The sequence below is a fragment of the Caenorhabditis remanei genome, chromosome X, assembly GCF_010183535.1.
Source record: "Caenorhabditis remanei strain PX506 chromosome X, whole genome shotgun sequence".
NCBI lineage: Eukaryota > Metazoa > Nematoda > Chromadorea > Rhabditida > Rhabditidae > Caenorhabditis > Caenorhabditis remanei.
The window spans coordinates 15,011,167-15,137,181 of NC_071333.1; the positions used below are offsets into that span (position 1 = coordinate 15,011,167).

At 37.9% G+C, this 126,015-nt stretch overlaps 16 protein-coding genes across 16 annotated transcripts; 6 read left to right on the forward strand and 10 right to left on the reverse strand.

Annotated features, from left to right (window-relative positions):
• Positions 1–21,527: 21,527 nt before the first annotated feature.
• On the forward strand, positions 21,528–24,641 carry GCK72_024976 (uncharacterized protein; the record flags this gene model as incomplete). Its single annotated transcript, XM_003101112.2, has 9 exons — positions 21,528–21,599; positions 21,680–21,777; positions 21,826–21,979; positions 22,028–22,147; positions 22,196–22,554; positions 22,603–22,720; positions 22,769–22,942; positions 24,273–24,373; positions 24,428–24,641. The coding sequence occupies 9 exons, from the start codon at positions 21,528–21,530 to the stop codon at positions 24,639–24,641; spliced, it is 1,410 nt and encodes a 469-aa protein (XP_003101160.1).
• Positions 24,642–32,501: 7,860 nt separating this feature from the next.
• GCK72_024977 (uncharacterized protein) lies at positions 32,502–34,408 on the forward strand (the record flags this gene model as incomplete). The annotated part of the gene is made up of 3 exons (XM_003101108.2): positions 32,502–32,548; positions 32,879–33,291; positions 34,389–34,408. 3 exons carry the CDS (start codon positions 32,502–32,504, stop codon positions 34,406–34,408), a joined length of 480 nt encoding a protein of 159 aa, XP_003101156.2.
• Positions 34,409–57,487: 23,079 nt separating this feature from the next.
• GCK72_024978 (uncharacterized protein) lies at positions 57,488–60,372 on the reverse strand (the record flags this gene model as incomplete). The annotated part of the gene is made up of 7 exons (XM_003101121.2): positions 57,488–57,601; positions 57,654–57,730; positions 57,940–58,099; positions 58,254–58,391; positions 58,441–58,761; positions 59,545–59,635; positions 60,272–60,372. The coding sequence occupies 7 exons, from the start codon at positions 60,370–60,372 to the stop codon at positions 57,488–57,490; spliced, it is 1,002 nt and encodes a 333-aa protein (XP_003101169.2).
• A 2,510-nt stretch (positions 60,373–62,882) lies between these two features.
• On the reverse strand, positions 62,883–68,286 carry GCK72_024979 (uncharacterized protein; the record flags this gene model as incomplete). The annotated part of the gene is made up of 10 exons (XM_003101143.2): positions 62,883–63,050; positions 63,905–64,001; positions 64,049–64,146; positions 64,480–64,571; positions 65,023–65,086; positions 65,297–65,458; positions 65,873–65,944; positions 66,253–66,346; positions 66,392–66,528; positions 67,999–68,286. The coding sequence occupies 10 exons, from the start codon at positions 68,284–68,286 to the stop codon at positions 62,883–62,885; spliced, it is 1,272 nt and encodes a 423-aa protein (XP_003101191.2).
• An 805-nt stretch (positions 68,287–69,091) lies between these two features.
• On the reverse strand, positions 69,092–72,172 carry GCK72_024980 (uncharacterized protein; the record flags this gene model as incomplete). Its single annotated transcript, XM_003101140.2, has 10 exons — positions 69,092–69,178; positions 69,997–70,213; positions 70,303–70,533; positions 70,586–70,668; positions 70,715–70,954; positions 71,003–71,179; positions 71,231–71,416; positions 71,476–71,787; positions 71,836–72,027; positions 72,080–72,172. 10 exons carry the CDS (start codon positions 72,170–72,172, stop codon positions 69,092–69,094), a joined length of 1,818 nt encoding a protein of 605 aa, XP_003101188.2.
• A 239-nt stretch (positions 72,173–72,411) lies between these two features.
• Positions 72,412–77,742, forward strand: GCK72_024981 (uncharacterized protein; the record flags this gene model as incomplete). The annotated part of the gene is made up of 4 exons (XM_053736145.1): positions 72,412–72,653; positions 74,885–74,975; positions 75,022–75,078; positions 77,452–77,742. The coding sequence occupies 4 exons, from the start codon at positions 72,412–72,414 to the stop codon at positions 77,740–77,742; spliced, it is 681 nt and encodes a 226-aa protein (XP_053579711.1).
• On the reverse strand, positions 75,579–76,134 carry GCK72_024982 (uncharacterized protein; the record flags this gene model as incomplete). The annotated part of the gene is made up of 4 exons (XM_053736146.1): positions 75,579–75,642; positions 75,687–75,768; positions 75,819–75,903; positions 75,946–76,134. 4 exons carry the CDS (start codon positions 76,132–76,134, stop codon positions 75,579–75,581), a joined length of 420 nt encoding a protein of 139 aa, XP_053579712.1.
• Positions 76,740–83,581, reverse strand: GCK72_024983 (uncharacterized protein; the record flags this gene model as incomplete). The annotated part of the gene is made up of 12 exons (XM_053736147.1): positions 76,740–76,880; positions 76,930–77,211; positions 77,434–77,724; positions 77,771–77,921; positions 77,964–80,500; positions 80,550–81,841; positions 82,111–82,270; positions 82,321–82,502; positions 82,553–83,024; positions 83,075–83,215; positions 83,270–83,398; positions 83,519–83,581. 12 exons carry the CDS (start codon positions 83,579–83,581, stop codon positions 76,740–76,742), a joined length of 5,841 nt encoding a protein of 1,946 aa, XP_053579713.1.
• A 1,287-nt stretch (positions 83,582–84,868) lies between these two features.
• Positions 84,869–86,521, forward strand: GCK72_024984 (uncharacterized protein; the record flags this gene model as incomplete). Its single annotated transcript, XM_003101080.2, has 8 exons — positions 84,869–84,903; positions 85,014–85,129; positions 85,274–85,483; positions 85,533–85,686; positions 85,741–85,927; positions 86,038–86,143; positions 86,188–86,294; positions 86,348–86,521. 8 exons carry the CDS (start codon positions 84,869–84,871, stop codon positions 86,519–86,521), a joined length of 1,089 nt encoding a protein of 362 aa, XP_003101128.1.
• A 90-nt stretch (positions 86,522–86,611) lies between these two features.
• GCK72_024985 (uncharacterized protein) lies at positions 86,612–86,879 on the reverse strand (the record flags this gene model as incomplete). Its single annotated transcript, XM_003101084.2, has 2 exons — positions 86,612–86,803; positions 86,853–86,879. 2 exons carry the CDS (start codon positions 86,877–86,879, stop codon positions 86,612–86,614), a joined length of 219 nt encoding a protein of 72 aa, XP_003101132.2.
• Positions 86,880–89,159: 2,280 nt separating this feature from the next.
• GCK72_024986 (uncharacterized protein) lies at positions 89,160–93,035 on the forward strand (the record flags this gene model as incomplete). The annotated part of the gene is made up of 8 exons (XM_053736148.1): positions 89,160–89,520; positions 89,569–90,031; positions 90,076–90,172; positions 90,221–90,390; positions 90,436–90,578; positions 91,597–91,701; positions 91,978–92,210; positions 92,739–93,035. 8 exons carry the CDS (start codon positions 89,160–89,162, stop codon positions 93,033–93,035), a joined length of 1,869 nt encoding a protein of 622 aa, XP_053579714.1.
• Positions 91,364–93,990, reverse strand: GCK72_024987 (uncharacterized protein; the record flags this gene model as incomplete). The annotated part of the gene is made up of 6 exons (XM_003101117.1): positions 91,364–92,258; positions 92,311–92,471; positions 92,531–92,630; positions 92,677–92,981; positions 93,482–93,747; positions 93,801–93,990. 6 exons carry the CDS (start codon positions 93,988–93,990, stop codon positions 91,364–91,366), a joined length of 1,917 nt encoding a protein of 638 aa, XP_003101165.1.
• A 4,891-nt stretch (positions 93,991–98,881) lies between these two features.
• Positions 98,882–99,859, reverse strand: GCK72_024988 (uncharacterized protein; the record flags this gene model as incomplete). The annotated part of the gene is made up of 3 exons (XM_003101091.1): positions 98,882–98,952; positions 99,002–99,065; positions 99,113–99,859. The coding sequence occupies 3 exons, from the start codon at positions 99,857–99,859 to the stop codon at positions 98,882–98,884; spliced, it is 882 nt and encodes a 293-aa protein (XP_003101139.1).
• A 4,719-nt stretch (positions 99,860–104,578) lies between these two features.
• GCK72_024989 (uncharacterized protein) lies at positions 104,579–109,039 on the reverse strand (the record flags this gene model as incomplete). Its single annotated transcript, XM_003101124.2, has 5 exons — positions 104,579–104,674; positions 104,723–104,956; positions 105,970–106,078; positions 108,378–108,543; positions 108,880–109,039. The coding sequence occupies 5 exons, from the start codon at positions 109,037–109,039 to the stop codon at positions 104,579–104,581; spliced, it is 765 nt and encodes a 254-aa protein (XP_003101172.2).
• An 8,292-nt stretch (positions 109,040–117,331) lies between these two features.
• On the forward strand, positions 117,332–117,831 carry GCK72_024990 (uncharacterized protein; the record flags this gene model as incomplete). The annotated part of the gene is made up of 2 exons (XM_003101107.1): positions 117,332–117,716; positions 117,770–117,831. 2 exons carry the CDS (start codon positions 117,332–117,334, stop codon positions 117,829–117,831), a joined length of 447 nt encoding a protein of 148 aa, XP_003101155.1.
• A 640-nt stretch (positions 117,832–118,471) lies between these two features.
• Positions 118,472–118,920, reverse strand: GCK72_024991 (uncharacterized protein; the record flags this gene model as incomplete). The annotated part of the gene is made up of 2 exons (XM_003101142.1): positions 118,472–118,651; positions 118,888–118,920. 2 exons carry the CDS (start codon positions 118,918–118,920, stop codon positions 118,472–118,474), a joined length of 213 nt encoding a protein of 70 aa, XP_003101190.1.
• Positions 118,921–126,015: the final 7,095 nt, after the last annotated feature.

The window sequence follows — 126,015 nt, forward strand, 5'->3', positions numbered from 1 at the left end:
AATCCAAAAAATCCTGGTTTTATATATTTTTTCAGGTCGAAATGGCAATTTTTCATTTTGATTTCAGAAAAATCTACGGGATTTGTTCAGTTCTCAACATTATCCAACGAATGATAGCTCAAAACGTGCTCCGGAGATTGTTACACATTTCTGTAGGACGGTTTTTCAATTTGCTCATTAGTTTTCGAGAAAATAACAAAAAATTGAAAAAAATTCGGAATTTGATCGATTTCTCAAAAACTAATGAGCAAATTGAAAAACCGTCCTACAGAAATGTGTAACAATCTCCGGAGCACGTTTTGAGCTATCATTCGTTGGATAATGTTGAGAACTGAACAAATCCCGTAGATTTTTCTGAAATCAAAATGAAAAATTGCCATTTCGACCTGAAAAAATATATAAAACCAGGATTTTTTGGATTGAATGGGTTGATAATGCTTTCTGAATAATTCTAAAACTTGAATTTTATCATTCCTGGCTTGGAGCTTTACTCTAAAAATTAAAAAATAAATTTGTAGACCTGCTAATTTCTTAAAATTTTCGTTTCATGAGGGTAGATCAAATATTTCCTTGCAGTTCGTTTTCGGAGGCTGGGAGACTGTGGACTTGTCAAGAATCGGGGCTGGCTAAAGTTTATCTCGGTCAGAATTCAAAAATGGGTTATTGTTGTTTAAAGTTATTCGAATTTTTTTAATTTGCTTTTTTCAAAACAAAGTCGAAAAACTAAACAGTTCGTTCAAAACAGGCGGGTCGAAAATAATTATGATTTTGGCACGGCTGGAGCCGGAGATTTAGAATTTTGAACTTGGAAATAAAAATAACATCAGTGCCAAAAATTTATTCCCCATTTGGTTTCAAAGTTGTCACCACCGTACTTCCTCACTTCACTTTTAAAAATTCCAACTTCCACCCTCAGAACCTTTTGTAAAGATGTTATGTTGTGTCTCCATTACCAATTCCCTTTCACAACCTGAAAAACCAACAAATTCTGTGCGGTTCGCAAAGAAAGAAAAAAAAAAGAATACATCGTCACATCATAATTTATTCTTCCTCCCCCGGTTTCCTTGTCCATTCAAATGTCAGAATAGGTTATCGATGATATGTTTGATGTTCGCAGTGTTCCTTTTTAAAATTACTCAAAAATTCACATTTTTCATCATTCTAGCTGATATATATTCTTTCCAGAACGTAACTTGTCAATTAAAAAAAAACAAAAATGATTTGCCCCCACGCAGGATTGAACTACGGACCTCTGGTTTACAAGACCAGCGCTCTGCCACTGAGCTATAAGGGCGCATGTGAGGGTAGGGTATGGCGGCGGTGAAATAGTGGGAGGAACGCCGGTGGAGAGGAGAGAGAGAGAGAGGAAGAGACACCGAAAACGTCGCTCGCTAACCAGATTGAGAGAAGAAGACGCGGGAGTGGTAATTGTGAAATAGGGAAAAGAAATAGAAATAGAAATAGTGGACATGTCATTTATTAGGCAATCAAGAGAAAATAAGGGAAATTGAGAGAGAATTTATGGAGATATGTCGTTTTTCTGTTGGCAAATAAAAAAAAGGAATAAACTGAAAATTGACTTGCACTACGTTTTGATTCATGCCTCTAGAGCAGCTCAACAATGCATTCCTGGAAAACGTGGCTGCGTAATTTCGTTAATAACACCAAGAAAACTTTTGTCCTGTGAAATCATGTCTGGTAATTTTGTGGGTGTGTTTTTTTGTTGTGAAGGCTTCTTCCAACACAATCGATTTTGAATTTCAAGATTCTGGTAGAGTTTGGTTCTTTATTTAACTAAATTCTGTGTTTTACAATTTAGCTAAATTTTTATTATACTCTGCAGATCATAAAACTGATTTATATTTAAACAAAATGCCAAGTATTCATGTGTTAGTTGATTTCTTATTCAGTTTTCTTAAAAACCGTAGTTTTTTAGCTAGATGACTTCCGGATAACCATATAGGCACCAAGAATTCGAATCTTCCATATTCCGTATTCACAAAAGTGACGTGTAACCCTGACCAGTCAATAATCCTCGGCTTCAACAAAAAAACGCGGGAACAAGTTCATTTTCCTCCCTGTCCTTCGTCCGCATTTTTCTAACAAATCAGAAGAAAGGCAGGAGGGGGAGGAGGAGGTGTTGCTCTCCTCCTACGAATCCTTTTTTCCCCACTCTTCTTCTTTTTTTTTTTTGAAAGAGAAGGCAAGAGTTTCATGTTTTATTCACTCGTTGTCCGAGATTCTTACCCTTTTTCTCGTGCAAAGTGAAAAGGAAAGGTTCAACTGTTTCGTGGTGGTTCTCATGATCCTTCATTCTTACCAGACACTCTTTGTTTGTTGTTTAGGTATTGGATTTCCAGGTTTTGCACTTTATCCACTGGTTTTTCGAGTGTTTTTCGGTATTCATTGCAAGACAAACTATTTGATATCATTTTTTGTAGAGCTAAAACCACTGAAACAAAATAAGATAAATGAATAGATAGCCTAGAGAAGTTACGTGCCAAACGCAATTGATCGTATTTCAAATTTGGTTTATTGCTTCCTCGTTCCCTAACTGGCCGATATTATTTATTTCATACTTTTGTCTAGACTTTCCACTCTCATCCATAGAAACAAAAAGTCTTCAACCCCCTAACTCAATTAAAACCTACTTACCTATGAACCAATGTCACGCAATATACTCGCCCCCCTCGGAAGTAAAAGTTATTCATGAATAAGTCGTTGACATTTTCAAATATCTAGGGCAAAAACTAATTTCCCCGTTTTCTCTCGTCATTTCTCTTTTTGACCTCCACGTAGTTGATTTATTTCCAATTACAACAATCGGAAGGCACTAGTTAATCCGTAACACTGACGTTCGTAGGAGACAACTCTAATTGATTTCATTTCCTGATAGAGGGCCAAATTTTTTTGAGGACATTTTATTCGGTGGAGATTTTTGTGGCGGTGGATAAAGGTTATATAATATAGACTCCATGTTTTATTTTCAGTGATCACTGTGCTGTTTCAATTCATTCAATTCATTTTCCACCTGCTGATTGGAAACAGATTTGACAAGGTCTCAGATTTGAAACATTGCTTTCTAAAGTAGTTTTATTTCAGCTATACTTGTTAGTAATAGTGCTGGTTTTTTTGCATACTTTGAGATAATTAGAAAAAAAAACATGAAAACAGCTGACCGAAATCATCGTACTGTATTTTATGACTTTCTTATAAAGAGAATCTGTTGTTTATGAATATTTTAAGAACTTATATACCAACCTAATTTGTAATCTTTAAAAGACTTTTCTGTTAAAAGAAATATTATTCTTCCTTCAACTTATTCCTCTACCTCACACATTTTGCTTCTCATTTACATGCTAGTTTTCATTTCCATCCACTTTTCACTTCAAAACAATGATATTTCCTTTTAGCATGATTCTGGAACCTTTTTTCTTCTACTTGTTTTCTTCTACTTGCATTTCTTTTTTCTTAGCAAAGACAATTTACATATTTGGCCGGAAATCTTTAGGTATCGGAGACATCATTCATATCCTAGTCATCATCTTTACTTGTAGTAGATTCAAACTACTCTAAAGAAAAACGACTTGGATGTTCCGTGTCTAGGAAATATTCTAGTTTTCCGACTTTTCCGCATGATTTCATTTGTTTTCACTCTGAATGGCTCATCGTTTGTTTTCGAAAGTTGTGAATACGGAAATATTGATGGGAATCATACATTTTTTACAGGAACGCACTAGAATTGGTGTTCCTGACAGGAAGTATTGCGATCTTAATTGAAATATTCTAAGAATTAAAAAACGCACTTTTTATGAGTAACATAGGACGTCCTATAGAATATTCGATTGTTGACTGACAGTCTTTAGAAATCTTCAAAAATCCAAATAGCCCTTTTTACATGATTCTATATTTTTCTTTCTCGAATACTCCTCAAAGTCTCCACCTACTAACAAAGTGTTGTCTGTTTCCGGTGTTTCAAATAAAAAAGTACGAAACAAGGCAAAAAACTAGCGGGATGATCACCGGGAATTGAGAATTGAGCTAACCTAGTTATCCAGTCACCAGTCAATCAGAATCTCTCTTCGCCTTCTCTCTTCCCTTTTCCATTTTTCTCCCCCTTCTGTTTCTTTAGAAATCATCTTACTCCTCCTTCTTCTATTTCAGTCTGATCTTGTTAAGTTGGCATCTGCCTTCTCCGTTTTTTCTTTCTGTTTGCCACTGATAATTCTATTATCCACGGCAATACACCAAAACAGTGATGTCTGAGAAGGGATGTGAGAAGAAGAAACCGAATTTGAGCGAAGAGTAGAAATCGAAATTCTTTTCTTTTTTTGCCAGAGGCGTTTTTTTGAAAGGTTCTCGTACCATTCACCGTCATCTACACCGCAATGAGAAGGGATATTCAAATAAGTTCTTCGGATTCCTAGAAATTTATATCTCTCTTTTATTTTTCTATTTGTAGTTCTAACCTGAATCTACAAATAGTTTAAGTATTGCTACTAATGTCTGGTCTTTACAAATTGAGTGTGCCAGATTGTTTTAAAACCCCTATGTGTTACTCAAACAGAAGATGACCTACTTGATAACAAATGTATGATGTCAATTATATTCTGTAAGTGTCAGAAACATAAATATGGATATGACCTATGGGAACTTGCAAAGTTTCAAAACATTCTTTGCAAGGCGTTCTTTAAACTCTTTCCATGAACTTTTTTCCAAGTTTTATGAAAATAAGAAAAGTTCTTCGTTCAGAAAACCAGTGAAGTTTTTTTTCAATTGTAAGTGTATGTATTATTCAATAATTTGATTAGAATACCTCCTCAACTCATTTTTTGTCCGAAAAATAACTTTTCTCAGATTCCTAGTCTAATTATTGTAATTTCTATATACATACAGCCCCCTACTTTCAATGTCATGTTCTTTCGGATCGGTTGTTTGAATGTATGGAAACTTCAACGTCATTTTTCCATTTTTCTTCTCCGAAATTTTGAATTGACCCATTGCAAAAACTTTATGAGCCGTGCCTTACTGGAGAAAACGTCGTCTTTCAGTAGAATCCCGGAACAAGTTTTGCCATGCCTTTTCTTTGCCTTGTTGTTGCATCTTTTCTCTCCGCTATCCTAAAAACTTCAAAGTTTGCTCAAAGTGCGATTGATTTGTTGTTTAGAAGATTTCCTGAAATAACATGACGTCAAAAATTAAAACAAATAAAATAAACATTCAAAAAATGAGTCCAAAACTAAATGAGTAGGTGCAGGATAGGGAAAAACAAAATATTAGACATTTTGACTTCCTTGTTCTCCTGGTTCTCCCTTTTAATCCGTGTAATTACATTTTTTCTTCCGGAGTTTTGGGTGCAGTTCACATCTTTGTTGTTGATAATTTGTCTAACCTGCAAAAAGGGAAAACGGGGCAAGGATGTTCGTTCTTCTATTTTTTTTGTTGCTCTATTTCCTTTTTTCTCTTTTTTTTTGAAGCGATAATTACAAATGTCAAAAAAATATATTGTTTTTCGTTGGTGAGCCCATCTCTGGATCCTAGGGGCCCAGTTTAAATTCAAAAAGGTCCCTGTTTTTCTTTATGTCATATACATATATCCATTTATAAACAGAGAGTACAGTATGTGTCCGTCAAGACTTTATATCCAGGGGCGGCAAAAAAAAACAAAAGAAAGCATGTAATGAATTTGATTTTTGGTTTTCATCTGTTGATTGATTGTGATGAACGTTGACGTCTCTAACTTTGGCTCTTCGGATGACCATGGTGGGGTGATTAAGCTAAATTTATTGGGTAGAAAAGCCACGAGTAAATCGCCTGCACCCTAATGAAGTAGTTCAAGTAAAAAGGGATAGCAAGTTTTTTTTCATTCTACAGTATCTTGTCACATTCTGGTGATTTCACTTTTTAAAACCTCTCAAAAACTTTTTCTTTTCTGTTTTGATTCCTATCTATAGTCTACCGGAAACAAGTCGGAAAAAAGATGATATCAGTGAAAATCACAAAATCACGTTCCTTCCATTTTCAAACCGATAATATCTGGTTATATCAAAAAATTGGAAAAATTGAAGTGCATTAGAGTCTGCCGGATGTGGGTGGGTGGGGTTTCAGGCATTCATTTTGCAGAAAAATCTGAACAGAATTGAAACAATCTAACCTTTGATCATCTATCTTCAATTTTCTTTTCAAATCAAACAGAAAAGAACTTACGGCAAAACATGGAAAACTGATGAAATTCACACGGCACCTACCCTCCCAAAATAATGTTTTGTTGTTGACCACTACCACCACCCTCTTCTTACTTCTGAAGAACCCACCCAGAACAGAACCCATAGTTGATCCGGAAATGCAACTTCTGGATGAAAGGATGTTTTTGATGCTTCTCAGTTATCTTCATCCTATTTTCTTCTTTGTTTGTTCTTTCCTATCCATCCCTCCCTCCCCCTACTCTGTCTATTTCATTCTTCTTCATCTCCATTCATTGTTTTGCTTTTTTGTTGAATCGCGTGAAATGTGAAATTCTAGCTGTTTTCCCTTTCCAGAGCATTTTCCTAGCTTCTAGACTCCCAAAAAGTCTCTTGGAACAGTTTTTGTGTGTTTTGTTCTGCTCATGATTACTTTTTAGGATTACTACTTTTTTATTCAGAGCCATTTTCACTTTTTGGGGCTTGCCACGAAGTTTCCAGTTTCAATTTCTGCTCTTCAACACGTTGTCTGTCAATCATGGCTGCCGGGCTAGAGCTAAGTATGACAGGCACTTGTTTCAATGTTTTTGGATTCTTGGTACTACTCGAATTTGTCATTTTTGGTTACTAGAGGAGTAGGTGACCTCAAAAACCTGTAACCATCTTGAAATTCCTAACTACTTGAGCAATATCCTAATGTAGTCTCGCATTGTCTTTTTTTCTAACTTTTCATATAACATTATTACTTCCGATTCCTACTGTCTCGTCTGAAAATTGCAATTCATGTTGTGACTCATATGAGTCCTGCAAGCAAAACGAGAAGGCAAGTCTCAGAAAGTGAGATGAGCCAGAAATTGAATTTAGCATTTTTGGAACCACATCACACCAAACGAAATGGGTGGGGAAAAAGAGCAACGTGGTAGAAAAAATGGGAGTTACCCAGTGATTTTATTTTCATATTCTGGGAAGTCTGGACCAGTTTGGTCTTTCATCGAGACCAGATATTGGTATCCTCAAACATTCCAAAGGACGCCACGATTTCTAATTAACAGCTTCTAAACCAATGTGCATACGTCAAAACCCCCCGAATAGCCATTTCTGAGGTCCACGACTTGTTTTGGGTGGGTGTGGTACGTTGTATTTGTCAAGCGCTAAGTGTTTTTTTTTTGGAAAATTAGACGATGTTCGGATGAGTCAATGCTTTTTTGGTGGTTTCCTTATAGTAATCGGAAACGAGCTCTGACTTTCAGAGGGTGGATCTTCCAAAAAAATTTTTGAACAGCTTTTTTTGAAAATTTTCATAGTTTGTAGATCGGGTCGCCTAGTTGATTGTTTCTTTCCGGAAAAGATTTTTGATAATTTCCGGTAGTTGTGGAAAAACTATGATGATTGTGAATAGTTTGCACATTTTGCACGCAAAAACTGATATGAGATTGCTCCTGATTTAATTTTTGAAAGTGTAGTTGCCTAATTATTAAGTTCCAGTCACTAAATTGTAGTTCCAGTACTTCAGACTGTTTTTGACTCACAGTTCAGTCTGCCCACTTACCTGTCATCCACTGTTTTCGTTCCAGACACTTCAATTGAATCCCATGATACATTCTGCATGATATCTCTAACAAAACAAATATTACCAACAAATTGTCGCCTCTATCAGAGTTCACTCTTTATCATGAAGTGTTTTGTTTACCAAGTACTTCCTCGATACTTTTTGACGCCCCATGGATCTGAATATAATTGTTTTTGATATCCCGTTTATTTGTCTATTGAAGTGAATGACGATTCGTTACCCGAGGTCCCAAAAAATCTCAGATTTAGAACGTTCCATTTCCTTTCTTATAGAAAAGCCATTTTTCGTTTTCTCTCCTAATATTCCTCCGACTAGTCCATATTTCATGTGGCCTTTCATCTTCTGTGCTTTTCTCAATTTCCTCTGCTCAATAGCAATGACTGATTTAACTAATAAACCTCTCCTAAGATCTATTTTCTTTTCTTGTGTCTCCGACATAGCAAAAAACACCGGACAACCTCCTGCCCAAGTTAATGTGCATAAAATTATTTTTCATAGCTTCGTCTCTCTATTTCTTCATCGCTTTTATCGTATTATGGGACCACTAAAACTTGGCTCATTTTGTGTTTTTATGGTTTTCTTTTAGCTAAGAGCTAGTTCAGATCCATTTTATTACCATTTCTCCTCCAACTCTCAGAATATCAGATTTACGACTGCTTAAGTTTCTTGAGACGACGTCATTCTATTCTGTCATCCACTTGAGAGCTAAATGTACCGTAGTAGTACTTTATCGCCTTTTCTTTGATTCCTCAGTCTACCGTAGTTCTACTTGATCATTTTGAAAGCCAGTCACCGCGAGAATTTTGAAAGTGCAATTACTCGTTTCTGTTCGGAAGCCTTAATTTCACTACATGGAAATTGTAGCTTATCGAACGAATTCTGAAAAAGAAAGTTAGAATTCGGCATTTCAAGTTTCCAACATGTAATTGCTGGAAATCATTCCTCGAAATCAAATTCTGAGCTTTTTAGTTTCTGTAAGTAGGCGTTCGGACATATAATAAAAAAAGAGTGTACAAAAGCGCTGAGAATTTTTCAAAAATTGAATTTCACCGTATATGAAAGTTTTATCAATCCCCACTATTCCTGGCTTTAAGAATTGTTACTGTGTCAAAGATCTGCGACTTGCACCTATTTCCATCATAACTAAAACCACTTCATTAACATTTTTCTTACACATGAATCTGGTCTCCGAACCTTCAACTCTTATTTTACCTGGATTATGATTTTACGTTAGAATGACGACACAACTCTCTAGACAAGAATAATCAAGACTCAATTTGCACATCCTTAGAGGTCATCACCACATGACTCCTCGTCGTTTTTTTTTCTGAACCTTTTTCCTCCAATCCACTTGGTCAATCCCTCCTACCCCTCCATTCTTCTTTTTTCTTGGCTTCAGTCTTATTCTACCAAATGGACCCTCTAAGACAATTGAGAAACGTTTCGGAGAGGAAGACAAGCCAATTCTGCTGTCCATTTTTCATCCTTTCTTTTATTGTGCACCTCATTTTTTTCTCAGTTTAATTGCTAACTATTTGTAGACGACAAAGAACAACAGTTGAATTTTGACTTTTCAATAGTTAAAAATCAAAGTTCAGTTTTCTTTTTTGTTTTAAAAACTGTTGCCTTTCTGTTCTTGTTTTATAAAACATTTAGCTTTCATCAGTTTATTGAATTAGCAAGGCAAAATGTTTTCAAATCCAGATGTCACGGATAATCTGCGATTTTCTGAATTCTTCTCATTCTCTTCTTCTTTTTTCAACAAATTCATTCTAATTCAATTGTTTCAGTCCGGCTTCTTGAAGACACAAACAGCTTGGCACCAAACCCCACTTACTAATCACGGTAAGAAGATGAAGGGTACTGTAATCCAATATATTTCTTGTTTTGTTTTAGATATCAAATCAACCATTCGGAAAAAGACAACTTTAGTTGTTACTGTTAGGTGAAGAAAACCACTAAATCACAATGTTGGATGTCGGAACAATAATCATCGGCAACCTCACCCGGGCGAGGAAATTCGGAGAAAAGTGAGTTGCCATAACAGGTTCACACATTATGAATGAGTTTCTAGAAGTTTACCGATTAAAACTCAAACTTGAAGTTCTTAGTCTAAACACTTGTGAATTTTGAATTATTGACTAGCAAGCGAGAAAACTAATTTTGGAGAAAACACCAAAAATGTATTGCACTTGTCACACCGATCACTCATTTCGTTTCGGGGGTTTTCAAAACCAAGACACAACTTTTTTGTAAATACGAACGTCAACTTACTGAAGACCGCCCGATTTTTACTTTTTTTTTCAAAATCTGTGTTTCTTTTAAATTGAAATCTCATCTCGACACCCCCTTTCCTTTTTGCACAAAATTCAATTTGTTGGGAGGTCCATCCCCATCGGGAATAATGATGACGTCGTCAAAAAAATCAGTGCACGTGAGAAAAAACATATCGTTCTTATATGGTTTGAAATATTCAAAATGTGGCAGTCATTTGTTTACAGTATCCAATTTTCTTTCGACATTCTGAAAGATTCTTGATCAATGAGTCAGTGTATTTTTTTCTTCTTTTTTTTCCGCGCCAATCAAGTATATGCCAACCATCAAAGAAATTGCGGCCAATCATAAACAAGAAACAAATTATAGACAAATTGTAAAATTGCACCCACACACAAAAACATGAAAACCGAAGGCTCCGTTTCAATTTCATGTTTTAAATAACTTCTGACACTCCCATAGTTTCATTATTTTGAGAACTTATATTCCTAACCATTAAAATCGGAACTGAACCAAAAAGTTCAAAGTAAGTTGTTGCATTTTTTCAACTATTAAGTTCCTTCTATTGTTTTAGAAAAAACAATAGAACTTTTCTTTAATATTTTTTCACGTCTAACTTTGAATCCCTCACGTCGATATCCTTCAAAGAACCATTATTTGTTTCTCATTCTGCAACATTCCGTGTTTTCCTTGACGGAAGAAACCTAACCCAATTTTCGTAAAAGGAACCAAATCCAAAAACTCCCCCAAACTTCTTTAGGTTGTTTCTTGGTTCTCGAAGCCACCCGTGCAACTTTTTCATTTTGTTTTTTCTTATTTGTTGATCAGATGAGGCTCTGTTCTGGAAGTGCTCCAAACTGAATATTTCATGATTGAGGAGAAATCTCCGTTTCAGTCATAGAATGGAGCTGCAAGGTTAATTTCATCCATCATTAAAGTGCCTGCATGTTTTTGTAGAAAATTCTGGTTTTTGATATCTTAGGTTGGCACATCGAGAGGATTGGTATAGAAGGGTATTACTTTAATGTACAATTTGAGAATAACAAATTGATGGGAATCTGCAAGAAAAATTTCAATAATATATTGGTTTAAAAATTATAGTGTTGATTGAACCTGGTTTTCTTTTCAGAAGACTATAAATACTCCCTCATTTTATTTCAAGGTATTACAAACCGTCTTTTTCCAGACACCTAGACATCCGTATGTCCTTCTCGATTCCCACTAATCCTAGTAATTTGATGAAAATAAAAAATTAATTCGTTCCTCGTTGTTATTGAGATTTTTCGGAACTCAGCAAATAAGACGCCTCGTACTAATCACGTGGTTCCACCTAGCTGGTCCATTCAATTTATAAAAACATCAGTAACCAACCTAGAAGTACACCTTTTATGTGAATAGGTCCAATGTTGAAAACAATGAGTAAAACGATGTCTAAGGAAGTTGTGTTGTTTGACGTAGATTCACTCCTAGTCAAAACTTCCTTTTATTCTTTGTATAGTTCGAAAAGAAGTCATTTGTTGAATATATTGAATTAAAATAAGCAATAGCCGGGTAGGGGTATCTAAATGAAACCTAGTGGGGGGATGGAGAAAGAAGAGTGAAAATTCGTTTACTTTATTTTATTCTCTGCTCAAAGAAGATATTTATCGGTGAGACATCTCTTCGAGTTTAAATTTGTTGAATTTAAATTCGAGCATGGCACATTCAAATTTTAATTTTCGATTTGTTTAAGTTCGCTAATAAAACAAATACATTTTTCTTTGTACTCTCTGATATATTATTATTCACATTCAGTTTCATGATTTGCATAGTTTTTGTTCGACCGCATCGATTGCGTCACAAATGGCATTTCCCGTCCAATTGAGCCTATTTTAGTGTTACTTTCGTTTTCTAAAAAGTTTTTCTAAAAAAGGTTGGCTGAGTAAGATTTGAAGATTAGCTTCGTTTTTTTACCCGGAAAAAACTTTAAAGAAATTCCTTATATTATTTTTTTACTTCACTAAAAGTAAGCTAGCTGTATCTAACACTATAAAATATTTCTGACATTTAAAAAATGACATTTATTTTCCAGAATCACAGGTAAGAACATTTTTATATTTTTAATTTGTGATTGTTCTGGATGTTCCCCTAGTGACGTTGCTCATCACGTTCACGTTGTTTCCATCCCGAACTTAAAAGCTCTCTAGAGTTCTGAAATTGAGCAAAAAAACATTTTGCCAATTCTCTCGCTTCTCACAATACTTGTATCAATTATGAATGACGGTCTAATTCGAGTATTCACGCGGGAAAAACGTGAATCATGTTTTTCAATTCCTCACGTATTACCCCCCACACGCAGTGGTAAAGAAAGATAGAAATGAGAGCGGATCTGAAATATATTCAACCCTCCGGAAACATATCCTCTTTTCTCATGATGATGATGAGCTCATGGCAGTTTTTTTTTGCTCATCACGATGGATAGGGAGAAGAGGCAAGAAAAACAAGAAATTATTTTGTCTGATTTTGTTTTTAGTCTCAAGCGACAAGATGGTGGTGGGAGCGGTCTTAGGAGGATATAAATTGGTTGAAATTCAAAGATTCATCATCAAATGAAAAAAAAGAAGAAAGAAGAGAAAGTGGCATATGAACAGTGTGTCTGGAAAAAATGCTGCTCGGGAAAAAGTGAAAATGTTTATTTCTAATAGAGATGAAGCATTCTAGAAAAAAAAGTCAGACTGAAATCATAATTAAGAGACAATGTCTCGCTCAAGCCACCAGGCCATTTTACACATAAACCAAAGCGATCCGTTTTGGCTGATTTTTTGATATGTTACTACCCCAGGAATTCTAAGAATTTTATACTATACCAGATTAGACTCCGCCCCCTCTGACCTACCGAAACGATCGATTGAAGTTGAAAAATGAAAATTTTTCTTTCGAAAGATAGTATCAAAATCTCTTCAGAAATGAGTTGCCAGCCTTATTTTGTGCATTTTACAAGATAACATCTTTTTTCTAACTCTCCTGCATCATATAGAAAAAATCACTTTTTTGAAAAAATTGTCAATTTTTTCATGTTTTTTGGATTTTTCGGGGTGACGAAGTACTGCGGTCCGAAGTAAATTTATAATGGTAAGATACATATTTGTGTTGGCTATTTGAAAGTACAAAGATTTTCCCCAGATTCCACTGTCTAGGTGAGTTATGATCAAAAAAGTGACGAAATTTGATGCATTTTAACGTACCCCCCTCCATGGTAAAAAACGGCCGGGTGACGAAAATCAAAAATATTTTTGATTTTAGTTATTTGAAGCTAAAATAGTATTCACACAAATTTTCAGACAATTTTAGCCATGTTTCAGTAAGTTTCAGACACCTCCTCCATTTTTTCGACTCAAAAAGTTTGAGCTCTCGTAACTTTCCAGATTATGACTCAAAGTTTATGAAACTTTGGGGAAGAAGTGAAATATACTTTAAAAACACGAGAGAATAGGTAAAGGTAATTATAAAAAAGAATGCTGGCGTTTTATGCGTCAGAATATCTTCCTATCGTAGACCCATGAAGCTATCAGATAAAAAAAGAAACGAAAGTTGAACAAAATGACAAAACTTGACATTTATTGAAATGTTTGTGTTTTTAAAGTATATTTCACTTCTTTCCCAAAGTTTCATAAACTTTGAGTCATAATCTGGAAAGTTACGAGAGCTCAAACTTTTTGAGTCGAAAAATGGAGGAGGTGTCTGAAACTTACTGAAACATGGCTAAAATTGTCTGAAAATTTGTGTGAATACTATTTTAGCTTCAAATAACTCAAATCAAAAATATTTTTGATTTTCGTCACCCGGCCGTTTTTTAACATGGAGGGGGGTACGTTAAAATGCATCAAATTTCGTCACTTTTTTGATCATAACTCACCTAGACAGTGGAATCTGGGGAAAATCTTTGTACTTTCAAATAGCCAACACAAATATGTATCTTACCATTATAAATTTACTTCGGACCGCAGTACTTCGTCACCCCGAAAAATCCAAAAAACATGAAAAAATTGACAATTTTTTCAAAAAAGTGATTTTTTCTATATGATGCAGGAGAGTTAGAAAAAAGATGTTATCTTGTAAAATGCACAAAATAAGGCTGGCAACTCATTTCTGAAGAGATTTTGATACTATCTTTCGAAAGAAAAATTTTCATTTTTCAACTTCAATCGATCGTTTCGGTAGGCCAAAGGGGGCGGAGCCTAATCTGGTATGGTATAAAAATCTTAGAATTCTTAGGGTAGTAACATATCAAAAAATCAGCTGAAACGGATCACTTTGGTTTTTGTGTAACATGGCCTGTAGGCCTATGCTCGAGGCAGTCAGAGATTGTCTCTTAAATTTTTTGCCTGATGGATGAAGTGTATAAAGTTACAGTAGTCCATTCTTTATTTATTTTTCTAAATTTTTTATTTTGGATTCCATGGCCTCACAGTAAGCAACTAGTTTTTTAAGGCACAAAAGTTGTTCTTTGATGCTTTTAAAAAAAAGTTAATTTTATTTAGTTCCTTCCTTCCTTCTAACCTAAAAATTTGTCGTTTTCCCAAAACACTAAGAAAACACTCAAACCACCACAATTAGATGATGTGAGGGATTTAACATATGAGTGGGTATATCAAAAACAATGCTTATATGATTAGTCCTTTTTTTAGTGTTATGCTAATATTCAAGATCTCTGAATAACCTGACTCAGAAAATACATCGAACACCAAATATGGATTTTTATTTAAACTTCTTTTAAAATTGCGTCATTTTTAAACGTTTTCTAACAAATGTTGTTTTTCTCATTCATTCCTCCCTGTGCTTTGCTTTAAAACTGCTGGCTGCCTGATTCTGAAACCTGCAATCTATTTTTCTCGCCAAACCGAAGCCAGTGAGGCAGACGCAGAAATAGAAAGGTCCCCTCCGCACACCGGTTGTAGAACTATAAATAGAAATGAAATCCTTGTTTTTTAAGGCAGCAAATTGGCGCGGGGGAGATAATCCAGTTGTAAATCTACTCCAAGGAGTTCAATATTTTTCTTCCTCCTACAAATAGTAACTAATCTTTTTGTTGTGTCCGCTTATCCTGTTTGAAAAGGGCATAGTGAATGAGTCAATCCACTGTCAATTAGTTATATCCATCAAAAAAGTTTAAGCATTCAAAAAATATTTATATATTCATCTTTCTTTCCTTTTTCGCTCGATTTTTAGACTAGAGGTCATATTAATGCATTCCAGACTGTCAACAAAAAGGATATACACAAAAATTTCAGAACATTCCAAAAGAATGAGCTATTTTTATTTTTGAAAATTATTTTGTAAGAAGAAACGTTTTTCTAACGGTTTCACCCATGACGCATGGTTAAATTTTGACCTCAAAATTTTGAAAGTCTTCAATATGTATGACATACTCGATTCTATCACTAGACGAATAATAAGAGACCTTAGGGTTCCTCAGAATAGTGAAAACAGAAAATAGAAAAAAAATGACTCTGCATTTCACGTGCTCAAGTTCATTTTTTGATACTTCTCCATCTTTTTTCTCGAATGTCTAGTTTTTTTTCAGGATGTCCCTATTTCTTCCTCTTTGCATCTTTTGATCGAATTGACCTTATCTTCCAATCAGCCTCTCTTATCTAAAATTCATATTTCTTAGAATCCGTTCTGATTTATAGGCACTTCCCATCATCTCGGCACGTCTTCCTTTTTCGTATGTTGATTTCATCTCACTAATTTGCCTTCATTCAAATTTCCTGAACCCCGTTTCCTTTCAACCAATTCGAATAGATGGAATGGTGTAGCCCACTCAACTTTTAGTCGCACAGAACACACATTTTCAGAGATATAACGGATCATTTAGACATTACGAGATTAAACTAATTAGTGGTGTATATCCATGAGTTTTTGAAACATGGAAGAGCATCAAACACCAAAACACCAAACTTTTCCCCAAAATTTTGCAACTCATTTTTCTCAACCTTCCCCGAAACTTGCAAAACATAAACAACCTTTTTACTATGGTCTCCTAAATGATGTTACTTGGTATACTGGTACTTCAGTCTCACATATTTATGTGACTACATGGATACAGATGTTTCTCAAACCCCCTTTCTTAGGTCAAGTGAAGTGCCCTATAAATTTCGATGATGAATGAGGAGAATGGGTATAAAATGTACCAGTAAACGAGGGAAAAGTGTTTTCTGGTCACACCACGTTCTTACTCAATGTGTCTTCCATTTTGTAGAAAAAAGGATGAGTTTTCCAGAATAGTTAATCCAGCTGTTTGCGCTCTTGCAGCACCTAATGAGTGAACCTATTGAAAATAGAATGTGATAGTGAAGTGGTGGAATTGCTTTTAATATATTTCTGTTGAAAACAATAACTTATTTTTGATTTCTCAAGCTATTTTAGAAAAATTTTCAGAAAAAAGAAAACAGCTCTAATAACATGGATTTTTCTCTTTTTCCCTCGCGCCAGGCTATCTTTAAAAGGCAGAATTGAAATTGAAGGCCGTGAGACCCCCGCACTGACTTGCAACATCTTAATCCCCCACAACACGTCATTACACATCTTTCCATGCCGTTTACACCTTTTTACTCAGTTATACCAGCATATTCTTTCCTTTACAACGCTAATCCAATCCGAAAATCGTCATAATTCATTTTATGACTCTGTAATCTCCCCCTCCTTCATATTTTTCTCGGCCACGCCTCTTCCTCCTTCAAAAAATGATTTCAACACATCGTCTGCTTATTTCTTGACTAGCCAATTGATGTTGTTCATTTTCACAGAAAACCAAACCTATCCTATGATTCCGTTCGTATGCAATCGAGCGGAACAAATTCCAGTCCGTCCACATCTTTGACAAAATATCCTGAAGGACTCGAATTCTGCCCTGACTCGTGCCTTTCTTCTTCCTTCGAATAGCTATTTTTTGCCTTCTCTTTTTTCTTCGGGTCCATCTAGAAATCGGACACCAAAAGAGCGTCTTTCAAAAATTCTCCCAAACTTGAACCCCATTTTTTTGTGTGTGTGCGTGTTTGTTCTCCTGTTCTTATTTCAATTGGTCTTTGTTCACTTACAGTTTTCCATAAATTATACAAAGTTCGAAACTTCAAAAAAGAGGGTCAACAAGATTTCGAATTGAATTTTCAATTGCATTCTGTCTAAACCTCTTACCGTATACTGTTTTGGTTTTGACTGGTACAATTTTGGTATCTTTTCTTCTTTTCTTAGATTAATCATATGTTATCTTACTAAATTCTAGCAGGAAATGAAAAAAAATTGTATCTGATTGAGATCAAGTAATGTATTCTGAGGTAATAGACATACTCAGACTTAGGAAATGAATGAGTGGGCATTGAAAACAGGTGCTTCTGCCAACTATAAACGAAAGAACAAACTAACTAGGGAAGATCATGAACCTGGTCTGGAGATATGGGTCGTGACCTATACCGTTGGAAAGCTGAGAAAAAGCTGATTCCAAAGATATATTCAGGTTTTGCCCTCGAGGTTTGGTATTCGAGAAGAACAAGGTCAACGTTAGAAAAATGACAAAACACAACCTTCTCCTTCTCAAATACCAGGCCTCGAGGGCAAAAACTGAATATATATTTGGAATCAGCTTTTTCTCAGCTGTCCAGTGGTATAGGTCACGAACTATATCTCCAGACCGAGTACATGACCTTCCCTAGAAAGCAATTCTGATTTTTATCAACACAGTCTTTCATTTCAACTTTTTGTAAACTCGCTGGTTTTACGATTTTCCCAAAAATTTGCATAAATTTCGGCAGTGACCCCAACCACAACCCCCGCACCAGTCTTCTCCCCAAATACTGACCGTAAACACCAGGGATTCCCAAATCAAACGTCATTCATCGTAGCGCCCTCGCGATTTTGATCCGTCTTAATGTATGTAATAATGAAACCATAGTATTCGCCTGTTTAGTTTCTTTGCTCAGCTTGATTCCATATTAAGATCTGATGTAAGCTCACATCAGGTTCTTTTTTGTTTTCGGTTTCTTTCTGTCGCTTCCCGTTTCTTTTTTTCAAGCAAATATTGGTATTATTGCTCATCCCTTCATAGATTTCTTTCATTTGCTCCTAAATTCTAGTCTTTGGTTTAAAGAAATTGTTGATGCCAATGTATCTTCTTGATCTTCATTTTTATGCTGAAAACTAGCTCAGAACACATAAAAATAACAAAACAAGTAGCAAGAATAAAAGAGGAAAATAAAATGGTCGAAAGAAGAAATTGAAGAAGGGGACTCACTAGGTTAAATTATTTCTGTGCCTCGTTTCACGGCGTGGAACGCAAACGCAGCAAGCAATCCCTGTCGTTTCCAACTAATTCTCATGAGAATTTGAGAAATTCAGAAGACACGGGACATCAAGTGAAGTAGGTACGAAGTAAGACCTTCAAATTGTTTCTTACTACTCCTCTTGATTACTCCTTCCTGTTTCTTTTCGGTCCATTGTGTTTAGTTTTCCCACACGCGGAGGAGAATAAAAAACATTGTCATAGTTGAAAGTGAGCTCAATGTTAGCCCAGACACTACGATGGGGATACTTGTGAGATATCACGTCGCACTTTTCAATTAATCTCCGAAAGAAATTTGACTCATTCCATATTTTTGTTCAAATTTCAAATTCCCTCGAGACAATGCTTAGTCTCCAACTTGCTTCTAGACTAGTGATCACTTATGTGATTTCTGATACACCTTTCTATCATTTGACAAAATTGTATTTACTTAGTTATTTTTCATCTTCCGATCATTCCTTCTGATTTTACCCTAAATTAGATTTTGTTCCTTTGAGACAATTTGTTGGCTCTGACATTTGCACGTATGACAGCCCACTCGTTTTAAGTATTTCCATGAAGTCCGTGAATAATTTATAATGTTCACCTCATTCCGACCAAAAGTTTTCAAACTAATTAAAAAATTAGAAAAGTTTCTCTCGTTTTTCCTCATTTTCCAGCATGAGCTATTTTAGAACAGAACGAAAGTTTGATGTGAGGTATCAGGTGATATTAAAAACTTGAAATTTCATTTCTCTTCTGTACGTCAGTCGGTAATAATGCTTAAAACGACCCGACAGCTATTTTTGCAGTCCAGGTGATACTGATCCTACCAAAAAAACGAAAACTTTTACACGTATCATTTATATTCCACGAATAGGGCTTGGTCTGTTGAATTCCTGAACTTTCAGACCCACGAGTGAAAAGAAAAGAATTAAAAATACTACAATTGGTGTATAATCTTTATCTCCACCCTCACTCCGGTTCTTTTCTTGTTGAATTATCTAAATCCGTCAAGTGTTTTCTGTTTGGCATGGCATAATCTGATGGTTTAGGATCTTCTCACTAACTCCATTTCATCCCTTTCCAACCTTCGCGCTAAGTGATCTGTTTTTCGTTATCTTGTTGTTCTTTTCACGAAAATCAAAGGGTTACTTTTATTTCTGGGTAACCTATTATCTATCAGCTTTCACAAATAACTCTAATTGTTGAAAAAAAAAATCACTTCCGTTTTTTATTATGCTCAAGGTTATTTTCACGGAATGAGAGATTTGACCTGAAAACAGGAGATAATAAATTCAGTCGTTTTTTTTACTTCCATTTCCTTCATTTGTTTTTCAAAAAAACAAACTTCCAAGTAATTGATTACTAGAACTGTGAATAATTTATTATAATTCGCGTAGGAATATTTTGAAACCTAATTTCCTAGATTTATATATAAAAATATATTGTTTTCGAACAACCGTGGGAAAACTGAATGTGAATTTATTTTTATTTTTTATTGAATTCATTCCATAGCGATCGAATATCGGTTCAATCATAGTTGTCAGTACCAACGACGTCATTTGCTATTTCAAATGTCTCAATCAGATTTTTCAAACAAAATAGTGATCAAAATATTTGTTTCCAGTTTTTGACGTGTGATTCACACTGTTTTGGATACTCCACTCCAAATCGAACATTAGCAGTTACATTCACCTGTAGCGTCTTATTTGGGTGTTTTCTGTTTTGTGTAGATTATATTCCATGACTCAAGTGTACAAAAAGACGTTAAGACCAAAAAATTAAAGCACAATCACTCGTCTGAAATATTGCATGGGTTGTGACAATTGTCATTTTTATGAGTAATTAGGCAAAAACACGGTTCGGAAATTGAAAATTGCTGAAAAATGGGGAAAATAAGCAAGAAAAAAGGCTAGAAACCGAAAAACAAGAGGAAGCAAACGAACCATTTTGTGAATTTTAGATGCTTTTCTGTCTATGGCGTCACGTTCATCAATTCATCCTCCTATTCTGATCCGATCTTCATAAAAAGTTGGATGCTTGCATCCAGTGTAATCTAATTGAGTCAGCATCCAACAATTAGGTACCACTTCCGAGCCTGACACCGCCGAAGAAAATGAAGAAAAAGAAGAAAGAATTTCTGAAAAGGGTTAGGGATCAAACCTCCTTTTATTTTTATTTTCATTCTCTTTTCGAAAAGACATGTGGTCGGAAATCGTGCTCCTACGATTTTCAAAACACAAGATTCAGATGTCTGGGGCTGAAACTGCACTTTGGAATTGAATTTGCAGAAATACTTTTCTCAGAATCATGTCAGCTACAGTAGGCGTATTTAATATAGATAATCTTGTTTTCACACCACTGCTTTCTCCGGAACAGAGTGTAACGTAAACACATTGAATTCAATTTTACACCAGTTTCTCAGATTTTCAGATTTTCATGAAAGTCAGGTTTTCCGCCCGTTGAACTTAGTATGACAAGTTTCAATGTTCGATTCTCTCGGATATTCCAGTCTTACATATTATATCTGTCAGATCTCCAGATAATGAAAAGTCTAGACTTATTTTAATCATCATCTCAGTTCAACATCGAATTATCACTTCCATTTTTAGTTTCTGACCGCTGCAAAGTTCACAAAAATCTGACTATATAAGTAAGTGATGGTTGGAGTTAGGAACTTCAGACAGAATAGAAATGATTTCACTTTTTCCGTTGTAAAGTCTTCTAGTAAATTCTTTTTCTAAACCCATTTATTTGGCTCTCACAAGAATAATGAGAAAAACTGTCAGCATACGTTTTCTTCATTTCAAATCCGAGAAGTCCTTTAATAGCTTTCACTTTGAATCTCAATTCTAGCTCGAAAAGCTCATTTCTGAGCTCATAAAAACCAGAAAGGTCATTACATGGACTACGGTACCATAAAAGTTCTCGCTGCTGTAATTTCCTTTTTTATCGTGTGTTGATGTGTTTTGCACTTTTTCAAAGAGAACTCCATTCTTTGTTCTTTTCAACTCCATTCAGAATCTTCTCAGTAAATGAGTTACCTCCATTGCAAAACTCTTTCCTAGTTTCTTTGTTCTTCTTGAAAGCTAAAACTAGTAGGCGGATTTTTTGTATTAGCACTTCCGGCAAAACTTACAACTTTAAAAGAAAGATTTTTCTTCATTAGTGACATCATTTTAAAACTTTCAATTATTCCAGAATGCAAAATAGTACGGATTGCCTGAATCTCAACTCGGAGTTATGGTTGTATCGAGAAGACTTGTCAACAAGGGTAAGAACACATTCGAATCATTTTTCAACTCGATTTGAAAAGTGATATGATAATTATTCTCAGAATTGAGTTGTTTTCAGTGGTATATAATGTTGATATTCGCCTTTCTCTACCTTATCATTATTGCTGCTGGGATAATTGGTAACACCTGTGTGATTCTGGCAATCACTAGAAACAAGTGAGTGAATCTTATAGTTGATCTGTGTTGTCAACTCAAAACGTTAAGGTCTCTCCAAACGGTTCCGAATCTTTTCATTCTTTCCTTATCGTGCTCTGATATTGTTGTGTGTTGTACGTCAGCCACAATCACTCCAATAACTGCGTTCAAAAAAGAATGGATCTTCGGAGAGGCACTCTGTCGTATTGCTCCTTTCATTGCGGTATACCCTTAACCCAGCTAAATTATTTCTTATGTTTTGTTTATTCAGGGAATCAGTCTTTGTTACTCAACATTCACATTGACGGCTATTTCTATTGATAGATATATCCTAATTCGATTTCCAATGAGAAAACCAATCACTCATTATCAGGCGGTGGGAGTCATTGCTGTAAGATACATGAAATGTGACTAGTTTTGCATATTATTTCCTTTTTAGCTAATTTGCGGTTTCGCTGCAACTATCACATCACCGATTATGTTCAAACAGAGACTCGGAGAGTTTGAGAACTTTTGCGGTCTTTATTGCACGGAGAACTGGGGAGCCAATGAGAGTCAGCGAAAAATCTATGGAGCTGCTTTGATGTTTCTTCAACTTGTCATTCCACTCACAATCATCATCATCTCCTACACAGCAATTTCTCTGAAAATCGGACAAAGCATGATTCTGAAAGGAGCGAAGAAGCAGAAAACCGACAATTGGGAAATGGAATTAAGCGATCAACAAAGGATCGCGGTGAAAAGAAGACAAAGAACCAATCGCATGCTTATTGGTATGGTTGTCGCATTTGCGTGCAGGTAATAGAAGAACAAAAAGTCAGACAAGACAGAATAATGAGATTTCAGTTGGATTTGGTCGGTGACGTTCAATATCCTTAGAGACTATGAGTACTTGCCAGAACTTATTAAGACTCAAGAGTACATTTTTGGTATCGCCACTCATTGCATCGCAATGACATCAACGGTAAAAAGATATCAACAAGGAGTCGGACATTTAATATAACATTTCCAGGTCTGGAACCCGCTTCTCTATGCTGTCCTTAACCTTCAACTCCGTGCTGCATTCATCGACTTGATGCCCCACTGGCTCCGTCGTCGTCTCAATCTTGAAGGGGACAATAGCTCGCCATTGCTTACTCATCCAACGATGACGATTACTAATAAGTACGGATCTACGGCAACACAGGTAAACGCCCGTTCGACAACACTATGCACGTGATCACGCCATGAGATCTTTTTCTCTTCACCACTGAAATATCTACGGCTATTCATTCCTTTTAGATAAGAGACTATGGAGTATTTGCACTTGTGGTGATTTTTCGACCTCTTTCTCTTTATCTATCTCCTACACACTTTCTGTATTTCAAAATTTCAATTTCTAGAAACTTGACTTTCTAAATTGAAACACACACACAGTGACAATTTTCGCATGATTCATACTCTGAAAACGAATTGGAAAGAATTTGTGTAGTAGAGCACAGATTGAAAGTATTTCTGTGAGCTCGTTGTATTTAAAAAAGCTTCGAGTTGAGTTTAGAAGCTTCTAGGCGTGTTACTTTCAATTTATTGAACAGAATTGTCGACACTCTGATTGGCTGAAGTTGGATGAACACGCATGTGGAAGATTTCACACAAATGGAAATTGATGATGGGTGTGCATGATGTTTGTTGATCGGGTTTTTACCTGAAAAATATTCAAATTTATTCGATAGTTGATTGTGGTAGTAGTTGTTCATTAGAAAACGTGGTTTGCACTCGTTTTTTGAAAGCTTCTTAGCGCTTTTTAAAGATTTTTTTTCATATGAAATCGTTCATGAACTGAAAATGTTTTGCATTAAAATTTGGAGAAACAGTCTTGTGAGAAGTCTGTAAATTATAGAAGCTTTTCGAACAACTTGTGTAAATCATATTTCTATGAACCCCTATTTCATATTTGAACCTGAAGATTTTGATTCCCGATTGAATATCCCTTTAATGCGTAATTGTAGCACGGAAATGAAAATTGTATTCTTCTCTCATTCCATTTTAGATGGTATCTATCTCTTCCCTAAACTACCGCCTAGTTGTTTAAATGTTAGTTGATTTTACGTGTATTCGATTTGAAAACGTGGATTCTTGAAAGGAATGATTTTTGAAATTGTATCCGTAAACTGAAATCAAATTATTGAGGTGGAATCCACAAGTTTATTGGGATAGTGAAGCGCAGCTACAAAAGGTGAATTATCTGGAATTAAAATTTTCTATGGTATTACTGTAGGTATAAAAATTGAAGAAAAGGGTAAGAATATTGTACTGGAATGGAAGAGTATTGAAATTGAATCACTTGTTTTTTATTGTTATCAAAAAAGTTTCAACTTCTCAATTTGTGAATTTATTGTGACTTCTATCTTCTCTTTTTCACACACATTTGTTTCACTTTTCTACACACCCACACACATTTCTCTACTCTTTCTTTCAGTTTCAGTGTTCTTCTACCCTTTATTCTAGAAGACGTGGAGTTCATACCAATTTTTCAGGCAATCAAAGCAACATACATTAATACCGCAAACGGACAACCATACGTGTCAACAAGTTTAGTAGTGGGTAAAGTTCAACAAGAACCTTCAAGTTTTAAATTGTAAGTTTACAAAATACAAAATAATTAGTTTACGTTAATATAATCCGATTTCAGTAACGGATCGGGTCGCAAAAAGTCAATGATGCGAATTCTAGTGCAAAAAAGAAACAAGGAAGAGGAAGAACAACTAATCACAAAAGAATCACCATCGCCGCCAGAAATCCAGATGGATACACTTTGTGCGGCACCCATAATCCCTCGACGAAAAAGTGCTCAGCCAAGGTCCACAAATGAAAAAGTTGTGCTGCCGAGGAAGGCTTCTTTTTAAATACCCTCTTCCCACTTCTCTCCTTTTTTTCTGTTCTTCTAGTTTTGTTAATTTTATCACTCTATGAGAGTTCAGGAATGTTTTTTGGAACAAAAAATAAATAAAACTAGCAATTTTTCGGAAACCGTCTATACCAACATAACATTTCTGAATATTCTATTTCAAGCATATCAACTCAAGTCCCCTATTTCTTATCAGTAGAAATGTTCCTAGTGATTGTATACATCATCATTCAGTCATCGGCTGGTAGACAAAAGGTAATACAAAGTAATTGTATACACCTTGAAAACAGTTCTCCCCCTTTCTCAAATCTAAACGACTTTTATTTATTTCTTCTCTCTTTTTTCATGTGTTTTCATGATTTCTCCTCTTTTTCTCTGATTTTCGACTCATTTTCTCTTTTTTCCTAACAGATGTTAACATCTCAACTGGTTTTATGTATTTATTATCGATGACCGCTTAAAAATTCCACTTTTCTCTTTTCTCTTGACCTTTCACATCTTCCAATGGGAACGTTTGTCGTTTCAGGCAATTGCTTTTTCGTGTTCCAATATTTGTCTGCTAATGTATTTACAAATAAAGTGTGTACTTTTAAAATCGATGAAATAGTTATGGAAAACCCTTCCAGAAAACTTTTCAAGTGGAGAGATTTTCGAAAAAAAAACAAACTCAACTTCTGAGTTTTTAAGCAACTTTTGGAATTATTGAGTAGCCATCATGAGACTGTTGCTTTTTGGTTGAGATCTGATGTTTACTCAGAAATAATATTATTTTGATCACAATGAATCTTGCACGTTGGTTTATCTTGAAATCAAGTAACGGTATTCAGAATTTAATTGTATTATGCCTGTACATTTGCATCCTATTGAAATATCCAAAAACTTTTCTTTCCTAGATAAGTCAAACCACCCTTCTTGAGTTTGTCCCATTATTTCACATCTAGTAAATCCCTAAAATAGAAACATTCACCTTGACAAACTGAATAATCGTACATCTCACTCACTTTAATGTGATGTACTACGTTTTTAAAGGTTTTTTTTCTAAATTTTCCTAGCGATCCTGTCCGATAAAATTCTCATCACATCACGTCACTACTACACTATGCATATCTGAAAGCACGAAATCGAATTTGAAATTTTATACGAATTCAATTTTTACCACATTTCAATTCGGGTTCGACAAAAAAGGAATTCAGTTCTTTCTCCGAAATTACAATTTTAATTAACTTTTGGGGTGGTAACACGCAATTCTCCAATTTCGTGTACGTCGTTTGAACGCTCATTTTTGACCTCATTCCTTATTCATATTTCGTGTTAAGAACGTGCATTTGGGTCTTTTTCCGTATTCTACATACAAATTGCAGTCTATGTTTTGGTGAAACAGAGTATGTGAGTTCTACGTTTTATCGCTCCTCAAATGTTTATAAAGATTTTTGTAATTTCATATTTTTTATTTTTCTCTGTACAGTTCTTCAAATGTATATTTTATTAATCTGGATAGTTCTTTATAATATCTCCAAACTTTCACTTATGCAGTGTAAAATCTGTTTTAAATCTCATTCTCTCCAAAATCATAACAGTCAAATGAAAATAATTTTAGGAATCTGATTAAACAATATGAGGGATTCATATTAATCGAAACTGACAAACTGTACCAAATCATGTCATTATTTTGCTTTGCATGATTTAACTAAGTAATTTGTTATTTTCCTAGTTCAGGCTTTTATTGGTTGTGCATTCAACTGGTTTTAACTCTGTCATGATGAACATGATTTGGAATCAGGATGATTTGGCAGTTAACTAGTATGATAGCTTTGGAACAAGGGCTTATTGTAATTCGGACAACGCTCGTGTAGATCCTGCACAATAATCAAGGTGATATGTTACAATCGGTTTCAGACGAGCACCGGTCAAAAATTTCTTGAGTAAGGTTATGCTATTTCTTTCATATAGCTAATAGTTTTGTCCAAAAAAGATTTAAAATTGATTCCATTTTTTGAGGGGAAACCATTACAGATTATCACACTGTATTTTAATGTGATTACTGTACTGACTGTACACTGCAACCGTAGAACACTGTAAAACTTCACAGTGGCCTGGAAATATAATTAATAATATAGGGGGTAGTATTTTTTATAATTCCTTGTGATTCAATATTCAAAATCTTGTGAAAACAGTTCCCCTTGTTCTCTTCTTCTCCAGTTATTGCGAACTTCCCCGAAAACACCAAACCACTAAACACAAACAAGAATAGCTTCCGTAGACAAAAACAATTTGCAAAACTGAATTTTAAATGAAAATTTACTAAGGAACTGATGTTTTAGAAAAAGTTCATAAATATGAAATGGGGGCGGGTGACCGGGTCCCCATATGTTTTTAGTGACGTAGCAACCCACCGCACTTCCCCTTTGAGAGCCTTTTTCAAGCTCGACCGAATCTCGGGACCAACGCGACAACAAAAAGTGTGTACTAGTCTAGTAAGGGGTTTGTTACCGTAGGAAACCTTCGAAAGTCCCGTCAATTGAAAAATCCGGACCCTCACTTGCCTTTTTTGCGTGTTTCGTTGAAGCGGAAAATTGAATATGAGAATGGAAAAAAAAGTTTTGGATATGATCTGTGATTTCTGAATCCCCCACATTCCACATTGTATTGTATTTCATTCATACTCTATTCAACATACCATCCAGCTTTTTCCCAATGAATGCTCATTTTTACATTTATATTTTTGATTGGAAATTGTGAATAGAGTGGGCGGTGGTGATCAGAGAAAATGAATAATATTGAAAAGTATTGAAAAGTTGGCAACACAAAAATTCAATCACTTCTATTCTCGCCTATTATTCGTATTCCCTCCACTTTTTCTCTCTTTTTCACCTTACAAATTGACTTTTGTATTTTTTTGGTTGGAATGGTTTGGTTGGTTAAAGCATATTCTGTAATAAGAATGAATCATCATTTACAGAAAGAGATAGAAAAAAGAGGGAACAAAAAGTCAGTCGGGATGAACATTTCCTTTTCACTCCTTTCGTTTCCGTTTTCCTTCAAAGTTGACATTGACGACTTCTCAGGAGAGAGAAAAGTGTCAACAAAATTGGAGAGCCGTATTTTGATCCCTCGTCAAGTGCATGTAAAGGAGAGAAGAAAAGGACCAGCCGTTGCGAGTTTTTTTTGAGTTTACGTACGCAAGACAACGGCTCCCGCTGCAGAAGAAGATGCTGTTTTACTTCACAATTTTTGAAGAGCACCACAGGAAAAGAGAAAACTTGTTTAAATAAGCAGTTGAAGCTTTTCTAAGTAAAGAACAGGTTGAATTTCGTCAGGTTCCTATTTTTCAGTCTACCCGGATAGTTCTCGACACATGACGTTTTGAGTTTTTGTTACTCATTCTCTATGTGGCCTTTTTGTTTACAATATGACAATTTATAAACAAAAATTGGAATGGATTGATATCAAGTTTCATTTAGTTCCAAAAGTTCCAAAAGTTCCAAACAATTGGAAAAAAAGTTCGCCTGATAATATTTTTTCAAACTTTAAAATTTTCAAACTATACCAAAAGTTAAATAAATCTTTTAAAAGTTATCTGGACTCTATCTTGAACGGAACTGCAAAATATCTATCTTCTGACATACCCATAGTTGAAATGTAGTGAATTTTGTATAGTAGGTAAAATACGTAGATATATATCTATTTTTTGTAGTGTGCTACCACAAATTTTGTACAGTACTACGGTATCACTTTTTTTCAAAGCTTGAAAAAAACTCCCCCTCCCACTTAAAAAGAGCCACGTTGTCGGTGACCATCTCCTTTTTCTCCAATAGAATATTCATCATAAGTCGGACCAGTTTGCATGAAAAAAAAAAGTAACCGAGCAAAAATTCTGAAGCTGCTCATTTCTTCCCTCGAGCTCGTTGCTTATGTGTACCTATGGCCATTCATGATTTATTAAGCAAGTCTTCTTTTCTATTATTTATTAGCCACATCAGCATTTATTTATCCGACAAAACATAAGACGCAAATAGTAGGAGGGAGTCTCATGTTTATTTCATTTTCAACTTCCTTCCCGTCCTCCCTCCTTCAATGATCTCTTCTTTCCTATTGAGCACCACCTTCTCTCAGAGATTCTCAAAATGGAGCCATCCGATTTGAGCCGGAATCTCATCATTCGTAATTATGGTCTGATGTGGTGCATTTGATTCTAATGTTTCCGGATTTCAAAAAGACATGTAGATATTGCATCCGATTCGAATATCCGGCCTTGTTAGTTTCTGATCTTGTAACCTTCCGCTCCCACTCATTCACAACTGCGGACCCCCAGCTGTGTCCAATTTTTTTTTGAAATTTTTTTTTGTTGTTTTATTTATTATGCAGAAAAAAATTGAAGGTTTGAAAACAAATTACAGTAGCTCTTCTGGCCTTCGAATGTGATGCCAGAAAAATTCCTCCGTCACATCTGATGAGCTCAAGCGCTCAGCTCCTACTTATGCTTGATTTATCGAAGGATGAGAAAACTGAAAGCCTATTTTCCCTCATTTTGGAAACCACCCATTGGCTTATGTAGAATCCTACCGTATAATCCTAAAAGCTTACATTTCTAGAATATATAATCAGTTTTTTAGTTAGGTGATATTTGGAATGAGTCGATCTTCAAATTAAAACTTTGAAAATCTTTCTCTATTTTCAATTTTATTTTTGACTTTTATTTTTTCATGATGATGTCCTTCTTTTTTGTCTTTTTTTTACTACAAATCCAGCAAATGTTTATAAACAAATAAGATTTTCCGTGTTCTTACTATGATCATTGGTTGCTCTGCCATAAATTGTTTATGAGTGCAAAAGTTGGAAGTAATGGTCCCACTCCAAAAACATAAAAATTATTTTTTCAACTAACTTTATTTGTAATAGAAATTATGTTTTTATAATGCTAACTTAGATTTATTGCTCATAAAATAAAATCAATTTTTCGATAAAGGATACTGTAGTGTTTAATGGCGTGTAAGCCACTATCTATGCTTCCAATCTTCCATTTTGCTCATTTTTCAATTTACAAAGCTTCAAGCTCTTTTTTCGAGAGAATGAATAATGTCTTCTGTTTAGGATTCGTGGAATACCCACCCCCAAACAATTATTCAAACTCTTCACTCCGTTTGCCCATTTTTTTCACCATGCTCATTTCTCAAATTTAGAAGAGAAGAGAAAGAAAAATTACCATTTTCTCCTAATACTGAATTCAAAACGTCAGTTCTAAGTTGACAGGATACACTTTTACTTTATTTTTTGAAAAAGTGATATTCAGCAAAAAAGGTACTGTAGAAGCATCAGAATTGAATATTTTGTCATTTTTCTGTTGTGTTCTTTCAAAATCACATTTTTTTATTCGAACCATTATTCCCTCTCCCTTTTGCAAGCAAAAACTTTACGGGATCGTAAAAATAAAAAATGGGTGTGTTTTTGTGATTCTCTGCTCCCGTCATCTAATCTGTCCATTTTTTCTGCCTGTTCTTGGCCACCGGTGTAGTTGTTGGTCCTGTTGGGCATTCTCTGAATAGACTTCTAATTATGAAGACGGAATGTTCCCTTGAGATGACGGGGGAAAATAGTCGTGTTCATGATGGCTGCGCAGGTATACAAGTATCTGCGTTTCTAATGATGAGATGAGCTTTTCAATAGTGTCTGTTCAGTTTTGAGAGGAGGTGAGCATTACCAGACGACGTATAATATTTACGGTTCGTTAGGAGATATGAAGTCATGCGTTTGGAAGAAATTGTAATCTGAAGTAGAATGACCATTCATGACGATAACTCAAGAGTCATTCAAGCTCAGAAATTAAAAATGAAGTGAATGATATGCTCCCCGATCTTTAGAAATAATTTGAGCTCATAAGATTAGAACTCTCACCGTTTTTATTTTTTTCCCGGATTCCATATATAAAAAAAAAGTAAATAAGCTAAACAGATTAGGCCCCTCTTCAAAGAAGTTTGGTGACCTATCAAGTGAGATCCCACGACTAACTTTAGAATTCTGAATAATTCAAATAATCACGTATGCATAACTTCCATCGGACCTTTACAATTTCTTTTCAATTCAATTCAAAAATATCTATTCATATAGCTATGTTTCACACCCGCTGACTCATTGTCCATCAATTGTTATTGAATTGATTCAAATGATTCTATTGAACAATTGAAAACTCAAACCCCCTTTAAAAATAGAAATGAGGCAATTCAAACTTGTTTCAAAAAAGAAGAAAGTAAAGTACAGAGTAGCGAGCACATTCTGCTCAGTGGGGTCCGTTGTGCTCCATGCATTTAATGAGCTCGAAAACGTTTCAAAAGAGACGTTCTTGAAACGGCATTTTGCCCCATTAAGCCGCTCTTCGTTTTTTTTTTGGTCACCTCTCTTCTAATTGGTCTATCGCGTGTTTCGTTACTATTATAATAGACTTGGCTCTACCCTTGCGAGACCATTATCTTTTTCGCCAAACCCCTTATTTGACGTGCTTATTCTCAAACGACTCCACGTACTCAGAGAATGCTATCGTTTTTTATCCACTATCTTTTTTCAATCCTCTTAGCCCCGCCGACTTATCTAAGACGTAGTGCATAACGTAATGTCTCATTAATTGCTCGCCAATTAGTACGATATGCTTGACCAGCTGCATGCAGAGACATCTTTTTCCTAGTAACTTTGCTCACAACAAGATATTTTGTTTTCCGCTGTCTGAATAAATTTCACAACTTCGTACAGTTCAATTAGCGGAACGGGAACACGCAATGTGCCCCAAAAATAAAAATGATTTCTGAGATGTCTACAAATACTGTCGGCCGGTCAGTCTGAGAAAACAACCCGTGTTCTTACTATGAGATTTGCGTACCATTATGTTATTTTCTATTCCCAGAGAATCATCTCAGGGGATACGATATAACTAGTCAGTCTAGAAAAAATTTCTCTGAATGTGATTACGTGACACTTGTAAGTTCGATAATACCTAATATAGCTAAGATACTTTAAAAAATAGTGAATGGCTCATAATCTTCACCAAACCGAATGGCCTCATAAAATTGTCTGGGATATAAATTAAAAAACACTTTTCGTACTTTGCATTCCAATGGTCACCCAACTTTTCTGAGAACAAAGTTTGGAATTTTATATCCGTCGAACTTTTGGCCTCCTCTCTTTTTCTTGGAGCCTTCTACCGAGATGGCAGGTGCCATGATTAATCGCCCAGCTAAGACTGAATCCATTCTCTTGATTGCCATTCCATTTCATCCGCCACTGACGGGTCGAGTTTTTGACCTCAGGATTTCTTTTCCCCGCCGCCTGACTTCTTTTTGCTCTTTTCTCTTTTTTTATTTTTTTATCCCACTTTTCTTGCAGCACCGGAAAAAAATAGAAAGGAGCGGAAGGAAGGAAGGAAAAGGAATATTGCGCGCGCTGAATCTTTTTTTATTGTTTCCTCCCCCCTACTTACCACTGGTTACTACCGATTTATGGCATGGTCATACATCAATATAACCTTTCTATGCTCACACTTAGAAAAAATAAAAAAATAAAAAAGTCCCTCACAGAAATGAAAACTTTTTGCATTTTTATGTTCGCAACAAACAGTTTATGGATGCGCCTCTCCGATCTATAAAATGTTTTGTTCTATTTTTCCAAAAAGTAAAAAAATCGTTCCCTTCACATATAAAGATCATACATTCAACTGTTTCCCTTCATTTCCTTCCCCGGTTTTTCTCGGCTCCCAGCGGTTTTCTTTTTGCCTTTTTCATTCTCCCATGCTCTTTTCGTTTGAGGCGGTTCGGTAGAAGCGCGTTCACAATCGGAACCCTCAGTTTTGTTTTTCCCTTCTTCTCACCTGAGGATGTGTTGTGGACCCTCCATCGCTCCTTGTCAGGCTTCTTCTCCAAGGTAACAATGTGTTCCTGGCGGTCCTCTTGCGAGATCAGCACCAAACGACGCCTTCAAAGTGACTGACTCGGGAAGGGAAAGATGTTCTTCCAATTCTCACAAATCAATCCTCCTTTGTTCTGTTTTGACACTAATGCATACATTTCGTATATGTAGACGTGTTGTTTTTTTATACTCCTCTATGGTAACGATCTGTCTAGGAGGGATCTACGTAATAAGAAACACATCTTCGTTAATTGTTATTTGTATAACTTTTATTCCATGACTCTCGCATTTCCGTCTTAATCTCTACGTCTTAAGGTGTTTCACCCCACAATTTATTTATTCCAGAAGCAGCAGTGAAGAGATCTCTACTCTTCTTTCATCTATAATCCTGAAATCTGTGATACTCCATCCATCCACAATTCAGGCCAGGGGGAAAGGAATGTGGTTCAACGGAGGACCACCCGGACCGCCACATCATGGTCCGCCACCGCCAGGACACCCCTTACATGGTCTCCCTCACCCAGCCTATCCACCCGGTCATCCTTTACATCTACCGCCTGGAGTTCAAATGATGCCGATGGGAGGACCACATACAGTAATGCCAGGGATGCCAATGGGAGCAATGCCACCACTACCACCAATGACACCAATGGGACAAATGCAGCAGAATGGAGGGCCGTCTGGATCACATCAGATGATGGGGCCGTCAACTAGTGGGCCACCGCCTTCGCAGCCACGTGGAAGACCCGCACACCGAGGTAAATTGCACTTTTGGCACAGAGATGAATTTTGTGAATTTCGTGGTACGATGAATCTGGCAAGTTGCTACTATGTAATGTTTTCTGCTTGATCTCAAATGTACCTGTTGTCTAGTCTCTACTCATTAGTCTAGCTGCCTCTGATTTTTGAAACTTTGAAACTTTCTGATTAGCGATGATGCGAAAAATCGAATTTTTGAATATGATGTGCTTGGGATAAAAGTGAAACAAAGTAACATCTATGAGAAAAAAAAAAGCAAAAAAGGGATTGAAATATGTGGATCATTATGTTGCATCAAGTTTTTGAGTAAACAAAATCCTTAGTTCTTAACAATTTCTACTAAACCAAAAACTAAAAAGTCACTTGCCAAAATAATAAAGGAAATTAAGTAAATCTGGGAAATACCCAGAACCGGGCCTCCCTGAAATTAGCTTTATTGTCTTGAAAAGCGCCGCTTGACGGAAAAGACGTAAACAAATTTCCCATAACTAAATTTCCGCCGTATTTCTTCTTAATTTTGCACTTCGCCGTTCCACCTGCCTACCAGATGCAAAATTGCTTCTTCCGGTTTCCCCCTATACTAGAGACCCACTCATATGCTCCGAGCTGTAAAGCTCCCATATTTTCTTCAACCGCTCGTTTCTTATTCCTCCGTCATATTCGTCGGACGATGTGCGTGGGAAACCTGCAATTTTGTTTGGCACGTTCGTGCGCTCCAATCAACCTATAATTTTGTTGGTTTTCTAAAATTGTGCGTGTCTAATCATAGCCTTCCAACAGATGTGTTGTTAATCCCCGAGGATTATCCTTATGGGATTTATGCCGGAGGTTTCTAAGCTGTGTTTTCTAAAAAAAATTCAAGCCAAAACGGATTTAGTGGGATCCAATGTTTCGACGTAGAAAATTAGAATAATCCTGATTTGTTGACATGTACATATGTATAAAAAATTCTACGTAAGAAAAAAATCCAGGCCTCTGGATTTTCAGCATAAAGATGGGGATAAGTGCAAAATTTGAGTTCTTGATACTTTCATTGCTACAGACAAATTGTATAGCTGTCCACTTATGAATTTTTGATGCATCAAAAAATTTGCAGACAACGAGATATTTGTCTAGAGAAAAAGTATCATTTTTCCTTTTGTTTGCCAATTTTTACACATTTTCACCCCACGCAAAAATTCGCAATATCCGTCGCCCGTTCTGTGATCACACTCGCACTGAACGGAATTTCAATGACTACACAAAACGTGCTTGACACTCGTCTTCCTTGCTGTGATATCTTATCATCCAATTTTTCTCATCTTTTCTACTCAATTTTTATCTCAACATGATCGATCACCAAACAGTTGCCACAAGCCAAAGTCCAGTTGGTACTTTGAACGTAGCAGCTTCTAATTGATTCCTTCTATGTTTTCTATGATTCCAATGACTGTGTCCGCCTGTCACTATCAAAGATAACGAATCAGCACTCGACCTTGATCACAGTCACAGGATGGGAGACACATTGAAAATATAAAATGAAATAAAATACGCCCGACCATCTGATGACACTGGAAAGAATTGGGTGGGAGGTTGAAGGATGAAGGACGCCATGTGATTGATTCGAACTTTGTAGTCTTACACACATTCGCATCGTTTTTTTACCATTGAAAAATAGGAAGGGAAATGAGAGAATACAGAAAAGATCGGAAAATGTGGGAGGGCGAATGTGTCTTCTGTTATTCTATTTCTAGTTTTGTTATTCTCCATGTCTTATTTTAAGTTCATTTTTCTGGATTCTCTTTACACAGTCTTTCTGAGTGTTTTACTGATCAAGTGATTGCTTTCACCGCAAAGATCAGGCACACAACATCGTTTGCTCCGTTTTCCGTCTATCGCATTTATTTGTTCTTTTTTAACCAGTCGGTTCACGTCGCCTAACGGCGACTAAACCTCCTTTTCTACGCCACATTTCCGGTTGTTACAGCGCCTGCGGCGCTTTCCAAAGGGTTTAGACTATAGAGGTTTCAGAATTCTTCTCTACTTCTGGATCGTATAACTTATTCACTTGTTGGTAGTTTTTGTTAGCTAAGCAGCCCGTTCCGGTAGAGAACAATTAAAAAATCTGTTTTCCTGATAATATTTGGACAAATTTTCTCAATGACAGTTTTCCAGTGGAAAATGAAATACAGTATGAGCGGTTTCTTCACTTCTAGAATTTGTTTCTTTTTTGAAGGTAACCGAGCTACGACAAAGTTCCTTATTCACAAATCACCATCACTTCTTGACCATTTTGCTTGAATTTGTTCTACTATTTTTTTTTCTCTGTTTGAACATATTTTTCTGAAGCTTAGGAATGTGGAGACTTTCCTATTCATATATTCAAAAAATGCGCTTAAAATATCTTTTTGAGTTTTTGACTGATCGGCGGCGATATCGCCTCCCTCCCCACAACTTTTCAAGATGTTTTCCATATACACGGAAATCTTCTTCATAATCTGGTTTGATCCAAAATGTTCTGATTTCTGAATTTTAACTATTCGGCGGCGATGCCGCCTCTCTTCTCTGGAATACTTCAAAACTATTTTGCATACTTCTACATAAGTTAAAAAGTTGAAGTACCCTTTTATTCAGTCTATTTTGATTCCAACCCTCATTTATACCTGAAAGTGCACCACAAAAGTTGGCAAAATTCTTAAAGATCTTCAATGAAATGCACTTTATGTACAGGGTGTGGTATAAATAGTGATATACGCAAAAAACGTTACAACTTTTTTCAAAAACTTCAAAACATATTTTCCTTTTGACAAAAAATGTAATCTTTTTGAGTTTTTGACTGATCGGCGGCGATGCCGCCTCCCTTCCCCAAGAAGATGCCGACGGAAGTATTATGGATAAGTCAGTTTCTGACTCGGCGTTTGCAGGATCGTAATTTTTGAACACTTTGAAAGTTGGAACTCAATCACTCATTATGTCAGAATTGTAGCGGTGTCAACAGTGGAAAAAAACTGGTGCAGATACCCACGCAACCCTTTTTATCTATGAAATCTCGACTGTAACGACGTTATTTACAACTTTCATATACTGGATGTCTATGTTCCTATCAAAACAAAAAACCAAAAACATTTCCGACCTAGCGGGAACGAACTCACCACCCCGTGCGTAAGAGTCATCTGCGTAGACCGCTACACCAAATACGCGCGGCCGGGGCGCCATCGAGAATGCAGTCAAGAAATATCGAGTCAGTAGTGTGATTGATATTTTGAGCTTTCTACCACCCTGTCGGGACACACCTTTTCTCAACGCTTTTTACCGTTGAAATCGTCATCGTCTCCAGAAGACGTCAAAACAGACATTTTTGAAAAAAGAAAAGTTCGGGCATCAACTAAGACACATTTCCAATACATCTATCCAGGTTTCATAAAAATCGGCCCACTACGAAGGGAGTTATGGCTGGCGACAAACAAATACACAAACGGATCTGTTGAATATTATTAGTAAAGATGATCGAGAACGTTGCAAAAACAAAAAAAACATTATTTTCGGGAAACAAAGAGAGGTGAACCTATAACCTGCCCGCTTGGTCTTATGATTTCTAGAAACAGTTCGTAGAAATGTTTTGGGTGTATAGTGGAAAAAGCTTCATGACTACAAAGTACGGGTTGGAAGTCGATGACCAGAAAGATGATGTCTGGGTAGGTTTAAAATCAGGGAAAACGGGTTTTACTAGAATTTTTAGCTCTTAGCCCAGATTGTTTTATCGGAGTAAGGTATAAGAGCAATAACAAGATACAGTACTAGTTTTTGTAAATCTAAAACTTTAACCGAAATTTTGAATCTTTTTTCGGAAGTGTCGAATTTTTTACTGTACTTCAAAATTCAATTATAAGCGAGCATCAAGAAATTGGATTTTTTAAATCTAAATTTCAAAAAAGAAATTATTTTGTGGAAAAATAGGTACCTTTTCTCGAAGCCGAGTCGTGTCGAAATTTGACAAGTTTGATTTTCTGAACAATTCTAGTTTTTTTTTGAGCGTCAGGGCTAAAAATCATTTTCCTGGTGCTCCAAGGAACTAATTCTGAAAAATTAAAACCTCTGACACTTCAATTTTTCCTTTTGGACTTGTTCTCCAAATTTCCCACGCAAAAGTTTTTCAATTCTGTAATATCCATATTGTTTGTTTGAAAAAATGAATATTGTTGGTTTTCCCACATTAGGTATGCAGTTCTTTGAAAATCACTGTTCATGACCTGATTTTTCAATCAGAATATTTTATTTCCTTCTGTTACCCTACTGTTTCAATAGACCCCTAAAGTCTTCTTACCCGTGGCTACATTATACGTACTGCCACTACCTGTATGATGATGTTTAGAAGGCAAAGTGGTCTTTCTCTCTCTCTCTCTCATCCAACTTTCGAGACTCTGTATATTTGATCAGCCCAAACATTGCACTGCACCTACCTTCCTCTCTAGGTTTTTCTCTCACTTTCTGCTACTTTATTTTTGCATACACTCTCGGTTACCAAACCGTACTCATAAACTACTCAACTTGACGATCAAAGAACTTTTCGCGGATCTCTACATTTTCTTTCCTAGGAAATGAAGAGCTCGACAGTGTCAGAGCTCGGGCCAACGATCGAAAAGTCTAGGAGTCAGATTCTCTCGACTGAGATGAAATGCAAACCAAATATTGACACTCAAAAGCTCTTATTATTTTTCGAAGACGCCTCTCCTTAACTCAATATGTCGGTGTGATCAGCACCCCTCTCTACTCTCTTTTCTATCGCAGCAGCCCACAGTCTAGTCAATATGTGTTGCGAAAATGGAAGAGTACGATGGAAAAAGAGAATGATAAGGATGCGATACCAAATTGACATTCTGGAGACGACCACCGGCGTCATCTCTTGTTTCCACCATCTCGTATACCACTAGTTTCTTTCTCTCTCACGCATCAATGTCCTAAACAGATTTATATTGATAAATAAGTGGATTTTGCAAAGAGAACCATCCGATCAAACTAGAAAGATATTCTAGATTAGTGACAGAACCGGTGGCTATTCGAATGATGAGATGAAATCATTAGACTCTTGATCCATGAAACCAGATTTCGATTTTAGACTTTAGAAATATCAGATAAATAAGAGAACGAATTCTGAGAAATCTGAAACATATTTACATTCCAAGAATAATCGGTGTATGAAGTTAAGTCTAACAGGATTAGTCTTTCTCAACGGATAAATAGTTTTGACGATTCTTGGTCAGATGCAAAGTTTTTAGTTTGACTGGGTATTGTATCAGAAGATTAACAAATTTTCGAACATATATCCCCTGTATAGTTGAATTTTATTTTTGAACAGAATTTTAATGAACCCTTTAGATTTAGGTATTACACCGGGTAATCGCTTAATCTTTCCCAATAGTCATTATTTGAGTGTAGAGTTTGCTTTGCAGAATTATAACCCTGTAAACCCCTTATACGTAAAACTGTGGTGCTCTTTGTCACTTGAAACACATTTCTGCTACATTTATGAAGTGTAGCTTGAAGCTATGTCTTATCACTTAGGACTTTTAACACTGGTCTCTTCCGGATCAATCGACCGATTATAATATCATTTCTACACGTTGTCACTTCAATTTCACGATAAGCATTTTGAAGTAAATGTTGCCAATTCTCTAATCAATCAATGGTGTAGTCTTGTGAAAAATGCAATAAGTTTTTCTATTTCCTTGTATCCAATTCCGATCTTTGAATTTAATATCAACCAGTCGCCTCATCGTCGGTCATAATGTTTTTGTACACCTACCCTATCTTTCTATTTTTCTGACGTTAGTTTACGTTTAATTGTCTGACAGGAATGTGATTATTGGTTGGACGATCACACTAGCATTGTTATTAAAGTCTGTCTTCTAGAAAACACAAATCACAGAAAACTGTATTTTTCTATCTCTTCAATATCTCCCTCTCCTTTTTTCATTTTTTCACATTACATCAGTTTTAAATTGGTTTCTAGCCAGACTTCATTCCATGTTATATTGATAAATCAACTCTTCCTCCATTTCTTTTTTCATTTCTTTCCTGTCAACTCAAGAAAGTCGCAATGCACAAATATTGACATAGTCCAGCCAAAAATCATAAAGAAGTCATAAGAAAAAAATTTTGCCTCCGTACACCGGAACAGTCCAACATAACCAAACTACAAAGAAACAATTGAGTAGAGGGGGGACAGAACAATTTTCGGACCGGAAACCGAGAATTCCATGCGATGTAAAGGTTTTGCATCGTGTGTTCTCTAATAGCCATTTATAGTATGTCTCATTGACCTCTAGAAAATCGGGAAAGTGTCTCCTTGAATGTGACCGTTGAATCTCATCACAAATCATACTTTTTGATTTAGTTGCAGTCTATTTTGGCCAGACATTGGACAAACCCTGAAGTATAGGAATTAGATTAAAAACAGGTGGTGTGGGAGTGCAGGCTAATATTAGGCTGAATATCTATAATTTTTGAGAACTGTTATTTATTGGAATTTAAGATTTATTTTTGGTAAACAAGAGTGGAGCTTAAGTGAATCGTTAAAAATTTCCAGCCTGTGGAGAAAATTTTTTTTCGAAACATTTTTTGTACTTGACCCTTGCTCCAGCCAGTTCATTGATGTCAAAGATCTCTCATGCTCTTAACGCTTGCAGCTGAAAAAATATATATTGAAAACAAGATGAAGAGAGACTTGAATATTGAATCTATGTAGGACCAAACATCTTTTCTTTCAGAAAAACTTTTGACACAAAACTTAATATACACATATTTCATAAGATATATGTTTTTTTCTATATTTAGATTGCTCCGCTTGACGTGAAATGCGTTTGAAACATTGACTAGTTAATTAGGTGGCATTGACTAGTTGAGAGCAATATAAAAGAGAGTGTAGCCAACGGACCGATTGATCAAAAGAACAAAAGTATGGCCTTCAGTGACCCCTCGGCGAATAGGCCGTTGATCGGCCATAAGACCGCCAGGGTTAGTTGTGATGAGTGTTCTCTGGTTTTGCAGAGAACATAGTTTTTTTCTTGCTACGTGTTTTTTCCAGTGTTGGGTCTTCTTGGGACAGAGAACAGTTGGGGAAAAATAACAGGAGGAGGGGGAAAACATGAGGAAGAAAGCGACTAACTTCTTTGTATTTTCTATTTTTTTTTCATCTCTCACGCATACATCCTGGAATTCGTTACAGCTTCTCTCTTAATCAGATATAATGAAAAAAGGGGATTCCAGTGTCTGGAAAATATTTTTGGTGTGGTGAACAGCTTTCATCTAACAATTGTAAAATTTTTCCGTTTTTGTAAGTATGCACGTTTTATCAGGTACATTGCTATTCTAGACGTGTGTGCTGAAACTGTGAAGTTTCGTGACACCACATGTTTGACAGAACACGTTTTTCCATACTACACATAAATCATCGATGCGTGTCATTTTATTCATAGAACCATTTTTCACATGAATTGATCGAGTCAGAATATGTTCAGCCAACAAGAAAATTGAACTTTTGACATGATCAGCTTTACCAAGAAGAAAAGAACCCTAAATTTGTTTTGTTGGCTCTCCCAGCTTCTGTCTGGTCGGCTCTTTGCTAGGAATGTCAATTTCAGAAAAAAGAGAACGCTAGTTGTCTCAGTCTCGTTTTTTTTCTAATCTATGTTTTTGTGGGAACGCCTCACCAGAAGCTCATCGATTCTCTTATTTTCCATGAGATCCGTTCGCATTTCTATTTTTGTTCTTTTTTCAATCTTCCAACGACATCTGACCTTGTTCGTAACCTCCCACGTCATTTTATTTTTGGTTCTGTTCTTTCTACGACCCCCCACGATTTGTTTCGTATTCAGTAGTAGCGTCAGGTTGGAATGTGAAGTTCAACACTACAAATTCATTGTGTTTTCATCTTGTTACGTTTTGAACTTTTGTGTACTGTCTCAAGTTTTACTTTTATTGAGTTTCTTTGATGTTTTATAATTTTCTTAGGTGTAGACATAAATATTTGAAGAATTGATTAAGAATAATCACCTATGTCGAAAATATCAGAGACAAAAGGCCGAGAAGATTATAAATCTTTGCCCCGATTATCAAGAACCGTTATCTCAATTTTCGGATCTTCTGTTGAGGATGTACGATGAAGGATATGGTATCTCAAATCCTGAATCTTAAATCTGAAATGTAAAATCTAGAATCGCGGATGAGATTGTTCTTGATCAGATACTCTGTTTTTCTTTTTTCCTCACCATTCTGCTACCATTAGCGGCGCTGCCTTTCATTCATTGCCCAAAAATCCGAAACCCACCAAACAATACACAAAATGTTCAAACAAGCTGTGCACACAGGGCTGGGTCAACAATCGAGAAGAAATGGGTGGTGGTATAGAGGAAGAGAGAAAAGAATACCAATGAGTCACACGATTGGATCATCAATCTGTGCAAACGCTCGGAGGTTTTTGTCTGACGTCGCTTTTTTTCTAGTAAATTTTATTATATTGATTGGAATTTTGGTCTAGCTTGAATCATTTGAAATTGAGTTTGTTTTCGATTTTGTTTTTAGAGCAAGTCTTGTGATACTGTCTGAAGTGCATGGACAGAGAATATGTTTGGGTGACTAACCAATGTTTTCGAAATGAAAGAAATACATTTGCTCTGTGTCTGCTAGTTTGTTTTTATTGCCAAAATTTGTTTGGTATAAAAGTTTCCCTCTCTGGAAAAAAATAGGAAGTCAAGATTTTTTTGGATTTTCCGACCTTTTCCAGAACAATATGTTTTTCAAGCATCCTTCATAGTGTTTTGTAATTCATCTTTCATGAAACGTTCATAGAAACAAAACAGTCACGCTCTGAGAGAAATATGAAAATAGTGAATTGAGTGATCAGCAACATGTTGTAGATGATCAAGCCCGAAAACCCGCGAAAAACAAAATCAACATGAAATATTATTGCATGCTTCTGTATTTTGTATTTTGTATACTGCATGGTGGCTGGATTCCATTTTTTCTCCAATAATTAATGAAAAGATTCTCAAGGTTGGATACAAACGTAGGAAGTTCAATAAGATATTCAATTAGGTTATCTTTCAACGCATTCCAGTTTCTCCGAACATTGAACACTTGATCTATCAATTCTCCCTTTCTTTGTTGCTGTTTATCTGTTAATAAATTGACTTCAGTGTGGCCCGGGCGTCCAGAAAATCTCTCCTTCTTTAGCAAATTAAAGATCGTTCGCAGCCTAGGGCCGAATCGAAACCGGATAAAAGCAGTGCAGCGCCAACATACACTTGTTTCGATAGTTGTCTAGTCTCCCGTCGTTTTGTGATGATCTTTCCTTCTCTTCTGTCCGAATGCCTCCATCAATATTCTATACAATCACAGTTCAGTAGCAATTTAAACCAAACCATATGACAAAGTATACAGAAAATGTTCATATGCGTTATTCTCGCTGTTTCAAAAATTATACAATCCAGTTTCAGTCACAGACCATTTTCGAATTCACAAGTTGTAGTCTCGCTAGTCACTGAACATTAAATCGTGTTTTCTGATTTCTGCTACTAGAATTAATCCTATGAAATTTTATTGGTAGGCTGTTTACCCAGCTTTAGTTATTATAGAAATACTTTGAAAAAGCTGCGACCGACTCATGACACAGCTGTCGCAATTTATACAGGTGTGAATTTTTGACTTTCATCTCAAAATAAGTTGGCGGTTGCAGATTTCATATTTTTAAGTGCAAACCAGAGACCAACTATATTCAGTACTAACTTTATTCACCTGCTCTTCTTTTTTTCACCTGTTTCACCCAATTCCTAACTCCACTCACATTCTCAGTATTGTCAGCTTTGTACCCCAGACCTTTCTATAGCACACCTCTCCCATTCTTATCTATTTTCAGCTGAAGCCTCGACCTCTTCCTCAGTAGACGATAAAGCGAAAAGACAAAGAAAATCATCGAAAGTATCAACAGCACCGCTTAAGCGGATAGAAGGTTTGTTCAGTACATGTTCATTTTTCTCTGAATATCTCTATTTTTGAAAAAAGTTTTTTCCCATCCTGTCTCTTTACGACCATAAACTAAAATAGTCCTTCCTAGAATATTCTATAATTTTTTTTTCTATCATCTTCCTTTCCCTCTATACACATGTTGGTCTCAAAGACTCGTGTCCACGTAATATTTTTCTTATTCTAATTCCACGAATCCGCTTCAGTCTCTTTCTCTAGTATTTTCTAGTCCTACCCCCACAACACATCTCTCAAAATAATAAGAAGAGAGGTCCCGAATCCAGTCGTTGATCTTTTGATTCTCTAACGGAAACTGAGCAGTGTGCATCTTTCTATAGTTTTGACCTTTTTTGTGCATCGTCTTTCATGCCTTATCGAATATTGGTCAAAGATTCACAAGCCTATGAAAAAAAACTCGGAAATGGTTTTTTATTGTATTTTGAGGAAAGAAAAGAAATACGATATGTGTTATTTGTTGTATCCTTATACATCAACATACAAAAGATGATGATGTGTCGTGATGTTTCGACCCACGCAACAAAAAACCTTTTCTATTTTAAGTTTTCTTTACGATAAACTGTAAAAAACGTGTCAACTTTTTTGCAAAGAATCCGAAAAAAAAAACATTTTCAAGTTCTCGCTCAAGCTAAAAAATGTGAGAATTTTTCTCTAGCGTACTCTTGAAATTTTTTCTCGTCCGACAACGAATCCATTAGGGTCCCTTCAGTCCAAACCTTCTTCTCTCGTTTTTCACTCAGCTCTATCTTTTCTTTCTTTTCATTCTGTGCCCTAGACTTGAGTTTCAAAAAACTGAGGTTCCAAGATCACTCGATTTTTAAGAAATGTTCTAATCTGGTCGATTTCAATTTTGAAACTTTGTGTAAGAAGACACAAAGTACGGATTTAAAAAATATCTTCTTGAAATTTTTTCCAATAATATAAATGTTTTACAACAAACTCAGCATGATCCATTCCAATCCTATCCGTACTTTTTCAAAAAATTTCAAATTCTGTGGCCCTCACATATCTTTTTGTTTATCCCTCTCTTTTTTCTTCCTTGTTGTCTATATTGCTTCCTTGTTCGGTGTCTGGTTCCAAGAATTTCGGTCCCTCCCCCTCTTGTACTTTTCAATAGTTCTTATTGTCCAAGATGCTTTAGTCTATTTCAGTTACCAAGCATTGAACCGATCCTTTGGTTATTGCACTTTCGATAATTGTTGGGTGGGGAATCAATCAACAAAATTGCACCTTTCTTAGTTTATACTATCATCTTTTTTAATTTGAAATGTCACTGGAATTTTATTTAAGTAAAAAGGTCGAACTTCTAATGAGAACAACATGTATTATCTAGATCTTTGCATGAAATTTTTTCTTACTGTAAGAAATCGCCGCTACTTAGATTGACACGCTCTGCCTTGTCCTTTCTCAGATAATTATTTCCATTTTCGGAATTAAAACATAAAGTACATATTCTGAATCTACTGATGGTCCCGGTGGTAAGAGTACACCATTAGTCTCTGGTTTAGGCTCACATCTGGAATCCGATTATCTTGAGGGAATCGCTGGTTTTTAGACTCAGCATAATTCCAAGAAGGCTTTTGGGAAAATGGAATCGAAAATTAGCCAGCAAATTCGGTATTTTAAGTGACATTCTTGCAACACTTAAGTGTGTATCCATCTCCACATTTCTCTGCTTCTCTTTCCAACTCCCACGTCACTGACCCTTCCTCGTAACCCTTCCCATACGAAACCTTTTTACATTCACGTAGGTTTTCCTTTCTTTTGCACGTATTTTCTCTTAAACACGGGTTTTTTTTCAAAACTTTAAATAGTAACGATATTTTCATATTCCTCAATGACCCCACACATTTCTCCGATCTATATCTTTTCTTTTATCCTATATACCTTGCCAATTTCCTCTCGTCGCTTTTTGCCGACCTTGAATGATTCGATGAGTGGAGAAGATTTGAGGGGGACCTCCATTGCGATTACCTTCTAAGATAAACCCTTCGAGTACTTTCATGTTCGGGACGCGAAAGATGCCACGGACAGATTAGATCGCCGCTAGGGTCTTGGAAAATTGTTCATAGTTCACTATCAATTTTTTCAAATTTCATTGTTGTAAGACAATCCTATAACTTTTGTAGCTTTTGGTAAGTTTTTATAAGAACAATACAATTTTTTGTCTATAATACGAAAAAAATGAAGTTTAGACAAAATAGGAATTAATAATTTTCATTCTCTAACTGCCTAGTATTTTTTCATTGCAATTTTTCTTGTCCACTTAATTGCCTCAACTTTCCATTTTGAGTGCTAGAAAAACTCAAAAGGGCATTTCTCTTTACATTTATAGATCGCCGTTTATGGATGTCTCAAATTTCCAGACCAATACACACAACATTTCCATTTTTCATGCATCCTCTTTTTGTCCCACTATTCTTTATTCTGAAAGCTCCCACGCGCGAGAATGCTCTTTCAAAACTCAGTTCATCATTTGATGTATGGAAAAACTCCATTTTTTAATCTTCATTTTTTCTTCGGTCTACCCGGTCTGAAAATAACAGAACGGAAAAAAACTGATCTTTGAAACGGGAATGTTCTTGTTTTTTGGTGTGAATTATTTTGGTCTTTGGTCATAATCTCCTTTTTTTGTAATACCAATAATCTACCTAGACACTGAAATCTGAAATCTTCTGAGATCAAAAGTGGGTGCTACTTTTTGCTCGAGCAAATATAATGTGGTCGGATACAAATCGCAGTTTGTATTGTATCTAATCTTCAGCAACATTTTTTGTCTGTGGTGCATTTTGTGGTTTCGTGCATAAAAAAAGAAACATCGAAACAAAATCCCGCGAAGCACGCGAGCAGAAAACAGAAAAAGACTGAACAAGTTGTGATTTCTGAATTCACTAGTTTCTTTGTTGCATTTCTCTCCGCTATCATACTCTAGATAAGCAAAATGCTAGTTTCACTCTATGGTCTTTGTTGTAAAGGTAGAATTATGTAGTAATGACAGTCTGCAAACTCCACACTCAATAATTCTGAAACATAGTGTATGGTGGTATAAAATAAATGGAAATCTCTATAAAAATATGAAAAAGTGAGAAACAGAATAGGATAAGACCAACCACAGACATAATTGAATTCCTATTTTCTATTCAACAATTCTCAAGAAGTGCCCCAGAATCTCAACAACGTCATTGAGAAAAAAGGAATAATTAATTAAATTCCGAAGAGTGCACACGCCTATATAAATTCTCCGCATATCCATTTATCCGCCATCCGGAGAAAAGAGAAAACCTTCAGGACCCTAGATTCTAGCTTGTGCTTCTTCTCGAAGCAACTCAATGAGCAACCAAACTAAAACGTCTTGTGCTTCGTCACCCTTCTTCTTATTTTTCTTCATCTTTTTCTTTTTCTCCGTCTCATCCTTTTCTTTTTTTTTCCATACTACATTCCGTTGCTTCCACCGCACCAACGATCATTCCTGCAGTTTGTGTGGCCCCTTCGTCTATTCCATAGTCTTTTCACAATGAAACATTCATCTTCACCAGGGTTAGCGGGCTCCTATCTCTTTCCGCCAGCCGTGTCTTACGGACATCCTTTTCTCGGCGGACGGGAGAAGGTCAAAGTGTGTGTAGTTTAATGGTAACGAAAAGACCGCGAAAAACGGGACTAGACGGACAAGAATGGAGAATAGGTCAAACATATATACACAATATCAGGCGGTAGGAAAAGGCGGGAGGGGGAACCGAACGGCGGAATGAAGATGGACAGGTTCAGATGACTACTATAACAATACCTTATTTGCAACGACCTCCCTTTGCGTTCTCTAATTCTCCTAGTCACCACTTTTTGATTCGAATGGTCTAGCGGATACTTGAAAATGTTTGAAATTGTATTTTTTAGTCGTCTACTTTGAAAAGTGCATATTCAATCATTTTGATACTTTCAGTTTTTTGATACCTGTCAAATCTAATCTCCTAATTTTAGAATTTGCAGTTACTGTCTTCTACCGTTTTTCGATTTTTTTCTACAACTTTTCCCCGTCCTGGTAGTTTCTTAGTTTCTATCTGTTAGTCATGACTTCCTTGCAATTCTCACGTGTCGTTCCAACAGACATGTACAAGTTTGGGCGATCAAAAACAAACAGTGCAACATGAAATTTTGTTATCACCAACTTATATTCTTCTCTCAATCGTCTTTCAATATGATCTTATCAACTCGCCTATTCACACCAGCGACATCATGACTATCAAATTGCATCAAGTGTTTCGATTTTACCAACTGTCTCCTATCATCATCCTCTTTTCTGTTACACTTTGTACACTAGCACTTCTTCTTCGCCTCCAACTCTCTTTCTCTTTTTGTCCCCAAGATCACAATCACCTGTTCTATGGTGTTTCTCTTAATCGTAGTTTTTTTCCTACCTGCAACTCTTATCAAAACAGCTGTTTTTTTAATCAAGAACCGCAACTGAATTCGTCGAACGTTGACAATAACCATCAATATTTTCAGAAATGAACGTGGGGAATGGAATCGCTCCCGTCAATCAGTCAATATCACAAGCCCAGTTACAACAGGTACGTACCATTAAACCAACACCGTTTTCTTAGTATGGACTGAGTGTGCTCTGCCCCCTTACCGCTCATTATTGTGTCTAGAAAATCATATTTACATTACTACTTGAGTATCTTTTGTATGTATGACTGTGTGTTTTAGTTGGTAAGGTTTAGAAGAGATCGTCCCGATGAGTCCGTCCCAATGACAAATTTGTTTGATTTATTTACAAAACCGGAGGCACATAATGAGTCATTTTTTCTTTTTCCGTTCTCTTGTTCCTTTATGTTTCATCATATTCAACTCTCCCGGTAGCCACAAAAAACTGTTTTTGAAAAAGAACATTCCTTGCCACTCACTTTTCCATCCATGTATATATTTTAGTTGCAGACGTTACATGGCATGGGCCTAAATCCAGCACAATTGGCGATGATTGGGATATCGTTGCAGTCCAATGGGATACAAGTACAGGCACAACCGACTACGGCAAATCAAGTAGTGGTTTCATCAGCACAACAGGCGGTAAATGCGCAAGCAATGAACCACCCACCAGTGCCGCAGCCTCAGCAACATCATCTAACGCAGGCACAGGCTCAGGCCCATGCACAGGCTCAGGCACAAGCAGTTCAGGCTCAGGCTCAAGCAGCGGCTCAGGCTCAGGCTCAGGCTCAAGCACAGGCTGCTCAGGCTCAAGCTCAGGCTCAGGCTCAAGCTCAGGCTCAGGCTCAAGCTCAGCAACTTCATGTACAACAGCAACAACAACAGCAAGTCCAGCAACAACTGCAAGCAGCGCAACAACAGGCTCAACAACAACTTCAAGCTGCAGCAGCTCAGCAACAAGCTCAACATCAAGCCCAGCAACAGGCTCATCAACAGGCTCAGCAACAAGCCCAACAGCAAGCCCAACAACAAGCCCACCAACAGGCCCAACAAGGACAAGTTGTAGTATCATCGGCCCAACAAGTTGCCGGACAGCAGCCAACCGGTCAAAACGCCAACCAATTACTGCAGCAGTTCCAAGCGTTGCAAGCTGCTCAAGCGGCACAACAAGCTGCTCAACAACACATCCAGCTTAGTCAACAGATACAGCAACGACAACTTGTGGATGCTATGGCAAATCCGCCCTGTCCGCCACCGCCACCTGGAATTCCATCAATGCCATGGCCTATCACACAGCCAGTCTGTCATGTACCATATTTTGACATGAATTTATATCGAAGCGTAAACATCGAGGTAACGCCAAGCCACGATGCTTCTGGAATGGATTTACCGCTTGTTGATATTACTACATTAAGGTGAGCTGAAACATTTTATGAATTCTCAATTTTTCAAATTTAAATTTCAGGTTTTTCTTCAATCTTGGAGTGCAACAATCTCGAAACCTGATAGCAGCCAGACAACATCTGAATCTACAACCTGGTCATCAAGCTCAACAACAGCAACAATCGAGTACGAGTATACAACCAGATAATCAAGGACAGAACGCCAATATTCTTGCATTAGTGAATCAGGCAAACGGGGGACAAGTTCCTAATCAGAATACTATTGAACAACTGAATCAACTTCTTGGACAACACAACATTTTACGACAAGCCCAACAACTTCAAGGACCTCAAGGACAACAAGCTCAGATCCAACAACAGATTCTACAACAACAGGTCAATCAGATCTTTGCCGCTCAAAGAAATCAACAACAACAGCAACAAATGCAGCAACAGATGCAACAACAAGCGAGCCAAAATGCACTTCAACAACAACTCAATGCACTTGCCGAGCAACAACGTCAACAACAACAACAACAGCAACAGCAACAACAACAACAACATCAACAACAACAACAAGGTGTACAGAGTGCCCAAATTGCAGCCAACACCACTGCATCAGCCGGTACGCCTAATTTGGAGCGCAAGATTCCAAATACAGAATTAGTGACTACTATTTCTTCCCAACCAATTGTGGGACTTGCCGTTACTCCAGGATTTCAAGTTTCAGCGCAAGGCATGCCGCAATCAGCCACAACACCGGTCCCACCAGCAGTAACACCAAACGCTCAGCAACAACAATTCCAGAAACACATCGACGGACAAACTCTACTGCTCCAACAGGCTCTTCTTAACGCTAATAACTGTAAGAATTGAAACTGTCGTGTTGTTTTGTGTAGTGAACTTCTCTCCTCTCTTTCAGCTAGTCATAATGGAAATAAAGCCACTCTTCATGACATTCGTTTTCAAGCTATGGCCCACCAACAACAAGTTGCAGCATCTGGAGTCGGACAAGGACCATCAAGCCTGCATCCGTTCATTCGGCCAACCGAGGTATGTATTTTTTGACACATTTGGTTTTGCGCATGTTGATTTTCTCAACTTGAGCTTGTTGTTTTCCACTTCTACTCTGGCTGCCTCTGAATGTTTCCCTTTTTACAGAAGATACCATTTTTCCAGGCGGTGAGACAGGCAAATGTCGTGAATGGTGGAAGTGATTCGAATGTCTCACCACGACCGATTCCATTGGATCCATCTCCACCGCGTGTCACCAGTGGAGGCGCACCGACGTCATTGTCCGAACCTCCAAAGGTATCGACCTATCGACTACCACTCATCGAACTTCGCCTCTATTAGATTTCAAATCTTTTTTCTTCCTCTTTGCCTTCCTCCCCAATATTTCTGATCGTATCTGATCGAGATTTCTATCAGCTTTTCTGAAGGACATCGTAATGACTGACTAGAATGTAGTGGTTGTCTAATTCGAGTGGAAAACTTTAACTTAACTTCATAATTTCTTCTTCAACATATATTTCAGGAGCCACATATCAACATCGAGGACGATAAGCCAACAACAAGTGCTACCACCACTGCTACACACCCATTGAATCCTATCGGAATTGCCAACCCACTGTCTGCTGCATCGGCGGCGGGGTTTCACAACTCAAAACCCAGCACAGCCGTGTCGGGAAACGGAAATCCGGGGTCGAATGTTGCGACCCCTGTTCTTTCAATAATCCAAATGTCGGAAGATCACTTCAATGATACCTTTCGCAAGTCCGAACAAAAGTGAGTTTGAATTCCAATGGAGAATTCTTGAAATGAAATAACAATAATGTTTTGTTATTTCATTTCCAATAAAATACCGTTAAGTAGTTTTATTTTTTTAGAGTGACCCTCGGACCGCATTTACTGTAAGTAGCATGAAGAGTATCGTACAATGGTCCCCAGTGTCTTCTATTCTTTCCTATTCTCTCTTTTTCACTTTGTTTCTGTTTTCAGAAGACAACAAGGACAACTCGTAACTGCTAATGGACAGGCTGGTACATCTCCAAGGATAGAAGGAGCAACAGATCCTGCTGCTCCCGATGACAAACCACCAGCGGTAAGTTCGACGACTAAACATTGTCCTTCCTGAGTTCAAATTGCCAATATTCCGTCCCTCGCCCCAATGTCGCCTTTGAAGAATTGACCAACAATTTTTCTATTTCAGTTGGCACCAATTTTGATGATGTCGTATTTGAACAATTGCATGAGCCACGCAAAAACTCAATTGACAGCGAATGGAGTTCAAGTTGGCATCGATGACAATGGCCAAGTTGTACGTTTTGTGGTGATTCCTATTTTTCTCTCATCCCATTCCCCTTCCCGGCCCTTATCCCTGCGTGTGTGTTATTATGTCAGTCAATTATGTTGCTACATACTACCATCGGCATTATATCTCATTCCATGACGGCTTAAACGGAATATTTGGACTCTATTTGTTCCCTTATTTTCCCTTACTATTATTTTTTCTTTCTCTCTATTCCTTCCTCTCAAAAATCTTGAAGTAGAGAACTGTGAAAAAAAGTTCAGCAAAAATTTGTTCAGCAAAATCAGCCCGCGAAAAAACGTTTTGAAATTTTTGCTGAACTTTTATTTCTTCACAGTAGATTTTTGTGAAGGTGATTTCTGTCTGGAATGATTGCTAGCAGTAACAATGTTGTCACTTTATGCAAGCACACACGGCACCAATCGCTTTCATAAAAATTGCTCTCTTCAGGTTGACTTTGCCGCGCGCCCAATTGATCCCATTTTCAAGGATGCCCGTGAGGACATAAAATCAAAGGACGTCCGGACAATGGAGCACACCGTCAAACGACCGTACTCTGCGACGTCTTCTCAATCAAAGGGAATTCTTATCAAAAAGAGTCCATCGCCACCAGGAACGAGGCAGCGTAAGATTAAAATGAAATTTATTGAGTCATATATTCAAATTTTATATTTCAGCAGGACAATCTTCACAGACACCATCCCCAATGCGACATACACCGAATCACATTGGAATCGGGCGAACGGTAGGTGTAGTTCTCAAAAATCCCTCGAACACTTTTAAATATTGTGCTGTGACTTTGTAGTCGCTCTTCTCTGTTAAGTGTATTGGTCCCCCATTTGTTGTCAAAATTGCTTGTTTAAACGTTTTAACGATTTCTGGCCAACACGAACAAAAGAAACAAGAGAAGCTAATGAAAATTTTAAATTCGTCATTTTTTGTTCCCCGTTTGACTTCCATGAATTCTAAACAAGCAAACACAAAACAACTACTCTAAAGGAGGTGTGCTACTAAACTTTTGTTTCTTCACCTCCCGTTTGTCACCCTCAAATTTATCAATTATTCAAGACCTTGCTCTTTTTCAGATTGCTGAATCGGCGCCACCAAAGATTGAATTGGAAAATGATCGATCACCGAGTGAAGATTTAGAAGATGACGGTGCAAAACGGTTACGGATAGCAACTGATGAAGAATAGAAAATTTATTAGATTTTTTGAATAGTGCCAAATACCTCCAAATACGGGCTTTAACTAATTTATTTCTTGTTCAAAATTGCATTTTCCTTACGATTTCAAACCGTGTATTGTTGTTGTGTCCTCGTTCATCTCCCGACCTCAGGGCTGCCAAATCTTGTTGCTCTCAAAGAATTGTCTCTCATTTCTCATCATCTCCCGATTGAATTTCTCAAGTTGTGATCCACTACCTGTCATTTTAATAACCAGTTATTGTTTTTGTTTGTGTTGTTGCTTCTCATATTCTGATCTGAACTCCAAAGTTCTCCTTCCACCATCCACCAATGGGCCGAAAATTTAAGATCGTTCATGTTGCTTTAATTTAATAATATTAACAGTTTTTAATTGTGTTCCATTCCTAAATTTTAATATCATATTCTCCTGTTTTAAGTTTCAAACTAAGATTTTCTGCTTGACTTCCTCGGCGACATTTCACTTTCCTCACTTGCTGCTTTCTTGATGTATTTCGCAAAAACGCGCCTTGCCATCTCTTGAATTACACATATCGTTTCCTGACCCGAATTTTGGCGGATTCTTGTCTACGAAATTTTTGTGTATTTCCCACTCCATAACAAAATTTGCAACACCTTTCACACATGCTCCATCTCACTGCTGCTTTCCATCTTTATACTCGTTTTATTGTATCGGACACATAGAAATTTATTCGATTTTTGAAAATTAACTGTAAATAATGAATGATTTCAAACTTAAACGTTTACAACTACAAAAAATGGAAATAGGGGAGAAGCAAATAAGAATCCGATGAAAAACACTTGACAGGCTACATGGTCAAACGGAAATTACTTATTATTATTTCTATCACTCATTTTTATAAAATAGGTTTTTTCAAAGATTTTTAGGTGCCAGACATTGGATAAATTAGGTGCCATACAGTGTATAAAATTCACATAACTCAAAATTCTATTGATTATGGTGAATTTTTTTAAAGAGTGATACTATATCAAGGTTTTGATGGAAAATTGATGTTTGTTGTAAAATCTCTAATAAAAGTGTTAATAGCCAGTAGCAGCCCAGTAGCAAAAGTTTAAAACACAATAATTCAACAGCCTTGAGAGCTATCAAGCTTTTCCCACTTGCAGAATTGTTTTATAAATCTTCTGTTGGCAATTTAAAGAAAAAGATATACCGTGTTAAATAGACTTTGCTTGGGGGCACCTCTTTTAAAGATTTTACTGTAAGCATTTACCCGTCAAGCCATAACATTCAAAATTATATTGAGACCAGCAAGTCTGACATGAGATATATTAAAATGCGTTTTGGAATAACGGAACGGCTGACTAATTTGGCTCCAATTATTGAAATTTCAAAATCCCAAAATCTAGTTGGAACGTTGAAGGCTGTCATCATGTAAAAGTTATTATTTTCTTGTCTATTGCTCCAGTTTTTGTTTTTTCATAGTTTGAACACCGATTCCACTTTTTTCGTTATTCTGTTTGAAAGAGATCAAGCGTTTTTTAAATGTTTATGATATCATACATCCAAAATTGACGCCAAAAGAAAAATGTTTTCAGAATAAACTTTGCAATCCGCTAAGTGCTGGATAGTTTTGGCTTTTCAAACCCACGCAAGTTTTGCTGACTACTTATCTGTCAATTAGACTGATCAAACCGCATCAAAGAAGTCCCAACGACGATACATCAAAAGGAGTGATCTCGAATTAGATCATTACGTCACAGTATTGTTTGCAACTACAACGTGGTTTTGGAGAATACTAGTCGTCGGCGTTATCAGTATATATCAGTTGAACCTTTGTTGTCTTCATTATCAATTGCAGTGAACATCAGTGCCATGTTCTTTGCTGTCCAGATCTTTGTCCAGACTACTAATGACCTTCACGCACCCTCTGCATTCATCAACCACTCCTTCCTTTTCATTCATCTTCCGAATCGTAGCCTTCTGATTTCTACATCAAGATTTTTGAAAGTGACTAAGAAAGATAGAAGATAGAAATATTATCCCCAATGAAGAGGGATTTTTATATGAATGAGAGGAACATTCTGAAATATTTTTTGGGCGCAGACATCATCCAGCTCAATGAAAAATCTTACCATAATCCGCATAGTTTGGTGCGGTGGCGATCTGTGTGGTTTAGTCGTCTTGATCCTTCATGGTATTTTATTAATCGAAGAAAATAGTTCAACTTCGAGTGAATCGAACGGAATGACATGGATTTATCAATCAAAACACAATCTTTTGGAGTGTGTTTTACTGAGCGTTCCAGACAGAATATATTCTGTTCAAAAAGTGATCAGAAAATTTAGTCAGAATCGAATTAAGCTGAGTGGACAGAAAATATGAAATCATGATTATTAGAAGATATACAATGATTACGAATTGCAGGTTACACAAAAAATTCAGACAGTGTCAGTAATCCGATACAGTAATTTTTGAAATTGTAATCACACCATTTTTTTTCTTTTTCTATGAAAATTATGTACCATACATAAACAGGACCCAAAATAAAATTTTCTAACATCATTTCTAAAATTTGTGGAAAACATATTACAAATTCTTATAACTCCCACATAGATCTAAACCAGTATCTGCTTGAATAAAACTTGACTCATTCTTAGATCATATTGAACTGGAATAATGTTTTTTTTTGTTTTTCAGATTATTCGATCTTTCAGATATAGACCATTTTCTTTAAAATCAAAGCTTTTATTTTCGTCATATCTCCATTACAATTTTCTGTGTGTATGACTCGAAAAACATGCTCAATTTCATCACAAACAATGTGATCTATCAAAACTTGAACATCTACAGTATACCCAACACTTCCAAGATTTGAAGTTCCCGAATAGTTCATCTTTGAACGTTTGAACCAGGAAATTGCTTGAGAACTGATCAAAGAACCGAAATGGTTCTCGGAAAATGTTCGGGAAGAAATGAATTCACATCCTGCACTGTTGATCATTGTCAAATTGACATCATAAATAAGGTTATTCGATAGACTTCATTCAATATACACATGAATATGTAGTTTAATGAGTGAGAAATGGAATGTCAACATCATTTCCTTTTTTGGGAGGAAACGGTCTGAAAATGCAATATCCGATCTCTCAGATAAAGGTTTTATGAGAAAAAGAGCTAATCAGAAAAATCTACCCATATGGATAATTGTCCAAAACACATATTTCAGGATGTGGGTCGCTTGGAATGTCAAAAAATCATCATATCAACTATGTCCGGAGAACGGAACTCCTAATATATAAAATGGAGAACGCAGGGTTACTGTAGAAAAAAAAACAACAACTTTTTATGTTTTCAAACGTTTGTTGTTATACCTTGTTCCTGTGTTTGTGCTTAAAATACATCTAGTCAGTCTTCCCAAAACCATAGTCTAGTACTTGTGCACGTCAACTTAAAAAGTGTCGAACATCCCCCTCTTTTTTGTCTTCTTTTTTTATTTTTCTGCCGTTTGCAAGCTCTTTTCGAATTTTCAATTTCCGAATTGACGTCAACTTTATCCCCCACTCTTTTTCTTCCCCACGTGTATATTCAACAAAGCAAAATTATTATTATCCACAATGATTACATCCTTCGACTCGGTTTTGTCTCGTATCTCGTCATAAAACCCAGAAAGGCTTAAAAAATTATTCGATGATTCGGAGGCGAACATCACACACGGATGAGCTGATCAAAATAGAGGAATTCGGAGTGAAAGATCAGGTTTTAGAATCGGAACGCCTGTCACCTAAACCATATTAAATTTGTAATAATCATGATTATCATGATAGTGCCAGACACAGCGACCGATACATATTCACTGCCAGACACGTCTGTCTTCTCTGAAACAACACTGACTGGACTGACGCAGATAACAAAATCATGGTTTAATTACTTTTGGAAACACCGAACAAAAAACAAGCATGACCGAATCAAACCAATACACAATTTTCTGATAAAGCAGAAAGTGTTCGAATTGTGTTATTCATCTGATATGGAAGAACTGCATATCTAGTAGTAGACATGGAATTATTTCATGTGTCATTGGAAATATCCTACTGTATAGATCCTTGACAAAACAGCTGGTTGCATGATAATCCATTTCAAAATAGTCGTTGCACTAGTCGAACCATATATCTGCTAAATGGATTATTCAATTCTGCCATTTGTCTGATCGGGCCCAAAAACTACTCAACCACAAGTCGTTTCAGTTATTTTTATACATGTATACTTGTTGTGCTTACATTTTTTGGTGAGAAAAACTGCGGCGAAAATCATGTTGTTTCACCATAAATCACGGAGTCCAATAAGTGTAACCCACGAAAACTTTGATCGGAGCAATGAACAAGTCGCTATGTTTTGTTGATATTGATATTTGAGTTTTAGTTTCAAACAGAAAATCTAATTTCTAAATCTTCATCTGAATAATAATAATAACTTCACCAAATAAGAAATTAAAATCATAATAAACTGTCCCAAATAAAGAGAATAATAATGGAAAAGCGCTACAACAATGACAAATCTAGCAAAACGTACAAACGAGGGTGGGTGATGAGTGGCGGGGAGTGGAATTAATTAAAATATATTAAAGAAATCAAAATATTAAAAAGAAATTTAAGAAAAAAGACCCGTAAAGGGCTTCAATGGAGATACAACCGGAAGATACAGTTTGAGTATCACATAAAAGAGTAGGTAGGTAGTCTAGTTGGAAGTTTTAGGTTAAAGTAGTAGTAGGGGGGTTTGAGATTCAATAGGAGGTGAATTTGGGAGTTGAGGAAGTGGGGGGAGTGAATGACAACTGGTTAAATAATTAATTTTCGATAAAAATAGAGTATCGGTTTAACAAATTGAACGTATGTAATTAGTATTCGGTGGTCTCGGTGGCGCTGAATTTTTGGTCATTCATACGGATGATGTTGTATTGGTCGGCGGCGGTGAGAGTCTTGACTTCGTTGTGGCTCAATTCATTGTAGACCTGGAAATAGAATGGTAAGACTTTGTTAAGAACGCCGATGTGGATGACTCACCTTGCGCATATCGGAGTGTGGGACAACGGAAGTCTTACGGCCCCAAACCATGTTTCCTTTTCCGAGAATCTCATCGTCTGAAATAAGAAAATTAAATCAATGTTTCACGATATCCGATTATCTTGTATGTTCTATTTATGGGTGTGGGTGTTAATGTAGTTTTATAGTTATAAGAGTTTTTTTAGTTTCAGTTCCGATGTGAAGTTCAGCTAGAAAACTAATCCGATAATCCAATAAAGTGATTTCCAGTCGTTTATTTTTGGTTTACTTCGTTGTTATTACTCACCATCGCTCCACAAGCTGGCAACAAAAGTGGCGTCTTTCTTTCCGTTCTTGTTCAAGTTCATCAAATAGCTGGAGTACGAAATCTCTCCACAAGTTCCAGAAACATTTGGGTCCTCAGAGGAGCAGGCGGTGTCTGAGCATGATCCGGGGTAGAATCCAGTCTGAAATGATTGATGTTCTTAGATGCATTTATAAGTTCTTTATTTTTAGAGCTCATCAAACTGCTCTTGCTACACTACTCCCCAGCATCAATAATTCATGATGATAGTACCATCACAAACACAATGACGCAAATACACGATAGTGTATACTTACCTCGACTCCACAGGCTGGAAAGGCAAAGGCGTGCTGGCATGGGCACATTCCGTAGTTGGCAGAAGCGATGGAGATGAAAGTTCCAATACGATGAGAGAGATCATGTCCGAGATCACACTTCTCAGTTTTGGAGATAAACTGAAAATACTTATTGTCATAATGTTCAGATGCCATTGTTCTACAGTACCTCTCCTCCTTGAATAACCTTGCGAGCAATGCTCACACCCATTGAGTGCGCGATTATGTTGACTTGAGCCGCCTTGGTATAGTGGAGAACAAACTCAATGAAGCGGCGATGAAGGTGCAAAGTCTCGCAATTGAAGTGTCGGGTGTAGGAGTTCGAAATGTTACGGTCTCCATAGGTGATACCGTAGAGCTCAGCCAAGGTGTAATCCTTGGAGAGGAAGTACTTGAGCACCTCATCCCATCCGGATTGGAACGATGCATCACCGAATTTGAGGGCCGAGTCCGAGTTTCCGTGAATGAAGACGATTGGGGTGTTTGTGAGCTGAAAATCCCTTTTTTTAGTCATGTAGTTCTTTTGATTATTATACTTATTATCCCCGAGGATTGTGTTTCAAAACGTCATGCTTTTCTTTAAGTCTTCTTTTTTCTGTTTCGCTGTTATATTTAGATTCTAAGCTGGGCGATTTGTCTGAACTCCCACCTAGCGATGTATGTTGTTGATTACGCCTAATGATTGGCAGCAGTCGATCAAGAAAAGGTTGCTATACGCATTCTATTTCTATTCTTGGATACTCTTGGACCTTTTGAGGAAATGCGTAAAAGGAAAAGGAAACATGCATCTTTTTTTTGATGTGACCTTATAATGTTACTACAATAAAAACACAATATAGAAAGGTCCGCGTTATGTTGCCAATCTCCTGTGAGCCGGAAAGGAAATGCGTGGGGACCCACCAGTAGTTTTCGTCATACTTGTTGTATGTGTTTTTTTTGTATGTTATGTGTTTCTTTCTGGAAGCATTCGAGTACGCTTGGGAGAATGTTCCCACGCATTAGAAGCATTAGCAAGGACTCTACCACTTTTGTCAAGTTGTGACCTCCATACCACCCACATCAGCACTTAAGAATTGCTAAAAAAGCTGTCTCAGACGTCAGAATGGGCATTCAACCTAACGAGAACATCCCGGTTGAAAAAGTAAACGGGACGAAACCGTAATCCTGTTCACTGTTCAGACCACCACGGTCTTGACCAAAACACAGACCCTTGTTTCACTTAAGACAAGGCCGTTATGTGCTTAAGATGATAATTAGCCCTTGTTACCCGTACCTTCTCCTCTGAGAAGACCTTTCCGCCGAACGATCCAGTGTCTCCGAATTCGCTGATTTTACGGAGCAATGCGTCGTTTCTCTTTGGACGTCTGAAAGTGGAAAAGAATAGATCAGTGATATCTCTGAAATGTGTGTTCTGGTCAGTGAGCCATCATATCTTCCTTCCGTATTTATGGAATGTCAAGAAGCAAACATCTAAGGGAGTTTGTCGTCAAAAAACTATGAAACAGTAAGAGTGCCTATCAGAATACGAGAGTTCACTAGGAGTCAATGTTCAGATGCTTTCCAGCTCTTTCTCAGATTCTAACACATCATATCCTTTAGGAAAATTCTGTTTTTCTTTCATTTGATCTGTAAGCGAATAGGAAGTGAGGGAGGATTGTAGATACTTAGAATTTGCCGAATGTTAATGTGAATGAGTCGTAGATCAGGAAGACAGAAGCTCAGATCTTGATGAAAACATGTTAAAGGTTCTGGATCATACAAATTGGTGAATTAGAAGGATGAAAAGTGTCTAGACCCTCCAACTCTTCCTTGAGGCGATAAGAAACATTGGATGAAATCAAAACACAGAGAACTCAGAGATAAGATCAAATAGTATAATGACTGTTGTCAATGAATAGATGATAATGGTTCAAAACACAAGGAAGGGAGAAGAAGATAAGATAAGATGAGATGTATGATGACAATGAGCAGGTGTTCTGGATAGAGATTGTTTGACTTACTTGTTGAGATGATGAACGAAGTGATCCGAGAGTGGTCCGAAGATGTCACCCATGACTCCAACACAAGCAATGATTGAGAGAATAAGAACGTGGTTCAGCATCTTTTCAGCGAAATAAAATACGAGGTGATTCTGCGCCCGGCGACCGCAAAGTGAAAGATTGGAAGATGAAGCTCGGTGGGAGGAGTTGGGCCGGAGAGCGTCGAGCAAACTAGAAGACGTGAAGAAAAGGGGCTGGGCCAGGCGGCGGTCAGTGGAAACCAAAACTTTGGGCGCTGCTGCAGAGAGGAGGCGGGGGCAAGACTTTGGCGTTGATGCTCTCTGTTCTTACACAGAGCTAAAACACAGATGGACAGACTGAGAAGAAGAAGAAAGAATAAGACGAATAAGAAGACCGCAACCATAAACGACGACATCGCGAACGCCCCGCCCGCTCGGAGGAAAGTAGCCGGAGCCTTCTCTCGTGGAGACAGAGACTGTAGAATTTCAATTGGGAGAAAACGTCAACGATGACGACACTTTCCGCGTGTAGCCTGATATAAAGAATGGACAAGTGGTTCCGACGCAGTGTTTAGTGTCCGAAACGGGCAAAGATTGTTAAATCACTGTTTTTGGAGTTTCGGAGGGAAGAATCAAAGGTCCGATTAGTTCAATTATCAATCATCCCACCTGCAAAATGTTTGTGATCATCGACGTCTAAACACACACATGAAGCGGAAATCTTGATCGCTGGTTTACTGTATCCCATTGTATTCAATTTGTATTCAATTTTTCATATTTGCAAAATTCGACTATTTGTTTGTTGACAGAACAAGTGTCATGTTATAAGTGTTGCAACGAAAAATCAAGTAGATGTCCAAGTGGTTCAAGTAGATGCCACTCGATACCATCTTTTTTTGAATAGAATTCAACCTTGAAACGTTCCGAATCTTCGAAATATGCATATAAAGATGTTCGCGGTTGGCAGAAATTCTCGAACCGATTTTAATCTGATGCAGTAATTACAACATACCGTTTGTCAAGAGGGGGTCTTGCATAGAGAATGTTCCTTCAGAAAATAAATTGACGTCGTCTTTCAATCTGAATTTAGTTTGAAGCGTACTCGAATAATGACAGATAACAATATCTATTATGAGAAATGGGCACTCGTCATCATTGGGATTTTTATGAAAAAGTCGTTTTCGCGATCTTTTGGAAAAAATCTCGCGTGACGATTTTCCAAAGAAGCATCTCCGATCGAAATCTAATTAGACTTGCGAAGAAAATCTGATATGCCTGCAATAAGAAGTTTCAATACCACCACCCGGAACTAATTGATTTTTGACTTCCTTATGTTTCTTCCAGAACTTTCGGATAGACATTCCGTTATGTTTTAGCAACAAGTAACTTTGTCATCTCTTTCTTTCGCTTCTAGTTTGGTTTACCTACACGGGCAATTCAGATGACGTTGCTCGTCAGGTAGTCACTTCCTTCTCCTTCCGAGGGGTCCATTTACGTAGCGATTTCCTGTTGTGCTTCTGATCCGTGCACAATTTACTTTTGTAGTTCAATGCACAAACCTCTCAGGTTGTCTTAAAAAACTAGAGTATACATTTTGATTGGAATGTTTCTTGATTAACACAAGGCGGGAAACAAATTCTAATCAAAACCGTGGATCGAAAATCATGAAGAATAAGGGAGGTCGACCTGAAATATGCTCTGAAAAATGCTCTGAAAATAGATGTTTTTATTTATTTTTATTTCCATATCCAAACAGTTATCATGGCCACCCTGACCTTCAAAAAGGCTTGCAGAAGGGTCTCCAGAAGGGGCCCCTATTAATTGCTGACATCAGATTCAACGTCATTCTACTCAAAAACGCCGCGGGTCCTTCATACATTTATGATGGGGGACGCTGACGCCGTTTCTTGTTCAAAATGGCCTTTTTTTCCTGCGCCGGAGTACTCTCATTAGTTGCATTCATCAAAAAAGGCCAAAAACGGACCCGTGGTTCAAAACACACAACCTTTCTGTGACTTATGTTGCTTTTCCTGTTGATGTTGCTCTTCTGTGCCCAGCGAGCCTTGATCGAATCAAGATTGCTCTTCTGGTGCAAAACGGGCAAAGGTGGGATAAAAGGTGAATCATAGAGCTTTATGCAAAATAGAGTGTTTGAACTTGAGATATTACGATAACAAATTACTGGAAGCGGTGGATGACAATGGGGGAGCATGGGAGCAACTGAATGAATAACATCTTGGCAACGGATTGAACTGTTAAGGCACAAAGTGTTCGGGACAACGTTATGGGTGGGGAAGTAGTGAAGTGGAGCAGTAATGAGTAAGAAAATAGAAATTTAAGAGAAATTTGGGAACCCTATTTGTTATATGTTATAATACAGAAAACATGAGTAATGGAAAATGGATTTTGTCGCTTGACTTATTTTTAGTAACAAACTACTGTTTCCGATCTTAAGGTCATTTCCTATTCAGATTACGACACGACACATTTAGAGAGTAAAGATAGAATTTGTTGGTCGTGAAGAAGTGGGATATTAGGATTGGCGTAGATCATGAAAGATGAGAGGAAAGGGAATTGACTGGGGGAAATGCGATGGATACTGTAGGTCTTTTCTACTTTTTGATGATCGACAGGTTACGAAGAGTGTCGGAGAGTTGGCGAGCATGTCTAGCTATCTTGCTTCCTTTGGAGACCTCCTTAACGGTTGGTTTTGGTGCTTTACCATCCCGAATTTCTTGAGCGAAGGCGACGATTCTGGCGACGTCCGAGTCCGGGTAGTTCTGAAGTAAGAGAACATAGTTTGTGCCATCTGTCAAACTTTTGTGGTTTCTAGACTTTTCTTTTCCTTTTTACACACCTGTTTATCTACATATTCTTGATTTTTGAGTAGCATACTAGACACTTCAAATTAAAGGGGGATTGAATAAGCCAAAGAGTAGAGTAGAGATTTGACTAAAAAGGGCAAGAGGTAAAAGATTTTCATCTTGTTAGGTTGATTCTTCACCGCTCAAAATATATGACCTTCACTCTTGCTGTTTGAGCCTTTGGATATTGGTAATCAGTATTAGAGATGTATCTCATGATTAACAGGGATTCCCATTATCAGGGTATAATGGTATTAAAGAACCAAGGACTAGGTGTTAGTGTTCTGTTGGATGTACACCCGGGAAGGACTACGGTAGGTTCTCATTTGGGAAGTGATCATTCAAAAACTTTGATCTTTTTGCTCAATACACCAAAACATATTCCCACATAAATTCCTAGCTTATTTCTAATGTATGTTTGTGCGCTTGATGATTTTTTTTGCCTTGAACTCTGTGTGAGAGTGGTCGCCGCCAAGATTGGTGTTGCAAAGATCGCACGTTTTTCATGCCAACATTTTCTCAGGGACATACATTGTTTTTGTTTCTAAGCTGTATGTATGATCACAAAAAAAGAACACAAAGAGTGGGTGACAAAAGAAGGCTTATAAGATGAGTGCACAGAAGATCTCAGCAAACAGAAAACATTTTCAAAATCGCTTTGAGAATCACCTTGAGAATTTCAAAAAATTTGTTCAGATTAGTTTTTGCAATGGATCTTGTAATGAGGCGGGGGAGGGGGAGACATTGTGTCTTATTGTATCGTTTGTTACCTGAAGAAGCCGGACACAGAATGGGAAATCTCCTTTGAGTAGGGGTTCTCTCTGCAGCTCCATCATCGCTAGGCACACGTATGGAAGAAGAGCAAATCTGGAACTGATAATGGCTACAGAACGGTTTTTAAGTTGTCTGGGTACCTTTGGGGATCCGAGAACAATGCATCCCACAGTGTGATGACGTCGGGTAGAGGGAACTCCTGACTCAGCAATAATGAGAGCCAACGGAAGGCGTAGAACTGGAAGGGAAATTCGATGTTTTTGTATTCCATAATTAGCTGTTTTTGTTTTGTGATATCACCATTTCAACAGATCACTATACAAAACCGACACATCAATTTGCACTAAAAAGAAGTGACGGCATTGTCTATATGGATTATCTGGTCATAACACGTGGTACATTCGCTTTTCCCATTTTAAAACCCAGCAGTTGCAGTCAAAACACAGGATCTGTTTTGTTGTGGCACCAGGGATTTCTCAACATAGACTTCTACTGAACTTTTTGTGCAACCACACCAACCATAATGAGTTCGGTTCTAGAAAATCTGTTGTTGTTGATGCGAACAACCTACCTGTGGTTTGATCTCCAGTGTTAAGGTGAGATGCTTGTGAAGCTCAGGGTCAAACGTGGAAATCATGTTGTGGAACGCTGACATCGAGGATTCTGAAAACAGATAACTACAGTAGGTTAATCTTTTTTTTTCTTCTGTACTGTGCTGAAATTCTGAAATTCTGAAATTTAGTCTCATCTCAAAACGTCATTCTATTATTCTTGTTGTAAAGGATCAATCTATTCCGGGTGTCTGTGTTTTGGTTCTCTCATGAAAGTGTTTGTTCCGGGTCAGCTTATCCAATGAGTCATTTAGTGTTTCAGAATGTTTGTTTCGTAAATGTGAATGTTGTTGTTCTTGTTACAACCAAAGCACAACGACATTTAGATTATTGAAAAGGCAATACACCCTCGCAATTTCTCTCATTGAATGTTTTAGACAGCTTTTGTTTCGAATGTTCTCGATTAGTTCCGAAGTTCTCACAAAAGTCGTTTCGATAATATGTCGGGGAAGTAGATATTCCATAACTATAACTTCCTTGTCTGGTTTTGATTCTTAACATACCAATTCCACAAATGCTGTCGTCGAGAGTCTTGATGAAGTTGTCTTTGACCTCACTCATCAATTGCTGAAAAAAAAACATAATCTTTATTTCCTTGGCATAGTGGTAATTGGATTAACTTCAAAGCACACAATCTAAACTACGAGAAATCGTTTTGCCAGGGATCTAATAATTGGTCGGCAGCGGCAACGAAAACATAGAAAAAAGTTTCTAAGAATCAAAAGACACTCAATAAACTTCGGTACCTGTCGGTGACAGGCAATTTGCTCAACGTACCTGGAAACAGAAGAAGGTGTCCGCCTCGGCATATGCGGCCCACTCTTCATCAGCGTCATTGGCAAAGACGTAATAGATTGGGGCAACCAACTCGTTCATTCCTTGAACATACTGTACTCCGGGATTGAGTTTTGCATAGATGAAGAGGATGCGTTCCACAATCTGGAAAATGGGAAAATTGTATGGGAAATCGGAGTCAGTGGTGGTAATCAGGGATGTGCGGAACAAAAAATCACGGAAATTCCGAAAATTCCGATTTTTCGGAACTTTATGAAATTACCGATTTACTAGAATTTTTTCGGAAAAACTTCGGTTGCGAAAATTCCGGAATTTCAAATATTTTTGTCAAAATTTACATAATGTTTAGTTTTTGTTGCATATTTATTGAATTTTGAGTATGAAAATGTTGAAAACCCGAGTTTCCGAAAATGCCCGAATTTCCGAAAATAATGATTCGGAATATTTCCGATTTGTTTAGTTCCCCACATCCCTGGTGGTAATCTGGAGATGTTTCCTGCAGACTGTAGATCAGCTAGACTTCCTGATCTTCTATCATTATTAATTTCCTATCCTTACATGCCAATGAAACTCCGAGTCGGGCGCTTGATTCTCGTCCTGATTGCTTTTTGCAAGATTCGTCTTGACACACTGCAAAAATGTTGTTTAATACATGATGCTAAAAAACAACACTATCACTTATACATCTTGCACGTGTATACAATTCCTGCACATACTTTCTGAATCTTGAAGTTTCTTGCCCTACAAACGACTAGAAATCTATGTCGCCCTACATAACACGATTTCCTTTTCTCTCGCTGAGATCAAGGGTTTCCTAATCCGATAGGCTCGGTCAAAGGTGTTTTTATGCTAGTTCGTGTGCTACATAAAAACATTAACACAAACCCATTTAAAAAAAAAACTCATAAACACTTTGTATACTACAAAAAGGGACTCACTCCAACAATTCCGTCGCGATTGGTTCCAAACTCTTGGGTGTCCAATTCCTGATGGTTGATGACGCGGCGGGACAATGGATACTTCATGCCATGTCTAAATAGAGTTTGTTTCAATTAATCGAGTCGGATGGTGTCTTACGGATGCGGGAATTTGGAAAGCAACTGGAAGAACTGTATCTCGGGGTACAGTCTGCGGACGTCTTTGTCAATCTGTGAGAGCACTTTGTTGTCTTGGAAGAATGCTGACCAATCGCTGGTTGGGTTGTCCGAGAGAGGCTGTAAATTGATTATCATCATTATTACTGTAGTTTTAGTTTTTTTCGTCTCTGTTATTTAGTATGTATTTGCTTTTTTTGCGAGATCACCTTTGAGAAAAGTCTGACGTTGTTCAAAGACGTAAAAGAATCATTTCGAATGCATTACAAAAGTATACTACACGTGCGTCTTGCCATGTTTCATAACCCGTCACTTTTCCGGCTTTATCCGAGTTCTTATGATCAAACTACGGTGGTCGTGTACCAGAAGTGGTGACGTAGTTCTGACTTGTGTCGCTATTTTGTCTGAATTAGCTATGAGGAAAGAAACGTCGTCTATGCATTCCCGTAGTACTTGAGACGATGTTCTGACAAAACGATGGCGTTGGGTCAACCGTTTAGTCGGTTTCATTTTTAGAAGTGGAGGGACTGAACAAAGTAACAAAGTGTAACCACATGTGAATCGGGGTTTGGGGTGAATCGGGAAGAAAAAAGGATCTCTTCAAATCAGCGATCAGGCATTAAACGGAAAAGGGTTCAAACCAAAAGAATTTTTTTTTATTTTCATATTCCGAAAATTGTTGTCCTGTTACAGTTGTTTGTGTATCAAAATTTGAAAAAGGGATCGAAGTGTACGGAATCAGTGTAAAACCTAGAAAATCCAAACGAACAGTTATTCACCAGTTTGATTGGTAAATGGACCGGAAAGCTTATTTAGTGGACTTGATAGCTATAAATCCGGTCACGGATACATTTACAGTAACCACATTTTTTAAAAGTCTACTACTATCCTCACTACTTGCAGTAGTCAAAAACTGTTCAAACAACCATTTTATGTTAAACCAATCATTGTCAACATTAAAACATTAGATCTGCTTTGAAAACAATTAGCTATATTTCGAAAATAGTCATTTCTTTCAGTCAACAGGTATTTGGTGAAATCTTTTTCCTGGATTACGTCGTTTCAACTCTTATACTAACATTGCAGTAGCGTACAGAAATGTTTGCTATTTTTCAAAGGTTTTTCTACTTTTGCTAGTTTTTGATCAATATGGATCAAAGTTGTTTGATGTTTTGACGTTTCACAGAGTTTCCAAACATTTTCGACGTTTCTCAATATATTCCGACATTTTTTCACTACTCTTTCTTTTTTAATTTATGCATCCCAACCCATGTCGAGAAGTGAAGACAACGCTGTCAAGCAATCACTCATTCTTTCGAAACGGGACTTTCTTCGAGTTTCTACTTATGATTTTTGACGTCCGTTTTCTTTCTGCCTCCCACATTTTTTCACTTCTCTTCTATGGGAACAAAAATTTGAAAAGATTAGAGATTTGGGAAAAGTTTCCGCCCTTGGTTCTTAGGAGTTCCCACGTTTCTTAGGGACTCAAAGTTTGTGCTCTGTTTTTGCACCCACGCAAGAAAACATAGGAAAGGTAGCAATAAGCAAGGGGACGGAAAATTTTTCATGAAAATGCTATTGGAAACTTACATGATCATTATCGTGACTTTTGCTCTGTTCCATTGAGGCGGTTCCTGGCTCCACAATGACCTGCTCTATCATCTGATCATAATTCATTCTCTGATTAGCAAGAAAAGATTGCCACTTGTGTCGTTCCAATGGAAGATATTGGAGAAGAAGACGCCAGGCCAATGGGCGAAGTGATTCCGGGACACCGTAACTACAGCCGGCTCTCAAATCATTGATATCTATCTTCTTGTTGGCTATGAGAAGGACCTCCTCAATTTTGGCCAACCGTTCCATATATCGAGTTGTCATTCTGAAAATGATAGGGTAAAAGGGAAAGAGAGAAGAAAAAGAAAAGGGAAAAGGGAACAAAGGTAGAGGAACACAAAATAGCAAAGCTAGTAGAGAAACCAGTACAACAACTCAAGACACTTTTAAAACAAAAATCTTGTTTGAAATCTTTCATCTGCAAAATGAGACAAAAAAAGAATCCAGGGGGAATACACTTGAAAAAATACAGTTATCCAGCAATGAAGACTAACCCTAACAAAAAAGAAGGCAATAAAAAAGACCCCAAATTGAAGGAAAAATGAGATTAAAGTAAATAAATATCATCAATAATTAAAAAACGAATGACTATTTACGTGATGCGTTTTCAACTAGATTGTTTGGAAGGTAATGACTTGGCAATTGTATGGAAAATGTGATAAAACTCTGAGTTTTGGGGGAACTGATGGAAAGGAATATGATTATAATACAATTAGTGTTGGAAAATAAATATAGTACAAACAAGAGGGTGTTAGAGAAAAAGACAATAAGACAAAAGACCGGACTAAATAATGAGTACAATGGAGGACGCAGAGAACAAACGGGTAAGGCATTGGGCGTTTGATCGGAGGACAACCGGCGATTTCAGAAATGCATAATAAATATAAAAGTGATCGATAAATAAGTATTGCAGGCAACCGAGAAGCGGGGGGAGAAGAAGAAAAAATCACAATAAAAATGAAACCGAAGAAAACACTTGCGGTGGAGATGGGAATGAGAACGGCAAGGTACAAAGAAATGAAAAATGTGGGAGGACTGCTGCTTGAGTTTTGCAGATGTTTCAGAATAATTATGGCATCAAGTATGAGAGTTGCTTGTTGGAAAGTGTCAGTTGTCCGGTGCCTGTCACTTCGCAATCGACACGAAGGAGTGTGTACTGAAAATGGGAATAGTTTATTTTAAGCGTTTCTTTAATTTAGAACTTTAATTTCATATAAGACTAAGAAATTGCGTTGACGTGAAACTGAGGTAACCCGAATGAAAATTGTTCACCGAGTTTTCATATCTTAAAAAAATAATCTATATGACAGTTAAAATCAGGATTACTGAAAGGTGGGAAGGTAGCATTTTTTTCAGCAGGAGAGATAGTGGAGCTTAAAAAAGTACCATTTACCGATTTTCATGATTTCGAAACTCAGTTTGCTATGGTGATGTCACTGGAAATATTTATAACTTTTTTTTAGTAATCTGGGTGGCTGCATTTTTTGGATTTTGAAACATCCAGTTTTCAATACAGGACGATTTTAAAACCAAAGTTTAATGATATTTTATTAAGGGACCGTGTTTTAGAAAAACTTGTCACGGAGCGGGCCGGGCCAATATCCGAATTTTTCTCGGCTTGTAGGCTCCGGAGTTTGAAATTCAAAAAATTTTTCAAAAAATTTTTGAATGAAATTTTGACCGGCCTGCCCGAAATTTGACAAGTTCGGCTTTAGTGATCTTAAAATCGAATGGTTTCGATGTGCCTTCCCTTTTTATAGCAAGCCGACCGGAACCGACAAAAGCTTTCTGTTTGCTTGAAATACTCTGGAAGAGACTTGTGAAGGATGAGGTGATATAGTAATATATTATGAAATCTATTGTCTAACTGATTCAGAGTATTGGATTTTCCGAGTTCTTTTATAACAAAATGCTCATGTTAGATGAGATACTGTACATCACACGTTTTCTTTTTTTTTCAATTATATGTCTTACCTGATCTAAAAGCGTTCCATTCATTGGTACCATTGGCAGAAGCAACGACAGCTTTGGAATGGAGTTGGCTCCTTTCTTGAGTGAAGGCAAGAGCACATAGTCTTGCAATGTCATTATGTAGAGTGTATCCCCCTTCTGACGAACAATGGACGCGATTTTGTCAATGTCTTGGCCGATTCTTTGCACCTTCTCGTGAACTATTGGAATGTTTTCTGGTCTGAAAAAAAGTATATTGTGAAATGGCGTTTGCAAGCTGATTAACTCCAGAAAAGCAAGTTCCGCGGCATTTCATGAATCCCAACATACGTTTTAAGACGATCCAACTGACGCCATGTTCTTTCTCTGAATCTCAATGCAGCTTGCTCTGTCTTCTTCTGCACAACAGGAGTTTCAGGACCAAAGACAGCTGACATCTTCTTTTTTTGAGCCTCGTTGAACTTTCGCATCGCTTCTTTGTTCAGCAATCCGCCAGAGTGTTTCACAGGAACATTATCGAAAGAGTGTACTTGGACCCAACGTTCGATATCCTTGTTGACTCTGAAATGTGAAAAAGTTACTGAAAAGTTGGGTGATGGAGAAATATACATACCGCAAAGTTTCAGTTGCATTCAGTTTGAACATTTCGCAATCATGTTGTGTAGAATTGGAATAGTCGTGTTCGGGGTAGTGAGGCTGAAATTATAAACTCATTCCAAAAACTACCGTTTGACAAGGTTACCTTTATAACTGCAGGTGGCGATATATCCAATCCGAGTACTCTTCCATGTCGTGCTACAATTGAAGATTCATTAGCGATAGCCAGTACTGGAGCATTCATGCGAATGTTGTTCTCGACGTTGAATGGGGAGATGACAGCAAAAAGTCCGAACATCATAAGTACCGTTCCAGCGGCGATCATTTTCTTCTGCTTCAATGTTCTCCCCATTTGTTGCGAGTACTCTCGAATAGGCGGATCCGGCTGAAATATTGAAGAATAATTCATTTCTTTTTGACTTTTAAAAATTACCTCATAATATCCCAGTTGTTGTTTCAAAGCAGCATTTTCCGCTCTCAAAACCTCATTCTCAGCAAGCAAATCTTGTATTGTCATCTTCATATGCTCCTCAGCTTCCTTCTTCCGGATTCTGGAGGCCTGGGCATAGATGCGATTGCGGATCTTACGGGTTTGCTCACTTGTGAAAGCCTTGAAGATGATTTTGGTAAGATTTTGGGAATTTTGGACAGTTCAACTTACTTGTGGCTCGGTTTTAATATCCCTTGTTGGAGCAATTGGGACATAACGGGCGTCATCTGACTCCAATCTTATCAACGGTCCACTTTCAGGTTGAACGGGCATCTCAAGAGTTGGCATGTCAGCGAAAACTTGTCTCATTGGTGGCTGTCGAGGTGGGATACTTGAAAGTCGTCGTGGTGGGGCACTCTGTGATGTTAATGAGATAAAAACTTTATTCTTAGGTGATTTTATAGTCAAAAACATACCACTGGTTGAACGACGCGGTATGATGGCTGACGTTGATGTTGTTGCAATTGTTGAATGACAGAAGCATCCCTGATACGGTAGACTTTGTGAATCGGCGGTCGGCTTACTACACGGCGGATGGTTGGTTGTGTTTTCGGTTCGAAGGAAATGACTCGACTGTTTTGTGCAGGTTTTTGACTTCTCTCAATTTGTTCTTCCTCAACGTAGTGAAGTGCACCAGAAAAGTCATCCGCGTATCCTTCAAACACTTTTTCTTCTTGCATTGGTGTGTGGATAAAATTTTGTTCCAAGTTGTCGAATGGGCCAGGGTTCTGTAACTTTTATTTAATAAAATTCAGTTGCTGTGTTGAGAGACTCACCTGGAATCCAAAATCCCACATCTCTTGGTCATTCTCGGTGAAATTCGCGCAGCTTAATGGAGGAGAGCTGTCCGAAGAAGAATCGCCCAAACTTCCACCGTCTCTTGAACGGAATCCAGCACTCTGGTCACTGAATGCAAACGATGACGATGGACTCGACTCCTGTGATACATTGTCCCCATACAACAAACTCTGGAATACCGGAAATTAGGGAAACTTGTTTTTCTAGAGATCGGAAACTTACGTCTAGCTCTAACTCATCGAAGTGAATTGGGAAATCCGGATTTTGTAGGAGTTTCTCTATGTCTGGTTCAATAACGGTGTCATTGAAGTCCATCTGAAAAAATAGTAAGGTTAGAACAAGAAAAATTGACGAGAGAGATAGCACCAGAAAACGAGAATGCCACGTTTCCAAAAAAAAATAATATCAACATATATTTAGCGAAAATAAAAAACCAGAGAAAATTGAGAGAGTGACCCAGAAAAAAACAGGCGAAGACGGTTCGTTTAACCTCTGAGGAACTCTCCGTGGAGCGCATTTGCGTCAATAGACACACGTACTGCCGGCCTGGCACAATGCCAGCAGTCGGTCGACCGGACGAGGAGAGAGAACGCGAGAGGCAGAGAGACAGAGACAGAGTATGGAAAACAGTTGAGGCCACTACGGAGAGGGGCCGTCTTCGCTCTCGCAATGTTTGTTCAGTCGCGGACGTCCTTCCCCCAATGCGAAAAGAGTCGCATCGTCGCACTAGTTTCGTCGCCGGTGGAAGAAGAGAGGAAGGAATCGAGTGGGTGGACAAAAAAAGGAAAAAGAAAAAGTAGGTCACTAAGAGTAAGGTTGTTGCGAGATCAGGTAATTACTGTTTTACAAAGTTTTTTCTTCACACAACACTGATACATCAATTGGGCGATTTTTGAGAACAGGATTTTCGGAGGATTGTGAGGGGGGGGGGGGGGGGGGAAGAAAATTGGAAAATTAAAAAAATGAATTACTAAAAAGCACAATAATGAAGATTTTCAAAAAGTGATGTAGTGCTTCGGAAACGCAAGTGTTGACATATTGAAAAGTGTTTTCTCAAAAAAGGAGAACAAAGTATACGCTACAACTCTAAAGGTGGAGAAAAATAAACCACATGATTTTTTGAAAGGAAACGCGTGTGAAACTTAAACTATTGTCAAAAAATTTTTCTTTTCAAAATTTTTGTTTGATATACATATATACATACGTAGCACTCCGGGGAAATATTGAAAGGGATTCCATGCAACAAAGCGACTTTTAAAACGACTCATTTCCGATATTGAGTATGTATTTTATTGGTTTATATGGTTTATTTTATTGTTCAACAAAATTTAAGAAACCCATAAACAAAACCGAAGAAATATGAACTGCTGTTGGTTGGCTTCTTTTTCGTTGAAAAACAAATACAGGGAGTATAACAAAATGCAATAAAACTACCTGGGGTGGAACGGGATGGCACCAATAATCTATGCAGTTCTCCACGAACTGCACTTTATTTGAATAGAATAGTGTGTGCACTTTTTGGGAGAAGAAGAGGGGAGCAGAAGTGAACAGCGTGGTGAACGTTGGAAACTAAGTGGGTCACTAAGGCATTATGGGCGCAAGAAGCACTTTATGTGCATTTGGACAGAATTTTGGTGACTATTCTTAAGACATTTTATGCATTGAAACAGATGAGGGCTTGAGGAGCGCATAGAATATGCAAGTGGTTATTCTATGGATTGGATGAATTGTGGAAAAGCTAATTATCAATAATGGTGCTACAATGCTCCCGTTAGAATTATGACGTTATGACATTAACTATGTCTTTATTTTTGTAACATTCCTTAAGGAAGTGATTGAAAGTGACCCTCTAACAATGTAAACACACACCAAAGTCAATCCTATGAACACAAAATGCTTCTTATCTTTTTTCACTCTCTTAATACAGAGTAAAGAGTAATAATATACACAGTTGCCCGTTATCAAAGGTGAAATTGACGAGGGTTGGAATATTCATAATACACATGGCTGTATACACTTTCTGTTATTAGTGCAAACCAAAGAGAGGGGAAATTGGAAATGGAACAGTAGATGAATAGCATTTTATTCATGCTGTGAGACTTACCAGTATAGTAGTCATGCCAATATTTCTTTGCACGTATGTATATACCGGTTTGGAATGATATTTTGAGAATGGAGAGTGTCATTGCAAAGAGGATAAGCTGAAGACGATGTATCTGAAAAATATGAATAAGAACATTTACAGTGTTTTTCTACTCATCCCCTTATCACACAATGATCGAGATTCATTTCTTGTACTAACCTTTGCTTGGTACGTCAAATACCCTTTTCGATAAACTTTCAGCAGGTGTAATCCAAAATTAGAAGGTGAAATAAATGTGACCAAACGTCACAACCCTTTGACATTTTGAGTCAGCCAGATACATTCCTTGATATCAACTTCTGGGTTTCAATCCAAGAGTTTTACATGAATGAGTTCTACTTGTTCAACGATATCCCCAAATTTTCATTATGACATTAATTTAACTATTTATATAGTGTTTGCTAGTTTTCTCCCCTTTATGGTATTTTTATTTTTGTATTATATGACACGAAAAACAGATAACCTGGTAAGCAAGAAAACTTGAATTCATATAACTTTTAGTGTTTTTCAGCAAACCCATAATCCTATCCATATGAACTTGGTTGTTGTTAGTGCAATATATGTGTTTGGCAGTTTACTGCTAGCCGTTTTGATCCTAATGCTAAAATATTCCCAAGACATGATGGAAAAATCATCATTTATGTGTTCTTTATTTAACAGTGAGTCAATAAAACATAATTCACATATAAAATCAAAAGTTTCAGTTACTACATGTTTTCTTAAAAACTGTTCTTCTATATTTACCACAATTTTTTATTATATCTTGTTGCTATCCGCCTTTCAACGCTTTTCTCTTATGATTAACGCAAAAATGGGAGCTAGAATGATGACAGGGTACTTTTTGAGAACTTGATAGAGAGATATAAATCAAATGTTGATTCCAGACGGCGTTTGATCTTCAACATCAGTATTTCTTATCCGTTTGCTATAATTTCAGCGATGAACAAAATAATGGATGTGGATAAAGTCCCCTGGGTTGGTTCTCTGGATAGTTTCTAATAATTATCTGTACTATTTTCAGTTGGAAGTGGTAGTTATGGGTCTCACGCTGATCATGTTTGTGTTCAACACTTCTATGGTAAAACATATAGAGAGAAGATCCGTTGTACTAGTTCATATTACTGTATTGGTACAAACTGCTCCTATTTTTGTACTGCTTATGGTATGAGACTTTTTTTGAAGTGATAATAAGAAGTTTTCAGTTCTTCACCATTTTGAAAATGTGCGTTATCACAACCAATCAAACCATTATCAGTACATGGACTTTTCAAACGCTGATGGCTTCTTCCATGTCTTTGGCAACACCATTTTTTCTGATTATTGGTAGTTGGGCAAAACGAAGAATAGTTTTCAATTTGATAACATGTCAATGGAATGAAAGTGCGATGAGAGGGACTGTATATACACCTGGAAGAACTCCGTCTATTATGTCAAATGCCGTTAGTATGACACCGACTCGGTTTTGATTCATGCAAACGTATTGAACTTGTTTTGAAATTTCATTGAAGCTACTCATATAAATCATTACATAAAGTATAACATTAATTGGTGGTAATGTAGATTAAAGTCAGAAAATTTTTAGACGGTGGTTTCTTCTTCTTCTTCTTGTTCGTTCTCTTCGTCAGAATCGGTGGCAGCTGTTCTGAAAACACTTTTTCTCTTTTTATAAATATAAATTTTACTCACGAATTGTTATCTGAACGGTTAGAAGTATGAAGCGGGCGTACATGTTTCCGTGTTAGTCTTTCTGTGATCCCATCAGGGAATTCTGAAACAACTTTAGTACTACTAAGATTGATATTATAAATAATAACGTACCAACAGTATAAGTACTGACGTCTCTGAAACCAATGAGTTCGATTTCCTCAGGATCATTTTGCTGAATCCTGATAAAAAGTCGTAGCTGTAAAAAAGGATTATCGCGAGTTCATAAATAATCTCTTACCTGATGTGTTGCTGATTCAGCCACTAGGAGGTGATTCAAGTGTACAGTGAATTCTGTTTTCCGTGGGTCAGTTTTAAAATAAATTTTACATATAGCTTGTCTCTCAACCATAACAATCCTGGCTTCATACCAAGCACCTCTATACTTGGCGATGACAGGTTCGTTTTCCTCGAGGAATAAGCGACACATATTGAGGGGCATAAAAATAAAGAATGGTTTCTTATCATGATTAGATCGTTCAATTCTTTATAAAAAACCTGCCCACTTAGAGCTATAACAGATAACGATTAGAAATACTTCATTGTGTCGCTCCTGATAATTTTCGCTTCAACTTTCGTTCAAGTATCAAAATTTGTGATAGTGCTAAAACGTCATCAATTTTGTAAGATTTATTCTAAAATGCAAGTATGAAATGAAAGTTTGTTTTTTGTGCTGAAAATGCTTGTGCTATTTACAATGATCTTCTAATAGTCAGAAAATCAAGTTTTATTGATCAAAACGATTGAGAAGTGTCGTTTCAGTTACAAGAGAACCGATTGACAAATTTCCACTATCCTACAAATCCGAATGCGTTATAGAAACATTATTAAACGAAGTGAAAATTGAAAAGATAAAGAAAAACAACAGAGAAGATGTTGATGGGATTTTATTGGTGACACGTTGAAAGTGTATTCTGTTACTGTGCAGTGTGGGATTGGGATGAGGGGGGGACGTGGTAGGGAGGAGAGAAAAATATTGGGAGAGGGAAGAGATTGAAAGAATAGAGAGAAAATGTTGGAAATGAGGGGGAGCATTTATTTCTGCTCGGCGGTGGCACGTGTTCGGCTTCTGATTCTGACAAGGCACTGTTCAGCGGAATCGGCTCTCTCTTCGGCGGTCTCCAGGGAAAGTTGGACGGTTCTGTACTTGCTCAAATGGCTGTTAGCTTGCTCCTCCTGAAAGTAACATGATTTTGTTCTTGGTTTCGAAGTCTATTGAACTTACAGCCTCCTCAAGTTGTTTCTTTTGGATTTTCAGCTTAGAAGTGAGCTTCTCAACCAATTCGGAGAGTTTGTCGTAGTTTTTCTTGTCCTCGGCAACCTGGAACTCGAATTCGCGGACCTTGCGGTCAGCACGAGCAAGAGTCTTGGCAGCTTCTCCAGCACGGCGGGTCTCGGTCTCCAAATCAGATTGGAAGGCCTTCAGACGTTGTTCGGCCTTCTGGATAGCCTTGGCTCCTCCCTTCATGACGGCAGCTTCAGCAGCGTCGGCGCGCTCTTGAAGATCCTGCAAAAATGCGTATTGTTTCTACTTTTTTTCCGTTGAAAGATATAAAAGATCGTTTGGATTTTCTGTTTGCACAATCTCGAAATCTGTGACGCGCGAAAGATAAGTAGTTGCGGCAAATGGCAAATTTAGCGCTCACTAAAACAATCATCATCAGAGATCAGAAGCATCAAAGAGTATAGAAGGCTAATGAGAAAAAAATTTAAACGATAAGAAACAAACCTTGACGGCGCTTTCAAGTTGCTTCTTGAATCTCTCGAGCTGTTGGGATTGTTCTTGCTCGTGGCGGAGATCCTCAGCAAGCTTGGCGGCATCACTGGCGGCACGGCGTCCACGGTCTTCAGAAGCGGAGAGTTCAGCGTGAGCCTCGGCGATGTCGCTATTAAGGAGGGCGATCTCGTTGTCGAGTTGACTCTTGGCGGCGGCGAGGGCAACGTTCTGGGAGTTGAGCTCGTTATTGTGCTCTTGGTGCTCCTTCACCGAGCTTTCGACGACACGGCGGGCACGCTCGATCTGAAATTGGAAATTTAAAAGAAATAAATAGTTAAAAATATCTTACAGCCTCAAGCTTAACAATGAGCTCTTCTTGCTCTTGCTTGGCAACGGCGAGTTTTCTCTCAGCAGCCAACAAGTGCTCACGGAATTCTTCACGTCTCTTTTGTTCGTCATCCACGGTTTGTTGGAGCTCGCGGATTTGGTCCAAGTAGCGTCTGAATGAAGAAAATGGTGTAATTGTTAAATAATTAAAGTACCTGATATTCTTCTGGGCGTCTTCGTTCGCTTTGTTCGCATGGTCGAGAGCGATCTCCAGCTCGTTGATGTCAGCCTCCAACTTCTTCTTGACGCGGAACAACTCGGACTTGGCCTTGGTCTCCGAATCCAAAGTGGCTTGAATGCTGTCAATGGTTTGTTGGTGGACCTTGCGGTGATTCTCGAATTCTTCTTCCTTCTCGGCGATTCTCTTCTCAATCTCGGCACGGATCTGTGAGACTTCGATCTGGCAACGGAGAGCCTTGCTTTCCTCGGATTCGAGCGCAGCTTCGGCCTCGTCCAATCCACGTTGAAGTTCTTCTTTCTCCATCTCGAGACGGCGAAGGTTCTTGGAGAGAGCGTGGGTGGCCCGTCCTCCCTCGGAAAGTGACTCGGTGAGGTCACGGGTCTCATCGCTGAGAGCCTTGTTCTCACGACGGAGTCCTTCGACTTGATCGGCGAGAGTGTCGTGTTGTCCACGAAGTTTGTGGGCCTCTCCGGAGAGTTGACGGGCATCACGTTGAGCTCCGTCCAATTCAAGGTAGAGGTCATCAACCTTCTTCTTCCATTCATCAATAACCTTATCGAAGGCCTTCTGCTTCTTCTCCAAGGATGAGACAGCTTGAGCGTGGTGCTCAGCCTCAAGACGGTTGGCGTCAGCTTCAGCGGTCAAGCGACTGCGGGCGTTCTCCAAAGCAACAATCTTAGCGTTGCAGGCATCAAGAGCGTCTTGGATCTCGGAGTTCTTTTGGTTTTGGCGTTTCTTAACCTCATCGAACTCGTCGGCTCCAATGAGTCCTTCGGTCTCGAACTTGGTTCTCCACTGGTCGAGCTCGACGGAAGCCTTGGCGAGTTGGCGGGAAGCCTCGTTCTTTCCAGCGACCTCGTCTTCGATGGACTCCTTGAGCTGCTCGAGCTCGCGGGCCAAATTCTTGGACAAGTTGGAGAGGTTCTGTCTCTCGCGGGACTCCTCCTCGGCGGATCTCTTGGCGTGGTCCAATTCGTTGGAGAATTGAAGCTTGAGACGGTTGGCGGCTTGGATCTTGGCCTCCAATTCCTCGACTTGGCGAGCCAAATCAGAGTTCTCAGAGTTAAGACGTCCCTTGGAGGAGACAAAGTCTTGAAGTTGACGAGATTGTTCGTCAGCCTTAAGACGGAGCTCGAGAAGTCTGACTTCATGTCCCTTGGCGACTCTTTCTTGGTCAGCGCGGAGCTTAGCCTCTTGGTCGAGAGCAGCAGAGGACTCATCGAACTCGCGTTGCATATGTCCCTTCTCCTTCTCGATTCTTCCCTTCTGCTTTTGAAGTTGCTCGATTTGGTCAGAAAGCTCTTGGATAGCATCGGATCCCTTTTTCTTGAGAACAGTGAGTTGCTCTCCGAACTTGAGTCCAGACTCTTCAAGGTCACGGCGGAGCTTGGTGAGCTCAGCATCCTTCTTCTTTCCGAGTTCGATTTGGGCAGCGGTGGCACGGGATTGATCCTCGAGTTGCTCGGTGAGCTCATCGTACTCAGCTTGCTGATCGGCTCTGGAGCGGTCGGCACGTTGACGGGCGTCCTTCTCATCGGCGAGTTGATCATGAAGATCCTTGACTCTGGCCTCATCCTGTTGGATTCCCTTCTGGAGCTTGGCAACAGCGGCTTGCTCATCCTCGAGCTTCATTCCCAAGTTGTGCAACTCGGTCTCCTTGCGTCTCAAGGCATTCTCAGCGTCACTCTTAGACTTGTTGAGTTCTTCCAAGGTTTCTTGAGCAATCTTGAGCTCTCCCTCAGCCTTTCTCTTGTTCTTGTCCATATCAGCACGGTTTCTCTTCTCGCGCTCCATGGTTTGCTCGGAGTCCTCAAGAGATTGCATAAGTTTAGCCTTGAGCTTGTTGGCAGCCAAGTTTTGCTCCTCAGCGGCTTGAAGGTCTTCAGTCAACTTCTTGTTCTGCTCGTCTTGATTCTTGCGCTCCTTGTTGAGCTTGGAGATGTTCTCATCCTGTTGTCTCATTTCATCTTGAAGAGCACGGATCTGGTGTTCCTTGGCGTTCTTCTCAGCCTCGACCTTTCTCAAGGAGAGATCAACGTCTTGGCAACTCTTCTTCAACTCGGCGCATTCAGCCTCAACAAGCTTCTTTTGCTTGTTGATCTCAACAGCGCGAGCCTCCTCGACTTCGAGCTTCTTGTTGGCGTCACCGAGTTTTCCTTCAAGAGCCACCTTCTGCTCATTCATGGCGGTCATACGCTCCTCAACTTCACGGGTGCTTCCCTTGCTAGCCTCCAATTGCGCCAAGAGGTCAGCCGTCTCCTTGTTGAGACGTTCGGTTCCCTCTTGGAGTTGGCGTTTCTTCTCCTCCTCCTGCACCACGGTGTCCTTGAGGGTGGCGACGGTCTCTTGAAGCTTCTCGTATTGAGCCTCGATCTTTCCAGAGTTGACAAGTGGCTTGACCTTGCCGTAAAGCTTGAACCAAACCCATGTGCGGAGTTCAGCCCAGCTGCGGACGTTTCTTTGGATGACCTTGAGAGCTGTGATCTTCTCAACACGTCTCTTCTTCTCGATCTGTAATAAGATAGGTAAAACAAACGAAATATGAAATTGAGCAACTTACGGTCTGGTAGTACCATCTGGCTTGAGCCTGAAGTCCGGTGATGAGTTGAGCAAGTCTTGAATCACGCAAGTCTTCCAAGTGGGCGACGATTCCGGCCTTGAAGAAGACTTTGGTGAGACCAACTCTGAAGAAATCTTCCTCGAGTTTCTTCTCCTTGACCAAGCGACCAAGCATAAGTGCGGATCCCTTCTTGGCATCGGTCTTTCCAATGACGGATTCATCGGCAGCAAGAAGAGCGTAACGTTGGACAAAGTCTGCATGGAGAGTTCTGTTGGGGAATCCCTTTCTGCAAATTCTGATTCCTTCCAACACTCCGTTGCAGGTAAGCTGGTTGAGCACAAGTGCGGCATCGATCATTCCGGACTGTTTCTTCTCGTTTGGAATGATACAACGGATGAAATGTGGGTGAGTGGAGTTGAGCATAGTCATCAATTTGTTGAGGGACTCTCTGTAGAGCATAGAGACAGTCATGAAAGATCCAGACTTTCCCTTCTTCTTGGCTCCTGGTCCTCCCTTGGTGGCAGCGGCGGCGGCCTCCTCTTGGGTGGTGTAGTCTTGCCAGACTTCGACGATGAGAGCGTGCTCCTTGGAAGCCTTCATGACGGTGACAACGGTGTCGTTGAGGGGGTCCTTGTTCTTCTCGAGCCAGTTCATGACGTTGTAACGGACAGTTCCGGCGTAGTGCCGCATGGCGAAGTGAGCCTCGGCTTGCTTTCCCTTTGGTGGTTTTGGCTTCTCGAAGTTTGGATGCTTGCCCAAATGTTGGTCGATGAGCTTCTGGGCGAGAGTCAAGTCAGTAGCCTTTGGAACGATACACTCTTCATCAAGCATAGCAATGATTCCGAGTGGTTTCTCAATAAGCTCAATACAGGCTTGCAAGTCAAGACCGAAATCGATGAAGGTCCATTGGATTCCTTCACGAGCGTACTCTTCCTGCTCAAGAACGAACATGTGATGGTTGAAGAATTGTTGGAGTTTTTCATTGACGAAGTTAATCCAGAGCTGTTCGAATGAGTTGAAGTCGAAGATTTCGAATCCAGCGATATCGAGGACACCGATGAAGTGGTCACGGGAGATACCTTTCTGGTCAAGAGTTTGGTTACACTTCTTGACGAGCCAGTTGAAGATTCTGGAGTAGAGTCCCTTAGCCATGGCTCCGACGGCCCAGTTGACCTGCTCGACGTTCTGTCCCTTGTTGACCCATTCGTTTCCGACCTTGACACGTGGACGAGTCAAAGCCTTCAAGAATTCTTCAGAGTCAATTCCGAAGCACTTGGCGGCTCTCTCGGCATCTGTAACAATACTGTGAGATACTGATATCGCACGAATACTTCAACTAAATTCTTGCACTTTTTTCGTCAAAATTCTCAAAATCAGTGTCTCAGGCAAAAAAAGTGAAGAGTCGACGGAAGAGTAGGTAAACTTTAAACTTCGCCGCTAAATCCACTCAATATGCCCTGTCCTCGCACATCCCACGCTCTCATGAGATCTTGAGTAAACAAAACGAAAAAGTTTCCAAGAACTCAAAAATCCGCTGCTCACTATGCGTTTTGTAACTTACCATCAGTTCCGTCGGTTTCGGCTTGCTCTTCACGTGGACGTTGCTTGAATTTCATGTTACCCATGTGCATCATGGCGGCAACCAAACGGTAGCACTCCATCTTCTCAGTTTGGGTGAACTTGAGGATGTCGAAAGCTTCATCGGTCAATTGATGCTCTTCCTGAAACACAAAATCGGTTGGGATGGGATAAAAAGGAAATTATAGATTACCTTGTCATTGATTCCGTCGATGATCAACTCAGCTTGAGCAATGAACCAGTAGTCCTTGGTTGGCTTGTTGAGAAGGAGATCCTTCTTGAGGTTTGGAAGGTAATCAGAGAAGACTTGGTAGAAGATGTGGTAGCAACGCTCTCCTGGAGCTTGACGGATGACACGGGACTTCTCGAGAAGATCTGAAATAATGAGATAGTACAAAAATATTTTATTAGTTCAGATAACTTACAATGTTCAATATCGCAAGAGGCGACACGTCCTTGCTTGGAGAAGTGGATACGGATGAATTTTCCGAAACGGGAAGAGTTGTTGTTACGGACGGTCTTAGCGTTACCGAAAGCTTCGAGCACTGGATTGGTCTGGACAATCTGGTCCTCAAGAGTGACCTTCTTTTTGTCCTTATCCTCATCAGCAGCCTTCTTGGCTCCGAACGTTTCTTGTTGAGCGGCACCGACGGCGGCGAAGTATGAGATAACCTTCTTGGTGTTCTCAGTCTTTCCGGCTCCAGACTCTCCGGTAATCAGCATAGACTGATTCTCGTGGTTTTGAAGCATGTTTCTGTAGGCCTCGTCAGAGACGGCGAACAAGTGAGGTGGCATTTCGGTACGACGCTTGCCCATGAACATGCGGGCAACAGAGTCAGTGTAAATTGGGAGACGTTTGTATGGGTTGATGACAACACAGAAGAGACCCGAATAAGTCTAGAATTAGAGAACATGAAAAGAGGAATAATGAGAATTGAAATCCTTACGTAGATAAGCATGGCAGCATAACGAGATTTCAAGTTGTACAAGACAGAGGCATCGTTGAGGAAAGTCAAGTTAGACATGTCTTCGGTTTTCTCGAATTTTGGTGGGTTCATCTCTTGGATGACGTCCTTTTTGACAGTCTTCTAAAATACAAAACAGAAAATAAGTAAGAAGGTTCATAAGCATAAAAATCTAACCTCGGCTCCTGGCCCAACGGACACAGTAACGTTTTCTCCAGCGGTTTTGGTGATGACACCCTCAATGTATCCCTCTTCCGCATCCGGAATCCAAACGTTCTTCTTGGAATCATATGGCTTGGATTGGTCCTAGAAATACAACAGTTATAAGAAAACTTGAGATGAAAAATAAGGTTTTCATGACAGTTAAGTCAGTCAAAAACTATTGGAAAATATAGAAATAATGAGTAAAAGAAACGAAATAAATACCTCGAGCATCTGCTCGCGACTGCGGCGAAGGTACTTCCATCCTGGGTCGTTTTCGTAATCCATTGTTGTGTCTGGCGATCGAGGGTAAAAATGAAATGTGGTGGAGAGAAGTCAACCGCTCGGTGGGATGCGCGAGCCTGGAGATAACTTTGATTTTCGGCGAGCCCTTCTTTTCCTCTGGGTGGGTGGATAAGGAGGGCGGGGATATCCAATTGTAATTCTAGGTAGCTGGAAAGTGTCTGCACAATTCACTCTAACAGCCGACGTAGGAAAAAGTCTCTTTCTCAAGTGCAAATAGCAAAAATCTTCTTCTTTCCTCCTGCGATCTTCCCCGAGCACAGGGCGCCCCCACGGATAGTCGTTGGCGGGGAGAGACGAGAGGTCTCATTCGGTGGTGGGGGGGGAGGATACGAGAAAAGAAACGGCATTTTGGGGTAAGCTAAAGACGATTAGAAAGATCGCTAAATGCGGAGAAGCAGACATTCAAAGGTAAACAAGCCGAGACTTTTATCCAGAACAATGAGTACAGTGTGTGCGCGCAAAGTGCTCTTCCTGCCATTTTGCTACTCTTATCCACACAACCACTTTAGCGATTACCAACCTATCTTGAGACTTATCTTTATTTTTTCTCTTCGCTTTGCCGACGAATAAGAAAAAAGAAGGAGAAATCGGGGGCACTGATTAACACACTCACTTTTTTTCTGGATACACACACACACACATAAGTGTTCGGGTGTAAAGTTCAGGAATTGATTGCAAAAGACCTCCCGTACAGACATCTTGATGATTTTCTGAAAACCAAACTGAATGTTTAGTATAAAGATACAGTAATAGAGTTTATAGCAAGTTTCAGGTTTATAAGCTGATCAGAATATAACGAAATCTTAAAAGGAGGGAACACAGAAAAGAAAACTGTCAAGTTATCTAAACTGGCAGGACAGACAAAACTGAAACACCTGTGCTCTGAAAACTGCAAAGAACTGAAATCATAATGTATAATGTACTAACTACACATGTCAAATTTCAAACCTTAGAATCACTCGGACTAGACAGGCAAATTCAAATCATTAATTCACCACCCCCAATCAAAACAAAATGACTCGAGACGTGTTCTAGTTTCTGATTGATAACGTATGCCTTCCTTCTCTACACCTCTTCCCGTATGCCATACTACTTTTGATTCCCTAGTTGATAACAGCACCCATATACAAGTTGCTCAATTTCTGTATCACGCTGTGCACAACACACTATTCTTCTGTTTATTCGGTTTCTGTCAAATCAGCACATAGTGTTTTCCAACCAAAGAGTTGCCACAATTGATTGAAACTAAATTCTCTAACTACCTAGATAATGAGTTCCGAACGAGCACCACTACTTGAAAATGGGTTAGTTTTCTGTTCAAATGTTTATCGGTGTTTGTTTTTCGCACAGTTTCTTAGTGTGTCCGAAAAGTGATGACGTATTTTGAACATTTCTAAGAAAGAATCCATTTCAGCATTCCACGTGTCATATATGATACAGATGAAGGAAGAAAGACAACAGTGACATATGACAATTTTCATTGCCATGATGAGGCTGGGTCAACAGATTCACATGACAGTAATAAACGAGGTATGTAGTTAGAAAATTGGTATTGGTTGTGATTGTGGAATTAAGACATTCCATCATTCATATATGTTCAGTTCTTCGATTAACTTTTCCCTACTAACACGATCTTTGCAACATGTTAGGTGTTTCAAGAAATGCTTGTTTCAGCAACTCGAGTTTTATGGCTCACTGTTGTACTCTGTCTCTTTTTTATGGTTTGCGAAGTTATTGGTGGTGTTCTCGCTGGCTCACTTGCGATTGTCACAGATGCCGCACATTTGCTCACTGATTTCGCGTCGGTGCTTATTTCGTTGTTCTCTCTATACATTGCAAGACGGCCACCCTCACAAACAATGAGTTTTGGATTTCATAGAGCTGGTTGGTATCGATTGAAATTGACATTAAAAAAGGAAAATCGGGGTTTCAGAAGTTTTGGGTGCATTCTTCTCAGTGTTTCTCATCTGGATCGTCACAGGTGTACTTGTCGTTTTAGCTATTATGAGAATCATCAATGGGGACTACGAGGTAGAAGGTGGTATAATGGCAATTACTGCTGGCCTTGGAGTAGTAGTGAACCTAGTGTGAGTATCATAAAAATCTCTTTAAAAAATAATGATGACTCAACTCTATTTCAGTATGCTGGCCCTGCTATATTTCGGTGGGCACTCTCACTCCCATGGAGGCGGAAGTTCGCATTCTCATGGTCACTCCCATGGCGGAAATGGTGATAACATCAATGTCCGGGCTGCATTCATCCATGTGCTGGGTGACCTTTTACAAAGTTTGGGCGTTCTTGTAGCCGCCCTTTTCATTTACTTCCAGGTGAGAATTGCACTATAATTCAAAATCAAACAAGTGACCAGTGAGTCACATGATTCTTATCAGTCTTACATTCAAAGTAGCCTTTCGATGACAGACATTTTTGTTTTCAGCCGTCATGGGTGATTATCGATCCAATATGCACGTTGTTATTCTCTGTTATCGTGTTATGTACCACTATCTACATTCTTAGAGATGCGATGATTGTTCTATTGGAAGGTTGGTTCTGGCTAAACATGGGGAAAACGACTATTTATTTCCAGGAAGGCCTAGCAACATTGACTTCGCAAAAGTATTTTCCTCCCTTGAAGATATCGAGGGCGTGAAAAAGGTTCACGACTTGAGAATATGGAGTTTGACAATGGATAAGGTAGACACGAGCAACGGAGAGGATTAGCCGACTTATTCGAAATTGTTTTCCAGATTGCTCTCTCCGTCCATCTGGAGATTGATTCTAATAGTCAATCTCAAGGAATTCTGCGAGAGACACGTCGAATGCTGAAGCAAACATATAATGTGCATGAGATCACAATTCAAATTGAGGAGTTTGGTGCGAATAGATCGGATTGCGATAAGTGTGATGTTCCTTTAAAGTGAATTGGTGAACGTGAAATTGTAGAGATGCAACTTATTATTATTTTGAAATTTCTATTTTAATATTTTTGTAAAATTTGGGTCGAATAAGAATCAAACAGTTTTTTCGATTAATTTTTTCTCCTCATAATAACCGCAACATCCATCGGCATCCAAATCCCGCTCATACTTCTCGCATAGCTTCTGGAACATGTCATTGAAATCCTTCTCTACACGTTCCAAATGCTTATTCGTTTGTTTCCGACTGAACCGATGTGAAAACTCCCCTTCTGCGACCAATGTAACCTAAAAATAGAATAATAGTACTGAAATACAAAATGATTCTAGCACCAACCGATTCACCAACATAGAAATCGTTCATATGACGTAATGCAAAACAAAAGAGAAGACAGAGGATCACCACTAGCCATACATCTGAATTGTCACGAGAAGCTTCATTATGCCTGGAATCAACTGGATAGACAGAGTAGAAATTTGTAGAGTTTTTCAATGTCACAAGACAAATTTTAGTACTTTCAAAAGGAATAAAGTCCAAAAATTAGAAATCGTAGAAGTCCACCTCATTACCTTGAAGGGTGTTTCTCATTTTGGGTGTGAACACAATTAATTTGGAAGATTAGTAAAATAAGAAGGCAGGTGAGACAATTGTGCAGAGGGTTCATTCTGAGTCAATCATATAATGTATGTGGACAAAGAAAACCCTCTTCTCCCCATCCCGCTATTCATTTGACATTTCCGCAAATAAATCATGACTGTTTGTTATCCCAATGAAAAGTTTCTTGAAAATAGGCTTATTTTTGATAAAAATTGTACTCCAGATTGGAATCACAGTAAGATCATTAAAGAAGCCGTGGTTGTGAAAACTCCACAGAAAGGAGAATGATGAATACAGCATTTTTACAGCTTATCATCTGCCACCATATCAGAAAGTTAGTGTTCAACAAGAGTTGCAGGTTCGACGTGTCAAAACTTGGTGAAAAAGCGGAACGCCCATATTCCAACATGGCAGAACACATAGACATCTCGTTAGTCCGATGATTGGCTGTCGCTCGTAGACTTCCCTGCCGAAGCTATCAAACTACGGTAGCTGCCGACTCCGCCTCTTCACACCTTCCTCTTCTTTGTTGTCGTGTTATCACGAATTCAACTTCTTATCTCGATATAAAGTGAAACCACATTTCTTCTCCAGAATTCCTTCTTACTACATCTTCTTTTCTGAAACCGGAGTGAAAGGTGAGTATCCATATATCTATTGTGGTTACCTACAACATTTTGTTGGTTCGAAATATTGTGTTTGATCTTGTTGTTGTGCAGTCCGTGTAGTTGATTTTGTGGGGGACAATAAAATTTGAAGTATCCGTACTGCAAAATCGCATCCTAAATTGTAACCCAAATGGGGAGGAAGATACAAGAAAATGTATCGGATTTTTACATTTTATTCGGTGAGATTTACTTCTGTCGAAATAGTCAGATATCTTCAATATTGGATTTGTTGCCATATTTTGAGTCCATTCTGCTTTACTGATTCCATTGTATGAAAATTGTCTGTGAGGATACTTATCTTGTGTTCTGCGTGGTGAATTGTCCACATGAGTGTAGGCTCAATTTTTCCAATTGAAACGTATAGAAATATTTTGTAATTTGGAGTTTCTTGGGACGTGAAATTCTTTTTTTGATCCATCTACAGATCGGTACACAATCTATAAGAGTTGACCTTGTTTTGTGCAGAAATTATAAAAATTAAATATATGTAAGTGTATTCTACCAAGTTTATTTTCTCTTTGATAACTGTATGCATTTCTTTGATAACGCTATAGAAATTCATTTTTTATCAAGACATCATTCGTTTTTGACGGCGTTCAATTTCACCCGATCACTACGAAAAAACAAAGCACCATCTTTGTATACACTATTCAAAAAAACAAAATGACCATCTTACGGTTCACCTCTCTTGCTAAAAATCAGGCACTAGCTCATAAAAAGTGGGATGTACTCTGACTACGGTATTTCACAAATCATCAAAATCACTTTTCTGATAACTCTTCTCTAATACACTTAATGGAAAATCTGAACGCAACATTCTCACTCTTTAATTAACACAAGTCTGTTTCAAATGTTTATATTTAAAAATAATAATTACATTTCCCAACGACGTTCAGCCCATTATTTACTAAAATTTCATAACTCTCTTATGCCCATTCCATTTTTTACGTTTTCGAACACTGAGTAATTTCTTTCTTAGTATCTGAGAAACCGGACGGAGCGAATCTCACATGTTCAAGCCAATTGTATCCGTCACTACAAATAAGATAAATCTTGTTTGTCATGAAATTCCATTCTTGATAACAATACGATACAATTTGCATAATCTCACAAATTCTGCCGGTTACAGTAGGAAAGATTGGCTGAATTGACGTTAGAAAGATGCACTTTTTCAAAAGTGCCATAAGAGTTCAGTCTGATTCACGAAAACACGGATATTCTAGTTGTCGGATACAATGAATTCAGTCAGATCATACATAACATTTTAAAAATAAATTGTTCTTTCTGATCCTCGTCAGTTACAAACGTCTTACGTCTTCCGATCCTCCCAGTACTTTATATTTATATATAAACTCTATTCCGACTAGTCAATTCAGAAATGCTGTCAGACACCAATGGATGGTTTTTCTACCCGCATGGAATGTTCTATGGATCATACTGTATTCAATGTTGCATGTCAATCCCACATTTTGTATGCTATCCATTTAACCCTGCAGAACTCACTCGAGCAGCAGCATACTTCAAAAGAATGACCGACAAAGTGGAACAGCAACAGCAGAACAGTAATAATGGACAACAGTGGGGCCCATTTCCACCTCCCTTCAACGGAAGAACTGGAGAACATCCATTCAACTATGAGGAGCAACACCGGGTTGGTGATGGGCCCGCAGGAGATTTTGATCAAGACGCGGCTCGTCAGCAGGCCAATCCATTCATGCAACAATTATTTCCCAGATTTAGTGAGGATTTATATTTCACTTTAATTTCAACAAGATTGTACTTTTCAGGTATACCATTCCCGGATTTTACCGAATATCAGCGTTTCAATAATTTTCAACGAAACGCATTTTTTCCCAACCCTTTCGGGCCACAGTTTGGTAACCCGGGATACCCATTTCATCTTAATCCAATGCACAACCCGATGACTGGTATGGATGGTTTCAATTTCCCACATGGTCAACATCCACCTGCTCCAACTAATCCCAAAAGTGGAAAAGAAAGTGTGTTGTCCCACCAAAACTCATCTCAGAGCTCCGAAGATGTTCAAGATAAACCACCAGTTCTGTCAGCGGAGTATAACATGAAGCCAAATATTGAGCAGAAGTTCGAGAGCGGTTCAGAGTTCTCCATGGTTCCGAAAGACGAACCAGCTGATGAATCTATGAAAGATCATCATAACAAGAAACAAGAACCACATCCATTCCCATTCCCACCTCCATTGTCAGCTGAGAAACCGTTTGAGCAAGCAAGGTCTGTTGAGAGAATTTAGTTATTTTATAACCAATTATTTTCAGAATTCGTGAAGATGTGCTCGCTTTTAATCCACCGCCGTTTTATCAGTCACCATTAGACATGGGCTCAAATAACACTTTCAAACAAGAAATGTCTACTGTAATCACTGATATTCAATATCAATTATCTTAATTCCATAATTTTCAGCCACCTGTCATTGACGGTCACTTGGATTACAGAAGACTTGATTCAGAAGCAAAGCGTCTTGAATTTTCCTCAGGAGGAGCGTTACATGACTGTCAAGTTTGCCTATCCACCCATGCAAATGGACTTCACTTTGGAGCACGTACTTGTGCAGCGTGTGCCGCATTCTTCAGGTACGGATTGACATTATCTAACATCTAGTGAAAACGAAAATTCAGACGTACCATCAGCGACGATAAGCGTTATGTGTGCAAACGCAATCAACGATGTACAAACGCTAGCCGAGACGGCACCGGATACCGTAAAATCTGTCGGAGTTGCAGAATGAAGCGTTGCATAGATATCGGAATGTTACCTGAGAGTAAACCAACACCTTCCCCCCATTTCTCAGTTTTTGTAGGACTTTTTTCCAGATGTCCAGCACAAACGCAACCGCCGGGACTCAGGCTCCCCACCTATGAAGACTCCGTTTGACACGTTTTTTAATGGTTTTTACCCTACATTTCATACTCCCTCTGCAACTACTCCTGCAATTCCTACTAGCGAAGCAAGAACTAATTAATTTCTATTTTTACATGTTCTTTTTCATGATGGCCTCTATTATGATTCCGAATGCTTCTGATCTCACTGTAATTTTCTTCTCCTTGTATTATACCGAATCTTCCAATCAGAAACTTTTGACAGTTCCAGTTGATTGATGAACTTCACTTTCAGTATTTGCAGTGTTCGCCACAGCAGAACTGGGACTCCCCGATAACATTAGAAAAACAATTCAATATTCCTTCCAAAATTTATTTAAATAAAGGTAGACCAGAACCTTACCGGAAAATGTAATTCGGGGACATGGTGGAATAAAAATTTGTGAATTGCGAAAAATGGTGGAGCTGATAAAAAGGTTATCATGCGAAATGACATAATTGAAGGTGAACAAAAAAATATAGGAATGCATAAATTGATTTTTAAAGGGGGCGGGGGTCTAGAGTAATGTAAAACATTGGACAAATAAAACACGAGATCAAAAGAGGGAACTCGATTAGAAAAAACCTACTGGGATGCTTTTTAGACAAAAACGGGTTGAGTTATGATACGAAATGACACTGGCGGTATGGCGGATATTTGGGTGGAGTAAAATTTAGAGGTGAGCCTTTAATGTTTAGCCCGTTTAGGGTCGCTCGATGAGCTTCCTTCTCCGTCACGTTTCTTGGCCTTCTTGGCTTCTTTCTCCAACTTTTCGAGACGTTCACGCTCTTCACGAGCTTTCTGCTTGCGCGCGGCACGTTGTTCAGGAGTTTCGGCCAACTTTGCCAATCTTCTGGCTTCTCGCTCCTCGGCATACTTCTTCTGCTCTTCAGTCATCGGTTCACTCTTCTTTTTTTCAGCAAGTTCACGAGCTTTGGCTTCACGTTCCTTGCGAGCTTTACGCTCCTCCTTGGTTTCCTGTTTGGAAGAGGATGAAGATGGTGCCGATGCGGCAGATGTTGAAGGTTGATCATCCTTGGCTTTCTTTTCTTTCTTTTCTTGCTCCTCCTTCTTACGCTTCTCCTTCTCTTCCTTTCTAGCCCTTTCTTCCTTCTTTTCCTTTTCTTCCGTTTTAGCCTTCTTCTCCTTTTCAGCCTCCTCTTCCTCTTGCTTCTTCTTACGCTCCTTCTCTTCTTTCTTCTTCTTCCGTTCCTTCTCCTTTTCTTCTTCCTTCTCTTTTTCCTTTCTTTCCTTCTTTTCCTTCTTTTCTTTCTCCTTTTCCTTCTCTTTTTCCTTATCAGGTTTCGATGACTTCGACTTCGATGAAGACGATGGTCCAGAAGTACTTGGGCCAGCAGATGAGGAGCTAGCTCCAGCAGAAGACGAGCTTGGTTTCGAGCTTGACTTAGAGGTGCTTGGCTTGGAAGAGGATCCAGGAGCCTTGGAGTCACTATCACTGTCACTGTCATCAGAGACTTCTTCAACACGTCCTTCACCGTTGTCCTCTAGCTCAGCAAGGTCTCCCCGATTCAAAGTGAGACGATGGTGTTGGTGGGTGTTGTCCTCTCCGAACTTTGGATTTCTGAAAACAAAAACGTAAGATTTTTGAACAACTCCCTGATAGCTATACTTACTTGAAGTTGGAAATCTGGACAACGACCTTTCCGTCTTCTCCTCCAGTGATAAGAAGTTCCGGTGTGACAGTCATACACTTGACGTCTCCAGTATGTCCCTTGTATGTGAGCATTGGCGTGGATTGACGAACTCCTTCCTGGTTCATAGCTGTGAGGGAGATCTGAAAAGAAAATTATCAATGATAAATTCTGGAGACCTTCCTGGAGACGACGAACTCACAAATTTTTTTTTCTCAACTCCATGAACAGCAACCAGCGGTATCTCGTCGGTGACTCCTTTAATAAGACCAGCACACCATTCTGGCTTCTTGAAGAAAGCTCTGAAAATAAAACGTTGATTTTGGTAATTTTGAATAAGAGGCTTACTTTGAAGTATTGAGGATTGGCTCATTGGCAGCAGTGTTAACGCTTCCATAGAGCACCTCCAGACTTCCTTTGGCGTCCACAAAGACAGTGGCCTCGGAGCGGTCACTGATTCCATAGACAATACGCTTGTTGATGACACCAACTTTGGTGATTGGTCCTTTCACCCATCTCTCCCAACGGATGGCGTTATCCTCATCTCTGAGCTTAGTGTCGAAAGATTTGAGCGATCCATCGGTGTCGCCAGTGATGAGATGAGTTCCGTTGAGGTAGAACTGCATGTCGACGACTCCGGCTTTGTGGCGCTTCTGAAAAAAAGTGGGTGTCAAATTTTGGAATGGGGAATAACAAAAATTCCCTAAAGTCAAAACCAGTGCTATGCGAAAGTGAAGACGGAAGTTAAATTATTTTCGACAACATGAAACTGACAGCAATGCTAATTAGTAGAAGGCAAAGTTAATTAGTTGTATTGAAGGCATTACTAACCTTCGGGCATAAAAATCCCAATATTTCATTTATCCGGTACCAGTGGACCTAGAAATTCAGATTTCACTTCAGGTTGCCACTTCAGATTTCCGATTTCCGTGGGTCAAATTCAGATGCTTTTTCAGGTCCACTGGTACCAGATAAGTAAATCTTTTGAATTTTTATGATCGAGGGGAAGTTATACCTTTAATACCATTAATAAACTTTGTATTATTGCCGTCAGTTTTATACTGTCGAAAAAATTTCATCTCCGTCTGTATCTCCGCACAGCTCTGGTGCGAAGTAATCTATTTCTGAAACTGTGCGTCTCAATATAACTTACATAGTAACTGGTAATCGGGTCGGTTGGGTAGCGAACGTCATAAAGCGAGATGACATGAGCATGGTGTTCGCGACGACGAGAACCACGAACATCAAGAATTCCACCTCCGAACTCCGAGCTGGCGACGGCGATGATCTCGTTGGCCATTGCTGTACAATTGACGTTGTGGTTCTCGGATTCTGGATTCAATCGGAACTTCTTCTTCGAATCGGAGCGGACGTCGAAGAGATGCAAACCGAACGAGTCGTCGACAGCGTAGATCACACCTGAAATAGAGAAATGAGGAAGGTTTTTTGACCAGAAGGAGGAAATAACTCACTTTTCTTATTGTGACTGAAGTGGATTCCAGCGAGTTGGTTGGACACTTCGTAGCGACGAACTCGACTTCCGGTATCCAGAGTGAAAATTGGAATGTAGAGGTTGGCAAGGTATGCGCAGGCTAAATTGTCCTCGTTGACTGCTATCATCCTCACGGATGATGTGGAGGACAAATCAATTCTTACCGGCATTTTGATTCGGAGTACCCTGAAAAATAAGTAAATTAGACAAAAAATAACAAGAAAATGTAATGAATGGCGTTTTTGAACGATTTTCAAATATTTTTTTTTGGTGAAATCGCATATAAAAAGTTCAGAAAACTCATTGAAACAAGTTTTCTCAATTTTATATTGGCAATTTTATCCGAAATCAGGTTAAAAATGGAGTAAAAAGAGAAGAAAACCAGTGTGACGTGGCAGAGCGAGAAAATCAATAAGAAAAGTGCCTGCAAAAGGAGGTCGCCTGCGCATTGTGAATGAAAATGAGGACAGTTAGCGGAGGCCGTCCGCTCGGTAACCCAGAATGTTCCGCGCGCGCACACAGTCAACGCGTTGAAAAGAGGTTGAGACCTCGGCCAGGAGGCCACGGCCATTGTGTGTAAACGCGCTCTGCGGACAAAACAAGCGAAAAATGAACTTTGTTGCTTCTTTGAAGACAATTTTCACGTACGTGTAAAGTGGAAGTTGCAGTTTTTACACATCTAAACAGAATTTTATACTTCTGAAAGACACAAAGGATAACAGACCAAAATTTCAGTGCAAAATGCGAAGATTACACTATCTACAACGACGGTTAGCTAGAAATCCGCTGCCAACGCAAATGGTAATTGCTGGTGAGTGAAACAAAAAATGGTATGAGAAATTATTGATTCAAAATTGAAAACATGTGATATACCTGACAACAAAACGGAAACTTCTGTTCGAATAGAAATTTGGAAGGAAATCAAGTCGGAATTGTGAGAAAAGGTGTCGCTAGTATGTTTATTGGAATTGCGCGAGTAGGAATATAAACAAAATATAGGAAATTCAATACATATAAGGGTTCATCATAGAATTTAAAAAAAAATCAAATGACCATTAAAAATATTGTAAAAAAATACTAAACCTTCAGAACGGTTAGTATCACTTGTTCCATATAGAGAAGTGCTCAAATAAATGTTTTAACTGTTAGCTTTGGCAAATCAGCATTGTTTTAATATAGTGATTTTTGCAATAAGTTCCAATTCTATAATTCTAAAAACACGGGAAAAATTGAAACTAGAAACTACGGTATGAGAAAAAAGTTCAGATAATTGCTAGACAAAACAAACCTCGACCCAGGTGAACTGGATAACAACTGAAAAACTAATTTTTCTGCCACGGCATGTCCAATCTAATAAAAATTCAGCGTACTTTTGCAGATTTAAAAAACGTTTTTGAGAGCAAACTATTTCAGAACTTCCCTAGCATCTAACATAGCAACAGATAGGTCAATGAATGGTTTTTTGGTTGAGACAAAGGTGAAACCAAAAGAAACTGTTTTGGGAAAAAAAACTTTAGCCGACGAGCGACGTGAGAAGAGATTCATTCGGAAAATAATTTTTGTCCAGTCCGAACTACTATTCCCTTGATGAATATTCTTTTAGTATTTTGAGAAACAATTTTCGCAAATCTGCTTCACTCCCGACAAAATGCAGAAAAAATCAACCTAAATTTGTTTTTGACACACTCGCTCATTAACATTATAATTGTGAGTTAAAAGTGAATGCTTCTTCTTGAGCGGTACACAAATTGCGTATCATGACAAAACTCAGCCAGTTCTCAAATCGGAGCTCTGGTAGCCTAAAACTAGTCTAATCATAACAAAACCTATCAAAACCTGTTGACATCGAACACCTTGATATTTACTGATAATCTAGAATCCTCGTCTAGTTCAGATTGTTATGGAAACTGTCAAAAACCGGTCCAGAGACAAAAAATCCGCACGATGAAGCCAATGATGAGAGTATTGGAGACTGTAGCCGCAATTTGAAAATACTTACGGGGTTTTTCAAACGAGGCAGGTGATATGGAAGCGTGAGAGGTAGAACGGAATTCCAAAAAAACTTTCGTTGATACGAATTTGTCCAACACGGTGTCCAAGTTGAAGATCTGAAAGTTGAAAAGGTAAAAGAACAAAAGATTAATTCAGAACGTAAAAAAAATTATAAGATGCTTGCAATGGGAGCGTACGAATGTAGTTTCTGGCAATCATCAAAATAGAAAAAGCGTAGAAAGTTATATTTTAGCCAGTTTCGCTGAAATTGTTATCTTTCACTTGAGTTAAACCAAGAAAACATATTTAAATCGTAGATTTTAGGAACTCCGCGTTCGAAAGTAAGCCAAATATAAACGAGAGCGCCAACAAATGTTGGCGCGCTTCCCGTGGGTATGTTTGTGTGCGGCGGTGTAGTTTTGTGTGAGTGGAAGGAATGAGAGGAGAATAGCAAGAAATCAAATAATATTTTTAAATAAACGTAGATTCAATGTATCATTAGTAAAAAAACTGAAAAAGGGAACAAAAAGGAAAAGAGAGTTTCAGGTACGATAAGTGGCACTGGTGACTGTCTAGCTCAATACTTAGCTCATAACAAGGAATGGGACAAATGGAGAACGGCTAGATTCGCATTCTTATCAAGTTGTTTTATGGTATCTGATCGGAAAAGTCAACATATTTATATCATATCAATTAAGGCCCCTACACTATTCATCTGGTACAGGCTGCTAGAAAAAGTCCGCGGTGGGAGTCAAAAACTATTGTTGGCCAAAAAGCTTTGTATAGACCAGGTACTATCAATAGTTTAACAATAATAATAATTTTCTCTATTTTCTAGCTTTGCTTCAGTCCATGCTTTAATGCTGCTATCTTGTTTAACATGAGATTTTTACAATATCAATCTGTCGGGACGTCTTGGGAATTATTGAAAGAAGACTGGTTGAACATCTATACCTCTAGTCTGAAGGTGGGTAATACACATGATAAATATATAAATTAAGCTGAGAAATGTTTTTTTTTTGGGGTTAAAGAAAATATTACCAGAATAAAATGTTTAAAGGCGCATGTGACTAATTTCTTGAGTGAGCTATCGCTTCCCTTCCATTTTAAGGAATTTCTAATTATTTTTTTGACCTTTTGAATGATTTGCTTCTTTCAATCCCTATATTTAGGTTGTTCCATACTTCAGATGTAGATAATTATTTTTAGCCTAGATACTTCCAATTCCAATTTTGAACAAGCCATATCTTTCGTCTTTTTTTGCCCTAAAAAGTGAAATCGCTCTCTCTCAACATTCTCTTTTTTCTCTTCTTCCCCCGCCACAACGACTCGACAAGTGACTCGCATAAGAGACGGCTGAGAAAGTGTGACTTGTCGCGTCCTCTCTTGCCTGCATTTGTCGCCGATCGCAAGCTCGCTGGTGGGCCACACAGCCTCCTCTTCCGACGTTGCGACTCGCCGTCGTTGGAGGCGAATCGCAACGGTTCGCCATTGCGACAGCGTCGTCGCATCAGCGATTCCGGGCCACCCTTTTCATTATGAGCACGGCGAGTCTTCGCGACATGTGTGTCGGCGATGCGATTCTTCGTGTCGTCGTCGCGTTTTGCGAGTTTCGGTTTGCGGCTCGTCGCGACGACGTTGGAAGGAAGAGAGATGAGAGTGCAGAAGGGGAGAAGCAGATATTCATATTCATTTATATTCAAAAGGGGAACATGAAATTGAAATAGAGAATGTGTTGAGAGGACTAATAGAGATTAAAGATAACATTGTGTCAGTATAAAAATTGGTATTGCGAAATCATAATGGGAGAAGAAGACACATTAAAAAAAAATTGTTGACATCTTAATGAGTTCTGCATTATAATCATTAATCCTCAGCGAGCATGACCCATAACATGATCCGGCCCGTTCAGCCCGTTTTGAAACATGTTCTAAACAAATTTTGAAATTATAATACTTCTCTTCCTTTTTTACGAAAAAACGCCTAGTTTTTGAATAAAAACTGAAAATTCATTCAAGGGGTGAATAGGTATGATAATTTCAAGCAATTTTACTCTGAAATTTCAAAAATTTCAAAAAAATTTCGTTGAAAAATAAGTACTCATTTTTGAATCCGTACCGATTTTTTACAAGTCTGCGGACGGCTAGACGGTTTTCTGAAAATACAATATGATACACAAGAATCATCTCAACAGCTCAGTATACCCATTATCCGAGTTCCTAACTTTTTTCAGGTTTGGCCATTCGTTCAAGTAGTCAACTTGTATTTTGTCCCTCTCAACTACCGAGTGATAGTGAATCAGGTGAGACACAATACATTCCATATTCTTTTTTTCTGAAAAGAACAAAGTACTTTCTACCTCTTCTCAGAAAAAATCACGTTCTTATCATGTCAGGTTTACTGTTATGATGAAAAAAACCAAATGATCTTTCAATCTTTTCATATTTTCAGGTCATCGCATTCTTCTGGAATTGTTACCTGTCCTACACCACACAGAAACCAATCGACCACATTGAACAGTTCTATTGAAACTCCTCCAGTGATGTAATTAACATTCCATTCTCCTGTTTTTTTTTCTAATCCGGTTTATATTCACTTTCTAGGTTTTCAATTGTTTTTATTCCAAATTTCATTTTTATAGACGAAGAAATAGGCTTGAATAAACAATCTAAATGAGGAGGAGCCAGTGAGAAAAAGTACAAGTAATCGTTGTTTTAAAAAGCAAGTGAAAAATTGTTTCAAATTACTATAGTCATGAAACTGAGACGAGATCTCATTTAATCTTATGGAATTGGGGTTGGCGATAAGAATATTGAAAAACTAGGAGAAGGGCAATAGGGTAGGACAAATGAAGCAGTACAAAGGGGGAAAATGTCACAGAAGGAACACCAATACAACTATTGTGTCAGTGGTTCAGAACATTGTGTCTGAAGACCGGTAAAAAAATTTTGGGAAAAAGGTCGGGAGTTAGAAAGTAGTCAAAACTTGATAAATATAATCAAGAATACACAAAAGTACAAACATTAGAAACATTAGAAGAATCCGAGTCGAAGTATGTCAGGTGTCATCTCAAGCACATGGAATGTTGTTTTGTTGAGCAGATGGGCCACCGAAGAATCCCTCATCATCGTCATCGAATGCTGAAAATAGAGATATTGTTTATCATGTTGCATCTAAAATTCTTCTTACGTTTTCGGTTTACTTCAGAAGTCCCGGTGCAGTCCTCAGTGTCGTCATTGTAATAGTTGACGTCCTGAAACAGAAAAATGTTATTTGGGGAAATTTGATATTGAGGCTTACCTCATCAGAAGAGTTATCCTTGAATGTCACTCTCTTCTTCTTGATTGGAACCGCATCCACAGAGTTTTGACGCTTCCTTTGTCTTGGTTGGTTTGGTTGCATTTCCATCAGCTGGACATTCAACATCTCAATATCAACATCCGCATCTCTCCCTTGCTCCATTGGAGCATCGTCCTCAGATGGCGCTGGTGAAACAGCTAGAGGTGGAGATGGCGATGGCGCCGGAGAGAGAATACCGTTGAAGTCACGGAATTGTCCGTTATTGTTGTGCTCACGTTGATTCGCCAATCGTTGGTACTCGTGCATCAAACGATCGAAGACTTCATGTGGGATTGCGTTTCCTCTTGGCCTCATATAGCGTCTGAAGTTTCGTCGGAGGTTTTGGTGTCTCTCCAAAGCCTGCTCATCAAGTTCTGCTTCATCGTCACTACGCTGTGGAGACAACGGCTGATAGTCATTGTCCTCCGGCACAACAATTCCATTTCCCGGTTCGAAATTGACCGGTCGAAGACGTGCCAAGAGAAGTTGAGCGCGATGATGAATATGAACCTCCATGGCTCGATCGAACACCTCCATCAAATTTGGATTCTGTGGTGGCTCCAGCAAGTACTGTGGGAATTGTGGCAGTGGCGGGAGATAGCGTCCTGCACGGATTGCAGCTTGTCTCTCGAATCTCAATGCATGTCGAGCTGCTTCTCCTTCCGCGGCTTGAGCATTCTGACGTGCTGGGTGGTGTGGGTCTTCCATTAGAACCCGAATTCCTGAAAGTAAAAACGTTTGCGTTGGTTGAAAGTAAAAGGAAAAGTTGAAAAGAAAATGAAGAAATATAAGAAATAAAAGAAACAAAAGAGAGATGAAACAAAAAACTAGGTAATTCGGCAGTGTTAAGTCAACTATGAGAAAATCATGCAAGCGAATCTAGAATCTCGAAAAAGAGTTTTCTATCTCTATTTCTATCTTCAGTTAATTTCGAAAAAAGTATTCACCAATGATAAAGAACAAATAACATGTGATGTGGAGTGTACGAAACGTCTGACGTATCTGATTCCCATCGAGAACTATTTCAAATTGATGGGGGAATACCCCTACCCCACGAGACCGACCGTTATCATCTGCACTGAAGGAGCGCACTGATTGAAATGTTTGACTGTTTACAGCAACCACATGAGAGAATAAAATAAACAATGAACACTACCAAGGCGAAAGTAGAAGCCTAACTTCTCTGCAACAAAAACGACGAATCACAGTTTTTGTAAGCTTGCCAGTTTAAACTAAGCGAATGTTTTTGCGTCGACCGAATCACGCACTGACACTGCAGAATTTCTAACCGTAGAAAGAATGAAAAGTGTTTGCGAGGGAAAGGAGCGAGAAAAAAGGGGAGAACACACGGCGAAAGACGGACGGACGGTTGGTCGCCGTCGCCCTCCCCATCCACTGCCGGCCTGTTCTGCCCAGCGCTGTTTCTCCCTGTGTCTGACTCTCTCTACTTTCTGTTTCGAGTAGCAGATTGCCTACATTATATTGTGTTCTCTCGTTAACAATATCAAATTAACTTCTTTACTAAGAAAAAAAAGTTGATTGGGCGGAGGACACAGAGAAGGTTGGCACCACTACCGAGACAACGAAAAGATCAGATTCTAGATTCAAATCGCGTGATTTCATCTGAGATGCCCATCTCATTTTTGTAAAACGAACTTTGGAAATTTTTAGCAGCAGTATAAACCGGATTATAAGTAATCTGAGTCAAAGGGATGGTCTTAAAAAAGTTTTTTGAGTTCTTTTCAAATACCGATTTCTGACATCTATCAGGACCACTATTGATGGATATCACTGCTGAAGCATTAATACAACAGCTTCATTAGTGCAACAGAATTTCATAGTAAACTATAATAGAAGAACTATACACAATCTGAAACACTGCGCACGTGAGAAACAAAACGTTTTTCAAGGAATGTGATGACGCTGGGTTTCAAATTTGTGTTTCAATCTCAAAGAGCTCAAAATTAATTTGAAATAAGGATAGAATGAATGGCCTGACATACCACTTTTGCAGGCTTCTGTCTAAGTCTCTTGTGTTAATGCAACATTTTCTATCTGATGTTGTTGGAAAGAAAGGGAAAACAAAAAGGTGGATAAGATGAGAATTGAGAAAAAGAAACATGAAAGGAAGCAAGACAAAAGGGAAATAGATGTTGAGCCTGTGAGAAGCGTTTGGAATGAACAAGCATATTATTGAGGGGCACACCAATTTAGGTTCTAACGAAATACATCGAGTGACGAATTGCCTCTCCTCATTCAAATTTATATTCGGTCTAGATTTAAAACTGGGTTTGCTTCTTTCCAAAATGCTTCTATGACATCATTCTTGATGGTGAAATATTCAAATTTGTAATAATTATCACAAATGTTCCGATTTCCGTAGTGCTGCTGCACCTAGTTTATCAATTTTTCCATTCCAAATCCGCATACTTATCGGAATTCCTAGAATTTTGCATCATCTCCATCTCAACCCTCTCCGTCTCGTTTTTGCAGGGGAATCCCCTTTTTTAGTGTTTGACCGTTGCTTCTTATCAGTCCTCCGCACGAAAAGTTTGCCCCGTCAGCTACCCCAAATGAAAGTGACTACAACTTCAGATTTCAATGAATTACGTCAGAAACCAAAAACCACGTAAATGTTCGGGCAAGACATAAGAACAGGTAATGCAAGAAAGAAACCACATGGTCGCTAATTCGATTTCTTTAGGTTTGACAGGGGGCACCCCAATTAGACAAAGGATTGGTTTTGTGAATCCGTTCGAAAATTTATTTAGTTTGACAGTCAGAAGAAGTCATAATCCTTCACCGGAAAAAATAAATAATCTACATCGTTTGATTTTTACTAATACTTGCTTACTGCCATCAAACGAAAACGTGGGTTGAGAGGAAAGGTCATCCGTGAATGGAAGAGAATGAATGATATGAAAAAAGTATTATTAAAGGGTGAGCGACTGCAGAAACGCGGATTTCGCTGACATCGTATGAAAAAGAATATGTAAAAAAGGATATTTTTGTCCTGGATTTCACTGAAAGGTTTAGTTAGTCAGAATCGTAGATGTCTAACGCGTTTTAGGTATCCGGTAACTTTATAGTTGCATACAAAAAATAAGATTTGACTAGAACTTACTTCAAACGTGAACAAACTTACTTGAGAAAGAACTTGAGATATCAGAAGGATTGACAAGAACCTGTTAAAGTTTCGAATGTGTTCAAAACTAGATTATTCAAAAAGTTTGACTGTGATAGTCTTAGAAAAACTGCAGAGTTGACGGAAAATACCCTTGTCACGACAACGACTGAAAAACTGTAGGGAAGACCACTGATAAAATTGTACATTTCGTTGCCGGTTGAAGAATATTTATTTATTTATTTGTGCTCATACAAGAAAACGTAAAAGCGGAAAAGGAGATAGTGGAAGTGAAGGTTATTCTTTAGGGAAAACCAGAAGAGTGTTCAGGAAAATCTAAAAATAGAGAAAAATGTGCACGTACTTGTTAAGAAAAAGGGAAACGTGTGAGCGATTGTTGGCCGGTTGTTTAGGTGGATGCGGAGAGAAAGCGGATGGAAAGTGAAACGGAGACAGAGTACGGAAATAGTACGTAAACATGATGAGCAGACAAGAGCAGAAAGTGAGAGAAGAACGGCTGAATGGAAGGGATAGCAAGAAGAAACATTTGTTCACTATGATGAATGTTTAGGCAAATCAGATGGCCTCAATCGGAATCGATAAACAATAGAATTTGCAGAATCTGCAATATGATCTTGATGAAAGACAAATGGCAACTTCTCGTAAAAGTCAAAGAGAAACAATGAGATCAAATGATCAGTTGTGTTTTTGAAAAATCATCTCTCAGATAAGACACGGGTTTCTGAACCTCACATGTTTATATCAAAATCACAGAAGGTAGAGTTATAAAAAATGTTTTAGATACATGTAAAGTCTTGTTGTAGAAGCTTTGATGTTTGGAATAATGGAATTGATTTTTTTGATTAACTACTAAAAAATAACTGGAAACACTAACTAGAGACATGTTCATACTAGTTGCTGCTAGTTCTGTTTTTCTGTGTTTTTACTTCATTCAGAACGTGAAATGCTATTTAGAAAAATGCGTGTGATTAAGGAAACAAGTAACATTTAAAAGTGTTCCAAAATTATTTTACTATAAAAATACTCTGGTTTATTTTACTTATCTTGTTAATTGTCTTGTGAAACTCATGAGTGAAAGAAATATATGTTTCATTGTGCTCATATCTGGGCACCGTTTTTAAAGCAGAGGTCTAAGAGCCTACATAATCATCAAGAAGCTACTCGAACTAAAAACTTAATTACAAGAACAAATTGTTGTCCTTATTCATTGAAAGCGAGAAAAAGTTTAAAATAAAAATTTAAGCTATTAATGAATTAACAGATTAATGTGGTGAAAAAGTGGCAGGTTTTTGATTTGACACCAAATTGTTTTTCTAATTTTTGAGTTATACTTTACAACTTCAACTCACGTGTCTCTTTTCAGTAAGATTTATTATCTAGCAAAAAATTGGCTCCTTCGCATAAATTTATTGGAAAAGTTATTCAGTTCGAGCACCCAGTATGTGAAACTAGTAATAATGTCAAAGTGTAAAAATGAAATTCACAAAAACTTCTTCGATATCTCTACTGACCAGAAAGCTACAGTCAGATTATAAAACAGTTAGAAGTTCTTTCAAATATACTTTGGACATGTGAAATGTTGAATGGGATAAGTTCACGGCCTCTTACTCATTCCAGCAAAAGAAAACCTGTTTCCTACTCTACAGTTCACTGACACAAGAAAATAAAAAGTTTATTGGATAGTCATCTCAATTTTCTTCCGTTTATGTAGTATCTACAACGTGTAGCAGGCAGCACATGACATTCTTGACATGTGTTTCTCGAATTAACTTTTGGTCAACTTACAAGTTATTTCAGGTTAATTAGTATGTGTATTTATAGAACGTGCTGAGTTATGAGAACTTAGTCCCCTCCAGCGCGCCTTTGTAATTCATTATTTCATTTTCCCAAATGTATGAAGAGAAATTCGAAGTAATACAAGAAAGGACGGAAAATTAATAATAATATTAATTAATAAAAGCGATGGGTAATCAAGAATCTCCTTTTTCTAAACCATTAATGCTGAAATATACAGAACGAAGAAATTAAAGAAGAAGCTGAAAAAGAGAGAAAAAATGTTTTAAGAGTGGAAATCGGAATAAATATTGTGGCTTTTGTTTCAGAGTTTGATGTTTTTTTATTGTGGCGGCTGGATCGGGGGGAGAACGTAAAGGGCGGATAATCACATGGAATGTTTGCAACGAGTGACGAGACCTGAAAAATTGTTATTTGTAGTCACAAGTTGATAGATTTTTAGAGATGTTTCGAATTTTGGCTCACTGATAACTAAAAAACACATACCTTTATTCAACAATTTGCTTGTTTGCCGTGATGAAAGCCAACACATCTGGAGCAACGTTCTCACGCAGCAGACGGTTTTCCTCACGGAGTGCGTTGAGCTAAAAGGATTTGAATTAAAGTCCAAAATTCTTCGAAACAGTTCTTACTCTAGCTTCCAAATCGGTGATAGTGGTTCTCAAAGTTTCTACTTCTTCTCTGACAGCGAATGTGAGATGGGTCTTGACAAGATCCATGGCTTGGACAATCTTGTTATCAATTGCGACGACAGTGTTGCTGGTTGCTGTTGCCAATTTGGCAGAGTCTTCAACTTTTGAACCATCAGCTCCTACCATTGCAGCAGCTGAATTCTGTGAAGTAGTCATATCCTCAACTGGTGCGATCTGTAAACATGAATAATACGATTAGAAACTCTAGAAATAAAAATGCAGACAGGCTCTCATTACAGCGTGCGGACCAATGTCACAACTGATGGCATCCTCTCACAACACGCGCTTTTTATTCAACCGATGAGAGAAGAAATGAGGGAATTCCCACACTGACCCACGAGTGTAATTTTGTTTTGTGCTATTGGGATATTGTTTTATAGTGCAAGAGGTTTTGTGATCACTGGAGATGTTTGAGTCAATAGGAGGTGATACATCATGCAAATTTGTCACAGGTCACGCCGGACCGGACCGAGCCGAAATAAGACTTTTTTTGGCCCGGCCCGGGGTTTAAAATTCAAAAAAAAATTGAACAAACTTTTGAATTTTTTTCGAAAATGTCGATTTTTTCACTATACTTCAGAGTTCATTCAAAAGCTGTTCATGCATCAAAAAATAGGATTATTTGAATGTAAAATTCTTAAAAAATAAGCACCTTTTCTTAAAACCGGGCCGGACTAAGCAAAATCTCAGCCCGGCCTAGCCAGGCCAAAGTTTGATAAGTTTGACGTCAAGATTGTTTCTTACAGTAACCACAGACCTCGGTCACTTCAGAAAAAGCTCCCGTTTCTTACATTCAGTTTTTCGTTTGAGCCCTACTTAAATTTTACGGCTTGGCTGTTTTTATGTAGTTGTTGAATTCTTGAGATACATATGGTTATTATTAGTACTGTTTCCCACTTTTTTTCCAATTTCCTGCTTGCTAATCAAATTATTCTCTAATGTAAGTAGTTAATCAGAAATGTTTTTGTCTGAACGTGGCTCTACAACATAAAACCTATTAACGAGTTTCCTCCCAGATGTCTAGCTGTACACCATGTTGTTTAATGATCATTAGTGTTTCGTTGAAGAGCCGCCGCCGCCGGGTTGTTAGAGGGCAATTGAGAGGAATTTTTGAGCCTCCAACATGTTTCACAAATGTGTTAAGGACCAGCGCCAAAGAAAAATATCAAAAAAGTATCAAAACTCACCATGTCACTGCCCACTGGAGCGCTGACAAGCGTTTCAGCAGTAACCGCTGCCGTTTCTGGATCCATGATGAGAATCTTGATTTGATTGGTGACTGGAACTTGATCGAGGCTGTAAAATGAAACGATGGGACTTCTTCTGTTTCCCACACTCACTCTCGAGAGCCAAAGAGAAAAAAATGCGGGAGAAGAAATTGGTTATTTCGCGCCAGAGGAGACCTCAAGGCCTCCGTGTTTCGTCTCCTCTTCTCCCCGCTTCTTCTCTTCGCAACGTGAGAATTGAGGAGGCAACGAAAAACGGCTGGAGGGAAGGCTCACTGAGCTCTGAGGCTCAGGCTAAGCACGGAAAGAAGGAGAAAAGGAAGAGGCTGGCTTCACCAATATTGACTCTTTACTACTATGCCTTTTTTTTTCCACTATCTACCAAAAAGCCATTATAGAATAATGTATTAGGCGCCAAGCTCAACCAGAATTGGTTGCTCGAATTGGCAATTGGCGCCCCCAAAAAACGAGAGGAAAAATGAGATATAATCCCTATTTTTACTGACATGACCATTTCTCCTTTTCTCTTTTCTCTTTTTTTTTCCTCGAGAGCTCATATTTATTGTTTTTGGGTATAGAATGACTAACGGAAATGATTCGGATACCAGAAGCGGAAAAGAGGGCAATGTGAAAGAAAAACCAGAAAAAAGTAGAATAAACACTACATTTTTTTAGACAGAAAAAAGCTCCGTGAGTCTTTCTAAACATGGTGGCCCATCAATGCTAAACATTGTCCACAAAAATTCTCCCATTCGTTTTTTTTCTTGCTGGCAGACACAAAAAATACGCGGCGACTTGGAGAAATGAGAAAGAAGAAAGAAAAAACAACACAAGATATCCTGCTCTCGTTCGATACATTCTGGGCGTATTCGTTTGGAAACGAACACCATAGAAACCATGAAAGAAAGAAGACACGCTCAATTTGGAATGAGATTTTTCTCAAGAAAGGATATTATTTTTTCGAGAAAATGAGAAAACATTACAAATTTCAGAGTATATAAATAAGTTATATCCTCTGTACGGTAAAAAATAGAAAACCAGGGAAAACAACATTGTCGGTCACACATTCTGGGTGCATTCAGCACCTAGAGCATTTTTCACTTCTTCCTCAAAGCGAAGACAGCACCAAAACCTTTATTAAATTTTTATATGTTTGAGGGAAGAATCTTCTGGTATTAATTGCATTTTTGTAATTCCCTCCTTGAAAGAATAGAGAACAATGAGGCTTAGAGAACAAAAAATTCAAAAACAATTGTTAGTTTTTTTCTGATGGAGAAATTTTTTCACATAAAGACATTTCTTTTTGGGTGATAAATCTTTTGAGATGACTATAGCGCTGTATAAAATGTAGAAATGTAAAAATGCATTATGATTTACAAAGGTAATCATTCAAGTGTGTTCACAATCAGTGAAAACCAACTACGACCGAGAAAAAAAGAAAAAAGTCTCCGTCACAGTTTTCATGTGGGTGGTCTCATTCGAGCTTTGAGATCATGTGGACATGCCAAAAAATAAAATTCTCTGCCCACATGCAACCTAGTTTTCTGTCTGCATGCATTTTTGTGGATTCGAACTCAGATGGGAATGGGAAAATAAGATGGTGAAAAGAAGGAGAAAAAAAGAAGGAAAAAAAACTACTCGTTTTCTTACTTCTCCTCATCCCTCATCGTTCCATCTTTAACAACTGGCATGTTCACTTCATTTTTTCTCTCTTTTTCTACCCGCAGAAAATATGACAGGAAGGAAGCGTGGTCCCCGCGAAAAAGAGAAAAAAGACAATAACAACAAAAACAAATAGAGTTCCGAGGTGACGTGGAACACAATTTTCTAATAAGTATTACTTACATGAACATCGCCGTGTTGAAGGTAATCGGAAGAAAATTGAAGTGACAGAATGGGTTATACGGAGCGAGTGGGAGAATGGGTAATAGCGTATTTGACATGTTTTTAAGGTCAACGTGGCTGATGCGTTTTTGGGGAGTTGATGTGGTTTTATCGAGGATAATTTACGATTTACTATAACCTAATGACGTTTGTTAAGAAAAAATGGGAAGACAGACGCAGAAAAAAGACCCGATAATGGGTAAGTGAGGTGAACCTGGCTTGGTAAGAATATTCATTCCAGCTTTGAGACGAAATCAATAGTTTTCAAATTGCAATAATGAACTAAATCTTTTTTTTTCAAAAAAAAAATTTTGGCGTGATGGCCTTAAAGCCAAAGTCAACCGCTTTTCATCTCCTTGTCAATTCTCCTGAGGCGTTTATATTTCTCCCTCCATATTTTTTTCGTCTATTCACACACGCGCATGTTATGGCCACGTGATTGCTCAGATTGGGCGTCGGAGATTAGTTTTGTTGAGATAACTCACCGTGGTTGACTTTTATGGAGCACCTTGATGCTGTCAGCTCCTCCTGTCGCAGCTTCTGGAGCAGCAACCGTGGGTGGACGTGGGAACCTCTGACGGACGGTGATCACGTTGTTTTTTGTGGTGACGATCATTCCGTACTCGTCATCCGGAGGATAGTTTCCGAATTCTGAAAATTGTTTAGGGTTAGAATTTATCAATTTGGGAGTTCAGGCCATTCCAATCAGATTTGTGGGCTGGGCCCGCGTCACTGTAAGAAAATTCGTAATTTTGATTTTTTTTTGCAAAAAAGTCGAATTCTCGACTATATTTTTACATGTCGATAAAACTCAAGCGTAAATAGGATTTTTGACTATTTTTGATAAAAATTTTTTAAAAATTCGAACATTTTTTTACTCGGGCCGACCGGATCGTGCCGATATTTTGCAAGTCTGATTCCAATTTTCGAAGAAGTAACTATTTTTTCACAAAGTTTTCATTAGTCACTGAAAAAGTTTTGACTTACCTCCCATAGCTGATCCGAATCTCGTATCAATCACTTTCCATCTTCCACGCGTGAACTCTCCTGGCACCGGTACAACTTGAAATTTTTTCTTCGGCTTATCCGGACACGCACTTGGAGGAACAATCTCCAGAAGAGACGCCTCCGTAGCAGTGGTACTCATGATCAGGGTATTCTGCTGGAACGCCTGAAAGAATAAAAATTCGATTTGAAAAACTGAAAGAAGGCAAGCCAGCAACATATGTCAAGCAAGAAAAGATTGCGCGGCAGATGGAATGAGAAATGCTAATCTAGAAATTTCGAAATCTCGAAGCCTCGTCTCTAATGCAAAGGTCATTTTCGTAACGCGGCTAATCTCTGCAGACATATGTAGCCGAACGAAAAACTGCTGAACGAAAAATGAAACTATTGGAGAACGCAGCCTTTTAAATGGAAAAGATGACTAATCAGAACATTATCGATAACGATGATTCCTAGGAGAAAGAGAGATAGAACGAACTTTTGAGAGAAACATGTTACAAGAAGAAATGATTGAATTCTATTTTAGGATATTTTTCGTAACAACTTAAAACTGGTACTGAAAATCTTAAATTCTGAAAAAGTAAACTATTCATTTTCAAAAATCAAAAGTTATTTGAATCTAAACGGATAAAAAAAAGTTCAGAATAGAGAGATGTTTTTTTCTTCGAACCGGCAACAAAGTTTGCTTTCAAATTTTTATCGCGGCACAAATCACTGATCACTTTCTTTTACAAAATAAGTCCTAATTTGAAATCTCTCAAAACTTTCACGTAGGAGATAGACCAATTCGCGAAGTTTAGCAATCTTTGCTTTAATGATTGATGAACTAGTGGCAGAGAGAAAGAGAAACAGAGGCAGGAAATGACACGTAAGTTCACTTGAAAAAAGAGCTCGCTGTTTGGGAACAGCTGTACTTGCTCAAGTGTGATGGAGAAGCGTGTCAAGTAAATAGACACAACGCAACAAAATTTTGAAGGTTTTTTTTTCAAAAAGGCTTCAAGAGACATTTTACTTCTGTTTTTGATTAATTGGTACTTTGAAATTGAGAAGAAGTCTAAAACCTTGAAATGTTTCTCAGCAAATTCAAAAACGTTGTAAGACAGACAGCAAGTACGTCCTTGGAACAAACGAAAACTTAGAAGCGGGCTAAACTTCAAAAAACCGAAGAAAAACAAATGATAAATGGGAGAAGAAACATGACGGAGGAAAACTAACGTTCTATGAATATGCAACGCAAACGTCTGCAACAAAAAGAAAAAGAGAGAAAAAGAAAGAGGTTGCGATCAGAGAGAACACATTCGCATTACCAGAAAAAACCGAAGAAAAATGTCTTGCGGATAAAAGACTTATTTTGATCATTTGAGCATTCAATATCAATAGTGAGAGGAATACAAAGAAGGCTTGACAAATTTGTATCTATTTAGGAGGATATGATTGTTTTGAGAGAGAGAGAGAGAGAGAGAGAGAAATGAGAGATTTGCTTCTTTTCTTCAATTTTTGCTAAAAAGGTTATACGGTACAAAAAAATAAATGAGAGTTGAAAAATGAGAAGGAAAATTAAGAAATGTGAAGTTTCAACAAAAGTTATATGTCCACGTTTCCTTCTGTACACATTTTGTGTATCAAAACTATAGCAGTTGAAACTTTTGATCTGCGGAGCGCGAAAAGTGTAAAGGGAAGAGCTATTTTTTAAAACGCAAATAAAATGAAAAAAAGGGAGAAGCCCAGATAGACTTTTTTGCGGTTTAAAAGCCGGTTGGGCTAAAGGGAAAGAAGAACGGCACATGTATGTATGTGAGTATCAAAGAGAAAGAGGAAAAGAAGAAAAGAAAAGAGAGGTGCAAATGTATTCAAATAAGAGCACATGGAGAATATTCTAATTGAGAGTACACATTGAAAAGAGTGAAAGTATTGATAAGAGTATGAATGGAAAGTAAGAGTTGGAAAGAACATGTTGAATATACTCTTTGGTGTAGTGAACTCATTGAATTCAAATGAAAGAAACGGGAAAAAGTGGATATTCCTTCTGCGAAAACTTTTGCTAATTAAAAAGTGAGATATCGATCTCAGGCTAATATAAGCATGCACTGAAAATGAATCAATCTGCCGTTACACTCAAATTAAGCCGCGACTGAAAACAGCTAAAAATCAAAATTCGCGAAAATCGTCAGACAGACACCCAATTGAGTATAATACATGCAAATCGTTGTCATTTAGAAGCGACACAGGAAATGAAAAAATAATAGATAGAACCTATGTTGAGTCACATTTCCATTCGTTGTCCTGATCATTGAATATAGAAAATTTGAAAAGAAACATAAAAAAAATACAAACGAAAATTGTCAAAAAACGATTGGAAGAAAGGGGAAGCGCCCTCTTGGAGACGGAGATAAACACAACACACGAGGTCACAGAAAACAGAAAAGCATATTGTTTGATCAGATCAGAAGGGCAGAGTCATGTGAAAAATGAGTCGAAAACTTGAACACTTACTGCAGCAAAGATGAACATCGTTTGTGCCAAAATTTCGAACTGCTTGAAGACGGGCAGTAGTTTAATAACCCTGAAAAAAAGATGAGTCGTAAAAATGAACGATTTTATTAAGATCGAGGAGGAAAGAGAAAGATAAGTCACATGAATCTCGAGTTTTCACTCATTAAAAATTTTCCAAAGAAACTTTTTATGAGAGACAAAATGAGAGAAAGAATAAGATGGAAATGTGGAAAAGTTTGCCCGAGGGTGAAATATGAGAGAAGTGAGCTGTTGTAACATAAATAATGTTCACAGATGCGAATACTTCAAAAAATGAGTATGGAAAAAAGTGAATTTCTTGTTTTGAACGCAGTATGTCTAATCCTTGAATTTACGATTTAGTGAAGTCTTAATATTTCCAGTTCTGGATATGCAGTGGGGTAAAGTTTAGATAACACTCCGTAAATAAGAGAAATGAAAGAAGTCTGAGCAAAATGTATTTGGCGGTTGACACGACATATGGCTTGTGAAAAAAGAAAAAGACCCAGAACCCATTCTTTTTTTGGGAAATGTGTTCGTTCCAATCTTAATGCGCCGCGGGTTTCATGGGTTGAATGAAAAGAGGGTGCTGTTTTGGTAGTGACCAAAAAAAGGAGAGCTTTCTCGAGAAATCGGTCGATTCAATTGAGGGGAGTAGTGAAAAAGGAAATTGTTCAAACGAAACTGAAGAGGAGGTACCGAAGGAAATTCAAGCAAGAATTGAAATTCCCAGCGGAGTTTCACAAAAAAGAACGGGTGCAGAATGGGAATGGAAGAAAATTGGAAAAAAAGATGGGGGAAAACGTTAATGAAATTTTGTTCAAAGTTTTATTTATCCACGCCACTTTTTTGTTTGTTTGCAAAGAGAATTTTTCAACAAGTATGGGAAACTTTACGAAAGGAACCTCTCAAAACGAAACAAAATACTGCACCAAAAAACGGAACTAGACGAAGCAATTCTGATACTTATTCCCCTCGAGCTATTTCTTCTCTATTCCTCGACAACTTTGGAAATGGAGACGCTAGTCAACTGAAACAAAAAACGAAGAAAGAAAAAAAAACAAGAAAAATGGTGATAAATAATTGAAAACTCTGTCACATTCCACCCGAATGTTCATGTTCCTTGTAACATGTGATGCTACTTTTTATGTCAAAAACTTTGTGTTCAACACTACATGATGACTAACAGATGCACCATGTATTCACAACAAACCAGTGACAATGAACTGTATGGTGAGGAAGGGAAGTAAGACCAGAGGGAAACTGAAGAGACTACATGTCAGTTATACATAATTTTTATTCGGAATCAGAATCAGAATTCAGTGACGAGGACAGACCATGCCGAAGTTGAGGAATTATAGTTCTATTTCGGGAAAAGTTTCGGTTAAACGATTGAAATGGTTACAAAACACCAATGATGATGTATACTCAGAATTTTCATGAGTTGCATCTTTTTTGAAAAGGTCACTGGAAAGTAATAACAAAGGAAACATCAAAGGAAAAAAAAACTTTGTCTCGGGAACGTTTTCTGAGAGTTCTCTCTCTTTTTCTATCTTCTTATTTTTTTCTTTTGGACGAATTCTCTAAACCCTGAAGTCATCATAAGCAAAGCAGTGAACATAGAAAGCAAAAGAAAACGAACTTCCGAAAGAGCAAGAATTTTGGGGGGAAAAATTAGACCCCCTTGAAAAGAGCAGAAAAGATTAAACTCCTTTTGGGAAAATTTGAATCTGAATTTCTGATTGTCATAATATATATTCAGGTATCTCTATTTTTGAGTCCATTTTTGGTCCATTTTTTCATTTTTGATTGCTGTGAATGTTTGATAGCAATGCATCAGTCTAAAATTTAATAGTTTTTTTTAGTGAAAATGTCAAAATTAAACTTGTTATGTATCGAAAACCCTGCAACCAGGAAAGAATCGAAATCCCTGCTCATCAAATTTCAGTCCAGACCCTTCACCTACTTCGCTGTCTCCATGGTTTGAAATTTATTAGACATCACGCATTCTCGCAGATGACAAACAAATCCAACATTTTCGAATAACAAAAAAATTATATGTTTTATCATAGTTTCCCCTTGGCGACATTTCTCGCTTCAGTACACTCCAGTGAGTTTTGATAAAACTTATTTTGGATAAGGCTCAATTGATTTTTTTATTCTGTCTGTTGAGGTGGTTACGGTGTTCAATTCTGCTGAACACTTTTTTTGAGACTTGAGACTTTCCATCCACAGGTTGGTCAAAAAAACATGGGGGGATATTTGTTCGTCACCAAATCCCCTGTTTGTGCGATATTTCTTAAAAAAGATTAGCTGAAACGGATTTGAACTTTAAGGTGTTGCGCACCACACAAAGAGTTTTTTAATCCATTACATCTCTACATGTATTTCATTTCTTTCGCTTCTCCTGAACGAAAATTCCACAAAAAACGCATTGATCACACATGTCATCGCTGTCAACGGAAAGAAGGCTTGTGCACCCTACTCTTTTTAAAATTTTTGTGCCCATTGTCCTTTCTATGAAAATTTGGACCCAATCTGAGGTCTCGTTCTTTACGTTTTCACTTCCCTGTTTACGAATTTCTCGGAGAACCTAAGTTCTTTATCGCCCATGTGTTTCACATTATCAATTTCTCATTCATTTTTCTTCTGTATTCTTTTCACCTCAAATTTACTTTTCATTCTCAATTCATTTCTTACTACTTGCCAGGCAACCATTGTAAACCAAGACTCGCCTATCTTCCATTGAATTTCGGTCCAATTCTCACGATGAATTGACTATAGAAAACGAAGATAGGGAGAACTCTATATGTCCTTTTTTGTTTGTTTTTAGCTGATTCTGTTGAACATCAACTGTATCACTATACTTGTGGTGTCCCATACCGACCATTTTTGTATTTCTTCGATGCCCGTTTGTATTGTCCTCTCTGCACAACAAGTTGTATTTCATTCTTCTTTGTCATCCTTGTCCTCTGACTTCTAGCGATTCAAATCGACGTTTGGAGTTTTATATCTACCTTCAGATGAGTACAGAGGGACCGAGTGAGTCATGTTCAATATGTAAAGAGTTGTATTTCTTTTTCCCTCAGAGGCGAGTTGGAAACAATAAATAAGTTTCAAATTTTCTGCGATTTTGCTCGTTCTTAAATTAGTGTAATTGTTCTGAGTTAACCTGAGGAAACATAGTTAGGATGAGGAAACTAATTCATTAACTGGTGGTCAGAAATGTTCTGACTATTTACTACGTGCCAGGCAACAATTGTAGATCAAGACACTTGCTCTACTTCCACTGAATTCATGTCCGATTCTCACGACGAAGCGACAATAGAAAATGAAGATAGAATGAACTCTGTATGTTCTTTATTTGTCTCTTTTTGAGTTGAATCTTAATGTTGAACGCCAGCTGCATCACTGTATACTCGTGTTTTTTTCGTACTTCTTCGAGGCCCTCTTGTATTCTCCTCTCTGCACAACGAGGTGTGTTTCATTCTTCCTTGTCCTCCTTCTCTTCTGTTTTCTAGAAATTCAAATCGGCGGTCGGAGTTTTATGGCTACTTTCATAAAAAAAACTGAGAGGCCTAGTTGTTTTTTTCTATATTTTCCTATTCTATCAGGTAGAACTATCTACATATCATTACGTTTTTTAAACTGTGATATTGGGGTGTTGCGTGCGCGTAACGAAAAAAAAACGAAAATTCCTCGGAAGATAGATACAAAATAAACATTTCAGAAAAAATAATTGTAACGATTCGTTATTGTCATCACCAAAATGCTTTATTTTTAAGAAATAATCACTGCGGAAGAGGCAAACCGCATTTTAACCTCTTAAAACATTGGAATGAGTCATTTCTTCCGTTCTAGAACCCCACCTCTTGTCTAAAAATTAGTGAGTCATTCGTAATATGTAAATAGTTGTATTTCTTTTTTACTCATAGACCAGTTTGAAACGAAAATATCAACAAAAACATGGAAGTTTCAATTTTTCTTTAATTTTGCTCATTCTTTAATTAGTGTAATTTTTCTGAGTTATGGGAATTAGAGTATTACTCTTTGGGTTGGCCCTAAAGAAGATGTTTTCGCACGAAAGGCAGTAAGAAAGAGATTTTCAAAAATCGGTGACACCGAAGTGGAATCGAACCACCGTCTACAGATTAAGCCTCCGCAGCACTACCACTGTGCTACCGGTGCGCCCGAAATTCGACTCTCTCTTTCATTACCTTTTGAGTAATCCTGAGGAAACATAGTTAGGATGAGGAAACTGATATACAGATGAGGAAAATTATAGTGGTCAGAATTTTTCTGACTACTTACTACGTGCCGGGCAACCATTGCTCTTCTTACATTTAATTTATGTCCAATTCTCACGACAAAGCGACAATATTTCTATTGAAGATGACTCTATATGTTCTTTTTTGTCTCTATTTGAATTGATTCTGAATTTTGAACGCCAGCTGCATCAGTGTATACTTGTGGTGTCTCACGAGTCCATACCGACCTTTTTTCGTATTTCTTCGATGCCGACTAGTATCGTACTCTCTGCACAACAAGTTTTATTTCATTCTTCCTTGTCTTTCTTGTCCTCTGATTTCTAGCGATTCAAATCAGCGGTAGGAGTTTAACTGTCGTTTATAGATTTCCCAGGTAGAACTATCGTTAACCGAATTTTAATCTATCAAAACACTGAAACCATTTCTTCCGTTAAAGAGCACTAGCTTTTTTATGAAAATTAGTGAGTCATATGTGATTTCTAGTTGTATTTCTTTTTCACTCATAGGCCATTTTGAAACAAAAATGTCAACACGAACATTGAAGGTTCAATTTTTCTTTGATCTTGCTCATTCTTAAATTAGTGTGATTTTTCTGAGTTATCCTGAGGAAACATAGTTAGGATGAGGAAATATACTAGCTAGGGGTCAAACAATTACTACGAGCCATACAAGCATTGTAGACCAAGACACTTTCTCTTTTTCTATTGAGTTTCTGTCCAATTTTTGCAAAGAAGCGACAATAGAAAACAAAGATACCGAGATTTCTATATGTTCTTTTTTGTCTTTTTTTGAGTTGATTCAGAATGCTGAACACCAACGGTATCACATTATACTTGTGGTGTTCCATACCGACCTTTTCGTATTTCTTCGATGCCCATTTGTATTGTCCTCTCTGCATATCGAGTTGTATTTCATTTTTCTTTGTCTTCTTTGTCCACTGATTTCTAGCAATTTGGACGGTTGGAGTTTTATAGCTTCTATGAAGGGGCCGAGTTGTTATTTTTTTATATTTTCCTATTCTATCAGGTAGAACTATCTATCATTGAGTTTTTTAAACTTTGATATGAATCAAAGTGATGCGCGCGCGAAATGAAAAAGGATAATTCCTCGGAAGATAGATACAAAATGAACATTTCAGAAAAAAGTTGTAACGATTCGTTTTTGTCATCACCAAAATGTTTTATTCTTCAGAAATTATCACTGCGGAAGAGGCAAACCGCATTTTAATCTCTCAAAACACTGAAATAATTTCTTCCGTTCTAGAGCCCCACCTCTTGTCACAAAATTAGTGAGTCATTTATGATTTCTAGTTGTATTTATTTTTCCCTCAGAGGTCAGTTTGAAACAAAAATGTAAACAAGGACTTGGAATTTTCAATACCTCTTTACTTTTGCTCATTCTTAAATTAGTGTAATTTTTCTGAGTTATACTGAGGAAACTGATAAACTAGCCAGTGGTTTAAGTTTTCTGATTTCGAAACAAAGCAATTTTCTCTTTGTGTACTATATGATTTTTAAGTTTCTTTGAACACGTAGCTAATGGCTTGTTATTAGTTTTCAAATGACAGAAACATGCTTTTATATTATTTGAACCATCCTTATGTATTTCTTTCAATTGTATTACACTTCAAAACTTATTTCTATTTAATTTCAGGTATGGAATCAAAAACTGAGAACTTGGTACCCAAGATGAAAACAATTCCAATACGTACCAAGCCGATGAAGAGAAAGGCCAGCATCAAGAACAAAATTCGAATGTTCAAGATGCAATCAGACAAGAAAATTAGGAGACTCGAGGACAAGAAGAAACAATTATTTGAAGCTGCCAAGTTTTACGAAAAGAAATACAAGAATTTGAAGTTCAAGACTGAAAATGAAACGATTCCAATGCATGAAAAAGTAATCGACGGACAGAATGATATTATAGACGAGTTGGCAAAAATTGTGAAAGGAGTACAGGAGGACAAAGCAGAGGTGGTACGCTCATACTCCGTCAAAATGCAAGAAGTTGAGAAAATCCTAAACAAGCTAAAACGAGGAGGTGAGTCTCTTGCAACTTTTCCATTTTTCTGATTGTAAAGAAAACATGTTCAGGTATAATTGACGATGACATGAATATTATGGAGCCAACAGTGGTTGGCAGCGATCTCGAATAAATGTGCAGAATAAATGGGCAAGCATAATTCGACAACAGTTCTACAAAATTACTTTGTAACATTTTTGAAAATTTAATTGGGACCATTTTTTGTTACAGTTTTATGTGAACTAATTGCATTTTTTTTTTGTTGTAGAAAACATATTTGGTGTCATTTGATTTCCCTGTCGTTTTACTTTGTTCTTGTAAGTTTTTAATAAAAATAAATGAAGGAAAAGTGATGTTAATGAGCGAAAAGAGGGTGGCTGGCATTGGTTTGTGCGACTGATAAGAGTTATTATATCGTAGTGGTTTCGTTGGTGTGGTCAACTAGCAGACAGTGTTATATTTGCTTTTCTGTAGTGCTGAAACGCATTATAAAAGAAATATTCAAATTTCGCGCCTAATTGGCCTCTATGTTGAAAATGAAAACCACTTTCTAGGATTCTGTGCTTTCCTGGTTTTTCTCTATAGTTTGATTCATATTTTTTGCAAAAATTATACTTAATCTTATCTGTGGTAATCCAACTTTTCTATGTGCGGAAACTTGTTTGTTATCATGATTGAACTCGATCCGATCATATGATTTATTTGATATCAATCCTACCGAAAAACAATATCATTCAATGTTTTTGCAAATTTTCGTCAGATCTACGTCGACATCAAAACCACCCGGATCTGATTGGACTTCCTGACATGTATGTGTTGGTTTCGGTGACTGGAACGACGGTGAAGCGAACTTTCTTTTGAGTGGAAGGAGTTGTTGGTTGCTCAGTGGAGAGTTTGAGGGAAGAGGACAACTTGTTTTCTGGACGGCATGGACACTCTTTCTCACATTTGTACTGAAAATTCAAAAATGATAGATAGTATGATTTGACAACAATATTTGTGGTGTTTACCACTGATTAAAAAATATTGTCAGAATTCACTATTTGGTCTTTGAAATATCATTGATAGATCAAAAATATTATGTTCGTAGAAATATTTAGAACTATTTCAGAAAAGTCTCTATAGAAAAGGTAAAAGCGTTTCTATCATAAAAATTCTATATTGAAAAGGAAAAAATGAAAAACCCTACCGTGACGTCTAGAATCTTAAAGTAGGACGCCATACGGCTGCAGTAACAATTGAAGAAATGCCGGAATCACTGAAAAAACAACACATCAAATCAACAAGGCCACTCAGGCGGTAAAATCGTGTTCTGCCAATATAAATATTGTCACCACCATCACACTCACCGTTCCGTCTCCTTCTCCTTTTTTCTCTCTTTTTCCTTTTTTTCCCAAAACAAGGCGAGAAGAAGTCAGTCAATTGATAATGATTTTATACCCCCACTCTTCTTCTGATGACGATGGTTTTGTGTGTTTCACACTTTTGATCATCTTCTCTCGGCGTGTCTCTCTGATGATCGCTCTTTCGACAACAACAATGAATCTGATGCGTTTGACGCTGCTTCTTCTTCTTCTCTTCTCTTTTTTTCGTTTTTCAACGCCATATCCAGCGAATGGTGGCAATAAAACCGTTCTTTGATGGGATAGATACAAAGACGGATAGACGGAAATTATGGTTTGTCATCGAATCGTGTCAGCTTTGAACCTTGGAATCAATCAACACTATCGACCACAAAACAAAGACTGAATACAACAACTATATGAATTGAGAAATGAAGCTACACACTGGAGTGAAGACTGAAGATAATGCAACAATTCTTATTTATGGAAAATAAATACAAAATCTTATAACAAGGTTGTTAAAATAAATTAATAACCGGAGAGTAGAGTTAAAATTTTTTTTTCAAAATACGCCTAAAAATGAGAAGAGTCCTTCAGCACCTAACTTTTATGAAAAACTGAAGAGTTTTTCATAAAAATCTCACACGCAACATTTTTTTCTACATTTTATTTTGGGACCAGTCTCCTCATTTTTCATTCCAACGCAGATTCAGTAGCTACCTTCATTTTCCAACTTTTCACAAACGACGTCTTTTCGTTGTTCGTCGTCCCATTCATCCCTCCGACGCCATCAATCAACGGCTCCCATAATCGTCTTTTGTTCAGGTTGAGAAAAAGAAGAAAGAAGAGAGAGGGGCTATCCTTGACGGCTCCTTCCTCTCCTTTTTATAAAGAGACATCTATCTCCAATTTAGTTCTTCTCGCATTTCACATATTTCACAGCGGGAATGAGGGCGACAACAGGGGCTAAGATTTCCTCTTTTTGTCACTTACACTACTTTTCTAATGACGTCTAATGCATAGTGCAACACTGACATATTAGTCTGAAACAAATATCTTTCTTCTTTTATGCATATTGTTGAGGTGTAGCTTGTAGCTATTGTTCTATTGACATGAACCCTAGCACGTTTTTACTGTTTGAGCGAAAAGGTGTGTCGTGAATGACTGTTGCTCGACGTGTCTCCAAAAATGGTTTTTTTAGATGTGCGTCTGCAAATTAGTGGAATAACTTCAAAAGTTTCACTTTCGATCTCACCAGAGAAGGTCATGGAGTCAGGTTGGATTCATAGAATGTGACCGATAGCTGAGAAAAAGTTAATTCCAAAAATACAACCAATTTTCGCCCCCGAGGCCTGGTATTAAAGAGAAACTTGGTCAAATTTCCAAGAAAAAGTAATTAACTTACAGTCACGCGAAATTTTTTGTATTTTTTGTTGCAATTTTTGGGTGATTAGGTATTAATTTGTCAATATTCCAAATTTCGACATTGTTTTTTACAAATATCAAGTCTCAAGAGCAAAAATTGGATATGTATTGGAATTAGCGTTTTTGCAGCTTTCCAATGATAGGTGACGTCTCATAACTCCAAATTGGCTCCATGACCTTTCCTTGTCAGAACATTAATTTTTGAACTCAAATCTTTATCTGTTTTCAGTTTTCAAATTATTCCCCAGAATGATAGAAACAAAATACTAGTTGGTTTCTCATTGGTTAGTTATTGACCTCAGCCAAACCTGTGATAACACCAAATCTTGTTTATTTCACCTTCATCCCATCAAATAAATAGTTCAACCCATATCTTATCAATGGGGTCTTTGATGTAGTAACACGACAAGAGCCTCACTTTTTGCCGAGATATTGCACACAGGCAATGGCAGTGGCAAAGTTTCGACAAGACCTATCATATTTCATGGGGGGACCTCTAGTACTCTAGAAAAGAAGCACGGAAAACGAAGACAGAGAGCTGCACGCCTTGCCCAAGTGGTCGATTTCTTATTGGATTTTGTGCCGAACCGAACGTGCTGAGATGGGAGGAAAAACGAGGGTGTAATATGAACTACTAGTGGGTGCTGATGCGAAGTCCAATGGCATCATCATCGCACCATACTGATGGTTTTTTTCTGATAGAATCTTGTTTTTGTTTGAGTTTCAAAACTGAACTATTGAACTCTTTTGAATAAAATCCAAGACAATGTTTTTATCAAGTTGCATCTCTCCGTAGTCATTGATAAACCAGAGAAACGTGACAGATAATAATTAATCCCAATTTAATTTATGATCTGATTTTTGAAAGATACAAACAGGTACGTGGAGATCAGATATCAGACTGTTAAGAGATGTATGTAGTTGATGTCTTTTAAGTTATATTGTCTTAGGGGTAAATCGAAAACAAATTTTGGAAACTGATACGGATAAGGGAACAGATCTATCCAGACTAGCAACGGGTCGGGCTAAACCGATTTGGGATTTTCCACCAACCCGGCCCGGGTTTCAGCACAAAAAGTTGAAATTTTGAATCTTTTCGAATTTTTTTTCATTATGTTTTTTACTGTTTTCCATGGAAAAACTTCGGAAAATTTTGTGAAATAATTGTGATTTTTGACTCCGGGCCGACGGCCCCTGCCGAGATTTGGCTAATCTGTATATATCGAACAGTATTAGATTTTCAGGTCTTTTGCTCAATACCAAAATTTTCATATTTCAAAATTTCTCAATCCAAGATTCCCATCTCACGTTTGCACACATCCTCCTACCACTCGCGTCACATTCCAATTTTCGGTTTCCTTCTTCAGATTTATTGGTCAATTTTCGTTTTGGCCATTCATTTTTCTCAAGCTTGGCTCATCCTTCCGTTCCCGTGTCTCCCAATTCCAAATTTTTGTGAAGGCCATTTTCCAGCCGTCACCCGTCAGTCAGTTCAATTTCTCGTTACGATTCTGTCAGCTTTGTTCCTCCTTTTCTTCCACTCTCCTCCGTCCTTTTCCATAAATGGTTCGTGTGTTCCTCACCGGGGCATTTGAGCATCTGCATCACATCCGACGCTCGTTTATGACTCTCACTTTTTGTTTTATGACCATTATTTATGCACTTGTTGGTTTTAGTCGAGTTGGGGTGTACCGCTAGCGGCCCTGTTGGCGTTGTCGTTGTCCGCCCGCGCACTCGTCTCGTTTTCCAAGATTTTTTTATGCTTCTGGAGAGAGTAAAGTTATTTTTTGTTAGTTAGTTGTATTAGTGGCAAGGACAGGTCTCAATTTTCTGAAAAATGAGATCTCCGGGTAAACTTCCTTCTACAGATGCTTATTCTCCAGCATATATTACTAAAACCTAATAAGTTATACTTTCTAAAATACAGAAAATGTTTAGTATTATTCCATTTCCTGTTGTTATCACAAATGACCTTTCTTCACTAATACCTGCAAAACAAACATGATTAATTGATAACTTGCTCCTCGTGGTCATTTCGAATTTCATATTTTACACATTCCCCTCTTCCTCTTACACTCAGTTTTCAAAATGTTACAAAACATATTTTATTGTTATTCTTCTCGTTTAAAACTTCGACTCTCTCAATGTGTAATTCATGATTTCTTCTCACTCTGGTGTGGAGAGTGCTTCTTCCGTTTTTCTTGTCAATACGCGACTCAATGATCGATTGAAAAGTGATGGAGGTATCTTCTGGTGGTCTAACTCGAAAGAATGGATGTGCAATGTGGCGATTTTTCAATTTGTTAGTAGTGTAGCTAGTTTTCTGTTGAGTTTTAGAATTTTGTTACCAAATGTTTCCTATATTTCTTTTTTCTAGTGCTCGATGATACTTCTCGCAAGCAATGTATGATACGCGTCTCGTACCCATAAAATAACAAAAACAGACAGAAAATTGAGAAAGTAGGGGGACAAGAAGAAAAATGAAAAATTGCAAAGGACGCGTCAAAATAAATGAGCTTCCTCTCCGGTTTTCTTTTTTTTGACGAACAGCGACACCATCATTTTGTCTTTTTTCCTTTTTCGAAATGAGTATTATTTGAAATTGTGAAATAATAATAATAATATGGGTTCTGTTATATATTCCGGAATTCGGATCTCATCATCTTCAGGCACTAAATTAATTTTTTCTTTCTCATCTTCATATTTTTTTCTCCGTTCACATTCTCATTTATTAACATTTAATATTCAAGTTCCACTTAATTCATTGTCACTTCGTGCCTGTTTTTCATTCAATTCCTACTCTTCCCTTAGGCTACAACTAATTCCTGCTCATTACCGATTCAGTGCGAGAATTCAATGAAGAAAGGCGGGCAAATTTTTGGAGAGAGGAAAAATGGACGTGACCAGTCGCGGGAGCCACCCATTTTGTTTTGGGACTCCAATTTGATTTTGCGGAGACCCCCGAATTATTTTGTGACACGTCCGTCGGTGTGCAGCGGTTTTTCATATCAACAAATTTTTTCGAGGTTCCGTTTACACATCTCTTTTCGGTTTCTCAATCCATTCGTTGTGGTTATCTTACAACTAATTTATGATCACTGCCTTGTTATCTAGCCGAGAATATGCAAACCTATGATTAGGGTGTCCCGCAGGGAAATCAAGCCCGCATTTTTGTTGTTTTCGAAAACTCGGCAGGTGCATAGTGCGATTTTCGATTTACTTCAGTTTACTGAAATGAACTTATCATTTTTAATGAAAAATCTTTTTTTTTGGAAAGTCCCTTGTTTTTTGAAGGTGAGTTAGCTGTTACTTCAATTTTGATATTTACAATCATTGAAATCTGGTGTCAAAAATTTAAAAATTTAAAAATTTTCAAAAAAAATTCAACATTATAAATTTGTTTAGAACTAGTTTGAAAACGAGCCGGCCTGTCACAAGTCTGACATAAATCCGTCTACTTTGATCTCAAAACTACAGTAAGAAAACCGAACTATTCTAAAAATACATTTCCTTTCCTTATTTTTGGGATAATACCCACTGAATACTTCCCGGGAATTCGGCAACCGGCTCAACGGATTAAAGCCACCGCCCAAAAAGTAGGATGTGTGAAAAAGGACGAACTAACTCTTGCAAATTCTAGTACGCTCTTTCTTAGATCGCTCCTCCTTTCTTCTTTTTCTCCCCTATTTAGCATTGAAAATGAGTCCTCGTCGTTTAAGAAAACGGAAGAGATGAGAAACTAGTAGACAATGGGCAACAAACAACATTTCTTGGTTTTTTTTTCCTTTTTGATTTTTTATCTGGAGTTCAATGTTCTGAACATCTCGTGTTCAACTAGAAATCCAATCAGGTTTTTTTTCAAAGTGAACAAAAAAGAGGAATTCAAATTTCCGAATGCCCTTTTAGAGATTGACAAGTGAGGGCAAGAAATTCAATTGGACAAAAATAGGTTTTGTTTGTTTTTTGTCTGGTTGTAACATATCGCACTGGTGAATGGAGACAAACCAGGAAACAGTTTTCTTCTGAAATTTCGGGCTTCAAAAAGTGCATTTTTTTGCATGGACGAACGGAAGAGGTTAGCTAACCTAGACGTACATATGCACACAAAAAAGAAAAGTTTCCATCTCTTTTTCCGCATACACAACAAGTGTGTAGGAGTCTCACCTCTTCGAAACTAAACAACCAGAACCAATATGTGTGTATATGTTTTTCGGCACCTCGAAAAAAAACAGAAAAAACACACACATAGAGACACCAAGGAAAACCCCTATATGCAGGAGTATTCCCCTTTTTTTCTGCTCCTGTTATTTTGTTGAAGATGGAGCCGAAGGAAGAAGGAAAAAGTGTCACTGAGACAGATGCATAAGCATAATTTGGGATGTTATGTATCGTTTGTTTGTGGTCTATCCCATCTTATTCCTCTTACTTTTTTGTGCTCTTTTTGCTCGTTATAGTCAACTACTATTCCTACTACTTCTCACTCCATGACCTATTATCTCTGTTTTGTCGCTTCTTTCTCCGGAGATTCTCTCTTTTTTTTTCTCCAAATATTCTCACGCTTTCATCTTTTTTCTTCTATCTTCTTCCACTCGTTTTTTTTGCATTCTTCTCACTTTGAATGAAGATTCTTCTAACTTTTCATCTGCTCATCTGCTAGTTTATGTGTTCAATAGTCTGGCGGATCAGCTTTGAAATTTATAGAAACTTTGCGATTACGATGCGATTACGACGAGTTACAATGTGACGGGAACTGTAATTTCAATCTAGATCTCAAAGTCGAAACGCTGACATTTCGCGTGGTCCGGAAGTTGTCGATACTTTTGTTTTTTTTTATAAGCTGCGGAAGAAAACTTGTGTCTTTAATGTTTGAAAAACTGGTTTTACTTGATAAACTCTCTCAGTTTATCGAGATTTTATTTAATGGTGATTAATGGATTCACTGGTTAATAATTTGAATGAGCTTTTATTTATTCAGCCACCTGAATTGAAAAGTTGAAGTAAATCCCAATCTACTTGTTTCGAACAACAAAGCCTGTTACTTTTTCAGAATTTTGGACCCGCTCACCTATTTTATTCTCAATTTTATTGTGTAAATGTTTCTTCTGGTTATAAGGCTAAAAAATTGAACTGAAAAATATTTATTCTTGTCAGAACCGCAATTTGCCGTTTTCGATTTGTGAGTTCTTCCAATTTCATTCAATTAGAGAAAACTTTGATGTCCTCAAAACAGAATAGGATACTTCCTTGTACAGAATGGCGTCAACTTGTATAACTGAAATTTTCTGCTTAATATCAACCATTCCCGGAAACAAAAAAAGTGTTGCTCTTCCACAACTCTTCTCCTTCTCCTTCTTTTTTTTTCTTCTTCCATCAATTCCATCAACTACGAGAGTATCACTCAATTGATTGTTTTGCATCGTCCGTGCATCATAGAAACAGGTGTTCATCGTGTTTATCTTGCAAACTCACCCAACCGACACTCATAAAACTGTGTATCTCTGGAGTCTGGGAGAGATATCATCCACCTTCTTCAACCTTTTCGTCTTCTT